General features: G+C 40.4%; 2 protein-coding genes and 1 pseudogene across 7 annotated transcripts in view; 1 reads left to right on the forward strand and 2 right to left on the reverse strand.

Annotated features, from left to right (window-relative positions):
- Hs6st2 (heparan sulfate 6-O-sulfotransferase 2) overlaps positions 1-18,812 on the reverse strand; it is a 295,764-nt gene extending 276,952 nt beyond the window's left edge. Inside the window, exons 1-2 of one of the 5 annotated variants that reach the window (XM_087599435.1) lie at positions 18,295-18,812; positions 16,981-17,499 (exon numbers count right to left, since the gene is read on the reverse strand). In XM_087599435.1, the coding sequence (XP_087455561.1) occupies positions 16,981-17,499; positions 18,295-18,722 (947 nt within the window). In that variant the 5' untranslated portion in view covers positions 18,723-18,812. Of the gene's footprint in view, positions 1-16,980; positions 17,500-17,617; positions 17,799-18,294 lie in introns of those variants that run through there. The other 4 variants (XM_087599436.1, XM_087599437.1, XM_087599438.1 and 1 more) reach the window with 4 other exon arrangements.
- A 53,160-nt stretch (positions 18,813-71,972) lies between these two features.
- Chchd3-ps1 (coiled-coil-helix-coiled-coil-helix domain containing 3, pseudogene 1) lies at positions 71,973-76,883 on the forward strand (annotated as a pseudogene).
- Usp26 (ubiquitin specific peptidase 26) lies at positions 74,096-120,907 on the reverse strand. Of its 2 annotated transcripts, NM_001106948.1 has the most exon segments (8): positions 76,861-80,295; positions 90,852-90,926; positions 114,978-115,033; positions 117,665-117,710; positions 118,267-118,355; positions 119,004-119,062; positions 120,557-120,652; positions 120,726-120,907. In NM_001106948.1, a coding segment is annotated over 1 exon segment (2,484 nt). In that variant the 5' UTR covers positions 80,217-80,295; positions 90,852-90,926; positions 114,978-115,033; positions 117,665-117,710; positions 118,267-118,355; positions 119,004-119,062; positions 120,557-120,652; positions 120,726-120,907; the 3' UTR covers positions 76,861-77,732.
- Between the last annotated feature and the right edge of the window lie 6,542 nt (positions 120,908-127,449).

Consider the following 127,449-nt stretch of genomic DNA (forward strand, 5'->3'; position numbering starts at 1 on the left):
GGTTTCCAAGACCTGTGAGAAGGGAAAGGGGAGGAAGTGGGGGCTTAATGGTAAGGAGTTTACTTTGGGAGTATGAATTAGATAATGGTGATGGTTTCACAACATTGAATGTACTCAATGTCAATAATGATAAAATTTAAGTTGCGGGCATTTTACTACAATTAAAGGCAGGTGATAAATATTGAGGTTTCAAAAAAACAAGAAACCTCACATTCTGCTTATGGGAATGTAACTGCTTCAGAAAATAATCACACAGTTTCTCAAAGAGTGAAACAAGGACACTTCACATGACTCAGCAATTCTACTCGTGTCTAATGAACATATATGTACATATACTCACTCAAGTCCAAGGAAAGCATGTGTTCACACAAAAACTTGTACATAAATGTTCACAATTATTTTATTTCTGCTTCTCCCTCTCCCTCTCCCTCTCCCGCTCCCCCTTCTTCCTCTCCCTCTCCCTCTCCCTGTCCCTCTCCCCCTCTCCCTGTCCCTCCCCCTCCCCCCTCTCTCTCTCTGTTGATAAGTATGGATGCCCATGGAGGCCATAAATACCATTTTTCCTGGAGCTGGGGTTACAAGCAGTTATTAGCCTCCTGACCAGCATTCTGGGAACTGAACCAGGCACCTTTGATAGAGCACCAAGTAAGTACTCCTGACCGCAGAACAATCTTTCCAGCCCCTTCACAACCTCATACTTGTTTTAATTTTCTCCCTTCCCACCTCTGTCTATATGTAAACTCTCTCTCCCTACTCCCTCCTTTCCTTTCTGTCTATGTCTGTCTGTGTCTCTCTGTGTCTCTCTGTCTCCCTCTGTCTCTCTGTCTCTGCCTGCCTGTCTGTCTCTGTCTGTCTGTCTGTCTGTCTCTGTCTCTCTCTCCCTGTGTGTGTGTCTGTGTGTGTGTGTGTGTGTGTGTGTGTCTGTATGTGTGTGTACTTACAGGCATGAGTGTGCCATAGTGCATAAACATGGAGGTCAGATGAAAACCTTCAGTAGTTGCTTCTCTCCTTCAATTCAGAATTCAGGTCATCAGGTTTGCATGGAAAACACTTTGACATTCTGACCAGAATGTTCATAAATTTTGATACAACTTATATGTAAACAAGACAGTGAATATAATACAATGTGGTCATGCATGTAATAGAATATCATATGGTCACAAGAGTAAAATGTTTATATATGGTACAATAGATAAATATTCAAAGTAATTTTATTGTATACCTCAGGGGTAAATATCGTAGAATGTAAAATTTATGAAAAAACTTTAAGATCTATTATGTGGAGCTCAGTGATTAAGCACATTGGATACTCTTGCAGAAGACACAGGTTCAATTCCCAGCACCCATATAGTGGCTCACAACCATCCTCAACTCCAGTTCCAGGAAATGCACTTACCCAATTCTAGTATCCTGAGGCATCAGGCACACACCTGGTGCATGTACATATATGCAGACAAAACACCTCTACATATAAAATATTTTTTAAGATTTATTTATTTATTTTATGTGAGTGCACTGTTGCTCCCTTCAAACACACCAGAAAAGGGCATCGGATCCCATTACAGATGGTTGTGAGCCACCATGTGGCTGCTGGGACTTGAACTCAGGACTTCTGGAAGAGCACTCAGTGTTCTTAACTAGCCTCTAGAATAGTTTTTTTTTTATTTAAAAATAAATATAACTAACTGTTACATAGCATTAAATGTAAAAACTATAAAACTTTTAGGGGGAAAAGTTATGGGAGGAAGTAAGTAATATCTAGGTACAGGCAGAGAATTCAAAAATATGATCCACAAAAGGAAGAGATGATGTTATAACTTATCAAATTGCTCTATCAAATAATGATGAAAAAAGGCAAATGATGGCCTGAGGGAAAAATACTTATAAACAGCATAATTGGAAAGAAATGATACAGAGAATGTCTAAATAAAGGCAAATAGCATAAACAGAGCCACCATCAACCAAGAAATACAGATGGCTAACAAGCCTGTGGAAGGTGCTGAACGTATTTAGCCACTAAGAGAGAGGCAAAACCACACTGACTACACACTTATCAAAAATGTCTGAAATTTAAAGAGTGCCAACACCAAGTGCTGACAAGTGTGAGGAGAAATGGATCACTCATCCCCAGATGCTAGGAATGTAAAATACTATGCCATCATTCTGGAAAACAGCTGGGCAGTGTGAAACTCAATGTGTAATGACCAGAGGACCCAATGACTGCATTTGTAGCCGTTGAGCCCAGAAAAATGAAAGCCAACAGAGACCTTAACTTTTTAGGTTGTCACCACAAGAGCTGCCATTGTTTGCCTTAAATTCTGTGCAGTAGATGCGAGTCTACAGATGGCTCCTGAAGTTTATGCAGCCATGAGAAGTGAGTATGGGCCATGACCAGATCTGGAAAAGGATAGTCAGGATCACTAAAGGGCACTATGTCATTTAGTTATCACAACAGCCATGTTTCTCTTTCTCAGATTCAAGTGTAGCTTCTGACATTTCACCTGAAATCCTACTATTCCTTCCGCATTCCTAACTCCTGGTAGTTTGGAGGTAGTTTAGCTTTGTTTGCTAAGCTAAACTTGGGAAACAAGAACCAAGACAACGGAGGTCCATGTACCTTGGGCGTTAAGGCACTTCATTGTTCTATTTGGGCACTTGAAAGCTTGCTTGTGTTATTCAGAATGTTCCGCATTCTCGAGTGAGAGCCTTAGATTGGCTTCTGTGATACCTGTTTGTTATCAGTGTGGAAGCATGACCACTGTGACATTCTTAAAAAGACCGATTCCTAACCAAAGCTCACAACCTAAGACCTCCCCACCCCATCCCCAAACACACACACCAGTCTCTGGACACTAGAACATAATACTTCACAGCGAGAATAGTGCAGGGTTAAAAGAAAAGTGGGACTCGATTGGTAGAGTATTTGCAGAGCTTGCACAAAGCCTTGAGTTTGATCACCATACTGCATAAATGGTGATGCACGCATCTGCAATCCCAGCACTCCAAGAGGAGAGGCAACTCAAGGTCATCTTCTGCTGCAGAGTGGGATTTGAGGCCAGCTCAGAAAATGTAAGACACCTCCCCACTACCTATTTAGAAGTATATTATCTACTTGGATATTGCTGAACATTTTTCAAGTTCTATTTCCACCACAGATTTCTAATGTAGTTCTGTACATGTCAAACAACATAATTATATGGTGAAATTCATGACTTAATATATGTTATTTACCATGTTAGGTATTCTGTGTACACTGAAAAAGAATCTTTATTTGGTTGTTGTGGAGTGTAATGCCTTATAAATGTCAATTAGGTTACATTAGATGAGAGTAACATTTAAATTCCAATAATCAAAGTGAAAAAAAAAAGAAAATGTAAGACTATCTCAAAAAAAATAGAGAGAGGAGAAGAAAAAGAATAGAAAAACAACATGACATTCAAAGGAGAGAATCACGATTTTATTCATTTCAAAGCAACCATGTTATTTGAAGAAGGAAACTCTGACATTCAAGAATACAAATACTGTGTGTAGCCTTTTACTCAGCTTTCAGTTGAACTCTGAGAGATTATGAGCCAGTTTTCTACAGTGGCATTACACAAGGTGCAAATGACACAGGGTGCCCTCCTTGAGCTGAGCTGAGCAAATCTGGCTCCATTAAATAGTTTAGCTTAGCTCTACACCTTCAGCTTTCTACATAATGAAAACACACCCTTTTCTCCACAGAAGGGAAGTCTGGAACCCAAAAGTGTGATATCAGTCTCACACTAATGGAGCTCATGACATCTAGGTCTCTAAGCACCTCAGTAATAATTTCTCAAAATCCTTTGGAATAAACAGACATCTCACTCAAGGTTGCACCTATGCAAATTCTGGCACTTTAAATGGATTCTGTCCCTAAGTGCACAAACCAAAAAACATGGAAGTAATTGGATTAGGAAAGCAATGCCTTAAAAAAAAAATCTTCTAATTGGCATTAAGTCACCTAGCATTGTCAAACACACATCACTTGCCTAATTATTTTGCGTGTGCATGTTTTTAACTTCATAACTTTTTAACTTCATAAACATATAAATGAGAAAGAGATGCAGATTTAATATACACCCATATGGTAAGAAATCCAGAAGCTGCCAAAAGATTGTAAAAATCCCATACTAATCTTAAAATCATCTGTGTTCTTTTCTTTTGTCTCTTGTTTGTCTGTTTAAGGTTAGTTGGTTTGTGGTTTTCGTTTGTTTGTTTGTTTTCTTTATTGTTTCTGGATTTTTTTTCTTTCCTTCAAAGTCACAAAGAATAAAATGAGGGTGGTAAGTGCTAAGTGTGGATCCTTAACTCAGAGAAAAACATAGTGATCGTTTTATTCAAAAATAAAACAAATTAAAAATTAGTTCAATGTCATTCTCACATTTATGGGCTATTTATACATAAGATCATTTATATATGTTCATTATAGTTTTTAATGACTTAATTTTTCTTAAATAGCCTAGTGTACATCACCAGACCAAAATGCTTCTTCTGAACATGTGTTAATGAACTAGCATGGTCTGTTACACTCTTGGAATATACCTGCATCAAAACCAGTCACAAATAATGCCTGCACAATTATTTGCCCCCCCACCAAATAGTTCAGGCAGGCTTGTCAACCATCACCATAGTCGGCTGTATAATCTTGTATTCAGCTGTGAGTCTCATTTAAGTGGGTACTAGCCCAAGCTTCTACTGGCCTCTGGGTATACTACGAATGCGCATTCTTCCATGCCTTCAACCTAATTTTTTTGCCATCCACACTAATAATGCCTGCTGGGCTAGAAGGCTCTTGCTAATTTGCATGTTCACTTAATGACAGTCTTTTGAGGGGAAGGAATGGTCACACTTATAGGAACTTGCTCCCCTCCCTACCTTGGCTATTTTACTAACCAAATATATTTGTATTTAATTCATGATGAGGCTGTAGGATAAGAACAGGCTCTAAAATATCATTCCTGGTTTTGAGAGAAAGTCTCTTTATTCCACTGGCTCCTCAGCTCCCATATGGCAGGAACAGCCCTGGTTGAACACAGTGGCACTCGTTCCAAAACACTGGATCTACACAGACCAAATGCCAAAAAAAAAAAAAAACAAAAAACAAAAAACAAAAACAAAAACAAAACGGGGACAAAAAAAACAACAAATGGTTTTTTACGGAAGAAGTCATGACCAATCATGACATATTTCTAATAAAATGACAGCAACATTCCAGAAGAAGGGAGGTATTTAGCTCCTTATGAATCTCCCAAAGTGGGGTTGGGGATTTACTTCAGTGGTGGAGCACTTGCCTTGCAAGCACAAGGCCCTGGGTTTGGTCCTCAGCCCCAGGGGAGAAAAAAATAACAAAAAGACAAAAAAGGTAACTAAATCTCCCATAGAGTGTACATCATATTTTAATTCCAGATAAGGCAGTAATTAAACTATAGTTAAAAGCCTTTAATATCTCCTTTTTCTTTTCTTGCTTTTGATTTTGTTTGTATGTTTGTTTGTGGAAATGTGGTCTTGTTATATTTCCCAGACTGGCCCTGAACTTCTGAACTCAAACAATCCTTCATCTCAGCTTCTTAAATACCCAGACTATGAGTGCTGTGTCACCATATCTACCTCATTGCTGTTATTTTGTAAACATTTCCCCTGTGCTCTGGTTTGAATGTTTAAGAAAAATGTTCTCTAAAGATTCATGGTCTTCTTCATAGCCAGGTGATGGGTTTAGGAGGAAAGAACTCCCTGGAGGCACATGCTAGGAAGGTACTCTGTGTTCTTGCCCTCTTTCTGTCTCAATGCACCTCTTTGCTTCCTGGATGCCACAACGCAAAGAACTTGGTTCCTCTGCCAGGGCCTAGAATGAAATAGAGCGATCTTGCCAAGATATGAGATCTCTCAAACTATGAATCTCCCTTCAGTCACTTTTCTTAATTATGTGTTACAGTGACAAAAGACAATGCACATGACCAACACACCCTAAAACATTATCCCTTCATCCCTCTGTAAAAATCAGTCTTGAAAGCATTTGAAATAAATTAGCTGTCTGAGCCTTCATTTAAGAGAGAAAAAGATGAGTAGCAAGGTTCACTTCAAAGAGCACCATTTTAAAAACATGTATGTGTGTGGCAGAGGTGGTGGGGTCACACAAAGGGGCACCTCCATGGAGAGGTATCCACATGTATGGACATGCAAATGGAGAACGGAGATCAATGTCTTCCTTAATCCCATTATGGATTGAGACATGCTCTCTCACCAATTCAGCCAGTAAGCCTTGGGACACTCCTGTCTCCATCTCTTCAGCACTGTAATTATAGTCATGCTGGACCATGTCAGGCTTTTTTTCCCTGCATGCTGGGGTCCTAATGGCTCTCATATCAAGTCTCCACTCCACTTATAATCATGGTCACAGAAACAGTAAATACTTTTGGAAGGTTTTCTGATTATTTAGTAGACCCAGGAAACTCTAAAGCGGACCAGGTGTTCTGAATATTTTTATGTACTGTTCCATTAGTCTCTGGCTGATTAGATTTATGAAAGAGGGGGTGAAGGGAGGGAAGGAGGGAGGGAGAGGCAGAGGGAAGAAGGAAAGGAGAGAGAGTTCGATCCTGTTGTTCATCTGTAAGTAGAGTTTTAAAACATCTACATCAAAGGGTTGTTCTGTGTATTAAATAAAAATATGTATAATGTTCCTTTCTTGGGGCTTAGATAAGCATATACTCCAAAATGGTGATAGATATTCACCACCAATCATGCAAACTCCCTGGATTAAGCAAACACTGTACAGCATTTCACTTGCTCTGATTTATAGTTCTTTTATTTTGTCTGTAAATGAAGAAACTTCCCATAATCTGTGAAAAATCAGATTAATAATATCTTTCTACTCGTGTTCTTTTGTATGCACTCAAGCTTAATCCAGTGCCCTGTACCTACTGGACTGGAAAGAGCCAATATTAAATAATACTGCATAGGGTCTATAACATTATTTCTTAGGGGCTGAAGTGATGGTTCAGAGGTTAAAAATGTGCATTTCAGCCAGGCATGGTAGTACACACCTTTAACCTCACTCAGAAGGCAGAGGCAGAAGGATTTCTGTGAGTTCAAGGCCAGCCTAGTCTATCTCACCTATATAGTGAACTCCAGGACAGCCAGGACTACAGGACTGTAGAGAGATACTCTGACTCAATACATAGGTAGGTAGGTAGGTAGGTAGGTAGGTAGGTAGGTAGATAGATAGATGATAGATGATAGATAGATAGATAGATAGATAGATAGACAGACAGACAGATAGATAGATAGATAGATAGATAGAAAAAGAACATGTTTTGCTCTTACAAAGGACCTGAGTTCAATTCCCAGCCTCCATATGAGGCAGCTCATAATTGCATTTACATAACGCTAATTCTGGCGGATCTAATGCCCCTGGTCTCCTTGAGCACATACATTCATGTATATATGGTCACACATACATACACAGAATGAGAAATAAAATAAATCTGTTTTTAAACATGTTATTTGTTTACCAGAGTTTGTAAATACTAACTTTAGGGTTTATTACACAGAATATTTTCACAGCATTCTAGAAGTGCATGAGGAAAAGAATTGTATTTATTCAGTTTGATGTAAATATGTTTATATAAGCTAGATGTGTGTTGGATATACATCTACATGTTTATATAATTTATATTGAGTTTGTTGTGTAGTTTAAATCTGCATCTATGTAATTTTGTTCATTTATTAATTTTTAGAAGAAATCAGTAGATTTCATAATTTCTTCTTATTGCCATTAAGTTATAACTGTATGTAAGCACATATTTATCTGGAAATTGAAGTGGTAATTTGCTGATGTCTTTTTATGCCAAAATTTATGCCTCAAAAAGGGAAATGCTTAAGGCAGAAGAGGAACTTGTCTCACATGAAGAGATTTCACACAGTTCTGACATTCTAGCAGAGACCCTTGCATAACAGACCCACACAGTGACAATGGTGTGTCAGAAACATGCAGCTCCCCCCACCATCTTGTCTGTGACTGCTTCATTATGCATACCTTTTGACCTCTATTTAAACCTAAAAATGTCATTACACTGTGTATGGGCTATGGAGATCACCTGACCCCCTTTATTTGTTCCTCTTTACAATTTGACCGTACTGAATGAATCCCCTTCTGGTTTTCACTATTGTCCTTTTAATTGACATACTGCGGACGAGTCTAGTTGGCTGGAGTTGACAGTACCCAGTCTTTGACCCCAAAAATTCCAATAACAATAGGCAAAAGTCAATTAATGCAGGAGATGGTGCACACAAGGCTAATCCATCTGATATAAGTCAATACGCTGCACAGTTCAATTGCTCTGTGCTTCCACAGACAAGTACATGGAAGTGATTCGCCAGGACTAAATTCATCACCAGCAACAGCCCAGTTCTCTCAGGCTCACTAGGGCATCTCTGCTAGTAAAATTTAAGAAGCAATCAAACTGAATAAGAAATCTTCTTTGCAGACATTTACATTGTGGAAGAGCGCAATTCTTGACAATTTAGAGTAAATGAAGTGCAAATTATTCTCTTATAACTCAGAATTGAAGCTTAAATTGTCAGTGAAAAAAAAGCTCACAGCTTAATCAGAAAAATATACTTATTGGTAATTTCCATGAGCTCACATTTGATATATTTATATCATAGGATAACAAGTTCAAAACTATTACTAAGTTATAAGTAAGGAACTTATGCAGAATTTGCATGTATTGAATTTTATTTTGAATCTGCATATATGCCTGTATTTGAATATTTATAATATTCCAGAAAAAGCACAGTGGAATGTGCAAGACAGATTTATTTAGTGTAATGCTCTGAAATGTGTCAAAGTCTTCAACACTGTTCTGGGAGGCAAAATGGCAGGAATAACAAATGGACGCAATAAGACCAACTGAAGAATCTGCACAGTCCAAGACCTAGAGCAAGAAAGGCTCTCTAGCCAATAAATATTTTACTGAAGTTCAGACAAATATTTCCCAAAGCTCACAATGGTATTGTTTTACATGACGTGTACCATTAAGTGGATTATTCATTATCCTTTCATAGAAAGAGTGAAATTCCCATTCATGCCTTCCTTTCTAAACTCAATGGCTAAATATGTTATTTTTCTGGTACAGAATGTCAATATTAGCTTTTCAACCATGAATGGTTTCTATTGTCAAAATAACGTCTGCATTGGGTGTTGTTTTGGTGGAGATTCAACAATAAGAGTATGCACCTCACTAGATGTATACACAGTTGGCCCACAGACATCTAGAATAACTGGGGAATAAAATGTTCTAAAGGACTTCATTTATATCTAATTAAGAGTAAAGCTCTTATACAGTGAAACTGCTCTAAGAAGGTGTCCCTCAGTACAAGCAACACATGCCATAACTGATGGCAGTTCTCACTGGCTGAGGTTTAGAATCACAACCCTTAACCAACCTCAACCTTAGCTCTTATATGTAGGTAATCAGCTCACTTAGAGCCCCATGAAGGGGCCAACATTCCAAGTCTTCTTGAAGAGCCATGGCCAAGGAAAACTGAGCCTTCAAATTCCAACTGTGGACAACTACTAACTTCATGTTTCATTGAAACTTTCAGTGAAGAAGCAGCAGTGGCAATTTTCTGCTTTGCTGCTATAGCGTTCCATGGGATGTGAGAAATGAGTTAGCCAATTAGAAGGAAAATCAGCACCCAGTGCTGGGCTAATCAGACTTACCACCTCCTTTTCAGTGGGAGGACTGACCACACTCAAGCTATTCTCCTCATTAAGGGCTACCAGCACATCAAAAAGCTAATGAAACAACCACAGATAGTCTTCAGGGAACAAAATTCAGACATAAGTATATTTATCATGACCACAGAAAAGTCTTGTTTTAAAAAAAAATAGCTTTTGGTTTTTTTTAATTTGTTTGGGGCGTTTTCTTTTGTTTTGTTTTGTTTGACACAAGGTCTCATCATGTAACTCTGGCTAACCCAGAACCCAGAAATCACTACCTAAGCTAGTCTGGCCTTGAACTCACAGGGATTTATTTGCCTGCCTTTGCCTCTGGAGCATCTGCTTTAAAGGGGTGTGCTGCCCGCCCAGCTATTTATTTCCAAAGGGATACAGATTTTGAATGAAATTCAAAATCCTCAGAATATCAAAAGAAAAGGAAAAAAGGAAAAAAGAAAAGAAAATCGCTCCCATATCTCTTAAGAGCCTGGTGTACCTTCTTGTCTGCGTTCTCTCTTGCCTAGACTTAGTAGAATTTTCTATTCGTCTTCCATTCCTCCTCTGCTGAAAAAAAAGCAACACATTCACAAAACAACAAGTTTCATCATAGTGCCCACCGCATAAAGATACAGTGTGATAGCAGGTACTCAGAGAATGTTTGTCAAAGAAGTAAATGAGTAAATAAGCAAATAAAAATGTGTGTGTAGGGTCCTGTTTTCAATACCGAGGTAATAACTCATGAGTTAAAAAAAGAAAAAAAAAAAACCTCTGTGATTCTGTGAACTGAACCCTGGACTTTGCACATCTTAGCCAAGCACTCTACCACTGAGAAATATGTCTCCCATTTGAAGAAGTAAATATAGCTAATGTTCTATGTTTACGCTATCTAATTTATTCCCAAAGGACTATTCAAATTTATACTCCCAACAACAATTTTATAAGAATTATGATATAATTCCTTCTCAGCCCTGGCTACTAATATTTGATTTTTGGTTTAGTGGTAATATAGATTAGTTTTATATTTTGGAATTAGGGTTAATTAGTGAATAGAAATAGAGTTGTCGTACGTTGAAATGCTTCTATTTGCATTTCTTTAGTACCAGGGACACTGAGCCTCTTTTTTCCATGTCTGCAAACTAGTCTTGGGCCTCATGTCCTAAACTGTCTGGACGTGCCCTTTGTCTCTGTAATCAATTCATAGGGTTTCTTTGCACAGAAAAGATTTCAGCCTTTTGTCTGTTGTAATTGTTGCACATATTTTCATGAGTTTGACACATGCCTTTTCATTTTGGCTTTTTCTTCCCTTCGACAGATGAACATTCTCATTTTTATGTAATCATAACTGTCTATCTTCTACTTTATTCAAACCTCCTTTCTTTGGGTAAGAGTACCGTGTGTGAATCGCTGCTATCATTTAAATAATAATGCCAATTGTGCATTCAGATTAACTGGGTTCACAGATTCCCACATACACCACTAAGCTTTAACCAGGACCAGAGCCCCAATCCCCATTTCCTTACAAACCCTGCCCACTAGGAGTCTAGGCAACAAGAGTTTTCCCAGCCCAAACCAGACCCCTACTCAACCTCTCTACTTTAACCTATGGCGCTATCTCAGCTGCAGACTAGAAGTCGGAGAGGAACCTTTAAATGAATTTAAATGCCTTCATTTACTTTTATGCTTTTAATAATCTTCCAGTTAAGATTTTTACATAGTCTCATGGGTTCATAGTCTTCATCGCACATCTAGATTCCTCATGATGGGGCTTCGACCCCATCTACCTCCATGACCATTACTTCCCCAAGTAGGAACCTTCTCTAAGATCAGGCTCCTTGGCTGTGGCTCCCACTGGCTGCCTACTGCCAAGAGGATGGCCCAACTAACACAAAGCCTCATTTCTCCTACCTTATAGTCCCATGGGCCTTCTCAAATGGACCATTTCTATTTCTACCTTATCTTTCATACTTTACAAAGGAATGGGCTTTGGGAAACATCTTGTTCAAATCTCTCATTTTACAGAAAAGACATTTTAGGTTGCAAAGAGGAATGATCTCCTCAGGTCATGAAGCCCCCTTCCCCACCCATCTTATCTATACTACATGTTTCTGCACTTTAGGCTAAAGAGGGTAACATAGGCTTTCTTGGCATTTGGCTTGATTCTCATCTCCTCAACTACTGACACAATACCAGGGCTGCTATTATTCTCCTGGTTTGTAGAGCTCAGTTACCACACAACAGATGAAAAGTCTCTGTTTTTAATATATTCTGATAAATGATGGACATTTTAAAGACATTATTGACTTCCAGATAATTTTCAAACAAAATACATCTTTTCTATTAAATATCTAAAGTGTCAAATTGTTCAGTTCTACTGTCAGCTTTATAAGAGCTTGTCTTCTCTGGAACCAAATGGACAGTTTTATAAGATTGTATTTAATGAACAACCGTGGGGAAAGATGAGTATTCTTTTAATGTCATTTCATATTATCTTTGTTGACAACTGATCCCCACGAAAAACAAGCTTTAGTATTTTAATTGCCACATCATGGCAGTAACCTTACACTATGACCAGAAGCTAACTCAGAGTAACATTTTGTACTACCTGAGAACTTAGGAGTCTGACTGAGGATGAAACAACCTGCAGTGTTAGCATTCTACACAGGTCATTATTCTCTCTCATTCATGTTTTCTCTCGCTGCCACCACCACTACCCATTACCCTGCTCTTTATTATGGTTTGAATATGAATTTTCCTCTACAGGTTCAAATTTTGAATGCCTGGCTCCCAGCTGGTGACTCTATTTTGGGAAGTGGTAGAAACTTTAGGAGATGGGGCCTGGCTTGAGGAGATGGGTCACTGAGGACAGATTGTTAGGGACACCTTACTCCTTCCTGCCTTTCTGCTTCCTGTCTTCTGTGAGGTGAGAAATACCCTCTGCCACTTGTTCCTGTTGCCTTGATATGCTGTCCAAGCACATGGAGCCAAGGGACCATGAACTGAACCCCCTGAAATGGTGCACAAAGAAATCTTTCTTCCCTTTAAGTTGCTTATATTAGGTATTTGATAAAGAATGCAAACACTCTCACTGACAGACAACCAACCGAAGGCACTGAAACTGAAGAAATGGCTCAATGGTTAAGGCCACCATCTGTACTTCTAGAGGACCCAAGTTCAAGTCTCAGATCGCACATGGTTCACAACCATCTGTAACTCTAGTCCCAGGGGATTCCACACCCTCTTCTGGTGTCTGAGAGCATTAGACATGCACATGGTACACAGATATTCATGAAGGCAAAATACCATACACATAACATATAATTATTTAAAAAATAAATAAAGACATCCTCAACCAAGTGAAGATGAGAGGCTAATGGACCAATGCCTGGTGGACCACATAGGTAGAAGTGCTTGCTGTAACAATTCCATCATTCCCTACCTCGTCTTACACCACATGCCTGTCTCTTGCCTCAATGCAAAACCAGAAATTTGAGGGAGTACAAGTAAAGACACACAAGGGATAATTAGGGATACAAACTCTATTCTAGCCTTTTCAAAATAAAGCTACAATTTTAAGAGAAATAGAAAGGGTTTTATCATATTTATAAATGAATGGCTGATTCTCCAAACAGAAAGCTTTTGTACATGTAAACAAAACCCTTTTAGTCCTTTCCTATCAACAATATGTTACCAGATTTTAGTGTCAGCCTTCTGTGTGGCTACTAAAATTGTAGGAATCTTAAAATCTAGAATGCAGAAGATATGCAAATTCTGAGACTTGTATAGCCCTACAGTTTGAGCTCAGAGCCATCCCATGGGCACCAGCCAGCCAGCAGCCTACCAAGTGAAAAACAAGGTTTGTGTGCCTTGTGAGTTTCTAATTCCTCCCACAGACCAAGTGACACACTAGAGTTGGCTATAAATGTACGAAGTTTGGGTCTGGAAAAAGCCTATAGAATTGGGAAATTTGAACAGCTGGCATGCAACAATGTTTTGATACATTTTTAAAATGGTCTTAGAAATTCTAAAATGAGCAGAACTCCTTTCTGACCTCAGGCAACATACTGGCAAACAGATGGATGAAAGGCAACCTCTAATTTTTTTTTTTAGGAAATATTAGTCTAATAAACAATTTGAGCATTTCTCAGGCTCAGTCTCTAGCTCCCTCTCTTCTCTCAGTCATTCCCTCCAGCCAGACAATATGATCAATTATTTCTATTCAGCAATATATTATGATATACCTCCCAAGCACTCTACCTTCCCCAGAAGCATGAAACCATTTCTGGTGTTACACTGATGGAAGGATTTAGGGAGCTCTTGCTAACCCTAATGTGGGTGAAAGGTTCACCCTCAAAAGGTGACTACTTCCAGCATTCACCAATCTAGTCTCATCCTGTTTAGCTTTACAGAGATTTACAACATAAAAAGAAGCCTAAGAGCAGTCTGGCCCCAAGACCTACTCCGGCTGAGAATAAAGCTTCCTTCCTACAGAAATCCATTCTTCTTGGATGAGGGTGGCAATGGTGGCCCAGCCATTCCCCTAAAGCTCCAAGTGTAAAATGGCTGATAACAGTAATAATGGAGGTGAGAGCCATCCCCATTAACATTTATTATCACTAGTAGAAAATACCTCAATATGCTTGGGTAAAACTATTCATCAAGGTAGAGTCAACACAGCAAAGTGGGGTCAGACAGAAATGGACTCAGATTTCTGCTGTGTCACTAAAGACCTCAATGACCTTGCAAAAGTCATTTCAGCCTCTTTACATGCCATTGTTTTCTGATAAAAGGGGATATTCTTGTCCTGTCTGCCTTTCTCCAAAAGACTCCCAGCGAAAAAAAACAGGACAATATGAAAACTCATTACGAAATAGAATGTTCTCTCCACACAGGCTGCTCTACTAGGGAGTTTTAAGAGATTTATTCTGTAATCCTGAGACCAGGATGTCTAGGAATCAGGAGATGTGCAGTTGCCTCGACTACTAAATTTTCATCTCCCATGCGCAGCCATACATGATGTGTACACATCATCAGCCGTTGTTCATCCTGCAAGCAGGGATCTCTCACTACCCTGGAAAAGTCTGGATCCCTCAGGCTATCACTGAATAATTCTGGAGATAGGCAGACAGGAGTGAAATAATAAAGGTCCCTTGAGGTAATATTGTATTTCTCTAGGAAATTTTATTTCATTTTCATAAATACCATACAATCAAGTGACTTTTCCAAACGTGGTTCTTCTTTGATTAGACTAGATGGCACTGTGGTACCACCCTTTTAATGCCCAAGAAAATTATATTGCATTACAAAAAAATTTTGCTTCAACTGGGGACAACTCAAGAGGTTTCAACGAGTCCTGGTTATCCTATAGATTACATCTGAAGTTACCTGCCAAAGGACAATGACTACTAAACAGACAATTTAGACCACATTAATAGTACATTTACAGACATCACACCCTGACCTACATGTTCAAAGAAAAAGGTATAGGCACACGTCATACACAATGCTAGACATAACTATGGCTTCCATGAGAGTTAAGGCATCTCTTTTAATCCCCACCACCACTGCCCCCCACTCTTGTAGGTGTGGAAGTCTACTTTTGCCCTTAACATTGGTTTTGATCACTATTCCTCAGAAAACCTACAAGCTAGCTAGCATAAGAGATCCTGTGGCCAAGGATCTCCTGGGATAGGAAAACGAATCCATTAGTGTAAAAAGGAAATAAAAGTTCAAAGGATTCAGTAGGGACTCTGGCCTTTGAGAAAAGCCACTGTTTACTGGTGTTGTGACCAGAAAACCAGGGGCTCCCTTTGTGAAAGCTAGAAAGAAGCAACATGCCCACAGTTCATCCTTAACAGTTACCTGCAAAACATCACTTTAGCCAGGAAACTGGGTGAGCATAGGCTGTGCAAGGCAGGAGGGCTCCATGTGAAAAGAAGCAGCCTTGGGGGCAACAGCACAATGAGAGCCCAAGAAGTCACCAAAATGGGCAGAGAGAGAGAGAGAGAGAGAGAGAGAGAGAGAGAGAGAGAGAGAGACTATGACGATTGCCCACCAGAAGACCCCAATTTCACTCCCAGCAACTAAACTCATTCAGACTCCCTGCCCAGGCCCTGATTTGTTTTCAAGAGCTCTGCAAAACAATAGCTCTGGCTGGATTGATTTCACTCCAAACCAACTCCTTTTGTCCACTTCGCAGCATCCCATGACCTCCAGGAACTGGCCATAGCAGCTAAAGGGAAGAAAATGCCTTGGTGGCTACAGATTATCCACAAATCAGCTTTTTCTATGTCATTCGTTCGCTGTTGGCAAGAACCTGAGCTGACCATGGGTGCTGAGGCTCTAGGATTTCTGAGCCTCAAAAAAAGCTCCTAGCACTTCTATGGCTCCTGAACCCTATACAGGGTCCAGAGCAACTTTCCAGCTAGTCATCGAGCAGGCAGGGTGCCCCCTTATATTCAAAAAGCATGGTGGACACTTCGAGTGTGGGCAGCAGTGAGGGGCACAAGATGAGAACCAGGAGCTCTCCCTGAGGGTCCCTCCCTAAACAGTGGCACAATGACATCCACTCTCCAGAGAAAAGTAGGGCCTGGGGATGGGGAGGTGATAGAAGTCAGGGAAAGAAGAGAAAGATGAGAAAGAAAGAGAAGAAACGAGAAGAAACGTGGAAAGGGGAACCAGGAAACGTAGAAAGAGAAAGACCAGGAAAAGGAAGGAAGGAGTAACCAACAGCAGACAAGATGGGCAGAGAATTTTCCACTAGAGAAAGGCAGAAACTAAAAAGAGGGGAGGGGAAGCAGGAGCGGGAAGTAGGGAAGGAAAACAAGCCCAAGGCTTTGAGACTGGGTGCAGAGGAGAGGAGAGGCTAAGGAGGATGGACCGAGAGACTCTGCATGCGGATAATGATTCTTTAGGACTTTCTAGTGCTCAGAATGTAGTGTTCAGTCTTGGCTGCTGCTGGGGGACTTTCCGGGCAGCCAGGCCGCTTGCCCCACATTCAACCAGGAAGCAGGCTAACCCTTCTGATGGGCAGACGGGCTGTCCTGGGCTGATGACCAAATGCTTCCTGACAGAACTACCAGGACAGGCTCCAGAGTAGCTACTGTCTACCCAGCAGGGATGCAACCCTCAGGGCGCCAAGGTATACACAGGGTCCAGAGCAACTGCAAATACAACCTTTCCAGCCTCTGGTTCACCGAGGCCCAGGTCAGTGACCGCGCCTAAGGGATTTCACTGAGACTCACCTGGAAGGTCTCAGCCTGGCGTCGCGCTTGCCATCCACCACTGCGGGCACGCAGCTGGTGAGCTCCGTCCAGTCGGCATGCAGCCCGCAGCTCCAGCCGGTGGAGAACCTGGAGAAGAGCCAGGTCTCCCTCTTACCCGGCCGGTGGCAAGTGCATTTCTTCTGCCCCACGCGGCACTCACATGGCTGCTCCAGCTGGATGTTGCGCACCAGGTGACGGCCGAAAGTGGTGCCCCCAGTCTTCTGGATGTGCAGGAACACGATCAGGTCATCGCCCTTGATGTCGAAGTCTACCTTGCGCAGGAGATCGCCACGGCTGAAATTGTAGCGGGGTACAAACCTGGCGGAACTCTCATCCTCCGAGCGGTACGGATCCGGCACCGGGGAGCTGAACGCCTGCAGGCGGAGGAGCTGGCATTCTGTGCCGGGGCACACGTATTGGAGGACGATCACGGCAAATAGGAAGAGCATCACCAAAGCCAGCAGCAGCTTGTTAGATTTCTCATCCATGTTCCCGACGCTGGGGGAAACCCAAGCTCGTTACGTCAATCCCGCAGCACGGCCCGTGCTCGCCTCGCTCCCGCACCGCCCCCTCCCCGTGGCGCCACCGTTGCGCCCCTTTCCCCTCCCGTCCGTACCGAGTACTCCACCTCGGCGGCAGCGGCGCCCTTCCCCGCTTCCTTCCTTCCCGGCAGGCTCAGCGCTGTGGCTTCTGCCGCACACCCCCCCTCACCCCTACTCCATCCCGCTGGCCGTTGGCCCCCTCCCCCGCGGAAAACCCAGATCCACTCCGCGGCGTCTCGTTCCCCGCAGGATCCCTCCAGTCCTGGTCTCTCTACTCCCTAACTCACGCCACACGTCTCGGGCTCTGGGTGCTTCCCGCTCTCCTCTCTCCAGCTCCTATCCCCATCCCGTTGGCCCGCGGGACTCTCTGGGGCCCCGGACCCCAGTTCCCTCAGTGTGCGCGAGCTGCAGACCCTAAACGCGGGCTCCCTTGGCGCGTGTCCTGCTGCCCACCAGGTGGCCTCTAGAAGTGAGCTGGGGCTTCGGGGTTCCCCTGGGAGAGAAGGAAGGAGCCCGCGGGCTGCCTGACTTTGCAAGCAGAGGCAGCGCAGCCCTTTCCCGCGGAACAGCGGGGAAGGAGCTGCACCGCGGTCAGTTGCGCGCTCAACCGGTCCGGAGTCCCCCAGCCCAGCCACCGCCGGCACCCTGGAACTTTGAGCCTTGCCCTCAGCTCCCAGCTGCCTTCCCTCCTCCCGCCGCCCGGGCTCACCCTGGACCCGGAGCGAGAGCCCCACTTTTGCCCACCACGTACCTGGCCAAGGGACCGAAAATCTTGGAGAAGATCGCACTGAGCACGTGCTTGAGCGAGTGGCCCACAGCTGCCAGGCCCCGAGTGAGCAGGGCCCGGCAGAGGGAGCCCAGGTCCCAGCGTCGCCTGAGGTCGTGCATCCGCCTGCGGCGGCCTCGAGGCAGCAGCGCGAAGAGCGGGGCGCGCAAGGCTCCCGCCAAGGAAGAAAATGTCTTTGGGGGCTTGTCCTGGAGCGGCGGGGAGTTGAATCCGAGAGACACACCCCTAGGAGGGCCGGCACGGACTGAGGCGGCGACAGACCCGGGCCGGCTTGCTGCCAATTCGGCCTCTACTCTGGAATGCCGGCGGGGACAGGTGGTGCGGGCGGGCGCTCCTTGCTCCGGTTGCAGTGGCGGCCCAAGCGCCCGGGCTGCAAATGCAGGCAGTGCCATTCCCCCCTTCAGGCAACTCAGGGTACTAAGGATCAGGAGCGAGCTTGAATTTATATAATAATGCCTCGCGCCCAAGAGCCCCAGCCACTTCACAAGCAAAAGACCTGGGTTTTCTCCTGTGTTGGAGAACGGAGGTCACTCCAGAGAGCGCATCACTCCACTTTGGCTCATAATTTCAGCCTCCCTTAAAATAGCAAAGGCGCAAATTGGACCTTTTCCCTCTCTCTTTGCCAATTTCCATTCTGCAACGGAAGAGGGGGTATTTTCTGAAAAGGTAAGTCAGCACGGCAATAAAGCATGACTACCAAACCTTACGTGGGGGATTTTTGAGCATTTTCAAAGCACTCTCGCTCTAATTCCTCTCCCCTTGTGAATCTCATGCACCAAGCCCACCGCCCTCAGAAAGATTTCGCTCACTGCCTTTTATTGAATGAATGGATGTATAAGTACACACCACATCAGAGTCAGACCATCTTACTCAAGGTGTTGAAGCAGATGAAGAAACCGAAGCCCAGAGAGAATTAGATAGGCAGCCAAGGTCACACAGCACAGAACCAGGATTTATTCTCAGAAACCCAAGCATGACCCAACCTTTATTTTTTTCATAATTAGAACATGTCTCTAAAAAAATATGCATGGGTTTTTCTCAAGCCCAGCTGTCCGAACGCTTTTTTCTGGGTAACCAAGGACGCAGAGGTTTAAGACTAGCTATTCCTTAGAACAAGGCCCCTGGCAAGTTGGGACTCTGACATTTCCTAGTTAATGAATGGGGGAGTGTGCAGTGCATGAAGACACTGGAGTTTTCATTACTCAACATGCACTCCCAGCCCAAGGGATGCAAAAGAGGTGTGGGTCAGCAGCAGTGTTTCAAAGTAGTACCACTGGTGGGGGGGGGGGCGCCGGAAGAGGATGCTGTAAGCCGAGTGCTAGTGTAGGGTTGTTTCTCTCCAGAACATTATCTCCCTTGCACCATGGAGCAGCAGGTAAAGCCTGATTCAGGAGTCCTTGGAATTATTTCACTTGCATTCAGAAACCATGGCATAACTTGCACTTCCTGAGGCTCAGTTTCCTTTTCTGTCTCCTAAGACTCATAATGATGCCTCCATTTTACCCAACTAGGTTAGTGTGAGGATAAAATAGAGAACCCTTCAGGCCACTCAAAATAGTAGGTGTTGTTTACCTGCAATGCTTACCTAGGTGTGCCAAATGAGCGTGAGGCTAGTTGAAGAAGGGTCCTTGTCAGGCCACTTTATAACTGGCACCTTGCCCTTCTACTCAGAACCCCCAGTCCAGACTGTACTTACCCATGCCCCAGGGAACCTACCGGGACATTAAAGGATTCTTTGTCTAGCTTCTGCAGGTGTCAATAATAGTGTATCTCTTGGAAATACTCCATGGCATCCTGCACCTCTGGCCCTAATTTATAGAAGCAAAGTTGTACAAAGGAACTGGAAACTGCAATACACATGATAGATCTCAGCCCCTGGGTCTGCTAGTCTGAGGACTAGGCCCTACTCCCCGCTGGGGGCAGGTAAGGATGTAAGCCCTGAAGCTACAGGGATTATCATTTCCATGGCCACCCACACAGTAGCCTCTTTGGCTGACACAGTAGGTGGCTATCCTTCTCAGGATACCATTTAGAGGGTCCCTCTTGTCATTATATCACCATTGTAATGGCATTCAGTGGATCCTTAAGAAAATACTTTCTGAAACGGGTGGTTCACACATTCAAGCCCCCAGCTACTAATTACAGAATTTCTATTTAAGAAGGATTAATAGGATTGGAATATGGGAAAGGAAATTACCTTCGGTTGAGGGTAGAAGAAGGTAGTGGGCAGAACCAGGGAAAACCAGGATTTTTCCCAAACTAAAAAAGAAGCCTGTGCAGAGATGTAAACACACACACACACACACACACAACTAAATAATAAAATACTTAATAGTAAAAAATAAAATCTAAAAATGAGATATGTTTTATGTAGCCCTAGAAGGCTTAGAACTTGTTATGTAGACCAGACTGACTTAAAGAAATCCTCCAACTTCTGCCTGTTGAATGCTGGGATTAAAGGCTTGAGTCCCTGCACCTAGCTCATAATGTTTGACGCAAATTTATCATTTTTTTCTTGGACCACATTCATAACTATTCTCAGCAGGCTGCCTGCAGACTGCAGACTGCAGGTTGGACACACAAGAAAGGTATTGAGATGGGAGACGAAGCACAAAAGAGCAGGCTGAATTTTAAGGTCTTTGGTTTTCCATCTCCGTGGAGGAACGTTAGTTATATTAGGTATAAATATGTAGGTTTCAGTACTCGGAAAGTAAGGAGGACACTGCAATTTGTGCAGAGCCTCTGGTTAATTCCAAAATGTGGTGAGGTTTTCAGTATTTTTGACAGAACTGTCCTTCAGTGGTTTTCAATAAAAGGTTGATGATTCAGAGAGTGCAAAGGTCAGCCTGGCTTGTATAGTAAGTAAGTGGGGTGTGAGAAGCCCTGCGTCTGGGTGCTAGAGACTGAGAGGACCACAGGCGGCTCTGGCAAGAGTCCTTTGTTAGAAGCATGAATCTGAATCCGGAGGGCACCCACTGAAATGTCCAGGTTCTTTTGTCACAGAACAAAGAAGTGAAGTAGGGACGCGTGGATTGTGATAGAAATAGTTACAGCCCATTAAGAAAGACAATGGAGCTCTTGAGAATGGGAGTGGACTAGAGACTGGGTGAGATCCCAGGCTCAAAAATCCCAAGTCTCCCCACACCACAATGATCCTTTCTAGGTCACTGTCCCTTTCTCCCACATTTGCAGATAGCTTGCATTTCCCAGGGATGCTCTGCTTGGTTACAGACAGCCCAGGTGGGGAGAGGTTAGGGTTCTTCAGCCACCTGACTTCTTTCATATGTTAATCTTGATGCCTCTTTCTCTCTGCCCTACTTTCCTAGCACCTCTTGACTAGGATGCTAAGAACACCTAGTAAGCCAGGGAAACCACTTCCTGGCTGGCTTCTTTTGTCCCTTTTGTGTAAGACAGCAAGGTTAATGAGATTCAAAGAGCACTTTTTGATCTGATAATGCCAAGTCCAAGGTTACTTGTCTGCTTCAAGAGCCAAAATGCCACAGGCAGTGGGAGAAAGTTGGATTCCTGGTCCTCAAAATGAAATTCTATAGCATTCTGTGGCGTTAGCAACATAGATCTCAGCAGCTACATTTGTTGTGGGCCTATAATACACACTAGCAACAGCAGGATCCCTTGTTCAAATTAGAATAGAAATAGTGGAAACAATATTAGAGAGAGTGTGTCACGTTTACTATAAAGCATAAAACAGTGTGCTTTACCCTCATCCTGAGTATTCACTTCAACCCCGTTTTACCAGCCGCCTATAATTTTTGGAAAATGCTCATAGTCTCAATAATAGGCAATTTTTGTCACAAAGATTGAAGGCATGCAAATGGTAGTGCCAATTCATTCTGTATTTATGTGTCTCTTCAAACTGAAGGAACAGCAGTACTTAATGAAACGCTCTTCTGGAGTTCAAGCTTTAATATTATAAACATGTTGGGTGTGTTATACATAGCCCTCTCTACAGTCCTGATTCCCCTCACAAGACACAGAGCTTTGATTTCTGGTCTGACACGGGGCTCAAGAAATTAATAAAGGAGCAAAATGCTGGGGCATTGTGCATACTAAAGGAGTGAGTGCTGCAAAAGTAAAATAAGCACCGGATGGGGTTCAGTGTGAGCATGCAGTCTGATGATTGAAGAAGAAGCTCTTCAGGGGCAGGGCACTTTCTCCTTGCTGCAAATGAATGGAAGTAAGTTTATGCTGGGCTTCTAAACCAATAGCTTGCTAACCTGCAGCAACCATGGCCTCAGCATCTAGGAAGTCAGCTCACGTCTCTGTATTCCAGTCTCTGTACACAAAATAGTGAGATGGTTTATGAGTACAGTAAAAATGAGTGCAATCTCAAGTGAGCCTTCTTAAAGACGCTAGATATAGCCAAGCTCTGGAGAGCACATTGCTTTGGAGTTCAACTGGAGCGCTCTGAGCACTCTCAGAGCTTTGGTTTTCTCATCTGTAAAAACAAGGCTCATAGCTACCTCACAGGGCTCCTCACAGGAGGTGACTAATCTACTGAGAACGTTTTGGGTTCCTGGAAAAGCAGACTTTTCTCTACCAGTTTTGACTCTGACTGTCTTTGATCTGATATCTTTGTTTTTCTAATACTAACATACGGATAATGGAAAGTTGGAATGGCCCTAAGCAGAGTCAAAGTGGCTTTGTCCTCACAGTGTTTATCTCTAGTATTGTCTTGCCTTCCTTTTGCACCTCTCTATCTCACTCTCTGTTAAATGTCCCTTGGTGGATCAGTCACTCATGCCAACTTCCAAAAGGCATCAGCAAACCAGGAAGAAGGAAGAGTATTATGCTTAAACTTAACGAATGCTCCCTCTGGCAGGATACTATCAAAGCCCGTAGGAGAGAGACTTGTGGAGCTGGGTGGAGAACAGACAAAAGTTGTATGTAAGTGAAGGGGAGTGCTGGGTGCTGATAAGGCCAGCCTCCTCCAAACTCTTGACACTAGTTTTCAGCTCTGCTCATTTCAAAAGGTAATAGCTGATATAGCCAGAGGGGTTTCAATTTGATTAGCTGGTCACACCACAGCAGTTAGGATTGAAAAACAAAGTCAGGTTTGCATTCAGTCTACATGAGCCAGAACTGAGCAAACCCACTCGTCAGTTAATCCCTGGACTGGCTACCTCACAGTCATGTGGTAGGTAGTACCTGCTAGAGGCCAAAAAGATTGCACTGGCTCACCGAATGACCACGAGTGAGTCCCCTAATATCTCTGGGATTCAGTTGTTCCCCTTGATAAAACAATAAGGTGGCACTAGATCTAGAGGAATTCTCTGTGTGTGTGTGGCCTATGGGTTTGTGTGTGTGTGTGTGTGTGTGTGTGCACGCATGTGTGTTTGTGTGCACGCATGTGTGTGTGCATGTGTGCATGTGTGTGTATGTGTGCATGTATGCATGTGTGTATGTGTGCATGTGTGCATGTGTGTGTATGTGTGCATGTGTGTGTGTGTGTGTGTGTATGTGTGTGTGCGCGCGCTCGCTCGCGCTCACGCGGGCACATGTGCTAACTAATTAGAAGCGCTGGGAAAGGACAAAGCCTTTCTGTCTATACCTTTCTGGACATTACCAAAGATGAGCAAGCAACCCTCTAGCAAGGAACTGAGCCAAAAGAAAGTAGAACGAGGGGCCTGAGGGAGGTAGCTCTATGTTTAAGAACATTTACTGCTCTTGGAGAGGATCTGGGTGCAGCTTCCAACACTCACCCTGCAGCTCACAACAGTCTGTAACTCTAGTTCCAGGGGATCGGACGACTTCTTCCGGCCGCTAAAGGCACTGCATACGCAAGGTGTGCATACACACATGCTACCAAAACATGCACACACACACACAAAAATAAAATAAATCTTAGGATTTTTTTAAGCAGAACAATGAGCCGGAGAGATGGCTCAGTGGTTTAAAGCAATTGTTCCTGCAGAGAACCCAGATTCAACTCCCAGCATCATGGGATTCACTACTGCCTGTAACTCCAGTTCCAGGATATCTGGCACCCTTTTGTGATCTCTGTGGTCACTGTACACACATGGTTCATGTGCATTCAAGCAAGTCAAGCACTCGTAAGATAATTAATAACAATAAATATTTTTACAGCAGAACCGAAATGTAAATGAGGAGTAAAGGTCTCGGATGGGTGGTGGTGACACAGGCCTTTAATCCAGCACTCAGGAAAAAGAGGCAGGCAGATTTCTGAATTCAAGGCTAGCCTGGTCTACAGATCAAGTTCCAGAACAGTCAGGGCTACACAGAGAAACCCAAACAAAATTTTGTCAGGACACATAAATAAATAAAAACCTGAAAATGAACTGTTGGAGTTCTACCGACTGGTGTGGTAAAATCAAACTTGAAAGACTGTGGGAAAGTAGGGTTGAGAACAGACCTCCAGCTGACAAAGAACTGATAAGAAAAGCCACAATGGCCTTGCCTGGCCCAGAGTCTCACATTCTGGGGTCTCAACAAGACAGGAATTCCTTTGCTTTTCACCCATCACTGACTATTATTATTTCGGATAATAAAATAAAAAGGCTAATAATATAAATGTATATATTAAACATCATAATGAGGACTATCGAGACTTGCAGCAGGTTAAGGCACTGGCTGCCAAACCTGACAGCCTGAGTTTGAACTCCAGGACTCACACAGTGGAAGGAGAAATCTGACTCCTGCAAGTTGTCCTCAAATATTTTCATGTTCCCTTTAGCACACATGTACTACTCCCCTTATAGTAAATAAATGTAAAAAAAATTTGTCTCAATGCCATAATAAAACCCATTGTTTTGTACTTAAAAATAAATGAAAATAAATTTTAAAATTATATCACCGGTCAAAATGGCTTAGAACATAAGCCTAAAGGCCCAAGTTACACACAGGAAAATGATCTTTAACAACTGAATGAGCTAGGGAGGGAATGTCTTAAAAGCATAAGTCAGGAAAAAAAAAAGAAAATTTGGAACCTATGCGTGTTACAGACTAAATGAAAATTAATATTAACAAGATAGAGCCAGACCAGAGCCTTCTAAAGCCATGCACTGGATTTTATTGAAAAGCCTGGAAAGAGACTTACTTGTTTTATCCATATTTTCAAAATTCACATTTCACTAAATAGCATTAAATTGCAGAGAACTGGAACATTAGCGCAGTAGGGAGAAGTGAGCTTAGTAAAAGGCACTTTGAGATTCATCTTCTACATTGAAGAATATTACATTAATGGGTATCATCTTATAGAAAATTTAGCTGAAAGAGAAGATGCTATCCAGATCTCCAATGAAAAGAGACAAAAATATGTCTGGAAGGGCCCAAAGAGGGACGAGAAATACAGTCAGGTGTGGATGAGGGAACGAATGGACATGTAGGCAAGTGTACTAGCCCCAGCGATCTGCAGGGATCCGTGATAGCATGCCCTCAGGATTAATACCAGAATGCTTAGCAAATGGTGCCAGCAGCTCCCGGACCTAATATCTCTTATTTATCAGACATAGTACTAAATACCATACTTGTACCTATGAAGATGTATCTCAGCATTCCTAGTGATCTAATAAGGACATTGGGGTTTGTTGTTCTTGTCGTTGTCATTGTTGTTGTTTTATAGCCATCCAACTAGAACTAACTAGTTCTTGCATCCAGAACTCTCAAATTGTATCACAGCCTGTAACTCTTGCCCTTATGATTGCCACCCCAATCCAGGATGTCTGAGTGTAAGCTGGAGTCTATGACATATGATTTTTTCCAAATATAAAACCCAGAACCTTAGATAATTCACACCTTAGGAGGAAGAGTTGCACAGAGGGATTGTGGTGAGGTTTGCGTGGGCATGTGGGCACATGGGCACAGGCTTGTATTTGCAGGAAGATAATTTAAAGGTAACGGAGAAAAAAGTGTTAAGTACTCTTGTAAATGCCTCATCCACTGTTCACTGCAGTGGACTCAATAACTGCACATTCTTTTTTAAAATCATTGTATTTGTTTACATTTCAAATGTTACCCCCCTTCCTGGTTTCCCCTCCATGAACCCTCCTCCCCTATGCCTTTAAGAGGGTGCTCCCCCACCCACCTACCCACTCCTGCCTCACCCCTTTAGCATCCCCCATCTCTGGAGCATCAACCCTCCGCAGAGCCAAGTGCCTCCCCTCCCAATACCAGATGAGGTCATTCTCTGCTACATATGTATCGGGAACCATGAACCAGCCCATGTATACTCTTTATTAGCATTCTTTCAAGCCTGAATTTTCACAGGAAGAAACAGAAATCGAGACACTGTTAAGTGGAACAAGGTAATACATACATAGCCTTGGAACATGGTACACATTATTGGACACTTATTTTGAGATGTGACATAAGCAAATTTTGTCTATGTAACTCAGTAATAACGTTCTGAATGTGTAGGACTTTTGTTTTAAAAATTCCTTGAAGTGCCTAATAACAATAATATTTGGACTAGATTGTCACTGTTTACCAGATACTTTCAAAGATAATGGCTGTACTTTTATAATCCGTCAAGGCAGCTGTTCCTGTCCTCATTACATAGATGAGGCAATTAGGTGTAAGAGGGCTCAAAGAATTTAGCCAGCGGCCATACCTTATATGGAGATACTACTGATAACTGCTTCTGTCCAACCACAGAGATCAGTATCAGGCAATGCTCTCAGAAGCTCAAGACAAGAGATGTTTTGCTTTTCATAGTCTCATACTCAATAGACAGGACACATTTTCAGAGAATTTACTGCCAATGCAAATTCATAAGGTCAATAGGAAAGAACCCTGAAGAGAAATAAAAGCTAGCAGGGAAGAGTGGCAAACTCTGGGAGAGCATCGTGAAGAACATGTGAGCTCACCTATATCCTTTGTGTCTCAGTTGCAGAAAGAGAAGAACTTCTGTTGATGCAAATTGGCTTTTGGTTCACTTGCTCAAGCTCCCTTACATCTAAGTGGTGTGTGTTGAGCATATTCTCCCTCATACCCCCCAATCATCCCTCCCACCTTCTATTAATAAATACCCTTAATCCTCTTAGACAGTTTCCCATTCACTTCCATGTTATATATATATATATATATATATATATATATATATATATATATATATATACATGGTTCCATATGACTATATAAAATCTACGAACTACAAGCGACAAACAGTGTGACAATTGTATTTCTGACTCTAACTTGATTCTCTTAATATGCTTATTTCAGCTGCATCCATTTTTCTGTAAATGGCATAATTTCATTCTTCTTTGTGGATATATATTTATATATATATACACATATATATATATGGTAAATTTTATTTATATGTACATTTATATAAAATACAATCCTGTTTGGATAGCTCGGCTCATTCTATAACTTAGCTATTGTGAATAGTCCTGCAAAAACATTGATATGCCAAGATCTCTGAGATATGTTGGAATCCTGGGAACTATGTTCATTGTCTTTCCTTGTATTTTTCAGCATATTATCAGCATTTGTTCATGACATTACACAAAAGGACCCCCACCTCTCTCCAGCTCCAAATCCACCCCTGAATCTGCTGAGGTGCCCTCAAACTTCTGACATCAGAACCTCCACACCATCGAGACCAAATAGCCGATCTTTTTAAAAGGCCAACGAAAGCTGCATTTTGAATAGGCAAGAGAGACTTCGATAGACATGGTTTTGATAAAATAAGAGATGTTTTGCGGGGCTGGGGATTTAGCTCAGTGGTAGAGCGCTTACCTAGGAAGCGCAAGGCCCTGGGTTCGGTCCCCAGCTCCGAAAAAAAAAAAAAGAAAAAAAAAAGAGATGTTTTGCATCTCACCCCAATCCTTTTCATGGTCCCCTCTCCTGGTTTCTGTTGTTACAGAGTCTTATGAAAGAGAGTCAGATAATGAGTTACCCAATGGAGAGCTTCTAGCTCTCTTGTCAAGGGCAAACCCTCAAGGCAGTGGAAAAGCTAGGATGCTTAGACTGTAGCAAGCTAATAACCGTAATTTGCCAGGGCACTTGCAAGTCCAACAAGCAGGTCAGACAATTTTCTCTGTTGACTGAAGTCTGGGAATATAGATAGATATGATTTATCATCCATATTAGAGGTTTATACCACAACATCAGATGCGAAATTATTTTCAAGTTGGATGTCAACAGAAAATCATTTCTATTCCACATAAATTTCATCAATCACTTGATCACCCACATCAAAGAGTTCATTCAATGATCAGCGAGATGTGTATCCTATAAAACTTATATAGACATCAGTTTATTTTCCCAGTAAATTTTGTGCTATATTACAAGTCTAGAAAAAGCAATCTAAGATAACAAAAACAAAAGCAACATGAGGGCAAAAGATTCAGGCTGAATTGCATCCATACTCTGAAACCGAGGACAAAGCAGAGCTCCCTCTTAGGAGTAATAGCAGACCATTTATTTAAAAGAATATCAGAACTCAAGTGTAACCAAAGAAATTAGGTGCTCCAAGGAAGTCTTTTCCCTGCCCTTCCTTTACAGAAGTACTGCTGGGCTGTTGTTGGTTAGTGCCGCAGTCCGCTCTTTAATCTTGGTAACCTGAGTGCTTTGGAAAGTGGACCCCAGGTCAGGTCTCTCACTAACTCCTGAGCATTTAATGAATTCCAAGTCAAGTCCAGGCTGGAGTCAGCTGCCTCCATTGTGAGTCTTTTGCAATTGGATGGATGGCTTGGCTCTTCTGTCTTAAGGATTGGAATCTCCTGAGCAGAGATTGGATTTCACTTTCCATGTCTACAGTGTTTGCATCAAGGTTATTAATATAATCTCTGCAGGGGCATCATCATATTGGGAGCACACTGAAATTCATATAATAGTGCCTGTATTGTGAAGCAAGGCTCAGCCACGCCCTCAGGAGGAGATTGGGGCAGCTGAGCAGTCAGTCACCCCGAGAAACTTTAAGATTTATCTGCTTAACCCACTCTCAGAAACCACATCTTGGGGTTTTGGTTTGGTTGGTTGGTTGGTTTGGTTTGGTTTGGGTTGGGTTGGGTTGGGTTGGGTTGGGTTGGGTTTTGGTTTGAATATTAGTCCCACTCACCTAGATTCTCAATTATACCTAATAGCACCCTAAAGTATGTATAAGGAAGAAGTAACCCAGTTCTATCTAAGGGTTAGGGATTGAGGGTGATGCCTTCCCCGTACTTACTTTAAATGTAATGAATGAATTATTTAGGCCTTCCCTATCAGCCCACCTGAGGAGCAGGCAGCTGGACTAGCAAGTGCTTCCTGTGGAGTCAAACCAAGCCCTGGAGCTCCTCACTAAGTCCTGCTCCTTACTAGCTGGTAGCTGGCAACCTGAAACAAGGCCTTGGCTTTTCATTCCCTCCATTGCTTCCCTGTACAATGTGGATGACACTTTCCAGCTACCTTGCAAAGCATATGTGAGACATTAGAGACGATGCACAGAAAGGACCTGTTACAGAATTTGGCAAGGAAGAGGTAGCCACCCAATGAACAAAGCAGAAGAGAAGTCTGGGACTTCCTTCAAACCCCAGTCCCAGGCAAATGTCTAGGACGTAAACTTCACAATCTTTTCTAAAATCTTCTTTTTTATGTTTTCTCTTTGCATTTATTTATCTACTCATTTATTTTTGAGGCAGGTCTCATTATCCCAAGACAGCTTCAAGCTCACCGTCTAGCTGAGGGTGACCTGAAGTTTCCAACCCTCCTGACTCACCTCCATAGAACTAGCATCAGGTGTATATGAGTCAGCCTAGTTTATGCAGTGTTAGCGACGGGACCCCAACTCTCATGAAGGCTAAGCAAGCACCCTAGAAAGCGAGCTGTATAACTCCAGCTCCATGCCATTAATGATTCAAGTAATTCACGACTGAAAACAGTTTGTGAACATTTAATTGTCGCCAGAAAAAATTCCTTGTAGCTACCAGACAATTTCCTAGTTTGTTTTGTATGCATAGAGGTCTTTATCATCCACAACATTACCTAAGAATCCACACTGACTTTGGGCTTAACATTTTCTCTTTCATCATTTTTGTTTAATCGGTGTGCTTCAATAAATAGCTTAAGTAAAAATAATTTCATGGGGCTGAAGAGATGGCTCAGTGGTTGGGAATATTGATCGCTCTTCCAGAGGACCTGGGTTCAATTCTCAATACCCACACAGCAGATCACAACTGTCTCTAACTCCAATTTATAGGATCGGACATTGTTATAGAGATATACATGCAGGCAAAACACCAATGTAAATGAAATAAAAATAAATAAAACTTAAAAATGTATAAAATCTTTTGTCAAAGCTATCATTAAGCCTTTACAATATGGGATACTTTACAGGTGTATTTTGAGAAATTTTTAAATAACATAACTCATTGGCAAAAACATTACAGTCTATTGTATTTGTGGTTGTTTTGAATCAAAATATTTGTTTCATATGTATGCTTTGAACATTTTGAGGAAGTATAATGCATATAAATAGAGGTGAACACAGAACAGCTATACATTGATGTATTTTCATAAAGTGAACATACAGGACTAGTCAGCCCAGATGCCAACAAACACTGCCATTGTAAACCATATCATCATAGATTAGTTTTGTCTGTTTTGTGCTTTATATAAATCAAATCATAGTTTGATATTGTTTTATATTGCTGAGTGTCAAATTATGACTTAAAACAATAGGAATCAATGATGTCAGTCTCAGGAAGTAAAATCCAAGGCCTGTGTGGATGGCTTTTTTCCAAAGGCACTATGGGGGCTTCAAGAAAGGTGTCAGCAAGGACTGTGATATCATTTAGAGTTTAGGGTTCTTGTCTGAGCTCGTTTCCTTGCAGTTACAGTACTGAGGTCTGGTGTCAGCAACTACAGGCCACCAATGTTCTCTCAAGACCTCTTTGTCAACTTCAAGGACAACAGAGAACTTTTCTCATGTCAGAAGACCCAAGAATATATTCTGCTATGCAAATCTGTTTACATCTTTAATAAGTGGTAAAGTTATGTGCATGGGCACCCACACACACACACAGACACACACACACACACATACACTTTCTAAATGTGTTCTTGGACATTTCCGTACAAGTATCTACTTAAATTTTGATCATTTTACAAATCTACGAGGTTAATTTCAGTCACCAGAATATAATGTCATTTTGTTCAGGCAACTGATTTGAAGCTTTCATTATTACATTTGTAACCTTTCCTCCTTGCTTGAACAACCAGAAAGAGGTACATGCATACTGGCCTTGCATAGTCTTGGGAGACTATTTTAGAATTCTGTCTACTGTGTATAATTTTTTAATGTGTGGTTTCTTCTTTTTGTTTGTTTGTGTGTTTGGTTTTTCAAGACAGGGCTTCACTCTGTAGCCCTAGCTGTCCTAGAACTCTCTCTATAGACCATGTTGGCCTCGAACTCACAAAGATCCACCTGCCTCTCCCTCCAGAGTGTTATTGTAAAGCCTAAACTGACCTCAAACTCATGATCTCCCTGCCTCAGTTTCCTGAATGCCCAGCTCTCACTGCACTTAAGCTATTATGAAGAGCAGCTCCCTGAACAAAATGTTTGGTGAACTTGTATACTCACAAAGTGAAGAGTGCATACCTAATCTGTTGGTTTAAAGCTGTAAGACCTGGGAAACTCTTCATTACTATAAAATAATCCAGTGTATGCCAAGTGAGACATAAACCCAAAAGTAGAAATTGTATGACCAAAAAGAATAGAGATTGCTACAGTGCTGCCAAAACAGGAAGCTCTGGGCTTAGGTGATGGCTCAGTGAAATGCTTGCCTTCAAAGCAAAAAGGGCCTGAGTTCAGTCCCCCAGAACTCATGCAAAAAGACAGCCATGGCGGTGTACATTTTTAATCCCACTGTTAGGGAGGTAAAGACAGGGAGATTCCTAAGATTCAGTGGACAGATGGTTTACTAATTGGTGAATTCCAAATCAGTGAAAGACCTTGCCTCAAAACTCAAGATGGAGGGCTCCTGTGGAATGACACCCAAAGTTTTCCTGTAGCCTACACATGCACCTGCATATACATACACATGCATATACACCTAGACATACACACACCTACACACATGGGAAAAAAGGAAGTTCCAAGAACACTGAAAGTACCTCACTTGGCAAGGCCTTACCAACACACTGTATGATATGTGTGTGGGTATTTGTGAATTTTGGCCAAATTGAGTTTAATTTTTTACATCTATAAAATGAGCTATTTACTCTGTCAAAAGCACCAAGGATACATGCCTTGTCCACCTCCAGCATTTGTCCCTTTCTGTCACGGAAACATTCCCACATATTTCATTGTCTATTGGCTTACTTAGCTTTCTGCCTTTACCTACTAGGATGTAAGCTTCCACTTTGAAAGCATCTCTGTTAACTGTTGATATCTAGCAAATGCCTATACGAATGCCTGATAAATCCCAGGTACTTAACAGTATACGATGAATAAACAAGTTAAATATTAACCCAAGATATGAACTTTACATGATGATTATTTTAATTATGAATTAATTTCATAGTTATAGTAACCATATTTTTAAAAAGAACTATTAGGATACTAGAGAAATTTCTTTTGAACTTACATGAGGGAAACTTTTTAATGATGCTTTTATACCCACTGAACTTCCTGTGCCCAGCTTCCCCAATCTCATTCTATTTTATTTATAAGATTTACAAAGTACACAACTTTTGCAGATGTCCTACATTCTTTCTGACAATGAGAATACTCTGTAGAAAACTACATATTCAAAGATGCTCCCTTCATAGAGCAATGTACCATACAAATAGAGTAACAATGAACAATGAGATTCTGCAAATTCTGCCCAGAAATGTGCTCCTTTCCCCCAGAACTAATCTCTATTCTATTCTTCTTTCAAGATCAGACACAGTTGGAGTCAAGAGGAGCTGTCAAAGATAACTTTCTTCAATGATGATAATATTCTTTGTCTGTGTATGGAACTACTAAGCACTTCAAACACAACTACTGTGACTAAGAAACTTCTTTTTTCCGTATTGAGGGTTTATCCTAAAGCTTCACATGTACTAGGCAAACACTGTCACAGAGCTTTATCTGCACTCCATCCTCCTCTAAGTTTTGAGACAAGTTCTCACTAAATTGCCAAGATAATCTTGAACTCAGGACAGGCAACCTTCATGCCTCAGTCTTCCAAGTAGCGAGGGTTACAGATGTACACCACTAAGCTGAAATGGAGGTGTTGTTGTTGTTGTTGTTGTTGTTCTGTCGTGCTAGAAATTGGTTAGACTTGAGCCTTGGTACCTTGCTAGAAAAGCACTCTACCACTAATCTGTGTCTCCAGCTGCCCTGAAAAGCTAAATTTTAACCTGATTTTGTTTTAAGTCATTCTAATTGTATTGGAATGCTCACATGTGACCAGTGACTGCCATATTGGACAGCACAGCTCTAAAGGGAAAGAGGACAAAGCCTGGCATCTATTTCTGCTGCTTGGTGGCAGCTAGAGCAGTCCTAAGCATCCCTTGCTGGGGAGTGAGAGCACCCACATTCATCTCTCACCACCATTTCCCCAAGTGAAAGTCAGAAGGGCAGAGTACTCTGCAGTTCTCACTTCAGGGTGAGAAACAGGGATGTGGAAGGAGGAAAGGGTTCAAGTAAGACCCCGACAGGTACCTTGCTCTTGAATGAGTTTATTGACTTAAGTGGTGTCTCCATGAACCTTCCAACTTAGCCTACAGATCTGAATGGGGACATGTGGGCTGCATTTCTCACAGAGTTCCTATGTTCCTCCTGTACTTTGTCCAGTTCACCCAAGGGCTCACATGCATTGAGCTGCTGGTTGGGACCCTCCAGGTATAGTGCTAATTACTGCATTTGGTAGTGGAGCAAGAAAAAAATGCAGTCGAGATAGGTGATCCCATAAATAAAATAGCCAGAACTAGGGCTTCAAAGAAAAAGAATATTACCTACTCTAAGATACTTCTTGAAGCAAAGAGTATCTGGCTCTACTGTACTGTTATGAAATTAATTTGAGGTTGAGAAACTGTAATATATTACAGCTATCAGTCTCCCTGGACGGTTTTACAATCAACATGTAGGATATGAAAAAAGAAAGATGCCAATAACATATTAATGTGGTACTCGGTGTTCAATCTTCTTTCTGCAGCAGAATATTACAGCTGAGGAAAAAAAAGATCAAAAAGTCGCTTCTCTTTCATACAAAGAAAGAGACGAAGGAAAGTTGAACTTTAAATTATCCCATCTGTCACTTTCCATTGATTGAGTCTTGCTCATTAAGATAAATTCCAAGGGAGACTATCATTTTTATCTTTTGAGCTCTCTAAAAATATATGGTTTTGACTGCCTTGCATTCTGTTTTTCTTTCCCCTTTTATTCTTTTGCTCCTTTGCCCATATAGGCGACTGCCAAGGAGGAATTGGGCATTGTGTTTCTCTTTCTAATTGGGTTCCTCTGGAAATATTCGTACCTGCAGTTTAACACCTGATACCCACTAACAGAAATGCCCAAGTGAAATCAGACATGTCCCTTTCCGCAGGTTTGCCTGCCATCGTGGTACAAGTAGGCTGCATGATTTCTCAGGAATAGAAGAGAAGCCACAGTCATCCAGCTCTACCATAAACTAGCTGTGGGATCTTGGGAGAGCCTTTCAGCCTAATTCTCAGCTTTCCACATCTGTTAAAAAGCAGAGAATAATGATGAGCACAAGATGGCTAAGCGAGCTTGCTGTGTGGCTTTTGGCATTTTTACTTATTTCCCAGCTGGCTGACTCTGTCCAGTGGGTTATTATACACACACACACACACACACACACACACACACACACACACACACACACACACACACACAGCCTATAGACTAATACTGATGTGATGCGGACATTCCTGGTAACTGGCAGATAGCAGGTGCTCAATAAACATGAATGCATTCCTCTTTCCACTCTGTTCTCAGCAAAGCAGCTAGAGCGGGATGCTAAACAGCTGTCCCTTGTTCTTCCCTCTGCCCTTCATTGCCAGGGATAAAGTAACAGGACAAAGCAGGAAGCATTCATGCTCACAAATCAACAACTTGGGGCCAGATGGACACCGTACAAAGGAGAAAAGTCAGCAGTTGATCCTCCTTGACACACTCCACTCTTCAGCCTCTTCCCCTTTCCCATCTCCAACCCTGGGAACTTCCTTCCCTAAGGGCTTCAATCTACAGGCTCAGGTCTTACCTTTTCACTTTCCCAGTTAAAATGTGTTTTGTTTGTTTTGTGCTGGGATCAAGCCCAGTTCCTTGTACATTGTTATCACATGCTGTACCATTAAGCTACACACCCAGCCCCTAAATGAATTGTTCTGAGAATACTATCTCAGTCATCCAACAATGGAAGAATTCCTTCCATTTTAAAGATTGTTTTTTAATCCTTGCAATGAAGATATGTCAACCCAAGCTCATAGCAGTGTGTGACAACAATTGATGCCTCTTGAACTACAGATATGGCCAACTATTTCCCTAGTGGAAACTGCTTGAGTAGTCCCCACATGGATGAATTTCCTATGGATTTTTGTCCATTTGAAGAAGTGAGGAAAGCAGAAAACAATTTGTCTGGGGGATGGGAGGAGGAAGCAGTTTTAGAAGAGATTTCTGAAAAGACTGGCTGGAGATAGGACCAGGCTTAAAATGCCTAAGTACATAGAAGGAACAGGTTAAGTCCCCATAGGATGGGGCAGTAGCAGGAACAAACAGAGGGACCTGTATCTCAAAAGGAGGCTGTATGGAAAACAGCAAAACATTTTTCATGCAACTAAAGTCATTCTTCACAATCTTTTGAGGATTCCAAAGGTATTGAATTTTAAGGGTTTGATGAGATTAAATTCTTCTTTGGAGTAAAGGGAATAAAGACAATACATTTCACAGTAAAACACAAAGAGTTTTCAGTTACCACCTCAGCCCATACGCAAGCTCCAGGTCCAAAATTGATGAAGGTTTTGGGGACAGAAAAAGGCTATTTGTTCTTAGAGAAAAGAACCTGGGGCTCCCTTCTCACAGAGGAAGGATGACTAGATCTGTCTTCAGAGAGCTCAAGTTTACCTTACTCAATCCCAAAGTACCCTTAAATTCAGCACTTATCAAGCAACTATGTATTCATATTGGGAGGAGGGGGGATTTACTGCTACTCTTTTTTTTTTTTTGGTTCTTTTTTTTTTTTTTTTTTTTTTCGGAGCTGGGGACCGAACCCGGGGCCTTGCGCTTCCTAGGCAAGCGCTCTACCACTGAGCTAAATCCCCAACCACTGCTACTCTTTACTGATACAAATAGTACATGGAAATATTCTTGAATGAACATGCATTGCTTTGCTATCTAAATGCCTTCTCATAACAACACATAGACTCTACCAAACTGGTGTTATAAATGTTACCAAACTGAGGCAAAATTACTTGCCCAGGTTCACAGAGCTAGTAAGTAGTAGAAAGGAATCCAAAACTCAGCTCTACCACAAACCGTACTGTAGGACAATGTCTTGTTACATTTCTATTCCTGTGATAAGACACCATGACTGAGGCAACCTATAAAAGAAAAATGTTTGTCGGGTCTCAGCGGGTGAGAGTCCATGATCATCACAGTGTAGAGCATGACAACAGGCAGGCAAGCAGGCATGGTGCTGGAGCAGTAGCTAAAGGCTTACATCCTGATCTAGAAGTTGGAGGCACGGGGAGGGAGGGAGGGAGGGAGGGAGGGAGGGAGGGAGGGAGGGAGGGAGGGAGGGGGAGAAGAGAGAGAGAGAGAGAGAGAGAGAGAGAGAGAGAGAGAGAGAGAGAGAGACTAAAGGGCATGGCCTTTTAAACCTCAATGCTCACATCCAGTAACACACCTCCTCTATGCCTCCTAATTCTTCTCAAACGTTTCCACCAACTGGAGACCAAGCATTCAAATATGATGAGGCTATGTAGGCTATTCTCATGCAAATCACCACAGATAGATTCCCACAATAGCCCAGGCCTGAAGTCTGAGTAGTTAACATTTTTGTAGTGACCAGCAGGCCTTCAAGCTTCAAGACACTCAGAACAACATTTAAACATTTTTCTAAGATACAATTCACAGACCATATGAAGCTCAAGAAGAGGAAGACCAAAATATGGAAGCTTCATTCCTTCTTAGAAGGGGGAACAAAATACTCACGGGAGGAAATACAGGGAAAAAGAGTGGAGCAGAGACTGAAGGAAAGGCCATCCAGAGACTAACCCACTGGGGATTCAGCCCATATACAGACACCAAACCCAGACACTATTGCTGATGCCAAGAAGTGCTTGCTGACAAGAGCCAGATGTGGGTGTCTCCTGAGAGGCTCTGCCAGAGCCCTACTGATACAGATGAAAATGCTTGCAGTTAACCATCAGACCCCAATGGAGGAGTGAGAGAAAGGAATGAAGAAGCTGAAGGGGTTTGCAACCCCATGGGAAGAACAACAATATCAACCAACCAGGCACCCCAGAGCTCCCAGGGACTAAACCACCAACCAAAGAGTACACACGGAGGGACCCATGGCTCCAGCTACATATGTAGCAGGGGATGGCATTTTCTTGCATCAATAGGAGGAGAAGCCCTTGGTCCTGTGAAGGCTCAACTCTCCAATGTAGGGAAATGCCAAGGGGTAGGTGGGAGGGGGCGGGTGGGAGGGGGTAGGGAGGATGGGATAGGGGGTTTCGGAGGGGAAACTGGGAAAGTCGATAACATTTGAAATGTAAATACATAAAACGTCTAATAATAAAACTCAAAACAAACCCTTTTTTTCTAGGTACGAATAGTACTCAGAATGTCAGTTTGAAGTGTTTACTTCTGACAAATGGTGAAGTAACTTACCCATTAAGCCAATGAAACACATCCTAGGGTAGGTGGGGCTTTTTCTTCACATTTAATTATATGGCTTCTAAATGACTGCATATACTTTTACGTGCAGTAAACATTTCTGCTTCAAAATTCATGTAGTTTGAGGCTGGGGACCAAACTTAGATTTTTTTTGCAAGTGCTCTTAACCCCTGAGCCAGCTTTGCAGCCCTTAAATATAGGTTTTCTTCCTTCGTCTTTTATGATCTCTCTGGTTTTAGTTGACAACAGGCATCTATTAAAAGAAGGAGAGTGTTTTAGAAAGAATAAAGAGAGAGCCCCAGTGCTATGTGGGTGTGATGGGAAGCCACTTTTTACACTCTCCTGTCATTATCAGTTAGCAGCTACTGCCCCAGTAGAGGACATGGATTTGGATCTCTTAATGGACTATACAGGCAGGCAGCAATAAAACATACACCTGTTGTAGCAGTTTGCTTAGAAAAAATATCTATTCCTTTCAATAATTTTGAAAGGCACAACATGTTTGTTCCTTTTTTTTTTTTTTTGATTAACTCTACAGAACAACAAAAGATATAGAAGTAAATGGGAGGCATTTTACAGAGTAATGAAGCCAGACGCTACAGCACATAAATAATAGATTCTGACAGGTTAGTTTAATTTGTCTTTGCACGCAAAACTCAAGTATCTTCCCTATTGTTCAGCCTACTGTCATCTTAGATATACAGGGCCTTTCATTGGCTTTATAAATAAATTGTTCCAAAGCATCCTACGATAGAATAAAAAATAATTTTATAAAGATGTTCTCACCTTCCCTGTGGTGGCACGCCATTATGGCTGAGAGCCATGAAATTGTCAGCATGTTTCACTTTGCTCTACTTTGTATATTAAATGAAATTTGTAAAATGATTTCTCTTTCTAGCTAGATATGGTAGTGCAAGTCTTTAATCCCAGAGTTAGAGGTAGGAGGATCCTGACAAGTTCAAGGCTAGTCTGGGTGGGCGTCATAACACTCACCAAATGCAACATAGCGAGATCCCTTCTCAAAAATCCTGTCTCCTTCCTTCCTTCCTTCCTTCCTTCCTTCCTTCCTTCCTTCCTTCCTTCCTTCCTCCCTCCCTCCCTCCTTCCTTCCTTCCTTCCTTCCTTCCTTCCTTCCTTCTTCCTTCCTTCCACTTAACCCTAGGACTTTGCATATGCTAGGTAAGCATTCCTTGAACCACTGAGCTACACAATTATCCCCTCCTTCTCATTTACCTGGAATAGAGTGTCCTGTCACCCTCTCATAGATTTTAGCTCTAGGATATCTTTTCCAACAAAGAAAAAAGATCTTCATATTATTTCATCTTATAGTCTCACAATGACATAGGTGCTCTGTGTATGCAGTGTGGCAAAGCATTTTCTGTATAAGGGATTGCTTCCTGCAAAAGTGCATAGCCCTCAAAAGGTAGACAAAGGAGAGTAAAAACAGGAAGTGGGGGGTGTTTGAAGTAGAAAGTAAGAGGGCAGGAAGGGGATCAAGGGAGTAGAAAACAGAGGCAGAATAGGAAAGTCTTGAGTTAAGAGCAGCTGTGATTGAGTTACTGCAGAGACTAGGTGGAAATGCTGAACCAAGTGAGGAACTAATTATCCAACAGAGATTAAGTTTTAAACCAGAAAAAGACTGAGTCATTTCAAAGAGTCAACATGTAAGTAATTCCCTCCTTCAGAGGACCTGGGGACTCACACGCAGGTGGGGATCAGTTATAGAGAGATGAAGTTATTATTTTTTGCACAGATGACTCACAGATCTGCAAGAAAGCTCTAACCCCCATAGAATTTCCAAATGACGTCAAAAATGCTCACATGTCCTCTGGTAAATTCCCCTTAATCTGCAGCTGAATGCCAGAGAATGGGAGTTTCATCATATATTGTCAGCTAGTAAATGAAAAGAGATGATTCATGGACCAATACATATAAAATAAACTGAGTTAAATAAAAAGAAATGGGTGAATGTAATTGTAGTTCCCTTTTAAATGAAATGCATTCTTTGCTAAACTCTCATATGTATATAATGCATTCTGATTACCCCTCCCCATCTTGTCTTCTCCCTCCAGCCCTGTCAGTCCTCCTTCCTCACAAGTGTTTCCGCTCACGTTCATGCCTTTTTGTTTTGTGACTCACTGAGTTTAACTGAGGCTGTCTGTGTCACCATGGGGTTTGAACTATTCATTTGAGTCTTGTTCGCACACAATTGAGGACCGCACTGTCTCCTCTCCCAGATTCTGTCAGTAGCCAATAGTTCAGCACTGAGGGGCGGAACCTTCCTTTAGCTTTATTTCTGTGGCTGTGATAAAATATCCTGACAAAAAGCAATTTAGGGGAGAAAGGTTTCTTTTAGCTCACAATCCCAGATTACTGCAGGGAAGTCAAAGCAACAGAACTTGAAGCGGTTCGTCAAATTCATAGTCGAGAGCAGAAAGAAATGAATTATGCATGCCTGCTTGTGCTCAGCCACCTTCCTATACTTAAACTGTTTGAAAAGCAGGGAATGATGCCATCCACAATGCGTGTATCTTCCACACTTAAGACAGTCAAGACAATTCCCTGCAGAGGGGCCACCCTCTTCTACAGGATCCTTCAACAAGACTCTTTGCAGGTAAGTCTCCACTGTGTCAAGTTAACAGTTAAAACTAGCCATCACAGGTCCCATGTGTGTCTCTCATCCATGACTGACTGTTGACAGGGCCAGTCTGGTGCAGGCCCAGTGCCAGTAAATGCAGCTGCTGTGAGTTCATGCTATTACAAGGGTTCTTAGCATCATTGTTGACTGCTATTATGTCTCTTCCAAGAGGGGATAAGCAAATTAAGTTTTTCAATCGCACTTGCCAGAGAATTAGTTGTTCACAAGATGCATATTAATAGATTATTAACCTAATAGTCCCTGAAAATTTGGGGGGAAAGAAAGCTCTATTCTGTCAAGTACTTTACAGAAGATCTAGCTAGGGCACAGACTAGGAAAATGATTGTTTTTAAAGTGTGGACAAAAGAAAAGGTTTCCGAATGTGTGAGATGGCTCAGTCCAACCAAGACTTAAAACCCATATGGTGAAAGGAGAGAACCAACTACTAGGGTTTATCTTCTGACCTCAACATGCATGTCATGGCATGAGAAGCATGTGTATGCACCTACATGTACACACAGCTATACCACACACACAAATGACCTACTTTTGGAGTTAGTTTTTGGTTTGTTTTTGTTTTGGGGGGAAGTAGGTAATCTTCTGGGTTATATAAGTATAGTTTCTTTCCATGATGCAATAGTTTATCTAGATGTGAGCAGGAATTATGCCGAGTCTAACCTAACACTTCTAAAGTGAATCAAGAGAGGAAACAGTAGGGATCTTCCAAGCAGCAAGAAGATCCTGGGCCTTCATAGAGGGTCCAAGAATTGCAGCTAAACACGGTCAGGTGGGACTAGAGAGATGGCTCCGAGTAAGGAGCACTTGCTGCTCTTGAAAAGGACCTGAGTTTGACACCCAGAACTCACACGGCAGCTCATAATCCTTTATAACTTCACTTCCATGGGGCCCTACACCATCTTCTGGTCTCTGCAGGCACCCGGTATGTACATGATGCTCATATAAAGATGTAGGCACTCACACACAAAATGAAACAAATCTAATAAAACCAATGAAAAGAAACAAAAACAGTTAAGCATTTTGCCAATACTCTTTAGTTAGTAGGCCAGAAGGGGTGGAGATATCCATATAATACAAAGGACAAGAAGTTTGCTGGTTCTGCAGGGAAAGAGTATGATATATATTTTAATTTTTTGCCACAAGAACTGTACTTCATTCCAAAACTTTCTACAGAGTTCTAGGTGTTGGCAGACTTTCAAAAACAGACCGTTGGGAGCTGGCAAGATGGCGTAAAGGTGCTGGCTGACCAAGTGACTAGACAATGAACCAGTGAGTGGAGTTCCATCCCTAGAACCTACATAAATGTGGAAAGGGAAAACAGATTACACGCAGTTTTTCTCTGACCTCCACACATGTGCCCTAAGAGTACACATGCGCACACACACAACTAATGCACAAAATAAACATTGTTAGAATGCTACCATCTCACATGGTTATGGCCCTGCACACCCACATATTATTTGGGAAGTAGTAATTACTTGGAAGCCTCTTTACGGTCCTTTTCCCCAAGTGTGGCGTGTCATGCTTTCCTGGGACAAGTAAAGTTCATCAGAACCTCAAATACTGAGACATTTGGGAAACAGAGTGTTAAGTTAGTGAAGAGAGTCTCTTTGAATCATGCCTGCTACTCTCTGATTTTTTTTCTGTGTGTAATTTTCTTTGACATTTAAATGAAAGCATTGTGGTTTTTTGTTTTGTTTTTTTTGTTGTTGTTTTTGTTTTTACTAAGCAGCCCATTTGAGCCCTTGCTGGTCACTTAGGACACACTGCTTTGCCCCCTGGCACTCATCCTCAGCTATGGTTCTGTTGTAGATGCAGCATTCGGCACTGTCTGCTGTGCTTGTCAATTGATCTTGTGGTTCTTGGGGAAGCAGTGTCTCATTCATATTTTCACATCCTCTCTTATAATGAAGGTTCTTTGGCTTCCCACGGTTTTGTGGCTGTGAAATCAATTATTCCTTCACTAGCACTGACAAGGTACTCTATTTGTGAAAAGAAAATTGAAAAAAATGATTACCTCATGGATGAGAAATGGTTTTGACATTTAAAAAACAGAAAAACGCTCCTCCATATCTCTTCTAAATTATATGTGATGTTGATATTAGCATTTAGGTAATTCACCCAATTGTGGCAAGTATCATGCATTAATTCTTAACAGCAGTACAAACTATTAAAATGGGGAATAATGGCCCTTCAAAGGGCTTCATTTAAGCTTTCTTCTGCTCTACACATCATATCAGCCCATAATAATTAACTTAGTTTTCTGTAGTTCTGCTACAGCAAGCCCCAAGGTGAGCATAATGGGAATTGCAGCAGACTCAGCCAGGACAATAGCCCTTAGTCCAAAGGTTTGTGCTCATTCAGGAAAGGCTTAGCAGATAACATTGAACTAAAAAGGATCAGCTTTTACTTTCTGTTTTGTTTTTTTTTTAATTTTGGGCAACAAGGTACACATAGTCTGTTAATTATCTGAAAGCAATTTTGATAAAGAGAAACAGAATGTAAGGCTTTGATCTGTGATAACATTACCATAAAATTATAATGAAAGCAGATGAAGATGCTACTGTGCCAAAGTCTCCTTTGGTCCAGTTGGTTTTTGAAAAGTCTAAACCAAGGTGCTCAGACCTTTTCTTGATGGAAATGAGCATTTAATTTGGAGCCATCCCTCCTCCAAAATGACCTGGTCAGCTGGATCCTATTTCAAAATCAGTTCAGCCAGAAGATGGAGAGGAGATAGTACAGCTCACCTCCAACCTGCATCTCCATCAACTAAAACACAGAGCAGCTGAAGAGTCTCACAAGGTTGTTGTTAAAACCACCAGCGCCACCAAGTCAGGGAGAAGACAAGGAGTTGAATGTGCAGGTACTTAGAATGGTACATGCAAAGTAAGTAAATCACGTAAGATTGTCTCCTAAGTATACTGAGACAAAAGGTCTTCTTCTAAGAATCGTGAGACAAGTTCATGTGGCATTGACTATTGTGACCAAAGCAGCCACAAAGGGAGCCAGGAACCAGAAAACCAATCTATGCCATACTCACTTAGGTTTGGTTTAAGTCTCAGCAAAGTGAAGCGAAGAATCTGGAAATAAAGTGTTGTAAGATGGCTGTCTTTCTCTTCTCTCCTGGATATTACAATTGCTACAAAAACTCAGCTGAAACCTGAATCATCTCATACTTCATAAAAACCTTCTTTCCAACCCACCACTTCCCTCTCCCTCTCCCTCTCCTACTCCCTCCCTTTCCCCTCCCCCGCTCTCTCCTCATAAATACTTCCTCCTGAATTCTCCCATTTGATATTGAAATTGCTTTTATTCTCTACTTAAAATAGTCTAATGGGTGAGTCATATACATATCTGCTTCCTCTGTGACTTTATGCTTTTCTGCTTAAGAACAGGGAGTGCAGCTGGAGAGACGGATCAGTGGTTAAGAGTGCCTACTGCTTTTCCAAAGGACCGGAGTTCGGTTCCCATACCCCACATCAGATGGCTCACAAACACTTGTAATTCTAGTGCCAGGAGTTCTTCAACCTCTGGCCTCTTTGGACACTAGCACTCAAGTAAACATAACACAATGCATAATTAAAATAAAAAAATAAGTATTTTCTAGAAGAGCATAGAGGGTTTTATCCTCCAACCATTATCTGGCACACAGTAGGAATTCAATACATGTGAGTTTGATGACGAAAGAACTATTTTCTGCACCTAACACAACCAGCTCAGTTTGATTCTGATTCTGTAAAGAGAAAGGAGGGTTCAGCTCCCTCCTTAATTTGTTGAAAACATGTTGCGCATGTCATTTGTAGGCACTGATTTCTAGTCAATCGAGTTTCACTAAGGGTGAGCTGTGTTTTTATTTGCTTATAGACACTTCAACTGAAGCTCTAGAAATTATACATCTACTGTACTTTGGCCTCATTTACTTCCAAAAGAGAAGTTAGGATATATTCTATTCCTCTAAATAATGAACATGAGAAAACAACAAGAATGCATTTAAGCACACGTGCATTCACTCTCCCTTTATCTTAGTCGAAATTAGATAGTTCTCCATTATCTCATCAAAGTAGGTGATTTACAAAAGAAACTAAAGTGAACGTCATTAAAGCTGATTACTCTTAGATGCTGACGTATGTGTGCATGGACACTGCTGATTGTGATGCTAGAGAACACGTCCAGTGATAAGTGTGACAATGCAATTCTGTGGTGTTGCTAAAACGCTGAGAGTAGAGGGTCCCTAGTACAGCTGTAGCTGCTGACCTGATGTGCAGACCAAATGGAAGCTAAGTGGCCATATATATTTCTTTGTGCTTATACCAATCCAGCAAAAGTTCTCAGATAGGTAATCTCCTTGTTGAAGATTCTGAACCCAAGGGTCTCATGCAGAAACAGTGAGGCAGAAGGGAGAGCATAGCATAGAGGAGAAGAAAATTCTGAGAAGTGGTTCATTGGATACACTTCCACAAACATTCCCAATGCTACCACAACGATCTTTGTCTTTTTCTCTGCATGTTGCATCCTCTCCAGATCCCAGACCTTCACTCTGGATGTTGCTGCATCCATGACCCTACTTGGTCCCCTGTCGCATCTCTACCTTCCTCCATCACTTCCAACTCTCAGAACTTTTCAACTTACAAATGTTTCAGTCCTTATATCTCCCTATTCAAGCAGAAGGGAAACACACCCCTTCCTTTCTTCAACTCTCCTTAGATTCTAATCCCCCTGTAAGTCTAGAGTTGCAGTCCCTATCCTACAGCCCTGCTTCTTGATAAGGTAGACGTGCATCTCTTATCCAAGGCCACCAACCACTATCAGTTCCCTACCCAATTTGACATCTCAGAAGGAGGTGATAGCTGCTTCGAAATTTCTCCACATACACAATTCCATATTGACCTCTCCTGACTCTAGCTACTTCTCAAATAAATCCCTTCTCGGCCTTTTGCCATGGGCATGCGGGCATGTTTAAGAATGTTCACATCATGCTTCCCCTTGCTTTTTGAAATGTTTTTCCTGTGGCTGATTCACCACAGCTGTCCCGAAACGCCTACATTCACACAATCTTCCTGCCTTAGCCCCCAACTACCTGGGTCTACAACATTAACACACCTGGTTTATGACATAGTACTTTTATAAAACATATTTTCATATACATAACATAATCATATTTCAGATTGAGCTGTTTATCCACTTTTGCCTGCTATATACAAACCCATTATGAGGAGATTCTAGACTTTGCTGATTACTCCATTAAGTAATCCGTTGGGATCCATGTTTCCCATTTAAAACAATTACCTCAATGAAAATTGCATAAACAGAACATGCTATCAAAGAAGAAAATCATCACTTGATTCTCCTGAAATTAAAACAGCCCTCCCCAACTCAGCCAACTCATCTTCTGGGACATAACAGGCGTTTTCTCCTAAGTAACTTTTCCACATAAATCAAGCAATTATCTCCCTAAAGGATTTTCCCCCAGTGTGAGAGTCAATCATGCTTTGATTAGCAACCTGCCTTTGCTTCACCGAGTGCATAGTTTGTTCTAACTTAAGATTAGCTTTTAAAACAAACTTTTTTACTTTGGAGTAATTTTGTACTTAGAGACACTGCATCTTTCTACGTGTCCGTCCTCCATGCCCCCTAAATGTTAACACCATGCTTTATACACTTGTCAAAGCCAAGAAATTAACACCGGCAGATTATTATTATTAATTCAACTATAGGCTTTACTCGCATTTAACTAGTTTGGTTTTTTTAAACCTAATTTTTGGATTCCAGAATTCAATTCAGGAGAGCACATTGCACATTTATCATGCTGTTTGAATAAAATCACACTAATAGTGGATAATGCCAAAGAATTCCTGCCAAATGTTTTCATCAAACTGGAAGGTGAGAAAACCCAGGCAAAATGGAATTTAGGTCTATTATCCAAATGAGCAACATTGGTGGGAAAAAATACTTTTCAGTTTTTGTCAAAGAGAAATGCTAAGACTTCTGTCTCTGTCTCCCCACCAGCATCATAAAACCTTCTCTAGTTTTGTTTTTCATGGAAAGTTAACATATCTGGTTGTGCGTTTACTGGTAATCTGGGAGCCACACATTCATTGTGAAATTAAAACCAGAGCATTCCAATTCCTGCCTGCCTCAATAAAGATGCTAACTTACAGGTCCTATTCTTCATATGCCTGTCTGGAAAAGTTGGGCCTGAGGATCTGCATATTCACACACACACACACACACACACACACACACACACACACACACACACACATGCACAATCAGAATACACAACCGGGTATAAAACGCATTGAATTAAACACTCTGAATGCTCTTTGAAGGCAAAGGGGGCCTTGAGACCCGCCTTGTACCAGAAGAGAATGAGGAATTCTTGTGGTAGCAGGCCTGGTGCTGTGTGAAACCCCCAAGACTGTCAGAGGTGAGAAATGATTCCCACTTCTCCGGCTTTTGCAGCATGAATACTGTGCACTGCATATTTAGCCTACGTAGTGGGAAACTGCATTCTATTTAATTGGTTTTATGGAAAGTAGCTGAAGAGGACACCGGAGAGAAATGCAGTTTTACAAAGACGTTGGCACCTGAGTAAATGACACCTTATCTTTGTTGTGTTGGAAGTTTCTGCTCTGGTTACTTTTCATTCTCTACCTGGAAGTGCAGAAAAATGAGAATGCGATGATTTCACATGATATGCTTAGTCCATCTTGCTCCTTCACCCACACTCTGAGTTTTTAGAAACCTTCTCAATCATATTCCAGGAACCAGAACATAACAAAGCAATATTAGCACATTGATTTTGTCTGGGATTCTGTGGCTTTACATTCTCACACACAAAACCGAGAAGCCAAAAAGAAGTACGGTGATCATGTAATCAAAAGGGATTATAGATCAAATATGTCCATTCAATGAGGAAACTGAAAACTCCAAATAAAAGTAGAAGTGCCATTATCTTTCCGCTGAATTTAAGTCACACAGCATCATAACTGAGCGAGGTACCCATTATTTCCATAGGACACAGGTGAAGACACTGAGGCTGAGACTAACAGGAAAATCGGGGATTCAGTGTCAAAGCTGTGCTCCAGAGAGCTCGCAAACACAGACTGAAAATAATAGGACCGGAATGTTTAAATAATCTATGATTTACTCAAAATACACAGTCATTAGAAAGGACAGGCACCCTCACATTCTGCAAAAGGGAGACTGCACCAGTACAATCGTTCCTGAAAACAATTTAGCAATATTTATAAAGTGCCCTTTCAGTGTATACAATTCAACCCAGTAATTCTAGCAACTTATCTTAAGGTGGTAGTCAGAAGTGGGGAAAAACTCATTTGCAAATATGCTTATTGAAATTGTACATTAAAAGAAGATGGAGCCAGGTGTAACGGTGCACGCCTTTAATTGTTTAATCCCAGCACTCAGGAGGCAGAGGCAGGTGGATCTCTGAGTTCACACAAGTCCGGTCTATGAAGTGAGTTCCAGAACTTGTCTCAACAAAATAAAGCAAACAAACAAACAAACAAAACAGGGCTGGAGAGATGGCTCAGTCGTTAAAAGCATTTGCTGTTCGTGCAAAGGATCCAGGATTGGCTGCCAGCACCTACATGAATGGCTCACAACCACAGCCACCAGTAATTCATGTTTCAGGGTATCCTGCACCCTTTCCTGGTCTCCACTAGCATTGCACACAGGTGCCATACATACTTTCATACAGGTAAACCATACATACACAAATAATAAAAATGAATCTTAAAAGAATGAAAAGGTGAGCCCGACTGGGTGATCCACATCTTTGACCCCAATTACTCACCAGGCTGAGGAAAGACAGCCACTGCAGAGTCAAGTGCAGACTGAAGGAAGTCATGAATCTGAGGCCAGCCTCAGTGATGTAGATACAACAACTTGGTATTTGTTATTATTATTATTATTATTATTATTAATTACTTTTGTTACAGTCCAGTCGTTATCCCCCTCCCAGTCTGCCCTCCCACAGTTCCTCATCCCATTCCTCCTCCCCATCTCCAAGAGGATGTCCCCACCCCCACCCCATTGTTTTCTAAAACTGCAAAAACCCTAAAGGTTTAAAACTAAAGAGTCAAGCAAATGGTAGTTCTTTTCTTCTTTGTTTTGTTTTTAGAGACAGGGTCTCACTCTATAGTCCTGGCTGTCCTAGGATTCTCTATGTAGATCAGGCTGTCCTCAGACTTCAAGAGATCTGCCTGAACCTGCCAACTGAGAGCTAATATTAAAGGTATGCACCACTATATCAGAAATTATTGGTAGGTTATTGTTTAAATTTGACTCCATATACAGTCATTAAAATGGTGTCTTCTATATGTGAAAACAGAGTTGCACCCATGAAACTTAACAATATAGTTCCTTAAACAAAATAAATCATTTTAAGGATAAAAGGGATGTAGCATTTTTTCAGTGCAAAAGTTTAATCAAAATATGCATGCACACTGTGATCCCAATTTTGCTCAAAGAAAAATGTGACCATGTGTAAAGATAAGATAAAAAGAAATATGTCACTGGGCATGATGATGCACTTCTGTAATCTCAACATAGGTAGGGTTGAGGTCAGAGAAACAGGAGTTCAAGGTTATCCTTAGCTACATAGCCAGTTTGAAGCCAGCCTGGACTACATAAGCTCTTGTCTCAAAATCCAAACGCTATTATAGCCATACAATTATGCAACTTGCAACCCTCATTAGAACAGCTCTTGACAGAAATTGGGATTAACACGGAGAGTCACAACTGGTCAATGTGCAGAGAATAGGAGACTGTGGGATGGCCAGTCCGAACTGGGACATCTATTTCATATCCCTTCCTCCTGAGGCTCAGGACTCATGGTGGAAAAGGAGGCAGAAAGATAGGAAGAACCAAAGTTAGTGGATGACCACAACAGTGTAGCTGCACAATGACTCACAACAATTGTGACAGCATACACAAGACCTGTAACAACCCAAATCAAATCACAACAAGGGGATGGGAGTTGAGCATATAGTCCCACTCATAACCATGAAGTTATTTATTGTCAATTGTTAGCTACTGGGAGAGAGACAGCCAGTTTCCCTTGAGAGCATAGCCCCTGTTGAGTAGATTATTAACAGGCAACCTAGAGATATTGGTGGCTTATTGCCAAATAGCAGGCAGAAAATCTTGAGGACAGCGCCAGAGCCTGCTCCCCTCCTTTTCTTTTTTCTTCTCTCCTAGCAACTCATTCCTTTTAGGGCTGCTTTTTTCTTCTCTAGGCCTGCACATACCAGTTGCAAAGCACTGCAGTAACAACCGCTGCACTTAAGGCTTTATCTTGTTTGCAGCTCTTCCTTATTTCTGTTCTGATAACCCCGCTGATAACTCTTGCCCAGACATTTGTCAAAAATCTTACTCAAACTTTCCATTTGAAGGCTAACTAGTTGGCTGTCTGGGTTATCAGAAGCAGGCTCTTTGTGTGGTTTGGCAACCAGTTCACAAACAGAATGATTTCATTGCCAGCGCTGCTTTATTAAGGCAAGCAAGGAAAGGGGGAGGGAGTATGTTTAGTGTAAATGCAGGCATTTCCTTTGAAGAACACCTGCTGTGCTTCTTATCTAGAAACAGGGCTTTCGAGATAAACGACATATAGCGTAAAGACGTCTGCTATGCAGGCCTGGCGACCTGAGTTCCATCCCTGGAATGCAAGAAAATGTGTAAGGAATGAACTGACTTCCTGGAGATCTCCTCTGACCTCCACATGTGTGCAGTGGCACCCATGAGAGTGTGCATGAAGACACACACACATACACACAAAAACACAGAGTCTTAAAGTATATACGAACTACCTTTCTCCAAGATAAGTAAAGCAGCCAAAAAAGCACAATCAGGGGAGGGGTTAATAGGATCTATCTTCTCACCCTTGTTAATGATGGTGGGGGATGATTATGTACAAAGCTGGATGAATAAAGAAAAATGTATCTACTTTATAGTTTTATAGTTCGAGTCTACTCAACTGTGAAAATTCAGAGCACAGACTGGATGGATTGTGATAGTGTATTAAAACAGCACTTTGTACACAGTAAATGGTACCAAATCTATCCTTGAAGAAAAGCATGCCGTCCAGGTACATGCTGCCACATGTCAGATTTGGCACATGGGTGAGGTGATGGGGTCTATGTGTGGTATGTGTCCAAATGAGACAAAGTTCTTGATAAAGTCTACTGTTGAAACCCAAATTGAAAGTTAGGCAGATAGATGGTGCCTGCATACTAAAACTATGAATGTATCTGTCTGTGGTACAATTCGGATCCTTAAAATCTAGGATTAATATCCAAGTAAAAGTAACAAATCATTCTGACCTGAGAGTAGGAGCATCTCTTACTGATACCTTACTGCACGTTCAAGCATCTGTTATAAATTATTCCTCGAAATGCGTTGAGTAAGTAAGGGGAATGGAGTAGCTTAAAGCTGTATTAAAGTGATGTGGTTGGAGGCATTCCTGCAATCAGTTCATTTATTGAATGCTTACCGCCCACTTCTTTATGGAAAGATCGAGTGGCCAAGGGACTATACTTAGAGGCCCTTGGCTTAGAAAAAATCCTATCTACTAAGTCTGTAGAAATTACAAAGAAAGGCAAAGAAAAATCCTTCTCTTTAAAATAAATTGGCTATGTCTTTTCCCATTCAAGATGTTCAATGTATATAGTCAAGCACTTCAGAGTAAGAGGATAATTGAGATTAATGGGGAAAGGTGAGCAGAGAAGAAGATGACAGGACCATTTAGGTTTCAAAAATGTCTGAAGGGTGAAAAAGAAAGAGAAGGTGACAGCCAGTGTTCAGTCTAGAGGGGCTGAGGATGTTTTCAGGTTGGTAGAGTGTAGAGTGCTTTGATTGCTTTCAACATTATTGATGACTTAGCTTTGGAAATCACTGACTTGTCGGGTTATGAAGAGCAGAGACTGTGAAATCGCTAACTTGTCGGGTTATGAAGAAGAGAGACTGGCACTTTCTTGAAATCTAGCTTCTTGCAGCCATCCTTTCATGGGTAAAGGTAAATAAATTACAGAATGGCATGAAAATAGAACACTTACGATTTAGTCAAGTCTATATCTCAAGTTATTGAAAAATATTGAAACAACTATTAAACGAAAACACAAGCATTAGAAAAGCTAATATGGACTCCATTTTTGTAGCACTTGGGATCCCATCCAAGGCCTCATATATGCCAACTTAGAGTTTGATATTCAGCCACACTCATAGCCCAGATCCCACATTAGTTAGGAGTTAAAATTTTTCTCTTAAAAATACGATGGATGAAGCAAAGAAGTACAGGCTGACAGGAACTGGATGTAGATCTCTCCTGAGAGACACAGCCAGAATATAGCAAATACAGAGGCGAATGCCAGCAGCAAACCACTGAACTAAGAAGGAATCAGAGAAAGGACTGGAAGAGCTTGAAGGGGCTCGAGACCCCATATGTACAACAATGCCAAGCAACCAGAGCTTCCAGGGACTAAGCCACTACCTAAAGACTATACATGGACTGACCCTGGACTCTGACCTCATAGGTAGCAATGAATAGCCTAGTAAGAGCACCAGTGGAAGGGGAAGCCCTTGGTCCTGCCAAGACTGAACCCCCAGTGAACATGATTGTTGGGGGAGGGCGGTAATGGGGGGAGGATGGGGAGGGGAACACCATATAGGAGGGGAGGGGGAGGGGTTAGGGGGATGTTGGCTTGGAAACCGGGAAAGGGAATAACAATCGAAATGTAAATAAGAAATACCCAAGTTAATAAAGATGAAAAAAAATATGGTATCTTAAGAGGAGTCATCTCTAGAAAACTATTCCCTTCTACATGTTTATGTCATATCAATAGAACTTTATATAACTTGTGAAATCGTATTGTACCATTGGAATGTCAATATGGTAATATTCAAAATCTGAAATATTTCAAGGTATGAAAACTTTAATTAATGAAAAAGTACTAAAATTTTTAAATAAATGAGAAGGTTTTAAAGGGAAATCATATCGGGTTTTATTTTTTATGCATTGGTTTTGTATTCATCAATGGAAGGGTTGGGATCTAGTATAAGCAAAACTCTTCTGTGGGAACTGGATATAAAATTTAAAGTACAATAATTAAAATAACAGTGTCCCTTTCTCTTTCTTTGAGAAACAGGGTCTCAGATAGCCCCGACTGTCCTAGACTTTGCTATGTAGCCACAGATGACTAAAGTTCAACTTCTTTTTCTTCTGAGTGTGTGTTTGTACATATGTGCACACATGTGCATACATCTATATGAAGATGTACATATGTGTGTGTGTGTGCATGTGCATTTTTGTGTCTTGAGTGTGGAGCTCAAAGGATACTTTAAAATGTTGTTCTTCCTAAGGTACCCGCTACCTTCCTTTCCTTTCCTTTTTTCCTTTCCTTCATTTTCTTTTCGTTCTTCCTTTCTTGTTTTAAGGTAAAATCTTTTACAGATCAGAAATTTGCCACATAATCTAGTGCCAGTAAACAGTGAGCCCCAAAGTTCCCCCTGTCTCCATCTTCCCCATTCTGGGATTACAGGCATGTGCTAGCAGCTTAGAAGATGTTTTTCTGTTTTGTTTTGTTTGTTTCTTTTATGTATAGATTCTGGGGCTCCAAGGCTGAACTGTTTCCTTAGGTCGACCCTGAACTTCTGATCCTACTGCTTCCACCTGACAAGTGCTGAGATTTGAAATGTACTCTACCACACCTGGCTCATGGTGGTGCCAGGGATCAAAGCCAAGGCTTCATGCATACTAGGAAGCACTCTGCCAACTGACTACACTCCTGGGCTTAAATAAGGCATATTCTTTACCTCCCCGGATGTGTCTTTAACCATCTCAGCTTTGTATGTGAAGAAATTCATATTGGCCATTTTGCTTTAAGTTGAGAACTTTAATCTTTTTGTTAGCAACTAAGAAGTTTTAATTTTCTCTGTGGTAAGGATTTACTGTAACATTGAGGCCCCTGGCCAATTACACAATGGATTTGGGCATTAGAAATGAAATCTGCAATGAAGTTTGTTAAAGGAAGTTAACAAATTTTTTTTTCTTTTTTTCGGAGCTGGGGACCGAACCCAGGGCCTTGCGCTTGCTAGGCAAGCTCTCTACCACTGAGCTAAATCCCCAACCCCAACAAATATTTACTGTTAGTTTTTTTTTTCTGTTTTCTCATTTTATTTTGTATGCTGTATTACTATGTCCCCTGGTTAAAAAGGAAAAAAAATACTTTGATATTCATCACCTCACCCTAGTTGAAGCAAATTTAATATTAGTCTACTAATTTTAAGGTTTAGAATTCAATCACTAGACTTAATAACAGTCTACTAAGTTGCCTTAATATCTATTACAGAGAACATTATCTAGAAGACCTACTATTGGGTTCTCCTGAGCTGCTCTTGTTTTATCCTTTTAAATAATATTTGGTTTTTGTTTTAAATTTTATTCGATAATAAAATACCTAATTAACTTTCCTAGTGATGTGTTCATTGCCATAAAGTTTCCACTTACACATTATGCTATAATCCAAAATGAAATGAGGATAATCGAAGAACTCAGCGATCCTGCCAAGTACAACATTTCCAGTATTCTAGGTCAAAGAATTGGTAGCAGGATTTAGGGTCAGGCTAGAATGGAGACTCTCTCCCTTTTTAAAGTAAGAAAAAGTAGTATAAGAGGAACTCTCATTGGTGAGTCAGGATTTTAGGAAGTAGGGAAGAAACACAAGGGAGTCCAGATGGAAACCAGTAAGTAAGCTAGGGAAGCTATCTATCTGCCTGGTAAAAGAGCACTTAGGAAGAAATTGCCACCAATAGATAGGATCACTGAACAAACATTTCCCAAGAATGTCTGCTGTACTATCATCACAATTAGAACCATTTATACATTGTATCTTGCCCATTGTCTACATCTTCCCAAACATCCAAAGAACAGCTCTCATAGCTTTAAAAATAAATTCATTTTATTTTTTATTATATGCATATGGATATTTTGTCTGCATGTATCTCTGTTTCACATAGCATGTTTCACATGCATGCAGGGCCTACTGAGGTCACAAGAGGGAATTGGATCCCCTGTAACTGGAGTTAGACAGTTGAGCTGCCATGTGAGTGCTGGGAATAGAACCTGGGTCCCCTGAAAAGCAGCAAGTGTTTGATACTGCTAAGGCACCTTTCTAACCTCATGTAGCTTTTATTTTTCCTAAGAAAAGAAAATAAGGGGACTTCTTGAAGGATTGGTACCATTGTCCCAAGGGCCACTTTATATTCTTTTAAAATATATTCTTAATTGACAAAAAACAATTAGAAGGAAAGCAAAGATAGTAGGTAGTCTAATATCTTCACATGAAAAGTAATGCCTACCTCTATCTGAGAGTTACTGGAGTGAACTTAGGTTCTGGATTTAATGGTGGACCACCAGGACACATGACAGAAAATCCCAAAGACGACTGTGCATCCTTCTGCATTCGGTAGGCATGCCTCTCCATGCTCCCCAGGAGCAACCAGCAGGGGCTTTTGTGCCAAAAGAAAACGTCAAAAGGATTCCCTTGTGGGAGAGTTACCAAAATAACATCCTTTGAGCACATTTTATTTTAAATTCTCCTGTCCAGATCCATGAAATTCATACCTCATTCCAGACTCTGGCAAAGGAAAACCAATAAGCTGTATCAATCACTGGGATACTTGTTAATATTCACTTCCTTTTTGACCAAAAAGAAAGTCCTAATGCCACAAACACATGAGTCACTTTAATTCAATAGTGTTAATTACCACCTGAAGAAGCAGAGAAACATTTTTGATGGGTGACAAAAGACCCACATCAATATTTGAACAAGATCTGAGTAACATTCAAGTCACCTGACATCTAATCTAATATCTGTTTTTTTAATGTCTGCTTTTCAAAAACTCACATGACACTTATAGTTTCTCGTGCCATCAGATAAAAACATTAAATCACTGTTTCCTTAGAGCTGTGGTTCTCAAGCATCAAGCCTTGTACCTTTTCAAGTGGTGAAGCACTAATATACATTCTCTCTTGACCAAATCATCAGAGAATTGATATTTACAACCACAGTTTGGATATGTAATATCAATAGATTTTAATCTTCCTGTTCCTTCTTGGTGGTTCAGTTTGGTTGTCTTCATGTGTAAGTACCAACTAGCAGGAAGTGTTGGACCATTGAAAGGAAAACATCCTGCACCATAAGCAGGTTGAAGCCATGGCAACTTAGATCTGTTGAGATGGCACCACACTCAGTGGCAAGGTCAGTGAGGCACTAAATACAATTCTGTTTCCCATTTATGATCTTTCTTCTATACACAAGCTAGTCAGAGTTCACCTGACTCTGACTGTGCCATCCAGTCAGGCTGCGCTTGAAGACTGTTCTAGTCTAGAAATTCCCTTGAAGAAGAATTTGATCAAGGGATAAAATTAGATAGCTGCAGAGAAGAAACAGATCAGTCTTTTCCCTGTATGCATGCATCTTCAAAATTATCAAGCAGCCTTCCTCCAGGGTAGTAGTCATTATAGGAATAAGAACGCATAGTTCGAATTTTATAAATACAGTAGTCTACTCTTCCCCCAAATCATAACACCCTTGCCTGTCCACGATTGAGTCCAAACGAAACTGAGTTATTTGACCATTTGTGAACTCCCCTGAGCAAAGAAGCCCTCCAAACAACAGTGTGCTCATGGGACCATGAATCTTCTATTAAACACAGGAGTCTACTCCCATGCCTCTTCCCCCTCAGTCCTGACTCACCCCTACAGTTTCAAGTACCCCTGCACACAGAGTGAACTACCCTCTGGGGGAGCTGCATCCTCCACTCTCAAGGGTGGTGTAGGCTGACCATTTCGAATGCTGGGTGTTTGTATGTCAGCAAGTACCTATATTCATTTCAGCTTCCTGAAGCATTTATGAACATAGGTTAGTCATATTTCAGCCACAATATGGGAGATAAGACAGCCAGGGGATCTCATAGGTAGGTTGTGAGTAATAAATAATGAAAAAGCACTTTGCAAAATATGAAGTATGATCCTAATGCTCACTAGCACGAGATACTTTACTTTACCATTAGCCTACTTTATCACAGGCTGCCTTGAAGGGAAGCAAATGCTCGACATCATCAGCCCAGCCTCCAGTTATGGATTAGGTCAAAGAGAGCAGGGTAACTCTGGCTGTAACTGTTTCATCTGAAATGAAACCTGGTCATTAAATTTTTCAAGAAGGCACCTCATTCTTGGGGGGTCTCATGACCTCCATTAACTGTTCAGAACTAAACTTTTTTAATAAGATAAAGGCTGATTTAATCTATTCATTTCATCTGCAAAAATAGCACTAACAATATATTGATTTTTGCCTTCATAAAAAGGCTGCTTATTACCAGATATTCAGGCCTGGGACAGTCTAATAAACAGACAGAACATACAGTTAGAATTCTAAATAAAGGCTCCAAACCAGCAATTCATTTTCTTGTTCCGAACCTCAGAAATTAGCCTCCTTTCAAACTGGCCTGTAACTGATAACTGAAATGTAATTATACAGACAAGGCTGGCACCATAGGAAAACTGAGTAAAAGTGGCCTGGGGGGTAAGCTAGTTGGTAGAGTGTTTGCCTAGAGTATCTGAAATTCTCATGGTTTTCATTCCTCACACTGTGTTGCATAACCAGGATGTGGTAGTGTACATCTGTGATTTAGAACTCAGCGAGGGGAGGCGGGAGCGCCAGAAGTTTAAGGTCATTCTTTACTATGTGATGAGTTTGAGGTCAGCCTAGGCTACATTAGCAAATCTTGTCAAAGCGAGGAAGGATGGAAAGGTGGGAGGGAAGGAGAAAAAAGGGAGGGAAGAGGGAAAGGAGGGAGGGGAACAATGAGTAGACAAAAAGTGGTACAAGCCTGAAGCTTCTGACAAACAACCCTTCTTGTAAGGCTGAAGAGGCAGCGTGAATATTCCGTGTCCTATGCTGAAGATATAGCGGGAATAACCCAAGTTCTCTGTTGCCTTTTATGAATTTAAATTCAAATGAGCTGACAAATACGTATGATATGAAGGAATGGGAAGCATCCTATAAAGTATTATATGTACAAAGTGTCGCCATTCTTTTCTCTGCACCTCCATCTACCTCACTCCCACAACACTGGGAAGCATCCCTGCCCCAAAGGGCTACTCACTGTAAGTTGCACATTAAGTGGACGTTGTTGCCAAGGGTTCTGCCTTCTTTTAAAATGAAAGCGCCTCTTACATAGTCACTTATGTTCAATTAAAATGCTGAGTTCTCTAGAGATGGCTTCAGGATAATGGTGGCAAGAAAGGAGAGGATGTGGAAACAAAACTCCGTTGGTCAGTGGTTGGTAATTGTAATAAATGTTGGAAACCTGAAGTTTAATTGAATTGCTTTGCACCTTCACATGTTTGAACATTTCCATGAGGAGTTTATAAACTACAAACTGCCTTGGAGCTCAATACTGGAATCGGGTCATCATGAGTAACATCGAGTGACTTATTACACTCACTTGTCTCTGGAGAGCAGGAAGACAAACCAATACTCTGCCCTGTCTTCTGAAAGATGGACTCGAAGTAGAAGAAAAAAGGATCACAGGACCTGGGAACATTTTTGTCACCAGCCTTGCCATCATTTCTGGCCAGGCCTGTAGATACTAGTAATTGAAGATATGCCATTCATGAGAAGAGAGCTCGGACTATGTTATCTCCTAAATGATTATAAGCGCACCCCGGTATAAGTGCACAAGCAACTCCAGTAGCCTTATAATGAACTCCCCAAAGACTCAAATCTCTAATCATTAATATGAATGATAGCTAGTGGGGTTTGTTAACTAGAATCACCCAGGAGATGGGACTCCGGCCATGCCTGTTCCAGGTTATCTTGATTGCACTGAGGTGAGAACTACCGACTAAGGGAGGTGAAAAACTCACATACATTTATCCCTCTGTTTCCTGACTCAGTGTGACCTGACAAGCTGCTTCAAGCTCCTGCTTCCTTGATTTGCCTACCACAATGGACTATTCAATGGGACTGAGTGCCATACTAAATCCTTCCTCCATTAAGTTGGTTTGTCAGAGTTCTTATTACAGCAATGGGAAAAGGAACTAAATACAATAAAATTATCACATGCAGCTGACACCACACAGTGGGAGAATAATGGCTAGTATCCGCACAGTGTACACCGTAATCCATTCTGTTTACCAATTCAGAATCTTGCTAATATTAAGGCTCAAATAGTCATAAATAGATGTGAGGTTGATGCCTCCTCCAAAATCTAATCTCTTCCTTTTCCCTTTGATTTTTCTCAACTGGAGCATTTGAAAAGCTAAATGCATATTTACCAGAACATCTGACAGCTATTGCTAGCCATGTGCAAAATGTGTTGTCTGGGGACAACAATGAACAATGAAGAAGCACCAGGATAATATGCTGTGGCAGAACTCGATGACTGCAAAAGCATGATTTCTCATGGCTCGACTGTGCCACGGCAGTGCAAACAGGATGACTCTCAATAGGACCTGCTGTGAGAAAGCTGACTTATGCTATCATTCACTTGGGTATTCAGTTGGGAGAAGCCAAATATACTTCTGCTTTTATACACCTATCTAAGCAGACAGGAGCCTAAAAGGGGTGGTGGTGGTGGTGGTGGTGGTGGTAGTTGTGTGTGTGTGTGTGTGTGTATGTGTGGTGTGTGCGACTAAAATCTTCACAACTAGCTTTTTGAAAGACAAAAGGATGGGTTTTTGTTCGTATTTACTAGCTTCCTTAGTGCATGTTCACTCTGAGTCAGTATGGCTATGGTTACACTTAGGTGTGGGTCTGAGAATAAATATTAAAAATTCAGCTAAAATACATTAATTGGAAAAATGGCAGCAGCAGGTTCTCCTCTAGGGTCTGTGACCTCTCCCTCCATGGGTACTTGGCTAAGTTTATGGTGCTCATTATGAATTCCTTCCCATTGATTGAGCTTTAAAACCAGCTGTTGGTTAGCCTCAAAATATAGCTGACACTATTACACCATTAGGGCTGTCTTACCAGACCATCAATGCTGTGCTTTGGTAGGTAGATAGGGCCACTGATTGTTTTTCTCTGTTGTCTTTGATACTATGAGATCCAGGTCTCAGGGATGAAGATTCCAGGCCTAATCCTATTAGATTCTTACAAGTTCTGTGTCCAGGCTGTGTGATGTTGGAGGCAATAGGTCCTTACCTTCAAGTTCTGGAAAGCAACCAAGGGCAGTGTAGTAAGCCTAGTTTTCCTCTGGGATCAGGCACATTAGAATTCTGAGGTAGTGACAACTTGGGAAAGGAAGTGTTCTGTGTGCTTTGATAATTTTACCTTAACTCAAATTTGGCCCCCTGATCTATAATCATAACGTAAGGTGCTCCTTATTTAACCCATGTTTAAAATGTAAGATGATGCCTTGCATTTTTGCACAGGTTAGCTCACTTACTTGACACATTTATCCAATAATGATGAAACAGGATTTTCAAAAAAAAAAATGTTTCGCAGCCAAGAAAACCAAGGTTCCAAAATTAAATAAGCATTCAACTTAAGACAACTGCAGAATATATTTCTCAAAATGGAGAAGAAACCCGTGACGCTCTTCTCAAAGCAGCCTAACCCATTTGGTACAAGGGAGGCTTCTCCTGTTGTGTCCTGACTTGAAAGAATGGCTAATATGTTGGTTTATAGTAAAAAACAAACACAGCAGCTTATTCCCCCTTTTTATGGAAATCACAACAAGCCCTCAGAGGCAGTATGTGAAAAGCACTATTAATTTTTACATCTATTCCTTAGACTCTGGAGTTTTCAATTTTCGGAGAAACAACTGAGATCCCTGACACTTGAGTTGCACTTACAGATAATTGCCTGGAAAATGAAAAGGGCAAGAAGAAAATTAGAAGCTTCTAAAAGAGGAAACATAAAATCCTATAGAGAAGACAATCATTTTCAATAATGTTCATAGTCATTGCTAAAGAATAGTCTTTGCTTTGCAAACTTTTCATCTCCTGCTTCTTACAGAACTTCAACTTATCCTTAAGAATTATTAATATGAGCCCAACTGCAAACCATACATTAGAGTGAACCCCCAAGCCCACAGGATTAAATGAAATATGTCTTATTCCTCCCAGACTGCAGAGTAATTTTATAACTGGATCTTTGTCTCTACCACAGGGCACTAGAAACAGGGGACTAAAACTTTACTAAGTAAGGACTCACCTTGAATGCATAATTGCTATCATCCCACATTTGTGGAGGACCAGCCTTCAGAGAAATGCTGTAAGGGAGCTCTACATAACAAAAGAGAAGTGAAGGTGTATGCAAGGCAATTTTAAATTGTGATCCATTGGGAAAAGGCAAACTAGAGAAGGTTTTACGAAATAGAGGGTTCTAATAAATAGAGAGACTTTGGAGGCTGAAGGGGTAGATGTCAAAGTGAGCTATGAGAGATGCAAAGAAGGATCTGAAAGTGAAAGCGACACATGACAAAATGAACCAGGTCTAATACTGCATAGAGGAGCTGAAGAACAATGGGATTTCCGTGTGTGTGTACATTCGTGTATGTGTGCCCATGTGCATGTGAACCAGAGGTCAGCCTCAGATGTCATTACTCCTCAACGCTATGACAGTTTCTCTCAATGGGACCTGGAGCTCACTGAGTAAACAAGAAAGGCTTTTTCTGTCTTCCTAGGGCTACTAAGATTATGAGTTTTTATCACCAAGCCTGTTTTTTTGTTGTTGTTGTTGTTGTTGTTGTTTTTTATTCCTGGGTTTTGCCATTGAAACTTGGGTCCTCATGATTACTGGCAAGAAACTTACTGACTGCCTATCTCCCCAGTGTCAGGATGGCATTTTTTATGGAGGAGAGTCAGAAACTATGTGCCAGAAAAACAACACAGAAGGCTCCCTCTACCCCTTGAAAGGCCAGCTCACTAAATTCCAGATGAAGGAAAAGTATACAGGTTCCTACAAGGCAGCTCATCAAAAGCAGACTGACTGCCTGAGAAGCAACTGGTGGTAAAACACCCTGGAGGCAACTGGCCACGCAAGCCATTCACAAGAAATTGCCTTCTAAAGAAGGAGTTGGGCTCGGGAGGGTACCTTTATTGTGTGGCTCTTGAGCACAAATTTTGCAGATAATGGTGTCATGTTGCAGTGTCAGAAGATTGGACATGTCCAGGCCCTAAGCTATCACATAAGATACTTGTCCCCATAAATCACAGAGCCCAGTAGCAGTAGGCATGGGAAATAATCACAGGTATAGAACAATAATTGTTACATGAGAAGCTGAGCATGATCATGTACCCCTAAAATCCCAGCACTTGGGAGACAGAGGCAGGAAGATCAGTAGTTCAACAACACCCATGGTTATATAAGACCCTTAAAAATAAAACTGTAACTGTTCTCTCAGGCAGTCTGTAGTACATGCAGGACCAAGAGCTACTCTTTTGTAATGCAAATCAGTGAACCTTTTCTACATCAACAAGTGCGCTAGGGAGTGTGTTAGTGTAAAAGCCCTAGATAGCTCAATAGAGCTTGAAAGCCTTGACTTTCCTAATAAGCTCTCCTTTTTGTTCTTTTTAAATTATTTTATTTATTTTCATTCCAAATGTTGTCCTCCTTCCTTGTTCCCCCTCCTCCAGTTCTTTACCCACTCCCCACTCCCCTTTGCTTCAGAGAGGGTGCTCCCTATCCACCTAACCACCCCACCTCACCCTACCAGCACCCCCCTTCCCTGGGGTATCAAGTTTCTATAGGATTACCGCATCCTCTCCCACAGACAACAGACAAGGCAGTCCTCTACTATATAGGTGCCTGGGGCCACGAACCAGCCCACGTATGCTCTTTGGTTGGTAGATAAGCTCTCCTAATGTTTTCATATGTATGCACAGATTATTTTGAAATTTTTAAGTGAAATATTCTCTGGGAAAGAAAAAGGAAGGATCAAGAGTGTTAGGCAATAGTATAACGGGACCTAATCACCTTTAAATATTCAGGGATTATGTTATTTACAACATACCTGATATTAAGTTTTTCACATTACAGATAGACCTAGGATTGGAGAATGTGCTTTTTTAAACCATTTCCCAAGAGTCAGAAAACTGAGGCTCAGGCATTTACAACAGCAAATAACAGGGCAAAGTCCTGATGATACTGAGGTGACTGTGCCAGTTAACAATATATGTAGTCTGTTACCTCTAAATTCATCCATCTGTACATGGTCTGTGGATAACAGGCAAAGTTCGCATACATATTTCTATGTGCAATGTTGACTCTGGCCAGTAGAGGGCACTTGAGGGACACTGTGGAGAAAGCTGCTTTAGTTTCTGTCAATTTTATTGTGGAGTGGGTCAACAGTGTTGAAATGAGAATGTTTTGGGAAGATATATATAGATAGATGACTCAGAATGAACACACACCATGAGGATATCAAGAAAGCAATATGATATATCCAGCAAATGTCAGTCAGATTCTTTTTCCAGCCACCTGAGTGCTTGCTGGATAAACTAATAAAGTGGCCACAAAAACGGGGATGGAGGGTTTGCATAGGCAAACAACACACATTTCTTCTTAGGAATCTAAAATTTTCTACTACTGAGGGTCTAACCTCCTGACGATGAAGATGTGCATGAAGACCTGGATAACTACCTATCCTCAGGAGGACCAGTAGGCTACCTGTCTTTAGAGAAAAAGGAGGTGAAACACGTATCCTCTTTTACTTGGATAAATTTGTGCATATAATAAATTTATATCCTCCCTAGTAAAGATTCGTCTAGCCTCGTCATCATTAGACTCACCGAATGGCGAATTTAACACTGTGACATCCCAACCAGCCTTGTATCCCATCAGCCAATGCATCAGCGAGGGCAGTGCAGCGGCGGTGGCCTTGTACTCCTGCCCATAAGTAGCCTCATGGAATAATCGGTTGCCCAGAAATAGCTGGGAACTAGCTTATGGAAAACTGAGTTGCGTGCCTATGCCTTACCTGGATCCTATTTAAATCTCATAAGATCCTATTTGCACGGAAACCATAGTATGATGCCCTCTTCCTCATTCTTAGCTATGGATTAAAAATTCATATGTGGACAGCTCTACTTTCTGAGATTTTGATTTTCACTCTTCAGCTATTTTTCAGACTAGTTCACAAGGTGAGACTGCTTTCATACGAGAGATCACAACAGGGGTTCCACTCCACTAGAGGGAGAGGGTTTCAACTACCCATTTTTGTTCCCTTGTGCCATCGAGCAAACTGGCATTAAAAGGGGCTAATCTGGACCAAGAGATACAGCTCAGGAAGTTAAGCAATTGCTACCCAACCATTTCATATTTCCAGAACCTATGTAAAGCCACACATAACAATATGTAACTGTAATCCAAGTACTTCTGTGTGAAGATTGGAAGCTAAGACAAGAGAGAGAATCCCCAGAAGCTGGTGGGCTAGCTAGCCCAGGATACACAGTAGAAAATAAGAGACCTTTTCTCAAACAAGGTAGAAGGCAAGAACTGACACATAAGGTGTCCTCTGACTTCCACATGCATGTACCCACACTAAAAACATGTGCACAGAAGTCACACATTTATTTTTTATTGTCTTTAAAAGGTGTCTACCATTTTTATTTATATGCATTTATGTGTTTATGCCATATGTGTGCGGGTACCCATATAGGGCAGAAGAGGGCCTCAGATCCCCTGGAACTGGAGATACAGGCAGTTTTTAACAGCCAAAGTCGCCACTGGGAAAGGTACTCCAGTCCTCTGGGAGATGCTCAGCCAAGTCTCCAGCTCCCAAACTAGGCTAAGCTAATTGGAGTGACTGGTCTAATCACCAAAGACAGATCAGGTTGATGCTACAAGTTAGAATCATGGAAGTTTTAGGGCAAAACTCCGCAAAAGCTGGGGAGATAGCTCAGTTGGTAAAGTGCTTGCTTTGCAAGCATGATAATTGAAATTCAAGGATCCAAGTGAAAAGCCAGTGGTCCCAGTGCTGGAGAACCGGAGACAAGAAGTGTCTTAAGTGTCTTAGCCAGGGTTTCTATTCCAGCACAAACATCATGACCCAGAAGCAAGTTGTAGAAGAAAGGTACGCTTTTAACATTGCTGTTCATCACCAAAGGAAGGCAGGACAGGAATTCACACGGGGCAGAAACCTGGAGGCAGGAGCTGATGCAGAGGCCATGGAGGGGTGCTGCTTACTGGCTTGCTTCCCCTGGCTTGCTCAGCTTGCTTTCTTATAGAACCCAGGACCACCAGCCCAGGGGTGGCACCACCCACAATGGCCCTCCCACCCTTGATCACTAATTGAGAAGATGCCTTATAGCTGGATCTCATGGAGGCATTTCCTTAAGGGAGGCTCCTTTCTCTGTGATAACTCCAGCTTGTGTTGACACACAAATCCACCCAGTACAGTAAATGCCAGCCCAGTAAGAGACTCATCCAAAGGATATAAATGATTTTCCTGTGTAGAACGCCTCATATTTTGAAGGCAGATATAGAGCTTCTACTTTAGTGGTTACTTACATAATAACATAAGAATGAGACACTTCGTAATTTTTTGTTTTCTGCTTTTCTTTTTAATAATTTGTTTTTACGTGCATTGTTGCTTTGCCTGTACGTATGTCTGTGTGAGGGTGTCAGATATTGGAGTTACAGACAGTTGTGAGCTGCCATGTGGGTGCTGGGAATTGAACGCAGGTCCTCCAGAAGAGTATTCAGGGTTCTGAATGCTCAGCCACCTCTCCAGCCCCTGACAAGTCAATGTGAGGCTCATTTCATTTGCAATTGACCCCATTTGAATATATCTATGCAGCTTTTAATAGATTGATTTTCTAAAAATTGTGTGCATATGCACATGCTTGCAAGTGGCTGCCTTCAAAGGCCAGGAAAGGACACCAGGTCCTCTGGAGCTGGAGTCACAGAAGGTTGTGAGCCACCACATAGGTGTTGGTCCTATGTAAGAGCAGTATGTGCCCTTAAGCACAAAACCATATTGCTGGCTCCTCTATGAATCAAAGCAGGCAACAAAAGTCTGCATCTTCTTTATTTGCTCTTCAGTCCTGTTTCTCTGGTCCTGTACAGGATATGGATATATATATATATATATATATATATATATGTGTGTGTGTGTGTGTGTGTGTGTGTGTGTGTGTGTGTGTGTATGTGTGTATGTATGTATATATCCATATATATATATGTGTGTGTGTGTGGACACACACACACACACACACACACACACACCTACCTTAGACTCAGAGGGTTTTTACTTGAGTTCACTGTTTTCAGCCTGGCTGGTAGTAATGGGAATGAAAGGAAACAAATAGATGACTGATGGGCTATATGGTGGTTGAGACAGACAATGGAGTTGAAAACTGATGCTTTTATTCTGAGGTTTTGATAGGCCCACATATTTTTCTATCCACAACTATGCTATCCACTTTTCTCTTGTAGTAGAGATGAAGTGCTCAATTAATCCTTGTTGAGATTATCCAAATGCACTTTAATTGAAATGTTTTCTCTTTGGGGTATTTGTTGGAAGTCTTTGTACACTGTTCTATATGCCCTTATCCCTTGATAGGAACTGTCTTTGGTAAACGTTGTGGGGAATAGTACCAATAAAAGCCTATTGCCCCATGTTCCCTGTTCTCTTCACATAGTGTCTATGGGTAGATTGTATGTAGCACCACTCATTCATTTTCCCTTACTCATGCATTCTATTCTGGAGCTCCCCTAAATGTCCCACTCTCTTTTTTTCTTCCTCACACTTACCCTATGCTTAATTTAAAGGAGAAAAGTATCCAGCCTCATGCACCCTGAAATACTTTATCTGTATTTATAGCTATTCCTCATACAAGTATAATTATTCCCAATTAAATTTCAAATACTAGCCATGATAGGTTATGTTAAGTAGTTAACAAACTTTCCATATGTGTGTTACATGTTATATAATGTGTATATACACACATAATTATTGTATGTGCACATATAATGTATATACACATAATGTATATAATATATGTATATAAATTTAGTATTTCAGGCTTCAGACTTTGTGAGTCCTATATTTCCTTACAACCTCTGAAATCTAGACTTGGCTGTTCTTGCAGAGGACCCAAGTTTAGTTTCCAGCATTCATGTTGTGAGACTCACAATCACCCCTGTAGCCCCAGCTCCAGGAGCATTCCATGTCTCTAGCCTCCTCAAGCATCTGCCCTCACTTGTTCTTACCCACACGATATACGTTATTTAAACATAAATCACTTCTTTTTGAAAAGGGACAAAAGGCCCAGCAGCAGAACACTGGCTGCCCTTGCAGAGAACCTGGGTTTTATTCCTAGCTCTCAACAACGCTGCTCGTCTCCACCTGTCACTCCGGTTCTTGGAGCCATGGCACCTACTCCTGGCTTTCATGGGCACTAGGCATTCATGTGATGCCCATCCATATATGCCCACAAAATACTCGTACACAAAATAAAACTGGATTTTTGAAAATGTAGCTTCTTGGGCTGGCGAGATGGCTTAGTGGTCAGGTGCGCCTGCTCCTCTTACAGATTATCTGGGTTCCCAGCACTCACATGGCAGCTCAAAGCCATTCCTAGCTCGCAGCTTCACGTAGGCAAAACAGCCAGCCACACACAGAAAATAAGACAATTAAATCTAATTTTAAAAATGTATCAACTTGGTTGTTGCAGTTAGGGCATAGGTTAAAAAAATTGATATGATGATGTCCAATAAACTTATTCATAACAGTGTCAGACTAACCACAGTGCATGGTTTATTGATTCTACCCTTCAGTTTTGACATCCCAGTGTCCCTAACATAACAATGCAAAGGCAATTGTCATTCTGCTTCAATTGTTACCTCCCCCAACTCCCCCTACCTATTTTGTATTTTAGTGGCAGAAAACTTTGTGATGTGAAGACAAGGCCAGGGAATAAGTATTCCCAGTGTGAACCTTGGTGTGCAAAGTTACAGAAAATACCACGGTCAGGCAGAAACACAGACACACCTTAACAATGTTAGCCGGGGCTTGAGATGTCTACAAATAGAATTAAGAGGGAACTCGGATGATGCGACTGGTAAATGAAAATACTCCATTCTTGGAAAACTAGTAATTTCACTGTTGTGACTGCTACACCAGAAACCGAAAGGAACATGATTTTGTCTTTCCAGGATGTCAGAATTTATTGAAGAACAATACATTCATAAGGTTTCGCAGTTTCAATGACAGCAATTTGTCATATAATCCACCTACCTTCATAGCCTAGCTGAGGCAAATGCAGGTTCTTTCATTGCTAATATTAAGTTGCACACAGTATACATGTATAGATACTATATCTATACGTTTATGTGCATGTATTTGGATTACAGAATGAATGCAAATTAAGGACGCTGCAGCAGAATTCAAGAGGCTTCAGAAGAAGGCCGAGAAAGAGACTGTATTGACAAAATAATAAATTAGGCCAGTGACAGGATAGAGTTGCTGAAGTTGGGTTTGAGAGCAAAGCTGAGGTAGTTTTTACAAAGGGTGGTGCTGATACAGTCGGGATGCGGTTGCCATCCCAGTCAAAAACTCTGACTCAGAACTGTTTCTGTCTAAAAGAACGGCATGGACAAAAAATGGAGGAGAAACTGAGGGAAAGGAGAGCCAGTGACAGCCCATATTGGGATCCATCTCAAGGGGAGGTTCCAAGGCCTGACACTATTACTGATGCTATGGTGTCCTTACAGACAGGAGTCTAGCATGGCTACCCCCTGAGATGCCCAACAAGCAGTTGAGTCAGATGCACATGCTTACACCCAACCAATGGACAAAAGTTGGTGACCTCTGTGGTTTAATTAGGGAAAAGCTGGAAGAAGCTGAGGAGTGAGACCCTGTACGAAGACCAGCAGTCTCAACTAACACAGACCACTGAGATCTCTCAGACACTGAGCCACCAACCAGGCAGCATACACCAGCTGATTTGAGACCCCTGATAGACACACACACACACACACACACACACACACACACACACACACACACACACACAGCAGAGGACTGTCTGGTCTGGACTCCATGAGAGAAGATGCACCTAACCCTTGAGAGATTTGAGACCCCAGGGAGTGGGGAGGCCTGGCATGGGGAGGGGAACATTTGGACATAAGAGAAGGAGGAAATGTGGGAGGGTGGACCAGAAAGAGGGTAACCACTGGATTGTAAAATAGAAAATAACAAAATATTGGAAAACATGTGGTGAGGCAGGCAGTTGAGTAGGCTGTCAGCATCAGGAGGCCCAGCCAAGTCAGGGTCATTGGTCGTTGACATACATACCAGGTACCAGATGATAGTTTAACATTGGGCCATGCCATCAATGTAAGGTGTCCATCACTTTATGGGGTCCTTTTTTGGTCTGGTGTTTTCAGTAAGTTCTTGAGCCTGTTTTCCCTGGTTTGACTTCATTATGCCCATGCACCCCTAGTTTCATTTCACCCCAATAAACTTACAGAATGTCCCTCTTCCAATTCCTAGGAATATGTCATGTATCAATCTGTATTAGATGGAGGGGGGCTGACAGATAATGCAGTTTCTAGGTCCCCCTAGGGGCTATAGTCATCCTCGTGAGTCTGCTAGAGTAATGTGCTGCTTGAACAACCAGTTTTATACAATACGGAGTAATTTAAGAGTACGACATAGAGTCCTAAGCAATGGCTCAATGGCTAAGAGCACTTGCTGCTCTTTCAGAGGACCCAGGTTTGGTTCCGAGACCCATAGCAGTTTACAACCATCTGTAACTGCAGTTCAAGGACTTAATGCCATCTGCCAGTCTCTGGGTACATCAGGGATGTATGAAATGTACTTACACATGCATAAAAAGTAAATAAAACTTTTTTTTAAAAAAAATAGTAGGGCATAACCTGATTTCAAGAGTTACGCACTCAACTTTTAACACCAAATTGGTATAAAACAGTAATTGCTCTTGCAACTGTAAAAGTGAATAGTTGGTTGAATTTTATTTACTACCCTGAAGAAGCTTTCCTATGAACGAGGTTTTTGTTTTATCCTTATTACTGTCTATGAGAAATTTTGTTTCTAAAAATACTTTCCTATGCTGTAAAAATCTAGCATTATAATATAGTTTTCTTTTAAAAATGGATTGTTTTACTCAGGCTTTTTTTCTGGATTTAGCATATATGATGGCCAGCTATCAGCCAGTATGGCTAGGGAACATGCTTTTATCCAAATAGTAACCTAGGAGTTGTCATGCAGGTATCTTGTAAAAGTGGTTATTATCTACAATCTAGTTGACCAAGTAAAGATAATGTGAGTGGACCTGTCTAAATCTCCCTAAAGAGCAAAACTTGATTTATTTTTTCTTTAAGAAATTCTGCCTCAAGTCTGCAGTAGCTCTAGCATGGCAGTTAGTCTTGTGGATTTTAGACTCAAGACTAGAATACTTGACTACTACATTTGGTTCTAGCCTGCTGTGCTACCTCTCATACTTTAGACTCGCTATCTGTATTAGTCAGCGTTGTTAAGATATACATAACCAATAGGATGGGTAGGTAGGCAAGTAGAGATGGGTAGATAGACTAACTGTGAGGGTTGCCTTATGGGATTAGAAAGATGGAAAAGATTCATCAGCTGAATCCTGATAGCTAGAAGCCCAGGGAAACAAATGGGTGCAGTTTCAGCACAAATTCAAAGGTCTGAGAACCAGGGAAGTGTTAATGTTTACATTTAAAGGCCCACTGACCAAGAATGCTTGCCTGAAAGCAGATGGATATACCATCTGAAGCAGAGAGCAAATGTGCCTGCCCTGTATCTTTTAAATCTGAATCAGGTCTTCAATAAATAAATTATAATGGCCAGCTCTATTTGTTAGCACAATCTCCTCTCTTCTATCAAGATGAATACTGGTATTTCCCAGAAAACCCTGCAGGATGTATCAGTAAACATTTACCAGCTATTTAGGCACTCATTTTCCTTGTCAATATAACACATAAAATAAGTCATTTCATTAATATCATTTCAATTATACTTATGTAGGGATGCATGTGAGTGTGTGCGTGTGCATGCGTGTGTGCGTGTGTGCGTGTGTGTTCTACATTAACAAATACTCAAATTTTGTTGATCCTGTTACCTGTTAGTCTGGTGAACCTTAACAAAAAGAACACATTATGGCTGAATTAGAAGCCTAGCTATATTACTTTTCCAAAGAGAAAAATTAGAAAGCATACCTATATGCCTATATATTGGCTAAATTATTCTAGGCCATTTATTAGCAAGTTTTGCCTCCTATATTAGTAATCTCAAGCACTGAACTTTTAAATTTCTGTTAGGAGAAATCAACCACTTTCTCCTTTTTGGTTGCAACTATGTGTGGTGTGCATATTTGTTCATGCTCTTGTGAGTATACATGGATATGGATATGGAAGCCAGCAGTTTGATGTTTGGTGCCTAAATTGCTCTGCACCTTATATATTTAGACAGGTTCTGTTGCTGAAGCCAGAACTTGCCTTATTTCGATATTCTAGCCAGTCAACTTGCCCCAGGGATATCTGTGGGGGATGTTTAAATTAATCTTGTGGAGGAAAAAGTGGGATGCAGATAGTCAACAGGCTCCTAGAACTTCTGAAAGAGTCCTCATCTGCTACATTAGAACTAATATGGCTACGGGCACACCAGTGAAACAGCAAAAAGAAACTGAGGCCAAGGTGGTAGCTTTTTCTTGGAAGCCCTCACAATGATACTCCCAGCACGCCTGAGCCCAATGAGCTGGGCTTTCATTGGAGCACAGTGAAGGTGTGGCGAGATACAATTGGTCATTGATTTAGTGGCTTGGGATTGACTCAAACATAAACTCTGGACTAGGCAGTACCGTCAGATCTACAGCCAGGTGCTGGTGTCTGTAGTTGGACTTCCTGGATTAGTCACATTGACTCCACTGCCTCATGTCCCACCCCTGTCCTGTTCCCATAGGTAACCACCCAGTCTCCTGTTCTGCAGATCAGCCTTTCATGTGGGTGCCAGGTATCCGAACTCCAGACCTTATGCTTGTATGGTAAGTGCTTTATGCATCTCTCCAGGCCATAAACACTTTTAAGTTACAGAAACAAACATTTCTGTGGTTTCACCTTTGAAATATTTTAGTGGGTGGGTCAAAATAGAGCCATGAACCAGGATGGTAGGTCATAAATGGAGGTGCCAGAGTGATGTACACTGTATCTGTTACCGATGCATATCTTGGCTGAACTGTAATCACCTAATAAAACCATCTGCCAGAAGCCTCTCCTGTTATCAACAGAGCAAATTGAAGCATGAAAATGAGGTGACTGCTTATCTCTCAACCTCCTTTTAGAGAGATTAAATATCAACTGGGGTACTTTGATTCTATACCCAACAACCTCTGCAACATTTTACCTAAGTATACTACACCAAATAAAACCCAAAAAATCATATCACATTAAAGTCTTTGGATTTAATTTTGAATATTACAAGTAGAATGTCTCATGGATTCCGATCTGCCTGGATCTGCCAGCTGATAGGAAGTTAAAACCAGGGTTCAACATTAAGAAAACCCTTACTGTTTTTACAAAACCTGTACATTGTATGTATGAGGAGCTCATTCATAGGCCAAATCTAGAAAGGGTCCCTATCCTGAGGGTCAAGTTTTCAACTGTGCTGAAACTTTAATGGCAGCCTACTGATGACAGAGGTTACTTTACTTGAACTAGCAAACATGAATCCACTCTCTGTAGGACAGGAATATATTCAGAATTCAGGAAAACCTTGACCAGTGTATGGATTTATTGGCATGCAAAAGGGGCTTCCAGCAGTAATCCTAAAAGGCACAAGCAAGGTTAAAACCAATGGCAACGCACCGTCATGGCCAGTGACGTGGAATGCTAGTATAGCAGGAAGGACAAATTTTTCCATGCTGCCATGTGGAGGGCTGGGCATGAGGCAGCTGCAAATGAGAAAGGCTCTGGAGCAAGGAGTCAGTCCACTGCTGTAAGCCAGGGCCCTCAAGAATGTAGGAGGAAAGTTATTCCAAGGTTTGCCTGAGGTTTTGTAGGTCACCAGGGACCACATATTCTGGGTTTGTGTCTGGGGATAGTATACTATAATCAGGTATTCTCACACCTGCATACCCAGCCCATCACCAACTGGGACAAGCAAAAGAAGTTCCTCTTGCAGTATAGATGAAATAATTTCTATCAAGAGCTAATGATCAAAAGCATTCTGTCCTGTGTTTGTGAGAATGTGCTGAATTGGGTATACTTGAAGGTGCGGAAGAATACACGCTACCTAGCAGTTCCCATACCCTAGCTGATTGGCTTACTTGGCACATATATCCAAATGCCTTTGCACCAAAACTCTCTGTTTCTAACTAACTGAATACACCAATCTTACCTGTTATTAAGGTTCTCACTTTTACAAGATTCTCATGCCCACTGTAGTCAGTAAAATTCAGTAAGGCTCCCATTGTATGTAGTGTTACCTAAATAGCATATAAGTTAGCCTACGATAAACTTGTGCAAAAACTCAGAAATCGGAACCAGAATGGTAAAAAATATACAAATGCTGCATAGAATAGGAATATGCAAATTAACTATAATCCTTATTTTTCTAATAGATGTTACCTTTAGTTGCCTTTTCTTTTTCTGCTGGGGGGAGGGGACTCTCAGTAGCTTCACGAGGTCTGATGGCCCAAACCGCACTTCCTCATACTAAGCCAGTGTGCCTTTGTGGTGATTTCCTTCACTTCTATTGGCCATGTATGATAGCATATCACAAAGAAAAGTACCTATCTGAGTCACTGGTAACAAGTGTTACAGGTAGTAAAATTTTAGGTTTCTGAGCAGAAAACAATGCTATCATAATCCATCTACATGGGCCCAGTCTAATCAAAATGGTTGTTAAATGAGAAAAAAACACAAAAGGGCCATTTCATTGTTAAGAACTCAGTCCAGCATTGCTGACTTTGAAGATTTAGAAATGAGGATAAGTGCCAAGGTCTGTGGGTGTTTAGAAAAACAAATCGTCTTCAGAATACCAATGATGGTAGCTTTGTTGGCAACTTGGTTTCAGCCTGCTGACACCAAATCTGGACTCCTGACTTCTAAAATAAAAATGTAATAAAATTTCTGTTATTTTAGGCTCTTGTGTTAACCTGCTATAATTTTTTTAAAAAGAAAAATTTAAGCAACAGGTGTTTTGCTTCTGGGATTACCTAGAAATATGATCAATAAACTGGAGGAACTGTTTACATTTATAATAAATAAAACTATTGATTGAATGGTGTAATTTTTAATATTTTATTTGAAATAACACAAAGGCAGTATACAACCCAAACATCCTCCTTTAGCTGCCCTATATTTAGAAGTGCTATATGCTAAAGAACATTTTCAGTATAAAAACTCCCCATCAAAATGATCTTGCAATCTCAAAAGATGTTCATCTTTTGTATATTACAATTTTTGGCCAGCTGTTACAATGCATGCCTTTAATCCCAGCATGTGGGAGACAGAGGCAGAGATGGGTCTCTATGAATTCAAGGCCACCTAAGGATGCCTCAAAAACAAACTAAAATACTCCCCAAAAAACACACACACCCATATCACCCCCCCAATATCCTACTGTTTCTCTCCCCCCCCCAATATCCTACTGTTTCTCTTATACTCTCCTGTTCTAAAGTTTATGTATGTACATGGGCTCAGAATTAAAGATACCAAAAGACTGGATCAGAAGCCCAAGTGTTGAGAGTTTCCCTCTCTACCTAAAACTCTCAATATTATCCTCAACTGTCTCGGTATTAAGAGAAATCAAACAATACCTCATTGTGTCTACAATAGTTTTATCTGTGAGAGTAATTCAATCTAAAAGACTCTACTCTCAGTTATCACTTAAAGACTTTCTAGTAGGTTCTACACTCTACCCTAAGGAAGAGAATCTCAAGCATTATCTAGGGCTGGATAGATGGCTTACAAGTATCTTTAACGAGCCCAAGGCCCTCTTCTGATATTTGGGCACATGTAGAACACTCATATACACAAAACTAAAAAACAACAGGGCATTATCTAACTTCCCTAAAAGGCCTAAATTCTAATTCACTCCTTAAAAGGCCTCTAGAAATAATGCTATCAAAGTCAGACCTGGTGGCCTCTACCTTTAACAGTAGCACTTGGGAAGCTTAAGAAAGTAGATCCCTGTAAGTTCAAGGCCAGTCCTGGACTACAGTGGCAAGTAAAACCACATCTCAAAAAAAAAAAAAACCCACCTATGATGTATTGCCACTATACTGAAACTGCCCCATACACTAGGAGGTACATTAGATGGCCAAGGTAGGATAGAAAACCCATTCCTGTACACATGTAAGATAACATATTAGTACAATCAAGTCATCTACATCAATACAGATATACAGTATTATAGACATATTGCTTCAAAGGCAAGAAAAGACATTCCAGAAAGCTCAGGCTTAGCATTAGAAGTGCTAAGTCTGATTACTGAGTGTTTACAGATAATCACGCCTAGGATGTACATGGCCCTCCCCACATGCCAGATCATACCTTAGACATTGTTTCATGTTATAGCAAAGCTTCTTAGTCAAGTTAGATTTTTTTAGGTCTTACTACTAATCCATGTCAAAGCAGGTATTGTGTACTCGTTAAAGGAACAGAATACCATGCTGCAAAGATGTACAAAAAAATCTCTAACTCCTCTTCTTATGTTGAATGCACAAAACTGTTCAGTGTTGTAGATCAAGTCCTGGTATATAAAAGTCCTTTGATGTTACCCAAGTGCCTCTTTGAGAAGATCGAAATGGTAAAGTGGGCTCAGATCACCAAGGACCAATAGGATACTTGCTGGCTGACAAACAGAAAAACATGCCAATTCCTTGAGCATAAATCAGCCTTTCCATTCTTATGGTCAAGGTCTGAGGATACCCAGCACACCTTTGCCTCTGAGGAAAATGAGGACTTGTTTAGTGTCCAGTGTCATCTATTCATGTCCAAGTAGATCCCAATGATTATCAGCTTCACTTAAGGTATATTGCCAGGATTTTGTTGAATTCAGTTGATAGGATCCCAATAATTTTTATAAAACCAAATTCTGACTAACAAAAGAATATTTGTGTTTTCATAGGAAATGTCATAGAAGAAATAAAAAGGCTAGAAAAACTTTCTATGAAATGAGCAATTAAACAGTAAAAGGTACTGCACATACAAAAGCAGAAACTCCTAAAATTAATAGAGCATTAGAATGTCCGTTGGATTACTGTAATCTGTCTTGAATTTGGGGATTAGTAAATCAGCAGCAGAGTCCACATATCCCATGAGTTTCCATTTTCCTGCACTGATCAGGTCACTCAAAGCCACATTAGAATATAAACAATGGGGTGGCCTTACTCTTATTTGGCAAAGAGTAGAGTCCAGGCTTCTACTTCGGCCCTGATGTGCTTGTGAGTCCATGCTCAGACTCTGTGGGAACAAAGGAGAAGCGCCTTCAAGATGGATGAGAAAGAGAATCTGTGGTGAAAGGAATCTGATTTCCAGAAAATATATTTGACCAGAACAAAAAATCTTCTCACTTTCTCTCAAGATCTCAGTGGTATTACAGCATTTATTATAGTGCTTCCATTTTTGAGCAACTGTCATTGGAGCCTATGAGTAACCAAAAAAACCATAGATTCCTTACGCAAGCCAGGAACCTTGAATGAGAGGGCTGCAGTCAATGAGCAGTTACCAGAGCTATTATTTGTGAGGATATCCAGTGAGGAGGAACACTCAAAGGCAAAGCATCCAGCTTGGCTGCTGGAAGAAAAGGTTAGGTGATAAGGAAGCAGGATGCTCTATCAAAGAGCAGCAGGTCAGATTGGAGAGAAGCTCAGAGTTCTACAAAGTCATCACCTAGAAGTATCAGAATGCTGCTGAAGAGGTGGAATCAAAGTTCAAGCAGTATCAATATCATCCAGATGAGTTACATCTGCAGACCAAGATGCTCCAGTGTTATCAGCAGGCTCTCAACTGATCTACTCTGGACAGCTAATACATGGACTGTGTCAACCATCCCAAATAGAGCATTCCAAGAGGATATCGTCACCCCTGAGAACACGCAAAGCTCCTTCAACATTAATTCCAGAGGTAGAATTTTTTCTATTAAGAAAATAACCCAATTAAAGACAACTAAAGACAGACACTAGAAAGTGGACTCAACAGTATCATAACTGAAGCCTGGGTTCAGTAAGAACACTGTTCAGTGATAACGAAAACCCTCAAAAATGAAAAAAGGGAAATGTGTCCCTCCCCACCTTTTTGAATATTTTCCCAATATGTGAAGCCAAAAAATGTTCTCCTCTCTCCTCACTTCAGCTCCACCATTAAATGATATCCACTGTGAGAAAGCCAGGAGAGAATTAGGACACTAAACCATTTCTAATGGAGAGATAACAAGAGAGCAGCAGGCTAGGGTAACAGTGCTGGGTAGACTCATCTGAACTGTGGTGTGTCTGGGCATGTGCTTTTTTGGTTCTGTTATGTAAAAGCTTTTTCATTATAACTTCTTAAGCTGACCCTCCAAGAAAGGCAGAGAGAAAATGTACCTTTTACTGGAATGTTTTTGAGTGCAAATAAGCCATTTTAATCAATAGAATGGCAATTTTGGGTTATATAACTTCCAGAGCAAATATTGAAAATCTCACTGTCAGTAATAAATTTTCTGACAAAGTTATACAAAAGGTACAGTTCCAAATTTGTATGAGAGAAGAACACTCATTAGCATGAGCTGTAATGATAAGACTGATGTGGTCACAGTCGAAAAGGAACTTTCTCTCTAAATGTTTATTAAGGTGTTGGTCCTGGGCTAATTATTTTTAGGTTAAGTGAGGCATTTGGGTAGACATGTTCTGTGAGGCATATGCTGTTCTTACTAACCCTTGGACGTGCTAGTAGACCAAGCTTCCTTTGCCAAGAGCTCTTCAAAGATATCATTATGCATGTAAAAGAAGACATATCCAGTAGAAAGCCTAGCCTTATATACAAGGTCCTCTTGTATACCTGTCACCTGTAGATCACTATAAGTGAACCAACTCTGCTTCCTGAAGTCAAAGGCATCATTGATATAGTGGCCTCCATTGGGACTGTTCCCAATATGGTTGATAATACTAACAAGCCTGTAAATGTTATCTTCTTTTTGATTTAACTTCTGTGGCTCCACCTTGCTTGTAGGCTTTGCCTTATCGAAAACATCATTGCATCCAGGGCTCTTACTGGAATCTGATGAGCCCTGTGAACTTAGACTACCATTCTGGGTATGTGACACTGCAGGTTTCCCAAGGTTTTCTGTCTGTTCCTGGGAGCTGGGTTTTGGACAGCTTTGAGGAAGTGCCTCTTTATTGCATTTCTCAGCCTCTTGGCACTTTTGTGATCGCTCCTCACTGATGCTACCAGAATCTAAATCACTAAGTACATACTCTTTCTCGTGTTTGATTGTCTCAGTCTCATTTGTAAGTTCTGACCTGACCACATTTGCACCTTTCCCTGCATCTTCCTGCTGCGCTGACCCACTCGACACTTCAGAGACTCTCTTTCCATTTTGTACTTCTAACTCCTTGTCTGATCTGATGTTTACAGTCGGGAAAACCTTGGATCTTGAGGTCCTCCCTGAATTACTTGATAATTTGAGTATTTCTGAACCCAACTCTTCAAGGGGTCTTAGTAAGTCAAGATTCTTAACATGCTCATTTGGGAGAAGGGGCTGGGGAGGTTTTGTGTTCTTGTTGCAGTGACAAGACAGCCGTAAGTACTTGGAAATAACAATGTGCTGCTCATCTTTGTTCATTATCCGGGACTCACTAAAGCTGTAGCGTTTCAGGTGAACAATAATAACCCTGGGTAGCCGGCCAAACTTGTGCAATGCAACAGATTTATTGTACAAACACCTTTCACACCTATGCTCAAGCTCCTCTGCCCTAAAGAAAAGATCTAAACTGGACTGGATAGACATGTTTTGGTCTTTCATTCCTTGAGGAATGTTGATAGAGAGATATCTACTTGGTTCTCTCTTAAAAACAGTCAGGCCACAGGCTTTACAAAAGATGGAACTCAGCAACTCAAATTCAAAATTGTTGGTAACAGGACAAACAGGTGTTCTGTTGATGCTAGTATAATTAGCAAAAATCTCTCTAAGTAAATAATAATCTCCTGATTCATTCTCAGATTGCCACATCATGTTTACTCTCTGGACAGTCTCCTTCAACTGAACTAAACAGAGACTCAAAAATTCATGAGCATCATTCTGCCTGTCAGCTGCAAAGACCTCGCCAAATATTGGGAGGGCTTTTGTAATACCTATAAGTAACTTTTGTCTGGTTCTTGCATTGTAAATATCTTTCAAAACCAGCAGTTGCATCAAGCGCATGTTAAAGTCATCTTTGGGAGGTTTAATCCATGGGAAGCCCTGATTGAATAAGTCATTAACAAACAGCGGAATTGAGCATAGAGACTGTAATACAACATTTATGTAACAGGTATTTCCAACATTAGGTAGGCCTTGCCATGACTTTTCTGGGTCAAGTAAAAATGTCTCCATATACTCATGCCAATCTAGCCCATTCTCAATATAGTGCGTTTCAAACAGTAATGGTGAAAATAATTTTGTAATGAGATCATTAAGATCACGAACATTCACACTACCCTCCTCGGGATAGTTGGTCTCAAATGGAAATCCAAACCCTGCCTTACTGATTTCTACCGCTCTCACACCCCTTTCTTTCCCCTTTTCATTAGATATGGACACTACTAAATTTGTCTCAAATTCTCTGGTACTGCCCTTCAGGTTCTGTTTTTCCTTTTCTGCACCAAGAAAAAATCTTTTCCTCTTCATGAACTGTGATTCTAATAATCCTACTGCATTAAGTGAGGCTGATGAGGGCGGAAGTAAAGGCAACTGACGAAACAAGCACATTTCGCTTTCTTTGGCTGATTCAAAGCACGCACTACTTGCTTTCAGATGACCTTCCGGTGGGGAAGAGCTCAACTCCTGTGCACTCGTGCTAGGATCACCAGGTCTCTCATCACTTCTCCTGGCTGCCCGAAGATTACTTTGATAGATTTTGTCCAAAAATCTTTTCAGTCGTCTGGCATCCATGGTGGTGAGTTTCTCGACAAACAAGAAATCATTATTTTTAAAAGTCAGATGTAGGTAATTCTGGTCTTCGCCATAGGTTCGAAGGACCACACTTTTAATATTATTGTATAGTTGCAAAGCCTTGATCTTTCCAGTGCTGAAATAGAGAATAAGTTTAACTTCCCTTTTGCCTATAAATGTCTCAATGAATGCATTTCTTGACTTGGACATTCCTGCCTTTGCACTCCACAGCTGGACTTGAGCATGTATCAATACAGGATCCATACTTTTTTTTCTTGGCAAATAAACACACGTTTCTTGGTTACTAGCAATCTTGACGGTTTAGTTTGTTTCCTAAGTTCACCTAAGGAGAGAACAAAGAAATAGTATGTAACTTTTTATATACCATGACTATTTTTTAATGTTGACTTTATACAAAAATCGCTCATGTTCTGGGTTCTAACCTTTTAGTGACTAATCAACACCATTGGAGAAAAAGCCATGGTAAGAAGACAAAAATCTTGATTATAACCCCAAAACATGATTTTTAAAAATTCCAAGAAAAGCTCTTTTAGTTCTGAGAGAAATGCTTATATAAAACCCAAACTCTATTCCTATACACTGAATCTCCTTTCCTCTGCAATATTGCATTCCATTCTAATTAAATTCACCTTTCCAGTGGAAATCCTAAACCCTTAGATGACTTTTAAGACATAGCTGCACAGTATCTTGTGTATATACAGATAACGTGCTTGCTAATCTTCCATCACAGAAGGAACTCACATGGAAACCAAATCATTAAGCAAATAGAAGCATTAATAGCCCGACTGCAGATGGCTACCTCGTGATGAATAAAGGATTCATATATGGGATACTGAGTAAATCTATCTTACCTCCTTCCAGTGCCAGTTACATCATCTTCTTTTACTTGGCACTGAGGAAATTCCACACATTTTACCCTTCATTGCAAAAGTTAAAAAATAATAGCTTTCTAACTAAAATGATTTTGGTAGCCAGCTCTGCACATTTACCAAGTGGGTTCTCTCTATTCAAAGCCAGTGGGGAACGTTAAGTTTACCTGTATGTTATAGCACATGCTTCAAATGCAAAAAAAAAAAAAAATACATTGTCAATCCTCAGAATCTAAAACTACTTTTACAAAACCAGTGAAGGATCAGATATATTCAATTACTGAAATTTAAAAATTCCAGAGTAATCTGGAAGAAATTTTGAATTAATTATATTAGACATCAGTACAAATGTTTACACCAGTAAACAAGTTCAGTGATTCATTATAAGTTGTGTTTTCTCCTAAATAGTTAATATTCTCCCTTAGTCTTCCCTATGTTGTTAGCTAACTCAGCAAACTGTCAGAATCAAGGAAAACTTCTGTTTTGCTCAGTGAAGTAGTTGTGGCCACACATATATATAAGTACACATAGGGGCTGGAGAGATGAGGGTTGATCTTACAGGGGTCCCGAGTTCAATTCTCAGCAAACACATGGTGGCTCACAACCATCTGTAATGGGATCCACTGCCCTCTTTTAGTGTGTCTGAAGATAGCTACAGGGTTCTCATATACATTAAAGAAATAAATAAGTACACATGGCCCCAAGTCAAATAATGATTATATTTATCACAGCAAAAACTTTCGATATAACATTTAAGCATAGCAGCAAATTTAAGTTTTCTACATTTGGGGATGGGGAGGTTCAAGACAGGTTTTTCTGTATAGCCCTGGCTGTCTTAGAAATTACTCTGTAGACTAGGCTGGCCTGGAACCCACAGTTCCACCTGCTTTTGTTTCCTGAGTGCAGGGATTAAAGGTATGCACCACATCTGATTTCAAATCTCTAGATTATGTACAGTTCACTGTTGTTCTGTGGATGCTACGTAAGGCTTTAAACAATTTTCTCTCTACAACAGTTTTAATTGTTCTTTAGTTTGTTTAAACATTCAACAAAACCTACAACTTAACGTTCAGATGTACTTTCATAGTTTCTACAACCCCAGATCAGTTTGTGTGCATGCATGCACATACACGCACATATATACACACACACAAACACAGACACACACACACATACACACACACACACAGATTAACCAGGCATAGAAGAGTACAATAGAATACAATTCCAGCCAGCATGAACTATAAGGGAAACACTGTCCTCCCAAAATATGGTGTTCTGTCTTTCTAATGATACAATAATCTAAATTCTTTTAGTATTTCTACTCTCTGTCTTCAAAAAACAATTAAAAGTTATACATAACACCACAAGTCTTTAATCATAGCACTTTGAAAGCAGAAGCAGGTGGTTTTGACACTGGCCCAGTCTATGTAATGAGTTATAGGATAGCCAGGGCTGTATAGAGACCATATCTCATAGAAAACAAAACAAAAGACAGGGGATGTACTTATGAAACTACCTGTATTTTTAATATTTCCTTAAAGTTTGACATACACTTCATTCTTGAATAAAGGACATTTCCTTAACCTCACTGAGTTTGAAAAAGACCAATGCTCATCTTTACTGCCCAATAGGTGAGCTGTCTAATAAGCACTGCCACTTCTCCAGCATATGCTAAACATAAAAGCTCTGTGTTCCATCTCAAGTCTCAAAGCTGTTAAGGATTGCCTTGGACTTGTTTAACGGATTTTAAACTAGAGTGCTGGTTCTCCACGAGCCACTATGTGCACACTCTAAGCAGCTGAAGGAAAGCCTCAGAATAGTGACATTTCTCTTCCCAGCTAGCTTCAAACTGAATAAAAGCCTACAATGATAACTACATGTCAAAGTTATGAAAACCCAGGAGCTTTTATTGAATTTTGTATAAACTCAAGTATCTCAGGTTTGATTGCTTGAATGCAAACACAATATATTAGGCTAGCTGATGTTCTCAAAGCATAGCCAGAAACTTACAAAATTTTATGACCTCTGTCAAGGCTGAAGGAATGACATGAGATAGGCAGAAGTTGGAAGTTGGCCACTGGTTGTTTTTTTTTTTAAATAAAATAAAACATCCAGTAGAACTGTTGCTTCATTGCTAATTTACTAGTTTTCACATATTGTTCTTTCTTCAGGTGTTTATTGAGCTATGCTTCACATTATGATATTCTGAACATATTTTCAATGCTGAACAGTGAAAACATTTCTCTATAAACACAAAGGATAGAAAGAATCAATATATTTAATGATTTAAATTAAACCACCAGTGTTCACAAGTCACAACGAAAGAAAAGTTTCTGTCCAATAAGAACGAAGGAGCCACAAAAATACCTTTTTGGTACCATTTCTAGGACTTGACACAATACATACCTACAATACAAAGTGCACACGCATGCGTATGTGTGTGTATTTTAGAGACAGAGAAAATCAGAAGACAGACACAGAATATCTTCCTGTGTTAAGGTACTTGACATTCTACTTCAAGTCCACAATGTACTGGCTTAGCCTCATATTTATGGAAAACTTGAGGAAGAGATTTGCCCTCAATATCTATAAAGCCCAAGAAACCTCCAAATGCCTGGGTTCATAATTCTGCATTCAGGATTTACACTATGTTGTAAACATTCACACACTCTATGCTGCATTTCCGTCTTCTGTTGTTCATGCTTTCATGATTTCAAAAGGAAGAAACACTTGAAAATAAATGACTTCATCATTTAAACCATCGTCATTCTCACGGAGTTCATTATAAAAGAGAAACAAATAGTTTACAATGGGAAAAAGAAAGCATCTTCAATAATTGGTGCCAGTCTACCTGGCAATCTGTGTGTAGAAAAATGAAAATAGATACATATTTGTTATCTTGTACAAAGCTCAAGTAAAAGTGAATCAAGGACCTCAACACAAAACCAAATACGCTGAATCTAATAGATGAGAAAGTGGGAAAGAACTTCCAACTCATTGGCACAGGGGGAAATTTCCTAAACAGACTTCCAATGGCTCAGGCTCTAACATCAAGGATAAATGTGACCTCATGAAACTGGAAAGCTTTTGTTTAATATGGTGAATAGGACAAATCAGCAATCTACAGATTGAAGACAAACTTTATTAAACACATATCCAATAGGGGGCTAATAATTAAAATATATAAAGAACTCAAGAAACTAACCACCAAAAAACCAAACAACCCAATAAAAGAAGTGGGGTATAGAACTGAACTGAGAATTCACAATAGAGGAATCGCCAATGGCTGAGAAGCACTTAAAGAGATATTCAAAGTCCTTATTTATCAGAGAAATGCAAATCAAAACAACAGAGATGCCACCTTACATCAATCAGAACGCCTAAGATCAAAAACTCAAGTGACAGCACATGTGGGCAAGGATGTGGAGAAAGAGCAAAATTCCCCCATTGCTGGTGGGATTGGAAACTGGTAAAACCTCTCTGGAAATCAATCTGGAGGTTCCTCAGAAAATTGGAAATAGATCTAGCTATACCACTCTTGGGCATATACTCAAAAGATGCCCCATATCATGCCACATGTTCCACTATGTTCATAGTGGCCTTATTTGTGATAGCCAGAAGCTGGAAACAACCCAGATGTCACCCAATGGAAGAATGAATACAGAAAATGTGGTTCATTTACACAATGGAATACTATCCAGCTATTAAGAATGAAGACATCCTGAGTTTTGCAGGCAAATGGATGGAGCTAGAAAATATCATCCCGAGTGATTTAACTCAGACCCAAAAGGACATGCGTGGTACGTACTCACTCATAAGTGAATATTAGCCAAAAAATACAAAATACCCAGGATACAATCCATAGAACTCAAAAAGGTCAACAAGCTGAAGGGTCTAAGTGAGGATACCTCAATCCCACTTGGAAGGAAGAAAGCAATCACAGGACAACCAATGGACAGAAGCTGGGGACCCCTGTGGTTAAATTAGGGAAAAGCTGGAAGAAGCTGAGGAGGAGGGCAACCCTGTAGGAGGATCAGTAGTCTCTATTAAACTGGACCCCCAAGATCTCTCAGACACTGAGCCATCAACCAGACAGCCTATACCAGCTGATATGAGGAGAGTGGAAGGGAGGAACCTGGTTGGGAAAGGTGACAGGAAGGGGAAGAGTGAAACGTGACAGATATTGGGGAGGGGCTAGGACTGAAGCCCTGAGAGGCAGCAGAAAGAATGGAATCAGGAGGTAGGAGATGGGGGAGCAACCTCAAGAATGTACCAGAGACCTGGGAGGTGAGGGACTTTCAGGACTCAAAGGGAAGGACATTAGATGAAAGGGCCTACAGTGGGGAGAGTCCACATTGAGTAGGAAGACAGGACATACAGTGGAGGAATGGAGTTGCCATTCTACAGTCAAAAACTCTGACCCAGAATTATCCCTGTCTGAAAGAATGGCAGGGACAAATGGATAAAGTCTGAGGTCCAGTGATGGGCCCAACTTGGGATCCAGCTCAAGAAGAGACCCCAAGACCTGACACCATTACTGAAGCTCTTGAGCACTCACAAAAAGGGAGTTACCATGACTGCCCTCTGAAAGACCCAACAAGCAGTGGAAAGAGTCAGATGCAGATATTTATAACCAACCAATGGACAAAAGCTGGGGACCCCTGTGGTTAAATTAGGGAAAAGCTGGAAGAAGCTGAGGAGGGCAACCCAGCAGTCTCAATTAACCTGGACCCCCAAGATTTCTCAGACACTGAGCCACCAACCAGGCAGCATACACCAGCTGATATGAGGCCCCCAACACATATACAGCAGAGGACTGCCAGGTCTGGACTCAGTGGGAGAAGACATACCTAACCCTTCAGAGACTTGAGGCCTGAGAGAGTGGGGAGGTCTGGTGTGGCGGGGCTAGGGGGATGTAGACATCCTCTTGGAGATGGGGTTGGGGTGGGAGAAAGCATGGGATGAAGAACAGTCAGAGAACAGACTGGGAAAATGTTAACTAGACTGTAATAAAAGACTAAAGAATAAAACAAAAAAAAAAGGTAAATGGTTTAATCTTTTACAAGAAGCAGTCTACAAGCTAGGTGTGGTGGCTTATGCCAAAAACCATAGCATTTTGGAGACTGAGGCAGGAGTATTGCTTCCTGTTCAAGGCCATCCTTTGCTATATAGTTTCAGGATTGTCTGAGATATAACATACTCTGATTCTGTCTCAAAAAATCCAAAATTCAGAGACGAGAGTCAGTTGGAAGGTAGATAAACTCTAGAAGGTTGTTTCTAAGCGATGACTATGAGAAAGTATTATTTGTCTATTCTCCTTCACTGACATGAGTAAACTGTGATTATCTGAAATAAAATCAAGTACTTGTTTATCTCAGTGAGTAGGTTAACATGTGGAAGGTGCTGTGGCAGAGATGGTAAGTTTTAATTATGATATTTCACCCATGTTTTAAGTATTCTGGGAATTGAACTTAAGTCCTCACACACCTGCCAAGCAAATGCTCAACTACAGAACATTCAGAAAACATAGGGAAAAGATATAACTAGTATATGCTAGTATAGCCCAGCTTAGTTTCCTCACTGGATAGAAATGATAAAGGTTCTAAAAGGTAGTGACCTAGTCTATATATGTAGACTTCTGGCTATCTTTTCGAATGAGACCAAGCAAAACATGAAAATGAAAACAAGTTCAATTTGCATTTATTTTAAATGACGAGTATCTAAGTGAGTTTAGGAAACGCTAGTGGCATTATCAGATTCCGTTAATTGTACTGAAAAAAATCATCAAAGCTGTCTTTGAGGATTCCGTTCTATGGGACTTTGATTCTAGATACAATATAATTAATGAGCATACATAATTAATAGAGAACACTGGGTCTCCCAAGACAATCTAAATAAAAGACTTCCGCTAACAATTTCTTAGTGTGCCTTAAATCTGAGCAGGAAATGTCCATGAATATGCTGGGTTTGGTAAATGAGAAGGTGCACTCTGAAAAACCCATGAGCAGTTTTAAAAGTGACTCTGCATTAATCCATCCATTAATTCATTAAAAAATAGATATAGAATGGTGAAAAGCACTGCATAATTGTGGGTAAACAATATTATAAAGAAATAGAAAAACCAGGCTTTTACTAAACTCATTGTAGCAGAGCTGAAAATTTACATACAGTGTTAGGGATCTAGCTCAATAGTAGATTGCTTGTTGAGTATGTGAGGCCGAGTGTTCAGTACCCAGCATCTAAAAAAATCCAACAAAAATATATATACATAAAACATATAGGACATATGATGGTAATTATTAAAGAAAAGGTGTTTTTGGAGGGGTGGACATGCTTGTTAATTGTATGCTACGCATACACAAGGACCTGGTTTGATCTCCAGAACCCATATACCAAACTAAGCATGATGGGGCCTACTTGTAGTTTCACCAGTGAAAGAGAAAGGAAGAATCCCTGGGGCCAGGCAGACTAGTCTATGCTCCTGAGATGCGGTTGAAAATAGAAGAGAGGCATTTGAAGAGCAATACCTGAGGCTAACCCACATTTGTAAATACACAACAGGCATACATACATAAACAAGTGCCCATGTAAACACACACAGACACACAGACTGATACAGACAGACAGACAGACAGACAGACACACACACACACACACACACACACAGACAGGAGGGGGGTTGGGGGTAGATGGGAGAATATAGAGAGCAGCCTCCTCAAAGAACAGAAAAGGAAACAGATTAACTATACCAGTGGTAATGAGGTAGGCTTTCTTCAGACTTGTGAAGCCTGGTAATGATAAGGACAGAGTCTGTGTGCTAGATGGGAGAAAAGAATAAACAAAATTCCTTTTCAGGGAGAATTATAAAGACATCTGTAGTGAAAGACAGTGCTGGAGGCATTGTAGAAGAGCAGGAAAGCAAATGGTCTGGTAACCTTAAGCAGTTCCCAGCCACAGGGCTGCCTCAGACTCATAGGCATGAATGTATGATAGGCATGAATGTATCATGGGCCAATCATCAGTTTGGTTTTCTCCGGTGACATTTAGACACTTAGTTGTCCTGGTGCAACATGTAAAACTAAGAAAAATATTTTAAAAACTTGTTGTTTCCACTCATTCCAAAGTAAATATACACACACACCCCTCCACACACAGAGCAGAGTTGTATGAATAAAGAAGTGTATGCTCATAAACATGGACTTTTAAAATGATGAAATAATAGAGACGTCTCAGTAGTTCAGAATGTTTACTGCTTTTGGAAAGAGGACCCAGTTCAGTTCTCAGACCTCATATCAGGTAGCCCACAACTGATGTTAACTCCACCTGCTTGGATATGATATTATATCCTGGCCAATGTGGATACCTGCACTTAATGTACACACACCTGGGGTTGGGGATTTAGCTCAGTGGTAGAGTGCTTGCCTAACAAGCGCAAGGCCCTGGGTTTGGTTCCCAGCTCCGAAAAAAAGAAAAAGAAAAAAGAAAAAAAAATGTACACACACCTACACAAAAATAAAAGTAACACAAGGACAGGAAATTTAAATAAAGGAAAATGTGGGCCTGGGGCATGGCTCAGTTGCTAAGAGGACTTGCTGCCACACTTTACATACATCCATGTGCTCACATAATCACACATACACAAAATACATGAAACATAGTAAAATATTAAAATATATATAGGGACATGCTCCATAAATTACCAGAGCTATAATAATATTAGTTGATGGAGAACCTCTCTTATTTCGTTAGCTGTAATTCTGTCTTGTACTTCTAGCACTCATCAACAGCTTAAAATAGTTCCTTCTCCTATTGTCTTTTCCTTTTCCTTTGTGTTTTTCTATTCATTCTCAACCTGTCCCCCAAGCTGGAAGAAAGCAACGAGAACAGAGGACAAAGCTGAATGTTAGGTGTATGTGGATTGGGTTGAAAGCAGACAGGATCAGGTATAAGGGGCAGACAAGTGAGAGCTGATGAAACGAGAGAAGAAACCACCCTCTCCTTTTTGCTACCCTTCAAGTTTGGGTTAAAGGTCAACACATCAAGAGGTACACTGCCTCTAGAGAATTAGCAATTAAATCTAGTCATTATGTTTGTTCTCAGCCTCAGTGTGCATGGCTCTTCAAAATGACTGGATCAAGACAGATTTCCTTCTTGCCTGTCTGGTTTAAAGGTACATTTCCACACTCAGCACACATCCAAGTCATTGTACAGCAGAGAAATGCCATTACTTTGCCTCTTGACACACGCTGCACATAAATCACTCCATCGGAGGCCCTGACCAAAATAGAAGAATTCTCTAGACTAGCAAATTGTTTCTGTGAACTACTTAAGCTTTGTACTGTCTGAGAGAGATTTGGCAGAACACGTTTTTTTTTTTTCATTGTTTGAAAATGATTTTGTTAGTGCTCCTAATAAGACATAGCTGAAAACAATGCATAGGTAATTTTCAAACAATAAAATGATTATTTCATTAAAGAATGTTCTCTCCCGAAAAAGCATGTATTTATTATACAGCACAAGAAAAATTCTTGACATTTGCTTTCCCTACTGTAACCTATCATCCTAGTATTTTGTAGGCCTTATTTCTAACTATTGTATTTGTTTATTCACTTATTAACCAGAATACCTTTTCATATTTAGTCGACTATGGGCCAAACAAACAAACAAACAAACAAAAGTCAGTTAAAAGCTCCTGCTCTCTCTCAGACATGTTATTGAGCATGTAACACAAAGAACAGCAGTCCAAGGGAAAATGTATTAATTAAATAAAAGCCAATCTCTGTGTTCCCACAGTCTGTGTGCTGTCTGCCATCTCATTGTCTCATAGTATTTTCTCTCTTTTTGTATTGTGTGAAGAGATTGGTGCTGTTTGTGTATGAGTGGGTGTGGAGGTCAAAGGTCAACCTTGAGTGTTGTTTCTCAGGAGCCACCTACCCTCCACTATATTCTAACATTTTTACTATTTTGTGTTTTGCCTGCACACATATTTATTCACCATGTATGCCTGGTATCCAGAAGCCAGAAAAAGATGTTGGAATCCCTTATAACTGAAGTTGTGCAGAGTTTTGAGGTAGCGTATAGTGTATTGAATCAAACCTAAGTCATTTAAAAGAAGAGTCAGTTCTCTTAGGTGCTGAGCCATCTCTCCCAACCTGTTTTTATTTTTGAGACTTGGTTCTACTATGAATCTCATGCTGACCTAGAACTCACTATGTAGACCAGGCTGGCCTCAAACTTACACCAAGCAATCCCTTGACCTTTGACTCTAAAGTGCTGGGATTTAAGGCTGTGTAACCACTCCTTGTATTTAAGACAGAGTCTTTCACTGGTATAGGTGACACACTACACTAGGCTGGCTGACCCAGGGATCTTTCTGTCTCCGCCTTTCTAGTTGTAGGGTTGTAAATAGGCACTATCCTTCCTGGCTTTCTTTTACCTGGGTCATGGTGATGACGCTGAGACCCAGCCTCTTATATTATTTCCTTTCTGCCTGGAATTCCTAAAACGTTCTCCTGATTGTCTTAATTTTACTTCTTTAAAAAAACTATTCAAGTCTCACTTCATTTAAATCATTTCCACGTGTGGTTTTCCCTGCCTTAAATTCACAGAACATCACCGCGTGGGAAGACCCTCACTTCCCTGATACTCTAGCAGCACCTTTGTACCTCCATACCCAATGCACAGAATATATAGGGAATCAAGAATACCACATTGGTTTCCAAAGTGTATGAGTTCATGCCTGTAATCCAAACTTTTGGGAAGCAGAGGCAGGAGAATAAAAAAATACCAAGGTCACCTTCAGATAAACAGGACATTCATAACCAGTCTGGGTTATATAGACAAAGTCTCAGAAATAATATCCTATGTCCTAAGTGGAAGAAAACCAGAACACATACCCATGAAGAAATCATGCCAAAGGAAGTTTCAGTAAAAGGTGACTATCCAAGAGAGATTCCTTTTGGGCCCATTCTAAGGGTACAGGAGATTGCAAGAAAACTCAACTTACCAGAAAATGACGCTGAACGCTAAATGCAAGTGAAGCAGTTTTCCAACTCAGCAATGTATGCCAAGGGAGAACAACCTATTAGGACAGAAGACATACTGTGAGTTTAAAACGTCTTGGAAACATGCATACCTACAGGATTTTAAGTATTACAAAAGGCAGAAATTTACTTGTTCTTCACAATAAATAAGAAAATTGGTGATTTTACATGGTATGTTTGCAGTCTTTATATCTAAATAATTATCTGAAACTTATTCCCCATTTACATCTAATCCTCTCTTCCAATCATTTTACTAAACACATACTACTAATGTGGTATTATACACATTTGATTATGCAGACTGTTGACAATTGTTTCTTAAACACAACATGTTGGTCATTAGGCCACTCTGACAGCTGCAAAACAAAAGGTCAGATATACACAAGGCTAAATGGAAAAAGGATCTTGTTCATTTTTCTTATCAGCTAACAGCCAATCTTTGTTGTTTTTTTTTTTCTGTATTAGCCACCTAGCCTAGCATCAGAAATTAACTTGTTTTTATGGGCTTTTCAAATCTCCTTTCTTCTCTCTCCCTTGTCTTAGCCACATGATATTCTAATCCCATGGACATTTTAGACAAACACCCAATTATTAGATGAACATAGACAGTAGAAAACACAGAGAAACCACAGCAACAAGGGAACATGTTCTGTCCCAAAGTGGAGGAGAATCACAATGGACCAGTAATCATCAAATAACATGAGCAAAAGTATGTCCAGAAAATAACTTGCTACTTCCCTAGCAAATATGTTGAACCCTAGTTAAGACGTGGTATTAACAATCTCAAACACATAGTTTCTATGTGCCTGTCACTACTGGGAATCCACATTCTCTAATTACCAAAGGCTAAAACAAACAAACAAACAAACAAACAAAACTAGAAGGCAGGCCTAGGACAAAGTTTAACAACAAGGCAACATGAAACTTAAAAATATCATAGTCCAGACTAAAGATGGAGGGAATAAAACATGGCCTGTTTTACTTCTTTCAGAGATACAGAGTATAGACAGGAATCCAAGTCTTGTGGGCAGTTAGTTTGGTGTTAAAAAAAACCTTACTAGTAAGCATGTGATCTAGGCAATAATGAAGGTAATCAGGTTTCAGAGGCATCTAAAATAAGACCAGGAGTTCAAATTAATACTGAATTGAAAAAAGCTTTAGAACCATCTTGTATGGGGATTCACTGGTTCTAACATTCAATAGGTGAACCAAAAGGTGGGACCGTAGCCAGTTCAAGGTAAACCAACCTTAACTGCCACTTCAAGAAGATTCCTTGGGTTCCCCAAAACTCCTATATACACAGTTTCCTATTTTAAACTTTGTATGCAAACTCATCTAACTACAATTTTTCCCAGATTGACCTTTAACCACAGTTTTATATGATGTCTCATGCTAATGGTCTTTGCTCAGCAGAACTATCAGTTGTGGTCCAACAGTCCACGTGTTCTCTTGTCCTTACTGTTCTTTGCTACATTTGCTAATATATACCCTTGACATCTGACTAAATAGAGCTACTAACCAACATAAAAAGGTTTAGGCTCTATCCCATGGCAACAACTTCAAAGCCCATATAACTCTAGGTTCCTGTTCCATAAAGCACAATTCTTCTAAAAGAGGCAAGAAGGAGATGGTGACATATGTACAGATACTGACTTTGGATTTATGCCCCAAACTTGAGCATCCCATCTTGAGGGGAATTCTAAGAAAAATTATGAGATTTTTTTTCATACCATATGCTTTGTTCAAAGTAGGATGTTGAAAAGTCTGAGTACGGAAAAACATGAGAAACAGACAAAGACAGCCTGTGATAATAAGAATTAAGTCCATCCATTATTCTAATAATCTCCCTTGGGTCAATGGCATCCGTGGAACATCTATGACCACTAGGACAATTTTGAAAAGAGTAGCAGAGGATGCTACTTGTCTGGCATCAATGGGAGAAGAAGCTCTTGGTCTTGTGAAGGCTTAATTCGCCAATGTAGTATGTAATGCTAGGGCTGTGAGGTAGGAGCAGGCAGGTAGGTGGGGGTTGGAGGAGCTCTCATAGAAGCAGAGAGAGGGGATACAGGGTTTGCAAAAGGAAAACCAAGAAAAGGGGTAACATTTGAAATGTAAATAAATAAATCCAATAAAAAGTAAAGGCTTATTCCAATTGAGCTGTGAGCAAGTACCAGGTTTTATCTAGCAGAACACAACATCTTACAAGGAGTCCTTCATACGTGACTTTATAGTCATGTCTACCTCTACCCCCAAAGCTGCAAGAAGATACTTTTAGGAGATGAGTGGGGTTTAATCAGGGGTGTTTTAGACTCCACATGACACAAGGGGGCGCTGCAGCATTTCCTTGCCAAGGCAAAGAGGGCAGGCAAGTCTACATCTTCATGTGACTTGAGAATAAACACATTCCAGGTTTAAAACTTTGTGAGAAGAGTTTTATATAACCACTGTTTGCAAAATGAACCTGGAAATGTAGTAAGTGCCACCAGGACTCAAACAAAAATGTATCAGAATGCCTTCCAAATGCCCTTGCATTTTGAACTGGAAAAAAAAATCTAAAGTTGACTTTGATCATTGCATTTTCATGTATCTTGAAATATCCTTAATATTTAATATCTTTAATTAAATACCAAGAATACAAGGGAGGGGAAAGAAATGGAGGAACCAAAAGGGTCAGTGACATTCCACAAGAACATAGCCTGGAGAATCAACTGACGGAGACTCATGGAAACTTGAGAGATCAGGGAGCCTGTAGGGGTCTGACCTAGGTCTTCTATATATAAGCATGGCTAAGCGGCTTGGTGGTCTTTTGGCAATCCTCAAAGTGGGAATAGGATGTGTCCCTGACTCTTTAGTGTGCTTGTCAGACAGTTTTCCTGTTACTGGGTTGCCTTGTCCAGCCTTGATATGGTGGGATATGCCTAGCTCTATTGTAGCTTGTTATGCTGTGCTTGGTTCGGGTCCCTGGGAGGTCTGCTCTTTTCTAAGGGGAAGAGGGAGGAGGCTGAAAGTCTTCAGGGAGGAGAAGGAAGGAGAGGAAACTGTGTTCAGGATGTAATATATGAGAAAAGAGCAATAATTAAAAAAGAAAATTTATGTATAGGGCACAATGATGGGATTGGCTTGCATTTAGGTTTCCTATCAAGTTCTTCAGGGTTTTTTTTTTAAAGATTTATTTATTTATTTATTTATTTATTTATTAAGCACACTGTAGCTGTCTTCAGACACACCAGAAAGGGGCATCGGGTCTCATTACAGATGGTTGTGAGCCACCATGTGGTTGCTGGGATTTGAACTCAGGACCTCTGGAAGAGCAGTCAGTGCTCTTAACCTCTGAGCCATCTCTCCAGCCCAAGTTCTTCAGGGTTTGATGTGGATCCATTCCAAAAAATTTGGCTTGGAGCTTTTCTGTATTACATGCCTCATGGCTTTTGTTTTTCATGACTGTGACTATGCAAATATCACAAATAACACTGAATATTGACATATAGCTGGTGCCAATTTAAAGCCAACATTATCAAGAAACACAGATTCTTTCCTTTACAGTCTATTTGTCTCTACAGAACAGTTGAAATGTGACCCACATATGCTTACCCCTGAGAAGTTTCTCAGTAATTACATAGGCTTGTATTGGATATGTCACTTATCATATAAATATACAAGAGGAAAAGGAAGAAAAACGCACTCATAAGAATAGGTTAATCAATAATATATCAATTTTCTCAGTGACTCTTCACGAGGGTCGGAATTAATGAAAACTTCTTTGAGAACTTGCAATTTTCTCATTGGAAGTGACAGTGAGTTGTGCTAGACAATTTCTACTGTAGTTGTCTTCAGAAATTTCTAATGTCCTTTTTCATTTAGGACTGTTGATTTTGTAATTTTCAAACACTGAAACAGGCTATGCCCCTTATGGAAGCACAAAATTTGTACTATAAAAATCTGTTCAAGTACTTCATTCCCAAAAGATGAAAATAGGCCATTAATAAATGACTGATTTGATCACATTCCCCTGTAGTCTTTTGCTATCAGTATACACAGTCAACATATCTATCCTCAGAATTCACTAGTCCCTTGTCTACTTCTGTCTTATGGATAGATATGTGTAAACAAAGAAAGTGGATCTCTGAAAGGGTCCAAGATATTTTCTTTTTTTTTTAAAAGATTTATTTATTTATCACATATACGTACACTATAGCTGTCTTCACACACACCAGAAGAGGGTATCGGATCCCATTACAGATGGTTGTGAGCCACCATGTGGTTGCTGGGAATTGAACTCAGGACCTCTAGAAGAGCAGTCAGTACTCTTAACCACTAAGCCATCTCTCCAGCCCGATATTTTCAATGTTTAGTTGCTTATGCTGCTTGGCTACTGCCTTCTCTGTGAGATTTTATGGGGATAAAACCATACAGAGAGGCTACATGGACCTTAGGGGAATGATTTACTGGTAAGGATAATTTTTTTAGTGTGGTGACACAAATACTCAGGATTTTTTACATGTTCGAATTAATGTGCTGAGGTGGTAGATTGCTGTCAAGCATGTAGTTTTCAGTAGTAAGGTGATTTCATTATATGAAAGTAGTTAGCATGTAATCTAGGGGAGAAAAAGTGGTATTTACTCTCTGGCGATTATTTTCACCTCTAGCTACAGCCACAAGGTGATTGATAACATCTGAGGAAGCACCGACCTAACCTAGAAAGTAAGATAGGAGCTACTTGTATACATGCATGCAAATAATAAAACAATTGGTGCATCATGTCTTATTTATTTGTGAAATAGCCTAAATAACTGAAAATAACTGTAAATAGTTACTATACTGGATAATATATGATCTATAAAAGACTATAGTAGGCATAGTTTAACACACTCTCAGGTTTAGAAAATGTATCTACTTCCAAGTGACAGATACCGAAGAGTAGGTGACCCAACTCTTATCTACCACATCTCTAACGCCTCTTCCGTGACAAGGAGGGCTTGTAACACAGCAGTCAACAGACACTTGTCTACTGAGTTTAATCCAAAAAAAAAAAGAGAGAGAGAGAGAGAGACATGACTAGAAGGAGCCATTTTGCTATTTACCATTTCTGTTTTCCATTTTAACCAGCTAAATATAGTCATGAAACTGGAATAGACAAGTGATAGAGAAGACAGTTAAACATATAGTATATACCAAAATAAGGACTACTCACGGCTCATGAGACTTGAACAAAGATGAAATGAAATCATTAAAAGACTACTTACATATATGGTTCTCTGAAGATGTCACTGGGTCAACTATAACTATGGGCATAGCATTTGTTACGTTAAGTTGAGCATGAAATATGCAGGACAGTGACATTTGAGCCCCAGTGATGAGTGTCAAAGTCATTTTACATTAACTGAACTGGAATGCTAACAACCTTAGAATGGAGGAGTAAACTGAATGGTCACAAGGGCATCAGTCGTTTGCAATAATCTTGAGCTACTACATAAGGAACAAATTTACTAATACCATGGTTTTTGTACTGTGACAAGTAGCAACACACACACACACACACACACACACACACGCGTGCGCGCGCACACACACACACACACACACACACACACACGCACGCCTGCAGTTGGAAAACTATGAAATAAATGTTTTTTACTCATATGAAGTCTAACATGTGTAAGTGGTATTGCAAACCACTAGTCCCACACGCATGTTGGGAAGAAGCCTTAAACAGAAAGTTTGACAGCCCAAGATAGAATAAGATCCCACTTGCTTAAGCTTCTGGAGTTCTTTGCAATAATTTGATCTCCTTACCATTCCTCTATTTAATTCTCCTTTTCACACTGTTGATTGCTTTAGTACGTAAGGGATGGGGGTGACAAAAGGATACAAATGAAGTAAAAGAAAAGTGATATGCATCATCAGGAATAAGACAGTAGGAAATCATGAAACACCTTGCAAGATCAGGTAACACCCCTTTCAGTATAGAAAGAATTCGCTGAAACATGTCTCTCTACACTGTGGAATTTAGTGGGTTCAAGATATGGGAAAAAAACTATTCCATGGCAATGGTGTTTGAATTCAATAAAGGTTGGAGGACAGTTATACAGTCAGTTACCCAAAAGGTGGCATTCAGTCAGCATGCCTGACTGGGAAAGGAAATTTATCACTCAGATCACAATCAGTTGTCATATGTGTGATCCACTGAACATAGTGGGTCTCCATCTTTAGAGAGCTTCAGAACCACATGAAATCTCAGAAAAAGGAGTAAATACATTTGTGTCTACCAAAAAAGTAATTTGGGGTAAAAATGACCTTTATTCCTCTTAAAGGATACTTACATTTTACAATTTACACAAGAAATGCCACTACAGATATTACTAGAAACTTCAACCTGACTGGACGCTTTGCTTATTTTAAGTAGGAGAGAGAATGAGTATGTTTGTGATTTCAGGCTGAGGTCTAAAGTGGTTTGAACAAAGAGTCCCAGAAAAATAAGAACTGCATGTACATTTAGTAATATCAGAGGTCTAAGCTGACTTTTTTTTGTTTATCTGTAGGGAGAGCTCAGCATTATCACTGTGGTAGGGCCAATCTACCAAAATCAGTGGAAAAATAGGTGCTGTAGCCATGCTAGAAGAACCAGAACTTCTGAATCTATGAGTGTCTTCAATAGGAGAGGAACAAAGAGCTCTTTCTTTAATTGCTCATATGGGAACTCTCTGTCATAGAGAGCCATGACTCAGAAAAAGAAAAAGTACAGCTGTGACACAAAGAAAATAGTCCAAATAATACTAAGTGCCATCTGAGAGCTTCTTAGTTATATGACACAAATTCCCTTACTTCCTTATACCTAATTTGAATTGTTTTTCTTTGTGACACCTTCTGTTGAGAGTGACCCATACTGACAATCTTGATGTCTCAGTCCTGTCCTATAATGCTACCTAATTGGGAGCCTGAGACAAGGGAAGTACAAGTTCGATGCCCACATTGGGTAGACTGCTCAAGCAACTTCATGAGATCCTGTCAGAGACAAAAGATAAAAGCGCAGGGTGTAGCCCAGCAGTAGGGTAGTCAGCATCTGCAAAGCCCTAGGCTCAAGCTCTAGGAAAACACACACCAAATAAAAGATATTAAGAGGAGCAATAAGAATTTAGAGGGGAAAGAGAGCTAGAGCGGGAGAAAGAGAGAGAGCAAACACAAACTGCTATGATGGGCTAGCAAGATAGCTGAGCACAGCAGAAAAGTGCCTGCTGCCAAGCCTGACAGTCTATGATTTGATACCTTGGAACCCACATTGCAGGAGGAGAGAAACTACCCTCCTAGATGGTTCTCTGATCTCTACATGTTTATGGTAGCATGTGTGCCCATGGATGTGCATATGTCTATGCATGCGTGTCTACACAGGCATACACAAGTAAATTAATGTAAAATATACTTAAAGCAGCCAATGATATAGGATTAAGAGGAAGATATTAACCATGAATAATACTATGAGCCTATTTTCTGAAAACATTCTTAGAGCAAGTAGAGGGCTAATTTTCCTATGGCCGATATGAGACAGCTTCATACCTGAGGCAAATTTAAAATGAAGATTAATTTTTCATGTGAAAATTCAGGAGTATACTTAGTGCTTTTCCAGAGATGTAAGTGAATCCACCTCCTTCCACAATTGGGCCCCAAAGCAGGGAACTCTGAGGATAGTCAACATAAAAGGACTTAGAAATGCTAGGTGTTGATAGACAATGAAAGATCATTAGCCTCACTGCTAAGTTTGCCCAATAAGGACATTGAGATCAGAAAGGACATCAGTATTTGAGTCAAGACTACAAATCTTCCACAGTCCCCCAGTTCCCTAGACTGGAACTCAAGTCTCCTATTTAAGTACAGACTTTCTTTTATTCCCAATCTACCTTTGGAGTTTTTTTTTTATTGTGTTTTAGTGAAAGGATAGAAGGTAGGCATCAAGAAACAGGAAGCAGCACAAAAGGCAGCAAGTGCAAGAAACTGTGTTAGCCTGGGGAAGAGCTTGGGCAATGGGGCTCTGTCATTTTAGTAACTAAATTCTCCTGGATAAAATCCAAGAATGCCTGCCTGACCCTGCTCTCTACTTTCCAATAGAGAATTAAACTAAATTCCAGGGACTATGCTTCCTACAAGTGGGCAAAAGGTTAACAGCCTTCTAGAGATTCAAGAAGTGACTCATACTGTATCCTCTGGACAGCCTTTAATTTTTCAAGTACAGATATGGCTGACTGGGTGGGAGTGTCTGTGGTCTCACAGCTCCAATTAACTTTTTTCACCTTCTTCTTTCCCATTCCCTTTACATCTTCCCTCCCAACTTTTAATGATACAAACAGCATTGAGACACCATCATCCTCCATACCCCAAACTGAAATAGATTCACACAATAGTTTTACAGCACTGAGAATTCAAGTCTAAATTGCCGTCTTGCCTTGCTCTGCCTTAATGGCTAACGGAACATATGCTCAGAGACCTTTATAAGGAAAGCAGAGAGCTTCTTAACATAATAGTGTCTTAACATTATGTGGAATCCATTAGGGGCTCGGTTGGTTTTAAGATTCTGTCCTTTTCCAAGCTTTCCATGTACCTTTCTTCTTCTCTGCACATAATGAACAAAGGTTCTTATCAGTCACACAGAATCTGAGTGACTTGAAAATTGAAGACCATCCACTTGAATAAATTATTTGGTGTAATAATGTCTAATGATACAGCCTACATAATCATAGCAAACCTTGCCCTTGATATCACAGTCCTACATTCTATTACCCTTTATGCTTATCAATTCAGCCTAGCCGACAGAATTCCTGGCTTTTAGATACCATCATTGAACAACAGTGTTGACACTAAATTATAGGTGTTATTTATCAGCTACAACATCTGTTATAGTCCTAAAAGACAATCACGGAGATTGCGTCTGCTCACATGCAGATGGCTGAACTCCATGCAGCTTCAAAGACTGACCTGGAGTCCAGCAGCTACTTAGGGAGCTCAGGTACTAATGACATCCTCAAATGAATCCATTTGCAATTTTCAACACAGACATGGTCATGAATACTTGAAATTAAAAGAAAAAAAAGAAGAAAAAGCTCAAAGTTCCAGTGATTGATTGTACATGCAGCTAAATCTCCACTTACTGAGGAGGAAGGCATGAGAAAAAAATACTGCTTTCACTTAGTTTTCAGAGAATTGATGTGTAGCAGTTGGTGGGATTGGGGAAACGGATGTAATTAATTATGCACAGCACTAGGTTCCTGATTGAATGGGATACCCAGCTCTCAGAAGGTTGCCAGTGATGAATGGAAGCTGCAAAGCCATAGCAATGGCCCTTGCAGTGGAAGTCATTACAGTAGGTGTCAGGTGACGTAAATCACAAGCAAAGAATGCAACCTTCCCCTACACATAAAGATTAGACTCAGCCTCAAAATTGAGTTATTATGTAAAATGCCATCCTATTAAAACCCGGAGAGACAAGCCAATTGCCCTTTAAACAATTGTAAACATGAAGCTTCCACATGGGGAATGTCCTTATCTGTGATTGAACATGTGGGCCGTCCTCTGGAGCTCTTCCCGCTCTCACTGTGAGAGAGGCTGGAGAATGTGCTGGGGTACCAAAATCCTGAGGACTGAATGGGTGCCTGAGGCAACAATGAATGCATTTTCACACAGTTCTCATGCTGGGGACTAAAGATCAAGATGCTATACGACTTTGCTTCTTGTGATGCCTTTCTTCCTTACAGCCATGGTCACATTGTCCCTTTGTCCTCACATAGCCTTGTGTGTATGTATGTGGTAGTAGAAAGAAGGGGGGGGAGGAGAAAGGAAAAAAGCAAGATGGATAGGGTGGAGAAAAGAGTGGGCTCTTTCTCTTTTATAAGGCCATCAATCTTACAGAATTATAAACCCAGCATCATGACTTCATTTAACCTTAATTAATTTAAAAATCACCCCTTGATGCTCACATTGGAAGGTTAGAGTTTTAATACATAAATATCTGAGGTGACAGTTTAGTCCATATAAAGTGATGTGCTTTCGGGCTGTATCAACATTCTTTCATTGCAGAAAACCTTGGTTCTCTTCAAGAAAATAATCCCCAGGATATAATTATCAAAAAGTGGTAACTCAGGTCTTATAGCTAGCTGTCTGTATGCTACCTTTTGGCTATCCATGGTCCTCCCCCCACAAATACATAATTTTTAAGTAAGATCTGGTGGGGCATGGTGATACAGATCTTTAATCCCAAGACTTGGTAGGTAGAAGCAGAAGTATCAGAAATTCAGAGTTATCTTTTGCCACATGGTTAGTCTGAGACCAGGCTGGGATACAGGAGACCGTATCTCAGAAGACATTCCTTTAAGAAGGTAGGAAGATAGCTGTGAAACACCCAGCACTTTCCTACACTTCATAAAATCTGAAACAAAAAAATGAGGTATATAGTTGCAAGGACTGAGAAAAAAAAAAAAAAAACAGATCATAACACTTGGGCACTACAAAATGGTACTCAACCAAGAGGAGAGCTCTCAGGCTTTGCATTTGGAAACAGAGGGATTCTATTCACTCACATTGGTGAGCTTGCACTGGGAACATCAGCAGGAACACAGCTAGCAGCAGCCATAGATGCTAGCACAATATTATAGGAAAAGCAGGGAAAGGCCCCCACTTGCAAATATCCAGTGCTGGCCTAACCTTATCTACTACAGAAAATAACTCACTATGCCCTCTACATACAATGCAAAACTCAATCTGAAGGGTCTCCACATCTACTTCCTCAGGAAATACAGAGCAGCTTTTGTTTTTACCTTTTAGGGGTGTGTGTGTGTGTGTGTGTGTGTGTGTGTGTGTGTGTGTGATTATTTCTGATAACTGCACTCTATACTTTTTACTCTTTTTTATCTTACCTTTTCCCCCTTACCTGACTCATCTTTTTATTTTAAGCTTACTAATGTTTTTATCTGTCGGTAATTTAGTTTGTACTTTTTTTTGAGACAGAGTCTCATGTTTCCCACCCTGGCCTTGAACTTACTAAGCCACAGCCAAGGACAGTCTTGAAGTTCAGATCATTCGCTCACTAGCCATGTGATGAGGTTACATCACTATGACTAGTTTTATGCAGTGCTAGAAACCCCTGAAGATCAAACCCAGGGTTTTATGCATGCCAGGTAAGCACTTTACCAACTAAATTATAGCCCAGCTCCATTACTTAGAATTTTTAACTCTCGTCAATTGTAAATTCCTAGTTGGCATCTTACCACCTATCTTTTCTAACTTTAACCTTATTGCAGTTATAATTTTAAAATGTTTTCTCTTATATCTATTTGCTTTAAAGCTGTTACTGCAATTTGCTTTGTCTTCTGAATGGTAGTCGGGGTAGAGACCTCAAGAGAATACTGCTCAGACAAAAATCCAGTATTAAACTGGAAGAGACGTTTGACAACAGGCACACAAGTGAGAATTAAAATAAAACACAGTAATGACTCCTCTAGAATTTCTCCAAATCTTCATTATCATAATTGAAGTTAATGTAAAGGTTGAAATACAAGATGAAAAATTTAAACTCGAATTTAAAGACTGACCAACATTTCCAGTAAGTAAGTAGGTATATGTAAGCAAGTAATTTACCAAGAGATTAAAATTCTAAAAAAAAAAATAGAAAGTTTTAGAAATGAAGAGGGATTCTCAGCCTTTTGGTTAATATGAGGTGTAGAAACAAAGAAAAGTCAATAAATCAAAAATTTAAATATCTGAAAAAGTCACCATAGACTACATCAAGCAGAATATGAAGAATTGACGACAAGGTTAAGGAACTGTTATACCTAGAAGCCAATAGATAAAAGGCAATCAGGGCCACAAATTTCAAGAACTCTAGAGCATGATCAAGCCACCAAACCTAAAATTCAATGGGTAGAAAAAAAAGCTGAGATACAAAGTCATAGAAATCCCTATGGAATAAAATTATAAAAGAAAAATTCTCAGATCTATGGGAATATCAAACATTCCAATTTAGTAACAGTCATGACTAGAAAAGAACCTTTCTGTAATGTGTTTGTATGTGCATGTATATACACTGTTTATACATATATATATATATATATTTATACAAAGAGTATGTGTCTGTCAGCATGCCAACAGTATAGAAAAAACATATTAAAAGTTATGGAGAGAAGTGTGCGGTCTTCCTTCTTTCAGTCCCATTTGTGTCTTTTGTAAGGTACGTCTTTCAGGCCATTCTAAGCGTGAAAGACAAGCCATTTTCTGTCACTACTGATGTTACAATGTGTGCAGGCTTTCACAGGTTGTAAAGTTAGGAGTTGCACGGAAAACTCTCTCTCAAGCGTCACTGTAGTGAGCAGTGAGTAAGGGGGAAAAACACAGATTCAAAGCAGCAGTGGTTGCTAGCCTCAAATTCAAAGACAGAGCTTAAAATCAGAAAACTCACCTTTACCTTGTAATCATTTTTGAGATGTCTCAAACAGTTAGGAAATACCCCACTAACTCCACTGTGTAAGCACCCACATGCGCAAGTGCGCACATGTGCACACACACTCTTGTCATTTATCTAACTGCATGTACCAACTAACAATTTGAACTCCCTGTTCAGGTAGAAGGGTTTGGTCCATTACTAGGCAAGAGAAGCAGGTGGAGAGCACAGTAAAAGGAACCCTACAGTAAGTGGGAGACTAGTTGAGCTCTGAATCTAGAAAGATTTAATTCAGCATAAAACAGCATCACTGAAGCAAAGTTCTCTAGAACTGGCATGAGCAAAGCAATGTTTTACATTTAGAGGAGTAAACTGCAGAACTTCACTGACTTAATATATGTTAAAACACAGTGCATCTGGATTATCAAGGCAATATTTTGAGGCTTTTTATTAATCAACTATATGATAAGTAGAAACTATGTAAACAGAATGACAATGAGATTTTAAATTCTTCACAGGAAAACTTCTATAGGGAACTTACCTTCCTCTACTTGTTATTTTACATGTTAAGTGGTTTATGTGACATAAAACTTCACAAAAATAAACTATATTAAAATCCATGTTCTGGCATTATCAAAGGCAATCTTCGGGATGTTTTGACAAAGAAATCTAGGCCTGGTGTCTTATTCTACATAGGAATGTTTTAAGGGAGAGAAATGGCATATTATGAGAAAATGGAAGAAGAAATGAAGACTATTTTTTATTAGAGAAAAACTCTGAAGACTAGAATCAATGGTTTCTTTGTATGCCTACCATAGCTGGTGACATAATTAGATGTAAGGAACCTAGTAGGTATCAGCAAGAATGGAACCTAAGGAGGATGAAACCTAGTACAGGTAGGGCATTCAATAAAATGAGTCTCGCAATCTTAAAAAAAATATTCCCTGAATGTTAGTCAGTAACCTCAGAGACACGTAGAAAGAAACTTAGGTATTAAATATTTTAGGTCTAAGGGGTCCAGCATATGACTACAAAAAGACCCTAAATGGAAGAAGAAAATAAAAAGAGGTATACCGTTTTAAATATAGTGTTCTGTCGAGTATCAACTAAATATGAGGCCCAATAGAATAATTTCTCAACAATTCAGAAACCTGCTCTTACACATGTACTTAACAATTTACTACAAATAAGAAAATTACCTAAGAATTAAAACTGTAGTGAATAACCCTCAAAAATGAAAAATCAAAAATATATTCTATGGTCGTAACTAGAAAAAATTAATAAGAATTAATGCCCTTTGCACATATGAAGTCTTGACTTAAAACCAGATATAGATTGGAACATAGTGGCTCAAGTTGTTAAGGCAAGTAGCAGAATAAGTAACAAATTTTGGCAGAAGAAATCTTATTGATGCATTATTATCATAGAAAATAGTAGATAACCTAAATAAAAGCTAGATAATAACTGTTAAGGCTACATAAACATCCAGGGAAGTAACAAGAACTTAAAAAGGGTCAGAGGAAGGTAGGGGAGATAGTGATTCAGGAGAGAAGTGGTTATTGATCTTCACTGCTAATCCACTGCATACATCAAAGCATTTTTACTATAGAATTATGGAATTTGTCTTTCCTCTACTATGTTAAGACATTCTAGGTCCACCTAAACCCATTAATAATGTCTACCTAGGATTCCATTACTTTAGTCTTAAGGTCTCCAGGAAACCTATTATTTCCCACTTACTGCAGCCTACTGTTGCTGTATTTTCCTGGGTGCCTTCAGAATGTGGTCTTAAAGTACTCTTGCCATGTCAAGGTTTTATAGCTTGTATAATAAAATTCCTTCCCTTGGAACATTTAATTACTCTAATTTTCCAGTTGATCTGACATGCTCATTGTGAATTAAATAAATTTCTCATGTGAATGTTAGAATGTTGATGATCTGATTTATCTTTCAGACTTTCTAAAAGCAGCTCCAGTTTTCTTTACTGAAAATTGTATTTGGGTGTTATTTAATTATTATCAACTGACAATATTTAAGCTCCAGGGTGACTATAAAGCTATTTTCAGTCTAATAATTTTTAAAATGTCTCTATTCCACGCTGATAAAATTCTCCTTGTTAGAAGAAAAGCTTGAAGAATTAATATATTCATTTGGATAGTCTGGTATAAGCTTGAGGCCTTAGTTATACTAATTTTCACTATAAAATTAAATCACTGTGGATAAAACTAAACCATACACCTCAGCATGAGAAAAGGATATCTATATACTGAATAAATAGACATGGTAGCCTAAGGAATACTGTTCTAAGAGCTTCTAAAATGTTTTCCATGGAGACGTATAACAAATACTGTAAATATGATTGATTTGGAAGGATTTTTATGTGATTCTTTTCTCAGAGCTTCCCTAATTAATGTAGCACCATCTTTACCAGATCCTGTAGCCCAGCAATAGTAAGTTTAACCCACTAAATACTTGATTTAAATGATTTGCGTTTTTTAATTTAAATGTAGCCTAACAATAATTTAAAATAGTATGCAGTAATCCCAAAGGCTACTGAGTTTTCCCAGTACCAAATACAATAAATTTGCTATGGCAGTGTCCTCATTGCAATGAACTGATTGTCTCCCTGACTTTATATGCTTGCTAGAAGCATTTGTTCCCTGTGTGATGTTACTTTCTCCTATTTCGGATCACCGACTGCTATCCCTCTGACCTGTGCAGCATCTTCATTGCTTAGAATATGACTTGAGGAACACAGGGATCTTTGGGGATTGTACTCCTAGAATGCTCAAATTGAAACTGGGTAAGCTGGTAGTATGTGAAATTGTCGTACATAATGGAAGGTCATGGGTGGATTACTTGGGCCCAGGCTTGGGATCAGGCTAGGTAATACAGTGGAACTCCATCTTAGAAAAAAACCAAAAGCATGAACACTCTTATGTTATAGCTAGTACTAAGTCAGTATTAATGGCCACAAAGTTACCTGTCTGCTTAGTAAAGCAAAACAAAAAGCAAACAAAACAATACTACTGGTATACAATCAACATAGGATTAATATCCAAACTAAAGAACTTAAAAACAAAAAGAAATAATAAAATGAAATGAATGGTCTGAAACCCTAATAGTTCTCAAAAGAATTAAAAATGGTCAATACATACATCAAAAACATTCATTGTCCCTCACAATTTTGGAAATGTAAATCAAGACAACTTTTGAGATTTTATCTCACCCCAATCAGAATGGCAAAGATCAATAAAACAGTCAACAATAAAGACTGGTGAGGATGTTGGGACAAGGAAAACCCTCATTTACTGTTGGTAGGATCACAGATTAATCCAGATACTTTAAAAGCCATCAGGGAAATCCTTAAAAAGCTGAAAATCTCCCATGTGACCCAGATATTCCCTGGCATGTTCCCAAAGGAACGTGACATCCTCCTCCACGAGTACTCCCTCAGCCATGTTCTTCACAGCTCTAGTCACAACAGACAGCAAATGGAAACAACACAAATGCCCTCAACCACCAAGTGGGTAATGAAGATGTAGCACAAATACACTATGGAATACTCTACTGTAAATAAAAATGAAATCATTAAATTTACAGATAAACATATGAAACTAAAAAAGATCATATTTAATGAAGTATCCCAGAACCAAAAAAAAAATGTTGCATGTTCTCATTAAAGGCTCTCAGCCCCAAATCTTCAGACAAAAGTATAGTTTGTAGTAAATATAGAAATCAGGAAAGTAAAATGTGGCCATTTTCAGGGTATGGTGTTTAGGGGGCAATAGAAAAGCAAATACAAATGTTAAAGTAAACTGATTTGGAGAATTGGGAGAATGGGGTTTCCTTAGGGATAGGGAGGGAAGTAAGACAGAAGGAAGTAAAAGGAGAGGAAAGAGGATATGACTGACCTGTTAGGGAAATAGCTTTCACTACTAACACAATGGTTGGGCTGGGTGTAAGAAAATAGCCTACATGTGGAATGTGAAAAAAATACTTTAAAGTGAGCAAAGGGCTGGGAATTTATCTCAGTTGACAAGAGTACCTATTTAGCATGCCTGAGGTCCTTTATTCCAACTCCAGCACGGCATAAACTTGGAATTATGACACACACCTATGATTCTGGTACTCATAAAGTAGAGGCAGAATAATCAGAAGTTCAAGGTCTTCCTTGGCTACAAATATATATCAAGTTTGAGGTCAGTTTGTGATACTAGAGGAAAAAAAGAAAGATGGAGAAGAAAGAAAAGGAAGACAAAGAGGGGAGGAAAGTAAAAACACTGAAGTTGAGACCAGCACAATTGTTTCATATTGGGTAGCAAATGCATAATGGCTATGATCAATATGAAGTGTCAAGTTCGTCCTTTGGAACTTTGGATCTTAAAAGACCTTAAAAGTTGTATTAAATTTTTCCAACACTGGAGAGAGTGAGCTTGTAGATTTCACCTCCAGTAGAAAGACAGGACATTAAGTGGAGGAAGGGATGATGGGGTTGCCATCCCACCCTCAAAAACTCTGTGCCAGAATTGTTCCTGTCTAAAAGAACTGCAGGGACAAAAATAGAGAAAAGTCTGAAGAAAAGGCGGTCCTGTGACAGGCCCAAATTGGGATCCAGCTCAGGAGGATGTCCTAAGGCCTGACACTATTACTGATGCTATGGTGTGCCTATAGACAAGTGACTAGAATGGCTGTCTTCTGAGAGGCTCAACAAGCAGCTGACTGAGACAGAAGCAGATACTTACACCCAACAAATAGACTGAAGTCTGGTACCCCTGTAGATGAATTAGGGAAAGGGTGGAAGAATCTGAGGAAGAGAGCGACCCCATAAGAAGATTAGAAGTCGGGGTTGGGGATTTAGCTCAGTGGTAGAGCACTTGCCTAGCAAGCTCAAGGCCCTGGGTTCAGTCCCCAGCTCCGAGAAAAAAAAAAGAAAAAAAAAAAGATTAGAAGTCTCACCTAACCCAGACCCCTGCGATCGCTCAGACACTGAGCCACCAACCAGGCAGCATACACCAGCTGATATGAGCTCCCGGACCCCCAACACATATACAGCAGAGGACTGCCTGGTCTGGCTTCAGTGAGAGAACCACCTAACCCTGGAGAGACTTGAGGATCCAGGGAGTAGGGAGGCCTAGGGATGGGGACACCCTCTTGGAGATAGGGGGCATGGGGAGTAATGAGATGAGGAACTGTCAGAGGGCAAACCAGGAGTAAGATAAAGACTAGACTGTAAAAAAAGATGAAAGATAATTAAAAAAAAAGAAATGAAAAAATTCTATTAAATTTAAAGACACCATGAATTTGAAGAACAGCATATATGGGAAGTTTGGGAGTGGAGAAGGAAAGGGAGAAATGTGATTAAAATATAATCTCAGAAATAAAAATAATTAACTTAAAGGAAAAATGTTTATTATTTCTAATTGTGTGTTCTCATGTACACACACACACACACAAATTCATCGACATATGAATTTATGTGCCTGCAGAGGACACAGATATCAGATATTTCTGGAACTGGAGTTACAGATGATTATGAGCATCTTAACATGGGTGCTGGGAATATTTGGGTCCTATGCAAGATTAGTATGTGTTCTTACCTGTGAAACCATCCTTCCTCTTTCTCTTCATTTAGAAAATATTTTTAGAAAAGAAACCATTAACTCAATTTTATCAGATCTAAGTGTGAGAGGGGAGCCTTTAAGTATCATTTCTAGAAAGTTTCTCTTCTAAGCAACAATTTTCACCAAATTATATGTGCAAAAATTGAAGGAACCTTCCAGGCACATCTGGCTAACCTCCTACACTCTTGAAAAGATACCCTCTCACAGCATTTTTGATTAGTCCATAAACACAGACTGGCCTGAATTGGACAATTAGAACAAATAGCCTACTTGGTTTACAACTATTCACATACTGCTTTACAAACTGATTTTGAACACATACTTGGAAAGAGAACTTTAAACATTTATATTGTTGATTTCACAGAATACTTTCAAAACTAGAATTAAAAAAATTCAAATGGAAAGATTGCCAAAGAAGTTGTAATTAGCAAGGGTGATTATTTTATTGTAAGCAGTATAGCAATCAGTGTATAATAATATTTAAACTAATTACAGCTTTTAGTCAAAAATCCGATATGGGATATGCTTTTTTTTAATTCAAAATCTGATAGTCAATTCACGAAGTTAACACTGACTTTACAATTCACTCTCCTTATAATACCTAGACTAAATAATGAGCTACTAAAAGACCAAGCTATTCTATAAATAGAACAAGTGCTTATTTGTGAATAAGGTAATGATGTTAATCCATACCTTCTTCATGGGACCCTTAAAAAAATGTACTTTCCTTCAAGGACATCTATCTAATGGTTCACTTTCTTTCCTGACTCTGGCACTGAGTCCCTGAACTTTACAGAAAATATGTTTGAGAGCCTTGCTTTGCATCATGCCTAATATTAACAATGCAGAGTGTTGATATAAAAACTGTAGGTCCAGACCTAGCCCAAGAGTAGTGATTACTATTCTATACCTTCTAATTACAATATAAAGTGTGATTAGTAAATGCACCCAGAAAGTTCTAGATGGTTAAACCCAAACTGGATTAAACTATGTATACTCATATGACTCCACTTACCTCTTATGCCTCAAGCCTAACCCTAATCCATCTCTGAAAACAGCCACTTAGAATGCTACAAAACTTTAAATTCTAGACAGATACACAAGTTTTAAACAGAAATAGCCAACATAGCACATAACAACTAGCCTAAGAAATTAGGCACCTAATCCATGACATTTTCCTAAACATTGTCCTAGTTCTGATATAAGGTGTAGACAGATTCTTGACCTTGTCTTTTGACTATTAAATAATAATCTAAAGTCACTATGATTTTTCCATGCTGGCATCTGATACTCAACTTTTCCTTTCCTGCCTTTGTAAGACTATTCTTGTGTTTCATTCTCTGGAGAGAAAAACACATATGGTAGAATGGAAATCATGATAAATAGCAAGAGATAAGACAACTGCCAGTTCAATCACAATCTGTCACCTGTCTTCACAAAATTTCCATTTCTCTGTTCACAGTGCGGGAACTGATCTGCAGGGCCTTCTCAGTCTTAAGGGAGTAAGAAAATGGCCTAATAGGGATTAGATGGGAGTACTGGGAAACCTCTAAATGTGCCCTTAACTGGTCATGTTAGGCATTTCATATCAAACAAAACATGTTCATTTTAAACATTAGAGAGTGAAACTTGTAAGATGATGTCATTATGCAGCAAGGCAGGTCCAGGATAAGGTGAAGCCTATCATTGGATGGGAAGGACCGGTAGGCGGGGATAAAGTCTAAGAAGGAGAGGAAGAGGAGAAGCGGGAGAATCAAGATGGAGACAATGGAGCAGGATGATCCAGATCCAGGTGGACTAGGTCATTTTCAGTTTATATCTTTATTAATTGGCAGTGAACTTATTGTGTGGATGTATTGTGGATTGAGAAGTTAACATGTAAATCTGACTGTTAAACTACAAGTTTTTAGAACTTTGATTTTACCAGGCTAAAGGGGATGTGAGCAAAGTTCCCAGTAGGCATAGATAGCCTTGAGTGGGTAGCTATAGAAAGCCCTGGGCTAGCAAGCCATGGTGCCACGCTAAAATGGCCTATATTGTCAGACTGGTAACAACCTGCCAAAGGGACAGTGTGAGAAAGCAGCTGGCAGAGAGACAGCTGGAGTGCACAGTTCCCATGGATCCACATAAGAGTGGGAACAAGCAGTAACGGTAGCCGCCAAACCATTTTTATTTTTTACTGCAACAGCATCCTTACAGGAATACATACTTATGCTTTAAGTAGGCGTCTTTTCAAATTAGACATTGAACTACCTGAGGACCCAGCTATACCTGGGCATATACCCAAAAGATGCTCCAGCATATAACAAGGACAAATGCTCCACTATGTTCATCGCAGCCTTATTTATAATAGCCAGAAGCTGGAAAGAACCCAGATGTCTTTCAACAGAGGAAAGGATACAGAAAATGTGGTACATCTACACAATGGGGTACTACTCAGCTATCAGAAACAATAACTTCATGAAATTCTTAGGCAAATAGATGGAACTAGAAAATTCATCCTGAGTGAGGTAACCCAGTCACAGAAAAACACACATGGTATGCACTCACTGATAAGTGGGTATCAGCCCCAAAGCTCGAATTACCCAAGATACAATCTACAGACCACATGAAGCTCAAGAAGGACGACCAAAGTGGAAATATTTCAGTACTTCTTAAAAGGGGGAACAAAAATATTCATAGGAGGGGATATGGAGACACAGTTTGGAGCAGAGACTGAAGGAATGGCCATTCAGAGACTGCCCAACCTGGGCATCCATCCCACATACAGCCCCCAAACCCAGACAATATTACTGAAGCCAAGAAGTGTATGCTGACAGGAGCCTGATAGAGCTGTCTCCTGAGAGGCTCTGCCAGAGCATGACAAATACAGAGGCAAATGCTAGCAGCAAACTACTGAACTGAGAACAGAACCCCCTTTGGGAGAATTAGAGGAAGCATTGAAAAAGCTGAAGGGGCTTACAACCCCATAAGGACAACAGTATCAACCAACCAGAGCTTTCACGGAATAAACACACTACCGAAAGACTACATGGACTGATTCATGGCTCCAGCTGCATATGTAGCAGAGGATGGCCTTGTTGGGCACTAATGGGAGGAGAAGACCTTGGTCCTGCCAAGGCTGGACCCTCCAGTGTAGGGGAATGTCACCACAGGGAGGCAGGAAGGGATGGGTAGATGAGTGGGAGAGCACTCTCATAGAAGGGGGAGGGGGATGGGATAGGAGGCTTATGGACTAGAAACCTGGAAAGGGAATAACATTTGAAATGTAAGTAAAAAGTATCCAATAAAAACATGTAAAAAAAAAAGTAGGCTGCTTTTCTTTATTTTTCAAGTACCCAAAAAATGTTAAAAACTGCGAAGGGTTTAAACGTAAATATATAAAGGTGCAATATACTTTAAAAAGATCTGTGCAGACCTTAAACTTTATAAAGAATTCTTCACCTAAAAGCCAAGGACCTAAACTAGGCTCAGTGTTCCAGGAAGCTAGTTATTTGGGTCTTGCAGAAGCCTATTAGACAAAAAGTACAGAATACACGGGATACAACCCACAGACCTTAAGGCATTTAACAAGAAGGCACCAAGTGAGGATGCTTCAATCCCACTTAGAAGGGGGAACAAAATAATCACTGGAGGCAGAGGAAAAGGTGGATCAGGGTGGGAGAGGGGAGGGGAAAAGGGAGGCAGGATCGGCTATGGCGGGGAGTAGGTGGTGGAGAAATAGGAGAGAAACCCAGAGGGCCAGGGAAATGAATGAAAATATGTACTTCTGGGGGTGGAGAATGGGGAAACCCTCTAAGAAGTCCTAGAGATTTGGGATATGACAGACTCCCAGAACTCAGTGGGGATGACCTTAGCTGAAATGTCCAGCAGTGGTGAGAGTAAACCTGAAGAGTCCACCTCCAGTAGATAGACAGGGCCCAAGAGGAGGGTTAGGGTTACCAACAGAGTCAAAATTTCTGACCCAGAATTGTTCCTGTCCAAAAAAAAAAAAAAAAAAAAAAAAAGACTGAAGGGACAAAAATGGAGAAGAAACTAAGGAAAGTCCATCCAATGAATGGCCCAACTTGGGATCCATCCCATGTTGGGGACTGGGCGGGGGGTGGGGGGAGACAAATCTCTGACACTATTACTATCAAGGTTGTCCCAAAAAAGCCCCACAAGCAGCTAACTGAGACAGATGTAGATACTTACATTCAAGAACTGGACACCAATGGAAGAATTAAGGGAAGGACTGAAGGAACTGAAGGGGATGGCAACACCATAGGAAGGACAACAATGTCAACTAACCCAGACTTGAGAGCTTCCAGGTACTAAGCAACTACCAAAGATCATACATGGCCTGGCCCTAGGCTCCCAGCACCAATGTAGCAGAGGACTGCCGGGTCTGACCTCAGTTGGAGAGGACACACCTAATCCTGTAGAGACTTGAGGCCCCAGGGAAGGAGGATGCCCAGGGGTGGGCTGAGGTGGAGGGAGGGCACTCTCTTAGAGGCAAAGGGGAGCAGGAATGGGAAGAAAAAAACTGTGGGTGGTGGATGGGAAGGGGAGACAATGTCCGGAATGTAGATAAAATAATTTAAAATGTCTAATTAAAATGTCCCAGCAACCACATGGCAGCTCGAAACCATCTGTAATGAGATCTGATGCTCTCTTCTGGTGTGTCTGAAATCAGCTATAGTGTACTTATATATAGTAAATAAATATTTTAAGAATGTCAAGGTAAACACAAATTCATATATCTTTGTTAATTATGATGAGCTCTTTCTTTGGAGCCTGAAAAACCAAGGTTATTTATATGTAGTTAGATAAACGTGAAGAGACATAAATCCAGTTATTGGATTTTTATGTTGGATTATTGGGTATTTGAGATAAGCATCCTTTTTGGTTCAAGAAATTCGTGTATTAAACAGTAAATACTCATCTGCAACTCAGTCAGTGAACTAGAAATAGACAATCAGAGAGAGCGAGAGAACGAGAGAGCGAGGGGGGGAGGGAGAGGGAAGGGGAGAGAGCTGTTTATTCTTTCCATTCTCCCTTATAACCTCACCTTTGCTAACAATTTACATTCCTAAGGCTGTCCCCAAACTCTATTCCCTTATTTGGCCACTTCCTCTTCCTGAGGCTGACTTCCAAGATTCAGTTACCAGTAATTAAGTCCAACAATCAAACTAGTGCTTTGGCTCACCTAATTAACTGCAAAAACTTAAACACCTCATTCTAACATAGATTTTCTTTTACCTTTTTAAACTGCGATTTTACTATGCCACATCTGTCTCCTCTCTATCTAAAAGCAGCTCATTGTCATTGCCCCCACCCCTTCCAGGACAAATACTCCTTTCCTCTCTCCCTTGTTCCCTTCCTCTTCTCCCTCTCTATCTCCTGTCTTTGTCTCTTATTCCCTGCTCTTTGTCCCTCTGGGGCAAATAAACTCCATTTGTGCTGAGAACTTAGTCTTGGGGGTCTTGAGCTAATGATACCACCAATCCCTTCAATCTGCATATTAGAGATGATTAAAACTCCAGACAGAATAAACAGGGTAAGCCAAAACTCTAAGATAAACATTTGGAGAAATTAGATTAATTCAAATGATCTGCATTAATATTATCCAGGGATATTCAGAGATGCTTTGGTCAGAACCCTGAAAGAACCTGACCTCACTGAGATGGGATTTCCATGAGCTATCTCGATGGCATGTATGGTTTTAAGTAAAAAAATGTAATATATATATATATATATATATGTGTGTGTGTGTGTGTGTGTATGTGTGTGTGTGTGTATACACACATTTATATTATACAAGTACCTATTACCATCTAGACTTTTAGATTGTTTTAATAAATATTCACATAAGCTTTCAAATCTTCACCCATAACTATTTTTTTTTTGGTTCTTTTTTTCGGAGCTGGGGACCGAACCCAGGGTCTTGCGCTTCCTAGGTAAGCGCTCTACCACTGAGCTAAATCCCCAGCCCCAACTATTTTGTTTTTATGAATAAAAAAAATGTGTGCTTTACAAAGCTTCACTTCTGTAGCTCTCAGTCTCACCTTTATCAGAATCTTAAGACAGGCACTCAGCACAGCTGGAAACAGTGAATGGAGATCTGTTGAAAGAGACCAAATTTGGGGAAGAAAAAAATCACTGGGTAGCAGGCTACATATGCCCCTTGTGCATCAATCATACCTCCTTCCCACTTTTCCCCTTGATGCTCTCAGGAGTTATTTCTTGCCCTTCATCATCTAGTGAGGTGCTTCCCCAGTTATCAGGACCTGAGTAAGGGGAGCAAAGCCTCCATGCTAACCGTGAGAGAAAACCCAAAAGGGAACATTCACATCTCAAGTGCTTAGGAATTAAGCAGCATGAGGCTTTCTAGGGGCACTTGTGGCTATCTAGATTTTTCTATTTCACTTGGGCAACCTCAAGAATCTGACACTTAGCCTTGATGAGACCTCATCAGCTCCTTCTAGGCCTTAGGCACGCACAATTTTTTAAATTATATGTTCCATAGTTCCTTTTGGATCCTCAAGTAGACCTACCTGTTCCTACCATGAGAGGCAGTAAGTTCCCATAGTCCCATTCACACATTAAACGATAATATGAACTAGGCAAAAAAAAAAAACCAACCAACCAAACAAACAAACAAACAAAAAACCCAAAAACCTCCTTTTCACTTGTTCACACTCTCATAGGACCTTCAGTGACGGGATCAAGCTTCAAATTGCCAAAGGTACTGTGAAGACCATTGTCTTTTACTGCTTCTACGCCTGCTGTTATCTCAGCATCATGAACTACGCAGCTTTTAAAATTGCCCACAATACCAAGCTGTCTAGATTATTTGGTTTAACAAAATGGAATCCTTAAGTTCCATTAGTTACTACATCTTTGCCTAAATACTATAGAAGTTAAAGTTTAGAAATAAGAAATGAAGACACTTGAATGAGAGTGTATAAATTTAAAGGTATCTTCTCTGAACTAATATGGATATTTTCATAAAAACATTGGAATATAATAAAAATATTCAGAGTGGTCATGACTAGATACTTAGACCATAGGTAAGTTTAGATGTACTCAATGCTGTTTAGAGCTGACCCAGGTGAACCAATTGTGTATCTTTTCCTAAATTTGTATTCCCCTATGTCATCATAATTGTTTAAAACTACTCAGTATGGGAGCATTTATATCTGAGAAACTGGAAAAATCCCACATATCCGATTTTTCTTTTCCTATCAAAAGCCAATTGTTTTTAAACACTACTTTTTGTAGTCTCTAGACTTTCCTTGTAAGCACATACTGCAATTATAATTTGGAAGTTATTTTTAAATTAAAATTTGAGCCTATTAACTCCTGTGTAAATAGTGCCTTTTCATGAAGTACTATGAAAAAAATGCCCCTTTCCTCCACAAAAGAGCCATTATCCATAGGCTTGACCTAAAATTACCCTTGCAATCTAAACTCTCTCTGGTACTCATATAAAATAAGCATCATGAAGACACATTTAATCTAAGTAAAAGTTTCAGAGATAAAACCACACCATGGATTAACACATTAAAACTCCAAGTACCTGTGAATCACTTACAAAGTAGATCATGGTTAAGGTGCAAGGGAAACATCTGAACTGCTTTGGTACTCTACCCTGAGTTCTGAATAAGGTTACTTTCACTATTCCTATGTTGTCCAAATTTTAATGCTATCCACCCAAGTAGAGATTTTCCATTTCATATTCTTCAACCTCATGACTACTTTTGAATGTTATCCTAACACTTACCACTTAGTAACAAAATAACCCACTAAGCTACTCTCAAGCTTTCCTCCAACAGCTCCCAATGAAGAGATTGAATATTACTGTGCAGTAGATACACAAAGTTCATTCAATAGGAAAATACCACTTATTAGTTATGGCTTAGTGAAGAATTTAGCATCTACATCATACCACTTCATGAAGGACCAAGGCAGGCAAGCTCCCCTAGGCTATTCTAGATAAAGCTTTCTCTAAATACTTCTGGCCTCAGCCTACTGCTTGAAGAGAAGCAACAATGACCTCTACTTTCTAGAGCTTTAAAGTAACTAAGTTCAGGATAAATCAGCTTTGAAATGTCAGTGTGCTGTATAAAAGAAGTTTTAGTTTCTATTTTAAATATTTGAGGGTTGGTTTGTCTTGTTTTTCACCCTGTTAAAACATAATCTTTCTTTAGAAGTGTCTCTAGTCTGAAATTTTGTATTCCAATATACTGAATGCTTCAATCTTAAATTGAAAGGTAATTCTGTAACATATTAGAAAGAAATCCTGGGTCTTGGGGAGATCCCTCAGCAGTTAAGAGCTTGCTGTTCTTCCAAGGACCCAGATTCAGTTCTTAGCACCCACATGGCAGTTTACAACCATTTTTCTATCTTCGTATCCAGGGGATCAGAAGATGTCTTCAGTTCTCTGTAGGCAATAGGCATATACACACACACACACACACACACACACACACACACATATACATATATGTATATATATGGAACACACACATATATGGAACACACACACACACACACACACATATATATATATATATATGGAACACATATATACATATAGGCAGAACATGCATAAACATCAAATTAAAAAGGAATCTTGCTGAAAACTAACAGTAAAGATAAAATCAAGTTCAGGTTCAGGACCTCTACACACCTGGGGAATAAACCTCAAACAATAATTTAAGTTAAAACATAACAAATACAATGTGCTTACCACTCAAGCCTTAGGATTTGCTGCTGTATGGAACAGAGACTCTGGCCTAAACAGTGACAAGAAAGAACACTTATTATATCGAGCCAACATTCAGTGACGTTCACTTAAAATTGATGCTTTGTGTCACACCCAACTGAAATCCATTCATCCCTGTTTCTTTTACACAAAATGGGAGACACGGGTGTCAAGGTGCCTTAGCAAATAGAGCAGAAATCCTTCCTGGGTTCCAATGGTGGAATTCACTGACAATTTAAACAACAGTTTAAAATATAGAAATGTTAGAAACCAGCTTAGTAGACAGATTATTCAAAAAGCTACTGTGAAAATAAGCTAAGTGACATTTACACTCCCAGAATGCCTTAGCGTCTCAGCAACATTTTCAAAAGAAATGGAAGGGTGAAGGTTTGCAGAACTGGCCTATTTACTATTTATATTGCTTATGTATGACTTCTGGACCTCTTTACCAAATCCATGCTATGAGTGGGATAAACCAATAAGCTGCCATGTGTGCTATCACCCATTTGTTATATAGGCCTTACATCCCTACCCCCTCCCATCTCACTTCCTCTTCAAAATCACATTGTTATACCCAAAAAAGGTACCTGAACACTCCCTCCAACACTCTCTTGACTCTTGCAGTTCTGTTTTTACAATCCACTTCAGGCAATTCTTCCACTGTCGATGAGATTTTCTAAAATTAAAAAAAGTGGCTTATTGTTCAGAATTCATTCTTGTGACGTGAGAACAGCAGAAGGATGTTAATGTTTCTCAGTGGCAGGCACAGCACACAAGTCAATAAGTAGTAACTGGGAAAGGATGCCTCCGGGGAGTAAATTGTGGAACTAGAGAGTGGCGTGCAGTTTACAGTAAATAGTGTTCTTACAGAGGATCAGAATTCAGTTTCCAGCACCCACAATCAGGTGGCTCATAGCCACCTGTAACTCCAGTTCCAAGGCATCCAACTACTCTTCTGACCTCCATACATGTGCACATGCACATAAACAAAAACATAAGTTGGGGGGGTGCGAGTTGTAGAGACAATGTCTCTAACCCAGAATGGGACAGCAACACTCCAGAAGTGACTCCATCACTGTTGGTATTTTGCACATTCAGGGAAAGAGTTTTAACATCGATTTAGTGATAGCACAGGGGAAGGAATGGCTGATCCTCTGTAAAATATCTTGAACTTCTCACAGCATACATATGCTCTGAATTTCTCATTTCTAAAAATGGGTACCCATTCTATCTTCTTCATTTTACACAACTATAAGCAGGCCACAAAAGTAGTTTTCCGTTATTCTCTAAAGGACATTCTACAGAAACCTGTGAGAGCATTTACCTGTGAGTAGGTAGTCAAGCACTACCTGGCTTGGACACTGGTGCTCTTTCTCAGAAGAACTTCTGAAAACAGATTGGGAGGCGGGAAGCAGATATGCAGAGAAAAAGATAACATAAGGTAAGCAGCACATTTTAATTCTGACTACATAATCAAAATCACGAACACTCCCTTCAAAATAAACCATACTTCATATTGAATTCACCAAAAAGAAATTATTAAATACTATATAGTGAGCAATGAATGCCCAGTGTTTTTCTAGCAGGTCAAGTCTATTTCATCAAGACCTTTTTGGGCATTCCAGCAGAATTTGTAAATTGATATACAACTTTACCATAAAATATCTAACTTTACTACTACACAGAAAAGGCTGGGAGAGGTAATACATACCTAAAATTCCAGTGCAGGAGAATCAGGAATTCAAGGCCAGCCACAGCTACATAGTGAGGTTGAGGCCAGTTTAGCCTTCATGAAACCCTGTCCTCAAACTGAAAACTAAAAGCTAACCAAGCAAAAAGACCCATTACAACCACATGACTTCCAAGTGTATTCTACTGACCCAAACTTTTGAATATTCACACATTTGCTTTCTGAGACGTGAGATACCCTGCAAACTTACCAGCTTTAGTTCCATTTCCATTTCCCATGGTCAGGGGATGTTAGGTGAACCCTGCAAGTTATCCTGATTTCCATAGATGCTCTGTCATACTTTTAAATTGAAAACACCACCAAAGTATAAAACCATACACAAGAGGGTCCAAACGCAGTAATTAACCAAATAAAACAAAGAAAATCAGGTTTTAAGGTGAGAGCGCAATTTAGCTGAACCTCAAAGCATAGGATAACCTTATAAGGCTTACCGACCTTACCCTTTAAAAATATTTTACTTGTATGGGTGTTTTACCCACATGTATGCCTGTATATGCTACACATTCAGTACCCAAAGAGGCCAGAAGAGGGCAACAGATCCCTTGGGACTGATGTTACAGCCCCTTAGCCGCCTTTTTTTGGTGCTGGGAATTGAACCTAGGTTCTATGAAGAGCACTCAGTGCTCTGAACTGGATACATCACTGTACACTTGTGCTCACCTCTGGAGTGCTGGAATTTCACACATTCCGGCTTTACCCATTGAGACCTCAACCTAACTTTTTGTTTTTCAAAAAAAAAAAATTCTAATGAGTAAAGTGGGCTTCAGTATATTTTCTCACATAGAGACTTAGGAAATAAAAGCATATACACAATACTATTTCCTTACATAAATTTATACCATTACGGAAATATATTAGTCTGTAAATATGTATAAAGAGCATACTACATATAACTAAGAACTGAATGTATATAATTTTTGTATGAAATATAAGAACTAAAATAAATCTTAAAGACAGCTTTTTTTTTTTTTTTTACTTTTTTTTTCGGAGCTGGGGACCGAACCACTTAGGCAAGTGCTCTACCACTGAGCCAAATTCCCAACCCCAAAGACAGCTTCTTAAGGCTGACACTCCTGTCTCTCCCAGTCAAAGCTCCTCATGAATCCACACTTCCCATACATGCTTACCGCTAGTGCACCCAGTCTAAGCTGCGATCCGGTCTGGTCTGGTCTGGTCCGGTCTGGTCCGGTCTGGTCCGGTCTGCACTGGTCGAGCCCACACTCCTGGTCAAGGCTGCCAGAAAATGTAGACGCTCCCAGTGGAAGCTCCCCTTCACTACTCACAACTGGTCTTCACCTTTTTGTCACCGTGCTGTCCTGTTTGTTTCGAGAACTAACCAGCCCCTTAGCTTTCTGGAGCACAGAGAATCTACCACAGCACACCCCGAAAGCTGAGACAAAATGGAGGCCGAGCACCCTGTGAGCCTCCTTTTATAGGCAGTTTATGGTACCACCTCCACGGACCTAGATTGGTTGTGGCTAAGATGATTGACATGGATAATGTTTACTCTCATCTTCTCTTTAACTAGAGAACCTCCCTATCCTACATACTTACTCCTCATTGGTGAAAAGTATTTGCATTTAAGTCCTTCCGACCGTTGGGGGCTCTAAGAATTGTGGGAAGTACAAAATCAAACCTGCTGTGATGTAACTCAGAATCCACACTCTGATTGGTTCAGTACCAAATTCAAAAAGTAAATGCCCGCGCTCAAGATGCACTTTTGAATCAAAAATTTTTTTCTTTCGCGCCATTTCTCATTTAGCCGTTAGAAACGGCTTTCTACTTTTATTTAGTTTCCCCCCCTGCCGTTTCTACCTCAGACATTTAGAAATTATTCACATTTATTGAGAGTTTTTCTTTGCCATTTAGACCTTTTCCACAATTTCAACCTCAGCAATTATAAACGGTTTCTCATTTTTATCGGGTTTTTTTGTTTGTTTGTTTTACATAGCGATTTCTGCCTTAGCACTTAGAAACAGGTTTTCACTCTTGTGGAGAGTTTTTCTCAAGCCATTTCTACCTTATTTGTTAGAAACGGTTCTTCTTTTGCACCATTTCTGCCTTAGCCCTTAGAAACGTTTTTTCACATTTATCGAGAGTTTTTTTTTTCCCTAGCCATTTCTACCTTCACAGTTAAGAAATTGTTATTCCGTTTCATCAAGAGTTTTCCCCAGCTATTTCTACGTTAGCAGGGAAGAAATAGTTCTTCCCGTTTTTGAGCGTTCTTTGCCGCCATGTCTGCCTTAGTGGTTAGAAACGGTTTTTCACTTATATAAAGAGTGTTTTCCCTAGCTACGTCTGCCTTAGCCTTCAGAAATGGTTATTCCCTTTTATAGAGAAATCTTTCCTGTCATTTATGCCTTAACTGCTAGAAACTTGCCAGGTGCCTGAATACTAGCTGGTTTAGTGTGGGATGGGGGCCAGAGTACCGAAGGACATTGAGGGACAGTGAAATAAAATTCAAGTTCCCAGACTCAATACAGATTATAATTAGCCAAGTTTGTTAAGACTGCTAGAAGAGTCAGTCTCTAAGCCAAATTAGAGACATGCCTTACCAATGTGGGTAGAATACATGTTTTTAAACATGAAAACCACAATTATTCTAGCGTGGTGGAATGCACAGCTATGTGAGAAACTGCCTCATCCTTCTGTGTCTGAATTAGACCGTCATGGTGGTACTTGCCTTTAATCTCAGAACTGGGGAGGCAGAGGCAGGTAGATGTCTGAATCTGAGGCCAGCATTTGTGTACAGAGAGAGTTCCAGCACAGCCAGGGCTATGCCCTGTCTCAACGACAAAAACAAAAACAAACAAACAAACAAAAAACAATCAAAACCAAAACCATAGTTACACACTTGTGAGGACTGGGTCAGGTCAGAGTTTGCAGGAATTAAGGTCAGAAGTTGGAGTTTTCTCGACCATCACAACAATGAGCAGCCAGCAACTTGAGATGGGAAGCTGCAAGCTTTGCATGGAGATGAAGGGGGGCAGAGCTGATGCTAAGATCCTGTTCCACAATTGGTTCTTGATTTATCAATAAAGAAAGGCAGGGACCAATTGCTGGGCAGTAGATACAGGTGGGACTCCCAAGAGAAGAAGGAAGATGCAAGGAAGGAGAGAGGGTTTTTCTGCCATGTTTTGTACAGAGAAGAACACAGCAACCATGTGAAGTCTCGGGGAAAGCTGGGGTCTGTGGCCACTGTTACAGGAGGGTGCCAGGGATGTTTGACAGGGCCTAGGTGGACTAGCCACTGAAGTTTAGGTCAGGTGGAGAGAAGTGTTGGCAGGGATGTTTGACAGGGGCTTGTTGGAGTATTCAGTGAAGTTTAGGGCAGGTGGAGAGAAGGGTGTCAGCGATCTTTTTGACAGGTGCTAGGTGTACTCTCCTCTGAAGTTTAGGGGAGGTGGAGAGATGGGTGGTCAGGGATGTTTGACAGGGCCTAGGTGGACTATCCACTAAAGTTTAGAGCAGGTGGAGAGACAGAGATAAAAATGTTGACAAGGGCACACTTTTCCAAGCAGGAGACAGTAATGCTTAGCAATTGTGCCAAGAAGGCAAGTTGTAAAGTAAACTGTGTGTGTGTGTGTGTGTGTGTGTGTGTGTGTGTGTGTGTGTGCGCGCGCGCGCGCGCGCGCGCGCGTGCTTGTGTGCGGGTTTTATGGGCAGATTCAAGGGAATCTGGGAAGGGGCTGGTAGCCAGGTCAATCCCTGAGCGAATGCGGTACCATCAAACTACACACATATGGAGGTTTCCACTTGTGTGGATATCGATAAAATTCTGTAAAGCCCAAGGTAAAAAAAAAAAAAAAAAAAAAAAAAGCAGTGAAGTCCATCTACCATATGACCAGTCCCTAGGGGCTTAAAAGGAAATGGCAAGCTTTTGAAAACAAGCTTGGAAAATCATTCAAAAAAGCTTGCCAGAACCAGACATTTAACCTATAAAATAATGGTTCAAAGGGGACTGGAAGAAACTACCACAAGGCCTGGAGAGTGGGAGATGAATTTGAGAACCAGAGGATTGCATATGTAGACCATACATGTTTGAGGGCATGGTGCGCTCACTAATTTTGGGTACTTTGTTGTTGTTGTTGTAGTTGCTGTTATTTTGGTTTGCTTTGTTTGTTTTTTCAAGACAGAGTTTCTCTATATAATATCCCTGGCAGTTCTAGAACTTGCTCAGTGGACCAGGCTGTCTGCCTCTGCCTCCCGAGTGCTGGGATTGAAGGTGCGCACCACCACCTCCCAGCTACTTCACTTCTTTTTGCTTAACCCATTAGATGCCTTTAACATGAGACAACATAAAGAATTACAGAGGTTTTGTTATTTTGAACAGTACTGCTATGGATATTCATGAATATGAACTTAAAGTGATACTTAATTATGCAAGTGTCTGAGCCTTCACTATGGACAACACTGTGGCTAATACCAGAAATCCATATTTTGAAAAAGCCTCCTAAATGATATAACTAGATTTGCATGTGTTGATGCAAAATGCCTGGCTATAGCCCTTGTAACAGTACTGGCTCAGGGACACATTCCATTAGATTAAAGAGACAATGATTAATGAAATGAAGGAAGACAAGATGCATTGGAGAGAGGAAAAGATAAGCTTAAGGATTAAACACAGGATGGCAAGAGGTAGGCATAGGAAGGACTCCAAGCTAAGGTGTGTTTCCACTTATTTTCTTTCATGTGTATGTGTTTGCATGCATGTACATATGTGCAGGCAGATACATACATATATCAATGAAAATAATAGTCACCAAAAAATAAAAAACATGTCTTTTGAGATTCTCAGTCATACAAAACAAAGGGACCTGAGGCTGGGGAAATGGTTCACCAGGTAAAAGCACCAGCTGTTTTCCAGAGGACAGCTATTCAATTTCCAGAACCAACCATCTGTAAATCTAGTTTCAGGTGGTCCAATGCTCTCTTTTGGCCTCTGCAGGTACCAGAGGCAGGTAGGTATACATCAAGATAAAGCACATACACGTAAGATAAAATAATTTAAATTTAAAAACTCAACATAAGGGGTTGATTCCCCAGTACTAACATAAAGAAATTCATGGTGGAGTACATGTAAAATCTCAGCATTAGGGAGGCAGAGACTGGTGGATCTGTTGAGATTGTCTGACCTAGAGATCTCCAGGCTAATGAGAAATTATGTGAAGGAAAAAGTGGATAGATAGCTTTAGGGAAATGACACCAAAGTTGACTTCTGGCCACCCTACACACACACACACACACACACACACACACACACACACACACACACACACACGTGTATCCACAACATACTCATACACCGAAAAAGTAAAATTTAGAAAGCAATTATACTCACACAATAAATCTAAAAGAATAAAAGAACAAGATTCTTAGGAGAAAAATAAAATTCAAAGTTTATACTCTGATAATGTCCAAAAAATATGAAACTCAAATATATGTAAATGTGATAGAATCCCATGGAAGAAGAGGTGTACATGTAAGAAACAGACGGAATGGAGAGCACAAAAAGAACAGGGTCCTCTAAGTCATCAGGACCAATGCACATAGGAACTCACAGAGACTGGGACAGTATGCATAGGGCCATCATGGATCTGCACCAGAAGGGGTCCTATAGCCAAAAGAAGATATAGACACATACCCCAACCCTAACACAGAAGCTATCTCCAATGGATAACCACTTGTAGAAGAAAACTTAGTTTTCTTAGTTTTCTCCAAGGGAGTCTCACAGGGGAAAGAAAATACTCTTAAAACTGGGCTGCATCCCTAGCAGTAGTGGCCAACAGAAAACGAATTCAATGGCATCTTTGCAGGTGCCATGTTTCATTATGTCAAGTCCTCTCTTTCTTTTTAAAATATATTATCTTTTCAATTTTATTTGTTTATATCTTTTCCTCTCTTTTTTCACCCTGTAGGTCTTTTGTGCATTTATCATAGCTTCAAGTTCAGTGTATTTATGGGTGGGATTCTTGAGTGTGGTGATTCTTGAGTGTGCAAATGAGACAGATGTCTGCACTTTTTCTGTGCTCTTCTTCAGCTTGTTTGTTTTGTTCTATTAATATGTTTGTTTTTGTTTTGTCTTGTTATATTATATTTTGCTTTTATTCCCTAGGGGCCTGTTTGTTTTCTATAGGAGAGGAGATAGGGAAGAACTGGGAGAATAAAGAGAGGATATATATTATACAAGGAAAAACTTATTTTTAATAAACAGAAAGAAGAATTTTAAGTAGTCTTAAAAGGGAGACAACATTCCAAAAATGTGAAAAGTACCATGTTTGCAAGCAGCTTATTTAAACAATTAATATGAAGATATACAAATGACTGATAAGCCATAAAAAGATATTCAAAATCAATAGTTATTAGTAGAACGAATAGAAAACAAAACCACAGTGAAGTGCCACTAAACATATTCTAGGATGGCTAAACAAAATCGTCAGGTAGTAATGTGTTGTTGAGGATGCAAAAAGTCTAAATTCTTAAGCAATTAGAAATCCAAAGTTTGCTCTCAAGTTTGGAAAACCATCCTGAACATCGTCAAATAATTTAACAGAGGGTTGATTTTTGGCCCACTACATTGCTAAGTCCCGAATGAAAAAAAAACATATGTTCCCAGAAAGTTTCACATGACTGTGCATAGCAACATGTTTCATCACTTCAAAAGGGGCAAACAATTGCAGATGTCTGTATCTATCCCATTAAAGAATAAACAAAAAGGAATATACTATAGCAGCCTTGTGTGGTGTAAAACTTTAATCCCAGTACTTGTGAGGTAGACAGAGCTGGATATGAGTCCAGCATGGTCTACATAGCAAGTCCAAGGCCAGCTAGGGCTAAATAGTGATACCTTTATCCTTCTAAAATAATGCACTACAGCACTATAATAGATTGCCATTCAAGACATAAAAGGAGCAAGGCACTGCAATATGGATGGAAGTCAGTCCCAAAGCCTCAAAAAATACAATTTCACTCATATTAAAGCCCAGAACAGGAAAGTCTAAACACAGTAAGGAGAGAAGTATTTACTTAGTTAAATCTGGGTCATAGTAGTAGGGGACAGCTTGGTAATAAGTAAGATTATGAGACTTCTTTTACAGTTTTTTTTTACTATATTAAAGGATATACAGGGTGTGTACCATGACATGCATGTGAGGTTATGAGTTCAATTCCCAGCAACCACATGGTGGCTCACAATCATCTGTAATGAGATCTGATGTCCTCTTCTGGTGTGTCTGAAGACAGCAACAGTGTACATTAAATAAATAAATAAATAAATAAATAAATAAATAAATAAATCTTACAAAAAAGAATTTAAAAGCCAGGAGTGGTGGCACTATAAAAAAAACCCACAGAAACCACTAATCTGGGCATATAAAGGTTCAGAGACTGATCTGACAACGGGGAACTTGCATGGCCTGACCTATGCCTTTTGCATATACGCTATGGTTGTATAGCTTTATCTTGTGGGAGTCCTAACAGGGGGAGCTTGAGCTGTCTCTGACTCTGTTGCCTGCTTTTGGGACCCCTTTCTTCCTATTGGGCTGCCTTGTCCAGCCTTAATAGAAGCAGCTTGATATGCATGGTTGATTGATATCACTGGAAGGCCTAACCGTTTCAAGAAGAGAAAAAGAGGAGGAATGGATAGAGGGACATGAAGAAATGGATAGGGGGAGACAGAGGAGGAACTAAGAAGAGAAGAGGAGAGAAGGGAAACTGTGGTCTGGATGGAACAAATATGTATGTATTATAAATATATGTATATGTATATATAGTATATATGTATGTATAAAAGTTTTCCTTTTAAGGTGACCAAAATGTCTTAAATTTAATTGTGCTTTTTGTTGTAAATATCTGAGGATCATCAGAAAGCTCACTTAATGTTCAATGAACTGTCCAATTTAAAACTATGAATTGTATCATAAATAGATGATATCATTGTAAAGATGTAGACTTCAATCACTTGATAACTATTCAAAAATAAAAATAAGTAGATTATAGCAGGGGTCATAATGTCGAAGAG

The sequence above is a fragment of the Rattus norvegicus genome, chromosome X (assembly GCF_021556685.1).
Source record: "Rattus norvegicus strain SHRSP/BbbUtx chromosome X, alternate assembly SHRSP_T2T, whole genome shotgun sequence".
Lineage (NCBI taxonomy): Eukaryota > Metazoa > Chordata > Mammalia > Rodentia > Muridae > Rattus > Rattus norvegicus.